General features: G+C 52.3%; 3 protein-coding genes across 7 annotated transcripts; 2 read left to right on the top strand and 1 right to left on the bottom strand.

The window, feature by feature from the left end:
* The first annotated feature begins 3,920 nt into the window (after positions 1-3,920).
* Positions 3,921-41,342, top strand: C16H16orf96 (chromosome 16 C16orf96 homolog). The gene is given in 18 exon segments (XM_068524773.1): positions 3,921-4,340; positions 14,366-14,470; positions 15,656-15,736; positions 15,946-16,032; positions 16,157-16,402; positions 16,664-17,360; positions 19,498-19,583; positions 19,947-20,057; positions 24,073-24,126; positions 24,128-24,148; positions 25,179-25,343; positions 30,323-30,445; positions 31,153-31,211; positions 33,453-33,545; positions 34,663-34,852; positions 34,946-35,048; positions 40,231-40,311; positions 41,125-41,342. Coding segments are annotated over 18 exon segments (2,940 nt in total).
* An 8,027-nt stretch (positions 41,343-49,369) lies between these two features.
* Positions 49,370-53,877, bottom strand: UBALD1 (UBA like domain containing 1). Of its 2 annotated transcripts, none has more exons than XM_068524478.1 (3): positions 53,728-53,877; positions 50,188-50,250; positions 49,370-49,865 (listed from the first exon to the last, which is right to left on the bottom strand). In XM_068524478.1, the coding sequence occupies exons 1-3, from the start codon at positions 53,758-53,760 to the stop codon at positions 49,512-49,514; spliced, it is 450 nt and encodes a 149-aa protein (XP_068380579.1). In that variant the 5' UTR covers positions 53,761-53,877; the 3' UTR covers positions 49,370-49,511. The 2 variants fall into 2 exon arrangements, with proteins under 2 accessions (XP_068380579.1, XP_068380578.1); XM_068524477.1 differs by having other exon boundaries at positions 53,641-53,875.
* A 5,756-nt stretch (positions 53,878-59,633) lies between these two features.
* MGRN1 (mahogunin ring finger 1) lies at positions 59,634-121,066 on the top strand. Of its 4 annotated transcripts, XM_068565744.1 has the most exons (18): positions 59,634-59,851; positions 81,001-81,119; positions 82,704-82,792; positions 83,370-83,516; positions 84,587-84,704; positions 92,342-92,408; positions 93,061-93,110; positions 94,926-94,973; positions 96,244-96,312; positions 97,625-97,784; positions 109,111-109,220; positions 111,554-111,619; positions 113,062-113,288; positions 113,850-113,949; positions 114,277-114,322; positions 115,725-115,823; positions 117,959-118,003; positions 119,503-119,618. In XM_068565744.1, exons 1-17 carry the CDS (start codon positions 59,764-59,766, stop codon positions 117,997-117,999), a joined length of 1,644 nt encoding a protein of 547 aa, XP_068421845.1. In that variant the 5' UTR covers positions 59,634-59,763; the 3' UTR covers positions 118,000-118,003; positions 119,503-119,618. The 4 variants fall into 4 exon arrangements, with proteins under 4 accessions (XP_068421845.1, XP_068421843.1, XP_068421846.1 ...); XM_068565742.1 differs by lacking the exon at positions 117,959-118,003 and having other exon boundaries at positions 119,503-121,066; XM_068565745.1 differs by lacking the exon at positions 111,554-111,619.
* The last annotated feature ends 830 nt before the right edge of the window (positions 121,067-121,896 follow it).

A 121,896-nucleotide genomic window follows, 5' to 3' on the forward strand; every position in this document is an offset into this window, starting at 1 on the left:
AGCAAATGCATGTGTGTACAAGATGCAGGCTGGTGGGACCAGGACCAGGTTCGCTGGTACAGTGCTTGGGGAGACCACTGGGTGTGAATCCCAGGAGCTATCTTTGGAGTATATGTTGGAGGCTGGCTACTCCAAAAAGCCTACTAATGCCCATCCCCCACTCGCATTTTTCCCTCTTTTATTTTATTTTTATAAATTTATTTATTTATTTATTTATTTGTTTATGGTTGCATTGGGTCTTTGTTGTTGGGTCTTCATTGCTGCAAGCAGGCTTTCTCTAGTTGCAGTGAGCGGGGGCTACTCTTCGTTGTGGTGCATGGTCTTCTCATTGTGGTGGCTTCTCTTGTTGCAGAGCTCGGGCTCTAGGTGTGCGGGCTTCAGTAGTTGTGGCGCGTGAGCTCTCGAGCACAGGCTCGGTAGTTGTGGCGCACAGGCTTAGTTGCTCCGCGGCATGTGGGATCTTCCCGGACCAGGGCTCGAACCCTTGTCCCCTGCGTTTGCAGGCAGATTCTCAACCATTGCGCCACCAGGGAAGTCCCGTTTTTTTTTTTTAATTAAAAAAAAAATTTTTTTTTTGGCTGTGCTGTGCAGCTTGTGGGATCTTAGTTCTCCGACCAGGGAATAAACCTGGGCCATTAGCAGTGAAAGTGCCAAGTCCTAACCACTGGACCACCAGGGAATTCCCTGCCCTGTTTTATTATGTTCATAACTCTTTTCACTACCTGAAGTTATTTCTTTGTTGTAAAATAAGCGTCCGGGGCTTCCCTGGTGGCGCAGTGGTTAAGAATCCGCCTGCTTATGCAGGGGACATGGGTTCAAGCCCTGGTCCAGGAAGATCCCACATGCTGCAGAGCAACTAAGCCCGTGCGCCACAACTACTGAGCCTGCGCTCTAGAGCCCATGAGCCACAACTACTGGAGCCTGTGCTCTGCAACAAGAGAAGCCACAGCAATGAGAAGCCCACGCACTGCAACAAAGAGTAGCCCCAGCTCGTTGCAACTAGAGAAAGCCCACGCACAGCAAGGAAGACCCAATGCAGCCAAAAATAAATTTATTTAAATAAATAAATAAATAATAAAAAGTAAAATAAAGTAAGTGTCCGTCTCCCCCACTAACCTGTACGCTCTGTGAGATCAGAGACCTCCTCAGGCCTCACTGAGGTCTCCTCCACAGTAGGTGCTCAATAAATATTGGTTGAAGGAGAGAATGAAGAATCAGTGCCAGGTCCAGTGCCGGGTTCTGGGAATTATATCAGCATCTCTGTGGTGAGCTTGCAGCCCTAATCTTGAAGGCCTGAGACCAGTTTGGGCTCTGTGAGGTGAGTTTCTTTGAGATGGCAGGAGCTGCCAGGACCGACCGTGATGTTTCCCTAAATGCTGGTGTCCTAGCCTCAGAGTAAGCTGGGGCCTAGTAACACTCCACTGCCCACCAGGACTCCTACAGTGGAGACTTCCCCAGACACAGGAATGGTTTCCTATGCCAGGCATCCCCCCCAAAATGACAAAGAGCCACTTTGTCATTACACCAGCTTACCCAGCCTGGCCCCCAGTGACTGAGAATTGCTTCAGATTCTGTCTCTCACATTTCTTTGTAAGGCCTGTGGGGCGTGTAGTCTGGCCTCATGCTCTCCCCTCCACCCTTGCTGCTACACTAAGCAGCCTGTTTTCCTCACCCCCACTTACCTTCCCTCACCCACATGGGCAGGTCTTGCTTCTGGTTCCATAATAATACAGCGCCACAGTCCCTAGTCTGCCGGTTGAAAGTCCAAAAAGCTCCAACCACTGAAGGTTTTCTCTAAGGTCTTGTCCTTCCAGCCGAGACCACCAGGAACCCAGCTGTAGTTGAGCAAAGTTGGCCTCATGGACTTGTTGCCATAAGGGAGAACACACAGCATGCCTGTTCTGATCACCTCCCACTTACCCCTTGGTGGGAAGGGACCCCACCCTCAATAGTACCACACCTGGCACTGGACAGGTGAGATCCACACATATACTCACAGCTGGGGGAAGAGGACACCAAGGGCCACCTGGTGGAAGCCTCTAGAATCAGGACAGAAGACAGAGTTTTTGGAGTTAGGAAGCAGAGGGAACCAGCAAGGGCTGTGGGTGCAGTCTTTGTAGTAATGGGGGGTGGGGGTCTCCCCTGGTTCCCACAGGAGGATATGATGGGCTTGCTTGAATAATTTCACAGGCTGGCAGGGAACTGAAGCCCCTCAGGATGAGGATGGGGTGGAGTGTGGCGGGTCTGGCTGGTGGGGGAACTAGCAGGGTGGGGGGCCTTCCCTGCTGGGTGGGGGGCACCTCTGACAAGAGCAGGGGAAACCAAGGGGGCCTGTGAGACCCAAAGATGTCAAGGCAGCACTTGAAATTTTAGTCTATGGGGAGTTCCCTGGTGGTCTAGTGGTTAGGATTCGGCGCTTTCACTGCCATGGCCTGGGTTTAGTACCTGGTCGGGGAACTGAGATCCCGTAAGCCACACGGTGCGCCGAAAGAAAAAGAAAAAGGAAATTTTAGTCTAACAACACAGTGGGGATCCCAGGGACATCTGACAAGAGGGTTAAGGTAGAAGGACTTGTTCTGGGATTTGGCCCTTGTCAGGCGATGGGGGGAGTGTTCTGGGTTGGTGCTGTCAGCAAGCAGGGGTAGTTCTATGGTATTTTAACCAGTCTGATCTCAAAGGCTGGAGGAATGAAGCAAAGCTAACGGTCTAGCTGGTCAAGAAGCAGCAGTCACTGGGCTCAGCCAGGACAGGGGCCACATGGTCATATTTGTAGTTTGGACGACGTTCTGTTCTTGTCTGAGTTCAGACATGACTGTTACCGGCCTTGTTTGGTCTTGAGCCCATCACAGGCAGAGCGGCCCTGTTGGCTGGGGCTTCTGGGAAGTTACCTTCACTGGAGTGGACCAAGGCCCCCCCAGCTGGGCCAGTTTCCCGTCCACGCTGCCTGTCTCCTCTCCCGTGCCCCTTCTAGCCGAGGGCAGACGAGGTCAGCCCTCAGGCCGCTCATCTCGATACCCAGAACTCTGCCCTTGCCAAAGCATGTGGGTCAGGAGGTTTTTAGCTGGACTGTGTGTGGTTAGACCTCCCACTTTGGTGCATGTGAGCTGTCTAGCCCTCTCATGGGGCAGTCGCTGCACTTAAGGCTCTGGACGGCAGACATCAGCCACCACAACACAGGCAGATGTCAGAAACAAAACTGGCTGTTGGTTGTGGTACCAGATCCTGAAGACAGAGACCTCGATTGCCAAACCCAGGCCCTGAAAACCACCCCAGAGTCGGGCTCATCTTTCCCTAGAGACCCCATTGACTTTTTTTTGGAGGCCAGTCATGAGCTGTGTACTTGACCCGTGGTATTTATGTGGTATTTACACCAATGCTGCAAGAAGTGTCTGTTCCAATACGAATTCACGTTGGTTAGACAAGGAGAAATTCAGGGCTTCGGGATCCGCTAGCGAATTTACATTCGCCCGGTTCGTTGGGCTTCCATTATGGGAAGCTGGGGTTTCCTGACTCTGAGAACTCTGTCTTCTGTCCTGATTCTGGAGGCTTCCGAGGAGTGAGCTGCCTCTCCATCACGCCCCCTGCATGCTTCTTGGAAGGGGTCATCGGTCTTACAAAACTGAAGGGCTTGAATTAAAAGGCGGCCCATTGGTCTGTTGGAACATTCCTCAACAATTAACTGAGCAGCTACTCTGCCCACCCCAGGCTCTCAGAAGCTTGCCCGCTCGCCCATGTTCTCTGGTGTCCTAGCAACCAGAAACTCATCTGAGCTCTGGCCGGGACAGAGGCCATTCTCTTCCTGACCACTGTGACTTGCAGGCTCCCCGGGCCCCTGAGGACCTTGCGGGTCCACTGAAAGCCACCGTTTGTCCCCCTGGACGCCCAGAAGGCCAGCCCGGCCGGCCCCCAGCCCCGGCAGAATGAGCTTCTCGCTCACGTTCTCGGAGCTGGTCAACATCGCCATCGCACAGTGCGGGGTGGTGAACTTCAAGGCCCTGCACCTCCTGCTCCAGGGTATCCTGGAGCACATCCACATGGCTGACCTCGAGAAGGTCCTCTCGGGGGACGAGGACTTCCTCCACACCTCGCCAGCCATGTTCATGCCCCGGGAAGGAGACTCCCAGCCCATCCTTAACCCCATGAAGAGGCTCGGCAACGTCTTCGACCACCTGGTGAGCCGCGTGGACAAGATGGAGAGCCAGCTGGCCGTGCTGCAGGAACTGCCCTCCACCTCCCAGCTGCTGGAAGGCAGCCAGGGCACTGGCCAGCCCGCCCAGGACTTGTGGAACCTGATAAAGCTCCGGAAGATAGTGGAGGGCAACGAGGAAGCCGTGGCCAAGGTAAGCCACCTGGACTCCAGGAGCTGCCTGCCCCCTTGGCTCTCTTGCCAGGGTGTTCACCGCTACCTGGTGCCCCTGATGAGGGGCCCTGCCCTTAACCCGGAGAGGAATTCGGCTTTGGACTCAGGCAGAACCGAAGCTCCAAGTTTCCATCCTTCATCAGTGTAGAGGAAAGAAGGCCATACACTGTGTGAAATGTCCAGAGTGGGCACATTCGTAGAGACAGAACGCAGACGGGTGGGTGCCAGGGGCTGGAGGGAGAGGAAATGGGGAAGGACTGCTTAGTGGTTACAGGGCTTCCTTTTGGGGTGGTGATGAGGTTTTAGAACTAAATAGAGCACAACACTGTGAAAGCAGTAAATGCCACTGAACTGTACACTTTCAAGTGGTATGTTATGTGAATCTCGCCTCACTGAAACAAAGATAATTGAGGACCTGTATGTGGGGAAACTGGCACTCAGAAAATAGAACTACCATATGACCCAGCAATCCCACTACTGGGCATATACCCTGAGAAAACCATAATTCAAAAAGGCACATGCACACCAATGTTCATTGCAGCACTATTTACAATAGCCAGGACGTGGAAGCAACCTAAATGTCCATCGACAGGTGAATGGATAAAGATAATGTTGTACATACATACAATGGAATATTACTCATCCATAAAAAGGAACGAAATTGGGTCATTTGTAGAGATGTGGATGGACCTAGACTCTGCCATACAGAGTGAAGTAAGGAAGAGAAAAACAAATATCATATATTAACACATATATGTGGAATCCAGAAAAATGGTGCAGACGAACTTATTTGCAGGGCAGGAATAGAGATGCAGATGTAGAGAACGGACATGTGGACATGGGGGGGAAGGGGAGGGTGGGACAAACTGGGAGATTAGGATTGACATAAGTACACTACCATGTGTAAAATAGGTAGCTAGTGGGAACCTGCTGTATAGCACAGGGAGCTCAGCTCAGTGCTCTGTGATGACCTAGATGGGTGGGATGGGGGGGGAAGGAGGTCCAAGAGGGAGGGGATATATGTATACACATAGCTGATTTACTTCATTGTACAGCAGAAACTAACACAACATTGTAAAGCAACTATACTCCAATTTAAAAAAAAAAAATGAAAAGAAACGTCATTGATTTGCTGCGGGTGCAGCAGCCAGTGACCGTGGAACAGGGATGAGCTGAGGCCTTGTGATTCAGGACCCACCTTGGACCTCTTGCTCCCCTGCCTCCCCACCCAGCACACAGTTATCCATCAGGAGCTGTAGCCTTGGGGAAGAGTTGGATTTTGAAGAATAAATACCCCAGCCTCTCTCTCCTTCCTTCCTCCCATTGGCCAAACAAGAGGGCCAGAAGTCAGAGCGCCAGGGGTGTGGAGAGCACAGTGCCTGTGGGTCAGCCTCTGAGGGCACTGAGTAGGCGCAGAGGATGGATGTGCGGGGGCAACAGAGAACATCCATCACCCGGAGGAGTCATTCCAGGATGTCTTAGGTTAACACTCCTCTTTTTTAAATTGAGGTGCAAGTCACATAACATAAAGTGAACAGCTGGGTGGCATTTGGTACATTGATAATGTAGTGCAAGCACCACCTCTGTCCCCTTCTAAACCATTTCCATGGCTCCAAAAGGAAACCCTGTGTCCTCATCATTCCCCACTCCTCTTCCCTCCACCCCAACAATGCTAATCTGCTTTCTGGCTCTAAAGATTTACCAATTCTGGGCATTTCATATAAATAGAATCATACAATATATGGCTTTTTGTGTCTGGCTTCTCTCACTGAGCATCATGTTTCCCAGGTTCATCCACTTTGTAGCCTGTGTCTGTGCTTCACTCCCTTTTATGGCTGAATAGTATTCTATTGTAGGGACAGACCACATTGGGTTTAAGCATTCACCTGTTGCTGGGCATTTGGCTTGAGACTCTTTTTTTGGCCTCGCCGTGCACCTTGCAGGATCGTAGTTCCCAAACCAGGGATTGAACCCGGGCTCCCTGCAGTGAAAGCACCAAGTCTTAACCACTGGACCACCAGGAAATTCCTGAGTTGAGACTCTTTTTAAACAAAAGCAGTGTATTATTTGAAGGACGCTGGGGTTTCTCATTGGCACCAAGGAAGAAGTGGGTGGGCAGGCCTCAAAGGGAGGAAGCGTTCGTAGATCTCCTGCATCTTAAAAACAGGCCTTAACTTGTCTCAGCTTCCAGCTGCCAGTCTCCGGGTCTTCTGGTTATAATTTTTGGGTAAGAGAATGAGATGGCACACCTGGGGTCAGGTGTCCACTCCTGGCCAAACAGGCAGGGTCGTGCCTAAGAATTAGAGCTCCTGGGAGCCTGTTCCCACTGCCTGGACTGGCAGACACCCCAAAGCTATCAATACACAGGGGCCGCCAGGCTTTACGTCCAACCTGGGGGCTGGAAAAGGTGGGATCCCTGGTGCAGGTGTTTGTAGAGGTGACAGAAACAGATAATGCAAGATCCCTTCCTAGAACTCGGAGACTCTATAGGCCGCGAGACGCACCGGGCAGAGTCCACCAGCCCGACTTTCCTGGGCCTTGTGCCTCTCCTCCTCACTGTCCCCTTCACCCTCGCTCCTCCACTGGCTCCTCCCCGGGGAATGATCTTGAGACCAAGCGCTCACTGCATGCCAGGTGAGCTGGGTGCTCCATCTGTTCACTCCTTTAATCTTCTCAACGACTCTAAGAGGCAGGTGCTGTCATTACCCCACGCTTACAGATGAGGAAATGGAGGCGCAGAGAGGTTAAGTAACCCACTCGGGGTCACAGAGTTAGAAAATGGGGAGCCAGTGCCAACTTGGGCCGAGTGGGTAGTTGGAAGGCATAGGAGTGTGGGTGCTGAGATGCCACTTACCCCCCGGAAGGGATGAGGGATGGCCACGGCCTCCTCCTCCCAGGATTGTTACAACAATTAAAACCAAACAAGATAAAGCATGGGAACTGCTTAGCACAGAGCTGGACGTCCGTTCTGGCCAAGATGGGCTGACGCGGGTGCGAGGCAAAGCGACACGGTGTGAGCCATAAATCTTCGTGCTCAGTGGAAGCAGCCGGGCACAGAGAACCACACTGCATGATTCTGTTCATAGACAACACCCAGAATAGGCAAGTCCGTAGCAACAGAAAATGTCAGTTGCCAGGGGCTGGGAGTTGAGTGCTGGTGGGTATGGGTTTTTTTCTGGGGCGATGAAAATGTTCTGGAACTAGATAGTGGTGACGGCTGCACAAACCTGTGAATGTACCAACTGCCACCGAATTGTTCACTTTAGTATTGTTATGTGTGTTTTACCACACGCACAGAAAGCAGAGATCATCTAACTATATGCTGTCTCCAAGAGACACACTTTGATTCAAAGACAAATAGTTTGGAAGTAAAAGGATAGAAAAAGATATTCCACACAAGCAGTAGCCAGAAGAGAGCTGGAGTTACTGTACTAACATCAGACAGGATAGACTTTAAGACAAGAAGTGTTACTAGAGACACAGAAGGCTGCAGAGGTGGCTGAGGGCAGGTTACAGGGGCCTCAAAGCTGGAGAGGTGGACACAGTGTCCGAGGTGCCAGCCCCTCCGGAGCAGCCTGCCCCCGGCCTGCCTTGATGGATGAAGTCTTCTAGAAGGCACGAGTACCCAGAGTGGCCCAGCCAGCTCACACAGGGGGCTGGTGGACAGGTTCGGAACTGGTCATGCTGCCCTCAGAGGACTGTTTGTGCACCTAGGAATGTCCCCACCACTGAGAATGTTGCCGAGTCCCAGACTGGCTGAGGTTGCCAGGGTTACCACGGTGACCCATTGTCGGGGTTGCCATGGTAGCTGGTTCTAGGGCGGTGCAAGCTGCTTAGCTAAGAGTCTACAACCCACTCTCACCGTCCCCCCTAGTCCGGCCCATGTCAGCCAGGCTGGCAGAGCAAATGCCACCCTTCATGGGGAAAGACAAACCTCCCAGCCCCAGCACCTACCCCAGATGGGGTGAATGGTGCCCTGGAAACTAGGGCAGGCACCAAGGGGGCTTCTGGAGAGAAGGTTTGGGAGGACCCACAGGTGCAGCACAAGGGGTGGTGCTCTTGGTCAGCACACCGCTGGATTTGGGGGCTCGGGCGGGGCAGCAGGTCCTCACTAAGCAGGCTTAGATTGCAGTTTCTAACCCTTGGCATGACTGACATTTGGGGCCGGATAATTCTTTTTTTTTTTTTTTTTTTTTTCTTGTGATGGGAACCCTTAGAATTTATTCTCTTAACCACTTTTTTTGTGTGTGTGTCTCTATTCTGTAATTTTTTTTTAATCAGTCATCAATTTTATACACATCACTTTATACATGTCAATCCCAATCGCCCAATTCAGCACACCCCCATCCCCACCCCACCACAGTTTTCCCCCCTTGGTGTCCATACGTTTGTTCTCTACATCTGTGTCTCAACTTCTGCCCTGCAACCCGGTTCATCTGTACCATTTTTCTAGGTTCCACATATATGCGTTAATATACGATATTTGTTTTTCTCTTTCTGACTTACTTCACTCTGTATGACAGTCTCTAGATCCATCCACGTCTCAACAAATGACTCAATTTTGTTCCTTTTTATGGCTGAGTAATATTCCATTGTATATATGTACCACAACTTCTTTATCCATTCGTCTGTTGATGGGCATTTAGGTTGCTTCCATGACCTGGCTATTGTAAATAGTGCTGCAATGAACATTCGGGTGCATGTGTCTTTTTGAATTACGGTTTTCTCTAGGTGTATGCCCAGTAGTGGGATTGCTGGGTCATATGGTAATTCTATTTTTAGTTTTTTAAGGAAACTCCATATTGTTCTCCATAGTGGCTGTATCAATTTACATTCCCACCAACAGTGCAAGAGGGTTCCCTTTTCTCCACACCCTCTCCAGCATTTGCTGTTTGTAGATTTTCTGATGTTGCCCATTCTAACAGGAGTGAGGTGATACCTCATTGTAGTTTTGATTTGCATTTCTCTAATAATTAGTGATGTTGAGCATCTTTTCATGTGCTTTGTGGCCGTCTGTATGTCTTCTTTGGAGAAATGTCTATTTAGGTCTTCTGCCCATTTTTGGATTGGGGTGTTTGTTTCTTTAATATTGAGCTGAATGAGCTATTTATATATTTTGGAGATTAATCCTTTGTCCGTTGATTCATTTGCGAATATTTTCTCCCATTCTGAGGGTTGTCTTTTTGTCTTGTTTATGGTTTCCTTTGCTGTGCAAAAGCTTTGAAGTTTCATTAGGTCCCATTTGTTTATTTTTGTTTTTATTTCCATTACTCTAGGAGGTGGATCAAAAAAGATCTTGCTGTGATTGATGTCAGAGTGTTCTTCCTATGTTTTCCTCTAAGAGTTTTATAGTGTCCGGTCTTACATTTAGGTCTCGAATCCATTTTGAGTTTATTTTTGTGTATGGTGTTAGGGAGTATTCTAATTTCATTCTTTTACATGTAGCTGTCCAGTTTTCCCAGCACCACTTATTGAAGAGACTGTCTTTTCTCCATTGTATATCTTTGCCTCCTTTGTCATAGATTAGTTGACCATAGGTGCGTGGGTTTATCTCTGGGCTTTCTATCTTGTTCCATTGATCTATGTTTCTGTTTTTGTACCAGTACCATATTGTCTTGATTACTGTAGCTTTGTAGTATAGTCTGAAGTCAGGGAGTCTGATTCCTCCAGCTCCATTTTTTTGCCTCAAGACTGCTTTGGCTATTCGGGGTCTTTTGTGTGTCCATACAAATTTTAAGATGATTTGTCTAGTTCCGTAAAAAATGCCATTGGTAATTTGATAGGGATTGCATTGAATCATTGACTCTAGATTGCTTTGGGTAGTATAGTCATTTTCACAATGTTGATTCTTCCAATCCAAGAACATGGTATATCTCTCCATTTGTTGGTATCATCTTTAATTTCTTTCATCAGTGTCTTATAGTTTTCTGCATACAGGTCTTTTGTCTCCCTAGGTAGGTTTAGTCCTAGGTATTTTATTCTTTTTGTTGCAATGATAAATGGGAGTGTTTCCATAATTTCTCTTTCAGATTTTTCATCATTGGTGTATAGGAATGCAAGAGATTTCTGTGCATTAATTTTGTGTCCTGCAACTTTACCAAATTCATTGATTAGCTCTAGTAGTTTTCTGGTGGCATCTTTAGGATTCTCTATCTATAGTATAGTATCATGTCATCTGCAAACAGTGACAGTTTTACTTCTTCTTTTCCAATTTGTATTCCTTTTATTTCTTTTTCTTCACTGATTACTGTGGCTAGGACTTCCAGAACTATGTTGAATAATAGTGGTGAGAGTGGACATCCTTGTCTCGTTCCTGATCTTAGAGGAAATGCTTTCAGTTTTTCACCATTGAGAATGATGTTTGCTGTGGGTTTGTCATATATGGCCTTTATTATGTTGAGGTAGGTTCCCTCTATGCCCACTTTCTGGAGAGTTTTTATCATAAATGGGTGTTGAATTTTGTCAAAAGCTTTTTCTGCATCTATTGAGATGATCATATGGTTTTTATTCTTCAATTTGTTAATATGGTATATCACATTGATTGATTTGTGTATATTGAAGAATCCTTGCATCCCTGGGATAAATCCCACTTGATCGTGGTGTATGATCCTTTTAATGTGTTGTTGGATTCTGTTTGCTAGTATTTTGTTGAGGATTTTTGCATCTATATTCATCAGTGATATTGGTCTGTAATTTTCTTTTTTTGTAGTGTCTTTGTCTGGTTTTGGTATCAGGGTGATGGTGGCCTCATAGAATGAGTTTGGGAGTGTTCCTTCCTCTGCAATTTTTTGGAAGAGTTTGAGAAGGATGGGTGTTAGCTCTTCTCTAAATGTTTGATAGAATTCACCTGTGAAGCCATCTGGTCCTGGACTTTTCTTTGTTGGAAGATTTTTAATCACAGTTTCAATTTCATTACTTGTGATTGGTCTGTTCATATTTTCTGTTTCTTCCTGGTTCAGTCTTGGAAGGTTATACCTTTCTAAGAATTTGTCCATTTCTTCCAGGTTGTCCATTTTATTGGCATAGAGTTGCTTGTAGTAGTCTCTTAGGATGTTTTGTATTTCTGCGGTGTCTGTTGTAACTTCTCCTTTTTCATTTCTGATTTTATTGATTTGAGTCCTCTCCCTCTTTTTCTTGATGAGTCTGGCTAATGGCTTATCAATTTTGTTTATCTTCTCAAAGAACCGGCTTTTAGTTTTATTGACCTTTGCTATTGTTTTCTTTGTTTCTATTTCATTTATTTCTGCTCTGATCTTTATGATTTCTTTCCTTCTGCTAACTTTGGGTTTTGTTTGTTCTTCTTTCTCTAGTTCCTTTAGGTGTAAGGTTAGATTGTTTACTTGAGATTTTTCTTGTTTCTTTAGGTAGGCTTGTATAGCTATAAACTTCCCTCTTAGAACTGCTTTTGCTGCATCCCATAGGTTTTGGGTCATCGTGTGTTCATTGTCATTTGTCTCTAGGTATTTTTTGATTTCCTCTTTGATTTCTTCAGTGATCTCTTGGTTATTTAGTAACGTATTGTTTGGCCTCCATGTGTTTGTGTTTTTTACGTTTTTTTCCCTGTAATTGATTTCTAATCTCATAGCGTTGTGGTCAGAAAAGATACTTGATATGATTTCAATTTTCTTAAATTTACTGAGGCTTGATTTGTGACCCAAGATGTGATCTATCCTGGAGAATGTTCCGTGCGCACTTGAGAAGAACGTGTAATCTGCTGTTTTTGGATGGAATGTCCTATAAATATCAATTAAATCTATCTGGTCTATTGTGTCATTTAAAGCTTCTGTTACCTTATTTATTTTCATTTTGGATGACCTGTCCATTGGTGTAAGTGAGGTGTTAAAGTCCCCCACTATTATTGTGTTACTGTTGCGTTCCTCTTTTATAGCTGTTAGCAGTTGCCTTATGTATTGAGGTGCTCCTATGTTGGGTGCATATATATTTATAATTGTTATATCTTCTTCTTGGATTGATCCCTTGATCATTATGTAGTGTCCTTGCTTGTCTCTTGTAACATTCTTTATATTAAAGTCTATTTTATCTGATATGATTATAGCTACTCCAGCTTTCTTTGATTTCCATTTTCATGGAATATCTTTTTCCATCCCCTCACTTTCAGTCTGTATGTGTCCCTAGGTCTAAAGTGGGTCTCTTGTAGACAGCATATATATGGGTCTTGTCTTTGTATCCATTCAGCAAGCCTGTGTCTTTTGGTTGGAGCATTCAATCCATTCACGTTTAAGGTAATTATCGACATGTATGTTCCTATGACCATTTTCTTAATTGTTTTGGGTTTGGTTTTGTAGGTCCTTTTCTTCTCTTGTGTTTCCCACTTAGAGAAGTTCCTTTAGCATTTGTTGTAGAGCTGGTTTGGTGGTGCTGAATTCTCGTAGCTTTTGCTTGTCTGTAAAGCTTTTGATTTCTCCCTGAAATCTGAATGAGATCCTTGCTGGGTAGAGTAATCTTGGTTGTAGATTCTTCCCTTTCATCACTTTAAGTATATCATGCCACACCCTTCTGGCTTGTAGAGTTTCTGCTGAGAAATCAGCTGTTAACCTTATGGGAGTTCCCTTGTATGTTATTTGTCGTTTTTCCCTTGCTGCCTTCAATAATTTTTCTTTGTCTTTAATTTTTGCCAGTTTGTTTACTATGTGTCTCGGCATGTTTCTCCTTGGGTTTATCCTGTATGGGACTCGCTGTGCTTCCTGGACTTGGGTGGCTATTTCCTTTCTCATGTTAGGGAAGTTTTCGATTATAATCTCTTCAAATATTTTCTCTGGTCCTTTCTCTCTCTCTTCTTCTTCTGGGACCCCTATAATGTGAATGTTGTTGCATTTAATGTTGTCCCAGAGGTCTCTTAGGCTGTCTTCATTTCTTTTCATTCTTTTTTCTTTAGTCTGTTCCGCAGCAGTGAATTCCACCATTCTGTCTTCCAGGTCACTTATCCGTTCTTCTGTCTCAGTAATTTTGCTATTGATTCCTTCTAGTGTAGTTTTCATTTCAGTTATTGTATTGGTCATCTCTGTTTGTTTGTTCTTTAATTCTTCTAGGTCTTTGTTAAACATTTCTTGCATCTTCTCAATCTTTGCCTCCATTCTTATTCCGAGGTCCTGGATCATCTTCACTCTCATTATTCTGAATTCTTTTTCTGGAAGGTTGCCTATGTGCACTTCATTTAGTTGTTTTTCTGGGGTTTTATCTTGTTGCTTCATCTGGTATGTAGCCCTCTGCCTTTTCATCTTGTCTGTCTTTCTGTGAATGAACCTATTTGTATCTTTGAATCTAAAATGTGTCTCCTATAGACAGCATGAGGTTGGATCATGTTTTCTTATCCGTTCTGCCAATCTCTGCCTTTTAACTGAAATTTCAACCATTTACATTTAATGTAATTACAGATAAGAAGGACTTCTGCCATTTCACTATTTGTTATTTTTGTTATCTGAATGCCTAACTATGCACTAGACCCTTAATATAAATTATCACAGTTTTTTCATACCCATTTAATGACTGAGGAGTCTAAAATCTAGGAAGATGCAGTAACAGCCCCAGTCATTGGTGGAGCTGAGCTATGAGACCAACATTGCACCCATCAGCTCTTGCCTTGTAGTTTCCTCCCTGCTCCTCTGGCTTCTCACTTACCCTCCCAAGGCCAATCTGCACATGCGGCCAGAAGTACCTTTTAAAAATATAAATCCAGTAAATTCCTTGTTGATCTTCCAATGGCTCCCACCAAAGGGCATGAGATGCTTCATGATGAGTGACTCCTGCTTACTGAACACATTCAAACCGAGGGTTGCCTCCTTCCCACTTAGGCCACCTGGGAGCTCAGAGCACGATTCACTTCAGTGTCATTTTCTGGCCTCTGAATATGTTCCAGCCTAGGCCTTGGAAGAGCCAGGAAGACTTTTTGAACCATGGCCATCACCAGAGAGCTTCCACACTTTACTTGCCTTTTCCCCCAGCTGCACCTAACTTCACATTTTCCTTTCCTTTCTCCCTCTTCAGTCCATGAAGACCCTGCAGGATTTGCTCACCGACATTTACGCACTCAAGGTCACTGTTGAAACCCTCAGGAAGGATGTGGCCATGCTGAAGGACATGTTTGACAAGGTAGACCCTCCTCAGTATCCTTCATACTGGCCATGCTGCTTGGATATCTGGTGGTTGGGGTGACAGGGTAAATCCAAGAAGCCTGTTCTTAGTCAAAGAACACAGCTATGGGGGCAGGAGAAGGCGTCTGACATGGCTGAGCCACTTGGTCCACTCCACTGAACTCTCTTCAGCTTCCACCATGATCCTCACCCTGCTGTGTTAAGACATCATTTGTAAGTGACAGAAACCTAGTTCATCCTGGCTTAGGCAAAAGAAGAGAATTTATTGTCTCATTTACTAAAAAGTCAGGAATACCTTCAGTTACAGCCAGATTAAGGTGTTCATACCACATACCAAGGTGCTCAACATCTCTCCCTCAGTGATGCTTTCCTCTGGGTTGGCTTCATTCTCACGCAGGTACTCCCCAAGTCCTGGTAACTCCAGGCTTATAGTCCATCAACTTAGCAGAAAGAGAATACTTATTCCTTGTCTTGAAAACTTTGTTCACACTGAAAAGTGGAGTAAACCTAGCATAGGCATACATTCTAGCTCCCTCTGTAGCCACAAGAATATCAACCCAGACATGTTCTAACTCCTTACTGTGATGTGAAAGGATATGGAATCCCTGAAGTGTGAGGTCACAGCTGGTGAGTCAGAGCTGGGCTCCGAAGCCAGGCCTCAATACCCCCAGGCTGGTGTTATGGCTGAGGTTTTACAACTTGTCCCGAAATAACATGATTTACTGTATCATCCCTAATATACAGGTCAGTGTATGTATTTGATCATGATGGCAACTGTGAGAACTTCAGTCTTGGGCTGTGTAGCTCCCATCTGAGCAGAAAGGGCACTGCCAGGAAACTGTGTCATGAAACACTAAAACAGACAGTTGGCCAAATCTGTTTGGGTAACAATGCCTTCTCAGCTTACCTCTTGGAGTTTCCTAAGGTACTTTGGCCTATTAAAGGCTCTGAGAAGTCCTGCAGTATAGAAACCCACTGAATGTTTTTTAAGCCTAGCATTTCCCAAACTTATTTGCCCAGGGAACCCTTTCCCACTCAGTGGGAAACACTTGTTTTGGAATCTGTTCTTCCTTCTCCATCTCTTAGTTACCTAGAGCTAAGGCCTTGCATTTGAGCTGGGGGAGAAGCAGGGCTGGGACCAGAACCTGCACCCACTGGCTCACAGGCTCGGCTCATTTGACAGATGCATCTGGAAAGAATAGATGCTTTCTCTGAAGATTTGAAAGAGCAGAACCGGAAGATGAGTGCACTGCAGCGGGAAGTGGTGAGGGTCTGGGGCCCATCCTACCATGCCAGACCCCCGCCCTCCAGGCCCAGGGGTGCTGGGGGCAAGGAGGGGTAGGAGGAGAACACAATCTGGAAAGGCCCATTTATTCGCAAGTGTGGAGGACAGCATGGAGGAGGGAGCCACTGAGGGCACCGCACCCTCTGGGTTCATGACCCTTATTCCCAATCTCCTTCCCACCCCCCCAGATTTCTCTCCAGAACAAGATAACCACCATGCCCAAAACTGAGGACATGGTGCTCTGGAGCAGCCTCCATGAGGCCATGTTCACCCCGGTAAGTGAAGGAGGAAGCGGAGAGGCAGCATCTGAGCGTCGGGGAAGGCGGAGTGAGGAGTGGGCAGGGTGATCGCCGAGCTGGTCAGGAGCAGCCTTGGCCAACCCAGCCCCCTCTTCCGCAGGGAACTGCTCCACAACTGCTGGATGATTCTGAGCTATGGCAGATTGCGGAACATGTTGCAGAGACCAACCTTCCCCAGATGGCTGAGTACCACGAAGAAGTTAGCCACAGCCAGGTCGTGGAGACCATCCAGCGCCCCAGATTCCTGGAGACCATCTGGCATTACCAAGTCCCAGGGCAGCTACAGGAGGAGGAGTCTGCCCAAGCAGTTCTGCTCCCCAGGGCCCAAGGGCCGGACCAGGCCCAAGTGCTCAAACCTGGGCCTGCGCCTGGACCTGGGCCTGCGTTCAGACCTGGGCCTGCGCCTGGACCTGGGCCTGCGTTCGGACCTCCTGCGTCTGGACCTGGGCCTGCCCCTGGACTGGGGCCTGCCCCAGGTCCTCAGCCCACACAATCAGGATCCTGGCCTGTACCACCACGAGGCTGGCCTCCTCCCAGAGGCTTGCCTAGGACCAGCTTGGGCTATTTCCAGCCTGGCCCAGGCCCATCGGGCTCCCTGTCTGCCCAGCTCCGGGGCTCTAGGGTCCTACCCCCAGCCACGGAATTCGGCTCAGCTTGGCCTCGTTCACTGCGGTCATGGTCTCGCCAGGGAGACACATCCAAGCTCTCAGCTCTCTCAGAAAAGGAGGAAGAATATTCCTCTGTGGAAGTGGGAGTCCCTCAGGATGGAGCCCCAAGGGCTGAGGCCTCCACGGAAGTACTCCCTAAGGGATCCCCGTCTGCGGTTCAGCAGATAAAATCCGACGCTGCCATTGCAGCTGCTGCCGCAGCCGCCTACGCAGCTGCAGCGACATCGGCAGCCCGGGCAGCTAAGGTGGCTGCCAGGCTGGTCAGGGACACCCCGGCCACCAAGTTGGCCACCATAGCAACAGCCGTGGCCGCATCCGGGCCCTTAGGGGTCCTTGCAGACATCCTGGGCGCGGGGACCTCCCGCGGGGCCTTCACTGAGGACAGCGAGATGGAAGACTTGCAGGAGGTGCACTATGAGGACGTCCTTTCTCCTTCATTCTCTTCTGCCAGTGTCCCTCCCAACATGGCCCTGTCCCAGGCCGTGCTGGCTGCCAAACAGGCCATGACCCCTGAAGACAAGAAGGCCGTCAGGTATTCCATGAGCCACATAGCCCAGATGCCCATTAGACATGACTCCCTGCAAGAAGAGTTCGCCCAGCTGTCATCCAACCTGCATCAGCGTATGACTTATCTAGGTAGGCCCGGCCTGGCTTCTGGAAGGGTAACAAGGGCTCAGGCCCTCCCTGTGGCCTTTGAGAAGCACCTCCTCTCCTTCATTTAGCTGCCCCAACAAAATGTGCATTCAACCATTAGCCATTCATTCCTTTGGCTTAAGCATTAGCCTCTTACTAGTCTATTCTTTTACAATGAATGTACAGTGAGGTCTTATCTTAGGGAAGAAGGGTGGTTAGGGTCTAAAGTTGGTGCTCAAGGAGGAAAATCACAAGTCAAAATTACTCTTGGAAATTCCCTTTCAATAGCCCATAAAATAGTACTGCTGTACAGTATTTTGATAAGTCCAGATCAACCAGAGTGTCTAATAGCACTGAACAGACCCCAGATGAAGTGGTCAATTTGGGATTAGGAACAACAGCTGGGCAAACATATGTTTTCTTAAAGACCACAGTCATGTTCTAGGTGGCAGTAGGACCAATAGACATATGATCCCAGTTCACGCCCATGATGGGCATATGTTCACTGTGGGGAGTGGAGAGGAGAATGGCCTACCCTAGTGGTTCCCAACCTTAAGCTCACCTCAGCATCCCTGGGGCGCTTGGTAAGGCACAGGCTGCTGGGCCCAGCCCCAGATCTGACCTGTTGGTCTGAGTGGGGCCCTAGAATTTCTCTTTCTAACCCATTCCGGGGGATGCTGCTTATGCTGCTGTTGGCTCAGGGAACCCACTTTGAGATCCACTGTCCTCCCCTCTTTGAATCATTATCTTGCTTTTTCGCTCTCTGCCAGGTGTAATAGTTGAATCAGCCTAAGTCAGATCCATATGTGGCGCCACCCCTGATGGGCAGTGCCATTGCACAGATCTTGAAAAAGTAGAACTTTGAGCAGCTAAAAAGAACCACATCGATCTCTGTGAATTCTGGGGCACAGCTTAGGTTATGATAGTCATGAATTTAAATATAAAACATAAAACCATAATAGCCCAAACTTTACTTCTGACCAGTTGCCATTTTTGTTAAGAAAACTAAAGATAGGTTGTGAATGTGTCTTGGCTGCAGTGTTTCCTACCCTCCCAGCTGTGTCATGTACATCACTTTTTGGCCTCTCATCCAAAACTGGATATAGGGCACTTTTTTTTTCACCCCTCTCCTTTTTTGTTAAATCCCCCTTTGCATCTTGTTATGAGATAATACATTTCATAAACTCCCAGAAGTAAATACTCCATAGTTTTTCTCAGGACCATTTCTGGGAGGGCAATAAATTCCAGAGAGGTTTCCCTAATAGGATAACCACGAGGCTGTCAAACATCTGAAATGGGGCAAGTTCAAGTTCCCATATGGTCCAAGCACAAAGTGCACACCAGATATTGAGGGCTTAATACGAAAACAAGAATGTGAAATATCTCGTTAATCATTTTGTTGATCACATATTAAAATGATGCCTTTTTTTTTTTGGCCGCGCAGCTTGTGGGATCTTAGTTCCCTGACCAGGGATTGAACCCGGGCCCTCGTCAGTGAAAACGTGGAGTCCCAACCACTGGACTGCCAGGGAATTCCCAAAATGATGCTATTTTGGATTATATTGGGTTATGGACTTCCCTGGCTGTCCAGTGGTTGACTCCAAGCTCCCGATGCAGGGGGCACGGGTTCAGTCCCTGGTCGGGGAACTAAGATACTGCATGCCCCACAGTGTGGCCCCCCAAAAAACCCACATGGATTGTATTGGATTAAACAAAATATTTTCTTAAAATTAATTTCACCTGGCACTTCCCTGGTGGTCCAGTGGTTAAGACTTCACCTTCCAATGCAGGGGGTGTGGGTTTGATCCCTGATCAGGGAGCTAAGTTCCCACCTGCCTCGGGGCCAAAAAACCAAAACATGAAACAGAGGCTATATTGTAACAAATTCAATAAAGACTTTAAAAATTGTCCACATCAAAAAAAATCTTTAAAAAAATTAATTTCACCTGCTTGTTTTTAGATTTTTTTTTTTTAATTTTCACTAGAAAAATTTAGATGACCTCAAAGGCCCCCAAGCTCACAGCATCTCTCTGTTGGAAAGCACTGCCTTAAATATCTCATAACAGAAGCAGGTGGAACTCTAGATGAAGCATCTTCCCCCATCCCTGCCCCCAACAGCTACCCCCTCCTTTGCTTTCAGCTAATATGGGAGCCTCTTCCAAGCTTGGGACAACAGTGGACGTATTGCAAGAAAAGATTGGCAGCCTCCAGAAATCCAGGATGAGGGTCAGTGTCCCGGGCAGAAAAGGCATTTGAGAAGATGATGGCTTGAGGTGATGGCAGACTCCATGGCCAGAGCCAGGTGGAGGCCCTGCCCTCCTGGATGCAGCGTTTGTCCTGGAGCTGAAAGGAGCCCTGGGGAGGGAGTGGGGCCCAGAAGGGAGGTGCAGCCCCGCGGAGGCAGATCTGCCCTGGTTGGTGAAAGGCTCCCAGGGGTGGGCAGCCACATGTTTCCCCCTGACAAGTGTCTAAAGTGACAGTTGGCTGGCAGGCTGGGGACGCCCTGGTCTGGTACTCTCTTGAAGTCCCTTCCCGGCCGTGGCGACCTCAGAAGCAGAGGCCTCTTGTGTCTGTGTTTCCCCCTTGTAGGAGGAGGAACTTGAGAGAATTTGGGGCCACCAGATAGAGATGATAAAGGACCACCACCTTGTGCTGGACAGGGCAGTGGACAAGCTCCAGATTCGCCTGGATGAGTTTAAGGTTCGGAGGTCCGGAAGGGCCCAGAGGAGGGAGGATTCCTCATCGGGACACTCAGATCCTCCCCAAAGATTTCACAGACACCCTGAAGGCAGGGGAACCAGGGACACTTTCCTGGCATTTTACTGTGTGTAAGTTACACTTCCATGAAAAGCAAACAAATCCCGCCACCCGCACCCCCCCACATAAACAAGAGGGCCTGAACAGGATCTCTCTCGTTCACCGCTTGGGTCACCCACACCAGAAGGGTGCCCGGCGCAAAGTGAAGGCTCAGAATGTGCTGAATGAATCGATGAGTGGATAAGAGGATTTCTTGAGCCAACTGTTCATGTTCATAACCTTTCCCCTAAACTGGCTTGTTTCTGAGTTCTCACACCGTGGGGCCTGTCCGGAACAGCAGAGTCTGATGTGAGAAATGTGAGGACGATGCAGAGCACCTCCCAGGGGTCATTCAACCAGACACCTTCTCCCTTGGGCTCACTGAGCTGGCCTGATGACCCTGCCCTGATGACCTCGGGACCAGTCCCATCTGTGCCTTGTCCCAGAGGCATCCCAGACCCTCGGGGAAAGGATCAAAGTCATTCCCGGTGGGAGGAGATGACCTTTCCCCCAGGGTATAAAGAGACAAAATCCCAAGCAGATCCACCTGAGGTGATTTCCATAGAGGGCTTCTGATTCCAAGTCGGGGGGCTGTTGGTGGGATGCACTAGGGTGTGGGGAGCGAAAGGGGAGGGCACAGCTCCCCCTCCCAAGGTGGTCACACAGAGTAACCAGGCTAGCGCGCACAGGGCAACTTGGACGGGGGAGGAGCTCATTGAAGGTGAGCCGATGCCCAGCCCAAGCGGGGAAAGAAGGGAGTGCCTGGGCCGTGTGTGGGCTCCCAATACACGGTTTCAGGCCCAGACTTTTGTGAGTACCAGGATCAGGAACTACATAGTCTCCTGCCAACTCTGTGCCCTCATTTAGCCACTGCTTTTCAGAGAGACTGGGATGCCTTGTCCTAGGGACCTATTGGTGTCCTTCCTGGTCGGAGACCAGGGCCAGTTCTTTCAGCACGTCTGATGTGTGTCCAGCACCATGTCCTGCCCTGCTCGGGGTGGGGGGGTGGGCATAGGATCTGCCTCCAAGGAGCTGTCACTCGTTGAGAGAAACTCAAGAGGAGTTTGGCCAAACAGACCAAATGGATCAAGTCAGCCTTTGTCCAGACTTCCTTCCTGCCCGTTGTGCCAGCAAGAACTAATTGCTTATAAAAGTGAACCCTGGAAGGATCAGGAGCTGGGCTTTGTACACAGCACGCTTCATTAAATAGTTCTTAAATGAACATGGGCAGCAACAGATCAGTGGAGCCCTTCCAGTAGAGGAAGGAGGGAGGGCAGACACCTCTGCCCTGGTTCTGTCGCAACATCGGGACTAGAGAGGAAACGCCGCTGTTACTGCATTACCTGGATGCCTGGGAGAAAATGTTCTGGACGTAACAGGTGGCACGAGAAATCCCCATTCATTCCCTGAATCATTCAGGCAACGTCATTGAGCCTTCACTGTGTGCCAGGCGCCCTTCCAGGGCCCAGCGATACAGCAGTCAACAAGATGGACAGCGCCAAAGCCCTTATGTGTTTTTTGCGGGGGAACGGTAGTATTTGTTTGCTTTTAATGAAAGTATGCTTTACGCACAGTAAAATGCCCAGGCCTGAAGTGTAAGAGCTAGATTAATTTTTGCCTCTTGGTACACCCATGTCAGCACCACCCAATCAAGATGGAAATGTTTCCATCACCTTAGAGTGCTCCTCTTGGAGTGTTTCCCACTAAGAACCCAGCAGGAAAATAAGTGAGGATAGAACTCTTTCTTACTGACTCAAATAATGTGAAAACATTATTTGCCCTTTGCAAGTGGACAGGTGTCTTTTATAAGCCAGAGGCTGCATTCCAAAGCCATTCTTGGAACAAACTATTATATCCAAGGCTCTGGCTTGGTGCAGGAGGGGACGGATAAGACAGCTGATGTGTATCAAATGCCAACTCTCCTAGGAAAATGCCATTTCTAGTCCTCTTAGCATCTTTGGGACAGGAGTGGTATTAATGCCATTTGAACTAGGAGGAAACAGATTCAGGCAGAGTAACCAGCCAGTTGGGAGGCAGCCTGCTATTGTGGTTGGATAGGCCTGGGTTTCAATCCCGATTCTGCCACTTAGTGGGTGTACCAGTTTCCTGCGCCTGCTGTAACAGATGATCACAAACTGGGTGGCTTAAAACAAGATACATGTACTCGTTCACAGTTCTGGAGGCTAAAAGCCCCAAATAAAGGTGCTGACAGGGCCTTGCTCTGTCTGAAGCCTCTAGGGGAGGATCCTTCCTGGCCTCTCCCAGCTTCTGGTGGCTCCAGGTGTTCCTTGGCTTATAGACACATCGCTCCAATCTCTGCCTCTGTTGTCACATGGCCTTCTTCTCTGTGTGTATATCTGTGTCTTCACATGGGCTCCTTATCCATGTGGGCTGTCCTAATCCAGTATGACCTCATCTTAACTAATTACATCTGCAAAGATCTATTTCCAAATAAGACCATGTTCACGGGTTCTGGGCAGGCATGAATTCTGGGGAGGACATTAGTCAACCCAGTATGCAGGTTACCGTGGCAGTGGAAGTTAGAGGCTCCCAGCTCCTCTTTATTTCTAGATTTTAACTAGGAAGAGCCAAGTGGGGATCTAAGTGTTAATGTTGGGCCTGATGCCTCCAAAAGGTCAGCTCCCTGCTAATGTGGTGTTGGAGGAAGCAGCCTGACACGAGGCTGAAGCAGGATCTCCCTTCCATTACCTCCACCGTCCATCCTAGACCTTGAGACCCATCTGGGGCAAGGTGGATGTGAAGGAGCTTTGCATTAATTAGAATTAAGTTCATCTTGGGACCTCACTGGTGGTCCAGTGGGTAAAGACTCCACGCTCCCAACGCAGGGGACCTGGGTTCGATCCCTGGTCGGGGAACTAGATCCTGCATGCATGCTGCAACTAAGAAGTCCGCATGCCACAACTGAGACCCTGCACAGCCAAAATAAATTAAAAAAAAAAAAAAAAAAGAATTAGATTCATCGTTGAATAGCATAAAACTCCCAAGTAACTGACTTAAGGCATAAGTGTATCTCTCTTTTACATTCAAGAAACTCAGAGCTGGTATTGAACTCCATGGTGTGTCACTTCCATTCACAAGGTCACCACATGGTCCAAGATGGCTGCTGGTGCTCCAGTCATTAACTCTGCTTCCAAGGCAGCAGTGAAGAGGACACTGACCCACTTCCATTTACACCTCAGTGGTCACATCAAACTATAAGGGAAGCTGCGAAATATAGTCATGATTCTGGTCTGCCAGATGCCAGCTAAAAGTTGGGGGTTCTGTTTCTGAGGGTAAAAGGGAGACCAGATATGTAGGGAGAAGTAGAAGCCTGCTTCCAGCTTTGGAGGAGGAGTGACCCTACCCTCTGGGGACATGGCCCATTGGATGTGAGGCTCTTCCCAAGCAGGTTAGCTGGCTGCTGCTGTCATAAGGAGGACCCAGTAAGTGGAGAGAGGGCAGAATTAATGCAGGGAGTTGGTTTTTCATGGAGTCATGGGGATGGGAAATAAGGGTTTTCCCCTGACCCTGGGGCATAGCATGTGTGGCATATAAGTGCTTGGTGGATGAATAGACTGCCATTCTCACGGGGACCCCATTACAGATCAGAAGAGATGCACTTGTCTTAAACATCTAGGGACACAAAGCATCAGCGTTTTTTTATGCTTTCCTTCCTCAGGTCTTCCTTTCCTGTGTAGCCACCTGTAGTTCTGTGAGGCCACCTCCAAGGGGATGTCTTGTGCCAAGTCCCACGTTCCTCCCCTTCTGATCTGGGCAGCTGGAGCCCAAGCCTTCCAATGTGCCACCCTGCCTGCTGTCCACCTGGCCCCATTGTCCCTTCCTAGGGCAGACGTGGGAGGTAGAGGCTATCCTCAGGACTTCCGAGGATAGCTGACATGCCCTCTGCTTCTGTTCTTAGGTTGTCCATTCTCAGATTAAAAACCTAGAAATGTACAAGGCAGACAAAAGTGTGAATGGAGCAGGAGCTGAAAGAGGTGAGTGAGCAGAGATTCCTCTCCCCCACCCCCTCCCCCATCCTGAGCCCAGCTTTCCCACCAGGGAAATGGAATCATCCAGCCAAGACAAAGGCAGGCAGACTTCTGGAGTTTCCTTCCACCTTTATCATATAGAAAGTTTAGGGGAAGTTCTCAGAAGTTGTTCCATCAATTCCTATTTTCAGTAACTCAGGATGAGTGACAATTTTTTAAAATTGAAGTATAGTTGATTTACAATGTTATGTTAATTACTGTTGTACAGCAAAGTGATTCAGTTATACATATACATATATATATATACATTCTTTTTTTACCATTGTTTTCCATTATGGTTTATCATAGGATATTGAATATAGTTCTCTGTGCTATACAGTAGGACCTTCTTGTTTATCCATCCTATATATAATAGTTACATCCCATTCCATCCGTCCCCCAACCCCCTCCCCCTTGGCAACCACTAGTCTGTTCTCTATGTCCATGATTCTGTTTCTGTTTCATAGATAGGTTCATTTGTGTCATATTTTAGATTCCACATATTAAGTGATATCATACGGTATTTGTCTTTCTCTTTCTGACTTACTTCACTTAGTATGATAAACTCTAGTTGCATCCATGTTGCTGCAAATGGCATTATTTCGTTCTTTTTAATGCTGAGTAATATTCCATTGTATATATATACCACATCTTCTTTATCCATTCATCTGTTGTTGGACATTTAGGTTGTTTCCGTGTCTTGGCTATTGTGAGTAGTGCTGCTATGAACATAGGGTGCATGTATCCTTTTGAATTAGAGTTTGTGACAATTTATGTGAATTTAAAAACCATGCCCCAACTTCTCCATCACAGGAAACCTTGGCTTCGATCTAATGGTTGTGTTTGAGCCAACACAGACCCCAAGGTTGAATTTAAGCCAAGGCTGCGTATCCAGGGTCCCAAACTAGAAAAACTGACCAGAGTGGTCTGATCTCCCTCAGCCTCTTCCTGCTCCCACACCAGCAGCCCTGCCTCCCTGAGTCCCATCTCTCTCTAGAAAGCCGACAGGAGCTCCCTGGCAGGCAAGGCAAGCCGGGCTGACCTGGACGCAGTGGCGATGGAGCTGAATGAGACGATTCAGGGCATGCTGTTCAGGGTTATGGCCAATGAGGGTGACTGGAAGAAGACTGTGGCGCAGCTGGATAAAGACCTACGCACCAAGGTGAGGACCCCTGTATTAGTCACCACCTGCTGCGTAACAAACTACCCTGAAATTTAGTCCCTTAAGACAGCAAACGTTCACAGTTTCTGAGGGTTAAGAATTTGGGAACAGCTTAGCTGAGTAGCTCAGGGTCTCCCACGAGGCTATAGTCAGGATGTCATCCAGGGCTGCTGTCATATGAAGGCTTGACTGGAGCTGGAAGAGCTGCTTCCAAGATGGCGCCCTCACATGGCTGTGGGCAAGACTCCTCACTTCCTTATCACATGGATCCTCCTTAGGGCTGCTTGACTGGCCTCACAACATGGCAGCCAGTGGGACCCCCAGAGCACATGGTCCAAGAGAGCAAGACAGAAGCTGCAACATCTTTGATGACTTAGCCACAGAATTCACACTCCATCATTTCTGTAGTATCCTGTTGGTTACACAGGTCAGCCCTGTTCAGTGCGAGAGGGGACCATATGGGGGTGTGAATACCAAGAGGTATAGTTGGGGAGCATCTTGGAGGCTGACCACCATAACGCAAGCAAAGGGACATGGCGGGCAGAGGGGGTGTCCTGCTGGTCATTTGTTTATTCATTCATCATTTAATGATCACCTGTGTTGAGCCAGATCCTGGGGAAATGTTGATAAGAAGTCATAGCCTTAATGTGTACCGTCCAATAGAGAGACAGGAACAGTCAGGCCAGCCATTTCAGTGTTGTGTGGTTCCTGCAGCTGGGGTGGCTGGTGAGGACAAAAGAGCTTGGGTTTAGAGTCAGGCAGCTCTGGTTCCAAGTTGCAGCCCCACCATGATTGGCAGTATGCCTTGAGTTATAGAACCTCTTCAAGCCTCAGTTTTCTCATCTGTAAAATGAGGATTTATTCACTCATCATCCACCTATTGGGTACCTCTGATGCTGGTTAATGAGGATATGATGATAAGCAAAACAGATATGGAACACACTTGTCATAGAAATCATACAAATCAATGCAGGATTACAGCTGGAGTAACTCAGTTATCTACAGAACAGCTGAACTGTTTTTCTTCCATAATTCAATGGCAGGGTGAAAAAAAGTGGGACAGAGACTGTTCTAGATTAAGAGAGTCTCAAGGGACACAACAACCAAATGCAACACACGAGGAGACTTACTTTGTTTCCTGGTTCAGTTGCTCCAACTCTGAAAATGGGCTGGGAATTAGATCAACGTCAGGAATGACTGCTCATTGTGTTAGATGGGATAATGGTATTGCAGGCATGTAAGAAAATTAACTAAAATATTTGAGTGAAATGGTATGATTTTTGTAACTTTTTTAAAAAACACTCCATCAATTCCCTGGCGGTCCAGTGGTTAGGACTCTGTGCTTCCACTGCAGGGGGCACGGGTTCAATCCCTGGTTGGGAAACTAAGATCCTACAAGCTGCATGGCATGGAAAAAAAAAGAAAAGAAACAAAGAAAAAAAGGCAAATGCAGGAACATGTTAATAATGATTAAACCTACATGGCGGGTATATCAGGGTTCATGAGTCTAGTCTTTTCTCCTCTCTATGTGTCTGAATTTTTTTCCTGATTGAAAGCTTTTTTGTTTTTTGTTGGTTGAAGTGATCCTATCCTCATTGCTCTTCTTTTCTTTGTGTATTTTAATTGTGGTAAAATTCACACGACATAAAATTAACCATTAACTATTATAAAGTGACTAATTCTGTGGCATTTGTTACATTCACAGTGTTGTGTGAGCACCATTTCTATCTAGTTCCAGAGCATTTCCATCCCCCCAAAGGAAACCCCAGGCCCATCAAGCAGTCACTCCTCACTCCCCCCTTCCCCAGCCCCTGGCAACCACTAATCTACTCTCTGTCTCTGGATTACCCTATTTTGGACATTTCATATAAATGAATCACAGTATGTGACCTTTTGGGTCTGGCTTCTTGCACTCAGCATCATGTTTTCAAGGTTTATCCATGTTGTAACATGAACCAGAACTTCATTTCTTTTCTTTTTAAAATTTTTTTGGCCACACTGCACGGCATGTGGGATCTTAGTTCTCCAGTCAGGGATTGAACCCGCGCCCCCTGCATTGGAAGGCAGAGTCTTAACCACTGGACCACCGGGGAAGTCCCAGAATTTCATTTCTTTCTAGGCTGAATAATATTCCGTCAAATGGATAGACCACATTTTGTTTGTTTGTTCTCTGTTGATGGACACTTGGGTTATTTCCACCTTTTGAATAATGCTGCTATGAGCATTCATGTACAAATTTCTGTTTGAACACCTGTTTTCAGCTACTTTGGGTAGATACCCAGGAGTGGAATTGCTGGGTCGTATGGTAATTCTGTGTTTAAGTTTTTGTAGGGGTGATATATAGTGATGTCTGCAATTAACTCTCAAATGGCTCAGAAAAAAAAAAACACACATACATATATATAGAAAAAGAAAACATGACAAAATGTTAAAAATTGGTGAATTTCAGTGGATATAGGAGTGTCCTTTGGACTATTCTTGCAACTTTTCTGTAGGTTTAAAAGTTTTTGAGGGGGGGCTTCCCTGGTGGTGCAGTGGTTAAGAATCCACCTGCCAATGCAGGGGACACGACACGGGTTTGATCCCTGGTCCGGGAAGATCCCACATGCCGCGGAGCAACTAAGCCCGTGTGCCACAACTACTGAGCCTGCGCTCTAGAGCCTGCGAGCCACAGCTACTGAAGCCCGCATGCCTAGAGCCCGTGCTCCACAACAGGAGAAGCCACTGCAATGAGAAGCCCGCGCACCGCAACAGAGAGTAGCCCCCGCTTGCCACAGCTAGAGAAAGCCCGTGCGCAGCAACAAAGACCCAACGCAGCCAAAAATAGAGAAATAAAATAAATAAATTTAAAAAAAAAAAGTTTTTGAGGGACCTCCCTGGTGGTCCACTGGTTAAGAATCCGCCTTCCAATGCAGGGGACGTGGGTTTAATCCCTGGTCTGGGAACTAAGATCCCACATGCCACGGGGCAACTAAGCCTTTGTGCCACAAATACTGAGCCTGCATGCCACAACTAGAGAGTCCACATGCTGCAGCTACAGAGCCCATGTGCTCTGGAGCCCACATGCCACAACTACAGAGAAGCCCACATGCCACAACGAAGAGCCCGTGCCCTGCAACGAAAGATCCCTCATGCTGCAACTAAGACCCAACGCAGCCAAAAATAAATAATTTTTTTTCTTAAGTTTTTAAATAGAATGTTGGGGAAAAGAATCTTCTTGGTATGCCATGCGCTTCCTGTAGTGTTTGGTTAACAGATAAGTCAGTGCTGGGAGGTGGTCCCTTCTGGAGTGAAGATTCATCAGGGCCCAGCGGTGCTAGCCCAGCTGATACCACCAGCGTAAACGTATATTCTCCCCTTACAAGCAGCAAGTAATTTGGGGGTGACTCTCTGTCACTCTGGGAATGGCCATTGCCTCGTTGACCATTCTCCTGATATTGATAGTTTCCTCCTAAGTTGAGGATTGTTGCCTGAACCCATTATTTCATTAAGGGTTACAAAATGGTGATTTTTCTAATCCTAGCATTGCTTCTATATCAGCTAGAAATCTGTAAAGAAGAGCTTTCCCTTATCAACTTGAGCTGATTACCCTGAAATAGGATTCTTGCAGGAAAGACAGAGATAATGGTGAATTATTTCCTTTAATTACCAGTTTTCAGGGTAAAATATTGGTGCACTAGCCACCTCCGATACATGGTGGCAAATGAGGGTTTCTATTTTTTTTCTTTTTTGTGGGTGTCACTATGAATCATGAGTTTTTAAATATTCAGTTTGTTCAGTCAGTTAAGTTACTGTTTTGTCGCTCACATGGTCTCATCTTAGGCTTGCAAGCTGGCCCCTGAGCCCCTTGACATGACACTCTATCTTGGATAGCTGTCCTGCTTTCTTAAATGACAAGATGTTCCAGGCTCATCTTCTACATTCCCTTCCTCAGACCTGAATCAGCCATTTCTCTGTGGAGTCTTGGTGCCTTTTGGGGGAATGGTGTTTAGGGACCAAAATCTGGGCACTGGAAGGAACACTTTAAAAATTCAAAATTCCCACCATGGAAAAGAGTCTGGCAGTTTCTTAAAAGTTAGACATAGAGTCGCCATACGACCCAGCACTCCCACTCCTAGGTAGATACCCAAGAGAAATGAAAACAGCCCACAAAAAAAACTTGCACACCAATGTTCACAGCAGCATTTTCCACAATAGCTAAAAGGTGGAAACAACCCAAACGTCCATCAACAGATGAACAGATAAATACAATGTGGTATATCCATATAATGGAACATTATTCAGCCATAAAAAGGAATGAAGTACAGCTACACACTACAACATGGATGAACCTTGAAAACATGATGCTGAATGAAAGAACCCAGACACAAAAGGACACAGATTGTGTGGTTCCATTTATATGGAGTGTCCAGAATAGGCAAATCCATAGAGACAGAAAGTAGATTAGTGGTTGCCTACGCCTGGGGGTTTGGGACAAAAAGAAAGGTGACTGCTAAGGGGTATGAGATTTCTTTTGCGATGATGAAAACATTTTAAAACTTATTGTGGTGATGGTTGCACAGCTCTGTGAATGTACTAAAAGCCATTGAATATACACTTTACGCTCATTAAATAGGTGTTGAATGCGTGAAGGTCAGGTGTCTTGGAACCATCAGGAGAATGTTTCTCGGGCCTGCAGGCCTGCACTCAGAGTAGCAGTGGGGTTGGTTTGTCTTTTGGAGGCAGTAACTGACGGTGTTTCCTTGCCTTGGCTGCCAGGAAGCTCACTTTGCAGCTCCCCTCCAGCAAGAGCATGCATTACGGGTCCGAGCCTTAACCCAAGCGTTGTCATTTTCCCTTTCCTTCACCACTTCACTTTTCTTGATTAATCTTGTTACACTCTACATAACTTTGCAGGTTGCTGCAAATCCTTTTCTGGAGCAAGGCAGAGTGTGAATTAATTGACTAAAGTCTCTTTTCTTCCCTTTGACTGTTCACAGCTGGTTCCCAGTGATTTGGACAATCTGAAGAAAGACGTGGATGAGGTCTGGAAAGTAGTCAGGAAGCTGCTGGTTGAAGGCTTCCAGTTCGACCCCGACAGCGCTGCCGGCTTTAGGAAGTGAGCCTCTCCCAGATAGGGGTGCAGCTCCCAGAGTCTAGGGGTCTCTCTTTCCAGAGGGGAAACAAGAGAGGTATCCCAGTGGATTCTGAACTCTGGGAGGAAGGATTCCAGACCTGTGGACCTGTGGAGAGAGGGGGCAGGGCTTTCCAGCTGCTGGGGTGGGGGATGGAGCTGCGAGCACCCAGGGGCTCAGAGGTGGGCAGGCCTGCCCTTGAGTGCAGAGGGGGCTCCAGGTGCTCATGTGAAGAAACCTGGGCTCAGAGAGGGAAGGGGCTCCCCAGAGGGAGCCTGGGCAGATCTGGGACTAGAGCCAGGCCCCCACCCCCTCCAGACAGAGCCCCAGGCAGAGGGACTCGATGTTCCTGGGGGGGCTCCTGTCCTCAGATCACCCCTCATGCTCCCAAATGTCCACTGTGAAGAGTAGCTTTCCCTGGTTTTAAAGACCTCCTTTGTGTTTGGGGCGAGGAGAGAAACTAAACACACTTTTACCCCTACTGCTGCCCCAAGTGGCCGCACATGGGGGTCAGCGGGGGCCAGTAGAGCTGAGCTGAGCGCAGGGGCTGGGCCAGCGGGAGTAGGATGTGGGGGAAGCCCTGACCCTGAGGCATAGATGGACTTGCAGCCTCCGGCGCAAGCACTGCCTGGGGCAGGGGTGGCCTTGCAGGGCCTGGCTTGGCGCAGCAGCTGACGGAGCTGGGTGTCTTCCAGGAAACTGAGCGGGTGAAATGCATCTCCTGCCACCGGCCCGTGGAGATGATGACCAGCCCGTGAGTACCGCCAGGAATCGTCCGTGACATGTACATCCGTGTACACCGTTCTGTACACATCATTTCATTAGCCCCCGACCTGGGCAAGGTACTAGCATCCCTCCCTTCACCAGCCCTGTCTGGTGCCCGCTGTGTCCAGGGGCAGGGTCAACTCCAAAAGGAAAAGGATGAAAGGAAACTCTGGGGAAAAGCTGAACTTTGTGGGACTTCCTTGCACATATTTTTATAGTCTAATACTTTTGTTTATTTATCAAGGTGAAGTTCACTTATAAAATCAACCATTTTAAAGTGGGATTTAGTGCACATTCACCTCTAATTCCAAAATATTTCCATCTCCCCAAGGAAACCGTGACCGATCAGGACTCACTCCCATTCCCCTCCCCCAGCCCCTGACAACCACCAATCTACTCACTGTCTCTACGGATCGGCCTGTTGTAGACATTTCGTATAAATGGAATCATACAATATGTTGCCTTGTGTCTGGCTTCTTTCACTGAGCATGATGTTTTCAAGGTTCATTTGCATTGTAGCCTGTGTCAGTGATTCATTCCATTTTATGGCTGAATAATATCCCACTGTGTGGACACACCTAGGATCTTGCAGTGCCCATGGCCTCTGCGCTGCTAGCCTGTTCCTGGTGACCCGTGACGCTCACCACCCCACACCTGGCCATATTGGGAGATACAGCCAGAATTTTTCTTTCAAAATCGCAGCATTATTTGTAATATTTTTATTGAAGTGTAGTTGATTTACAATGTTGTGTTAGTTTCAGGTGTACAGCAAAGTGATTCATATATATATACACATATACATACACACAGTTTTTCAGATTCTTTTCCCTTATAGGTTATTACAAGATATTGAGTAGAGTTCCCTGTGCTATACAGTAGGTCCTTGTTGGTTATCTATTTTATATATAGTGGTGTGTATGTGTTAATCCCAAACTTCTAATTTATCCCTCCCTGCCCCATAATATTTTTTTTTCAAAAAAAGAGGAAAGGAAACAACCTGAAGTGGTGAGTGAGTTGCAGTACGTTCACGTCAGCCAATAAGGCAAGTCGTAGAGGAAGGCCTTACGTAGAACCTTCTGAGATGGGGGGGATGTTCCATAGCTGTGCTGTCCAGTGAAGTAGCCACTGGCCACGTTTGACTGTGGAGCACTTGAAAGATGGCTAATGAGACAGAGAAACTGAATTTTAAATTTTATTTAAATTTAGTTAATATGGGGAATTCCCTGGTGGTCCATTGGTTAGTACTCTGTGCTTCCACTGCAGGGGGCACGGGTTCTATTCCTGGTTGGGAAACTAAGATCCCACATGCCGCACGGCGTGGCCAAAAATAAATAAGTAAATAAAAATTAAAATTAAAAAAATTTAAAAATAAATTTAGTTAATTTAAATAGCCACATGTGGCCAGTGGCTGCCATATTGGATGGCACAGTCACAAAAGAATGTTTAATGACCTGGAAAAATGTTTGCAGTAACTTAAATGAGAAAACCAAGTAGGATGTGTGTTATGATCCTATTTCTGTTAAAAAAAAAAACAAACACAAACACAAACACAGAAAAATACTGGAAGGACACATATCAAAATATTTGATTACAGTGATTACAGTGATTTCTTTGTGTTTTTCTTTACTTTCTAAAATGCTGACAATATGCATGACTTTAAATTTTTATTGAGGCTTAACATGCACACAGTAAAGTATGTAAACGTTTGTTTCACAACTGGATGAGTTTTTACATGTGTACACGCGTTGGTAACCACCACTCAGATCAAGATGTAGAACGGTTCCAGCTCCTCAGAAGGCTGATGTTTTACTATTTTTATTTCTTGTACTGAGGTCAAATACACATAATATAAATTAACCATTTTAAAGTTAACAGTTCAGGGGCATTTAGTACATTGACAATATTGTGCCGCCACCACCTCAGTCTAGTGCCAGAACCTTTCCACCCACCGGAAGGAAACCCCGTGCCCATAAGCAGTCATTCCCCATCCCCCTCCCCCCACCCCTGCCAACCTCCAACCTGCATCCCACTTCTAGGACTCACCTGTTCGGGGGTTTTCCTTTTATTATCAGAACAACTGTTCTTTATGATTTATGAAGAGGATGGTGGCCCCATGCTGTGGATCTTTCTAGAGGGAAGGCCGTGTTTGAGGGCGAGCTTCCTGGAAGAGGTGGAAGTTGGGCCCTCTGCTGGCCACGTGCGCCTCCCACTTAACTCTTGTCCTCCACAGGCAACTCATCACCATCCGCACTGCCCGCCTGCTGTCGCGGCTGCGGCTGGCCAGCGCCAACAGCTACGAGTACCTGCAGTGGCAACAGGTGAGGTGAGCAGGTGGGGGTCCGGGTGCCAACAGAGACGCAAACTCCAGTTCCAAGATGCAAAGGCTGTCCGGGGCACTGCAGCCGTCTGCAGGGGAGCCGTCCTGGGTGGTGGGGCTGCAGACGGGCACGTGAGGTGCTCATGGGGAGAGGAACGGACAGGTTACTGGGCATCTGTCATGGGCCAAGAACTGTTAAGGGAGGGAGGGTCTCTCATTTAAAGCTCACACCCCCCTGTGAGCTAGGGTTGATGAGCCTGCTTCCAGCTGGAAGAAGTGAGTCATGACCCTGGGTCCTCCGTGGGGCTTGCTGCGGCCGGGCAGGCACTGTGCCAACCTCTTTGACAGACCTGACCTCGTTGAATCCTTACACCTTGCCTCTGAGGTCATTCTGCTATCATCCCATTTCACAGTTGAAGAAACCGAGGCTAAAAGAGTTTGAGCAACCCTCCTGAGGTCTCACAGCTAGTGAGTGGCGGGCTCTGGCACCTAAACCTGCAGGTTTCCTCTGCCCCCAGCTATCTCCCTGGGCCCCCAGCCCTGCCCCTCATCCCCTGACACCCCACAGCTTCATGGGTGCTTCTGACTCCCAGGCCCCCAGGCCCGAGGGTACATCTGGCCAGGCGTGGAGTGATGGCTGAATAGCAGCCAGAGCCACATGAAGGGGAGGGACATGGGGGCCTGTGCCCGGTGCCCCCACCCTCACTCGCCTGACTCCCTCTTGGGATGAGAGGTTAAGAGGGACTTCCCTGGCGGTTCAGTGGTTGAGACTCTGCACTTCCACTGCAGGGGGCGCCGGTTTGATCCCTGGTCAGGGAACTAAGATCCCACATGCCGCTCAGCGTGGCCAAAAAAAAAAAAGAAGTTAAGAGCCTGCATTTGGCAGGCGAGACCAGGACTCCAGGTCTGGGAGAACACGGGTCTCAATTTTCCCCTCTGTCCCGACGGTGCCTGTCTGTATCCACACACCAGGCCCCAGGCCTGCCCGGCTACATCACCCAAGCTGAAGCTGGAAGAAATTCCAGTCTTCCCTCGCTACTGGCCATGCCTTCGGACCCAACCTGAGGCTCCTCTGGGGCGGAGGGGTCTCCAAGTGGCTGCTGACGCCCCTGCCCTACCCCAGGGAACAGCAGCGGCTGCAGAAGCTCCAGAACCTTGCAGCCCCGGAGGGGAGCCTGGACTCGCTGGGCTCCCAGCAGGACTGGGGTGACGGCCCCGGAAATGACGCCAACCTTGATTTCAAATCATGTAACTTGTCGACAGTCTACCCCTACGGGGACCCCGAGTTGTTGGACTATGATTCCATGAGTCAGGCTGCAGCCCCTGGCAGTGGGCAACCCTGGGGGAAGCCAGGCCCTGCTGCCTCTGTGAACACTCCCTTACCCAGGGCCCGGGCTGCCCAACAGGCCGAGGTGGACATCCTGGGAGTGGACGGGATCCTGTACAAGGGCCGAATGAACAGCAAGGACAGGGTGCGGCCTCTGACCGGCGCAGAGAAGGAGCTGGCAGGTGAGGAGCGTCAGGCCTTCCTGGGCACCCCTGCCCCGTGTCCTGCCTTTGCTGGGCATTGTGAGGCCCAGTGTGGTGCAGGCGGGGCCCAGAGCCGGCAACATCTGTGACTGGGGGCTCCTCACACAGCCACTCGCAAACATGGGATCCTGCTGTATGCCAGGCACTGTACTGGGACAGCTTGTGACAAGGGATGCTGGGGAGGGGTACTGGATGGCCTCCCCAGAGAAGGAATGCTGGGTGGTGACGGGAGAGTTGTGACAAGGGACACTAGTTCAAGGAGGAGGTCCTAGACTGCTGTCCTGAGGCCTCTGAAAAGGGAATAAGGCTTAGCTGGATGAAGGGATCAGGTGGGAGGAGAGTGATCCAGGGGGAGGGAATAGAGGTGCAAAGGCCCTGTGGTGGATGGAAGGCAGGCACACTTAGGAACTCAGGAAGGTGAGTCTACCTGGAGTGGGGAGATCAGGCTGGGGTTGGGCATGATGAGGAGGACGCCAGGACAGACTGGAGGCCTGTGTCCTAATTGTCACGGGTTGGGGAGGGTTGGGCCAGAGGGAGACGTGGAATGAATTGCTCTGGTTACTGCGGTGTCGAGGCCCTGGCTCCAGCTGGCTCTGACCGGGGACCCCGGGACTCAGCTCCACCACTGGGCCAGCAATACCTTCTCTGTCTGCCCCTTTGAGGTTACCCCGCTCTGGGAAGAGGGGTTCCACACACTGCCCTACTGGGGCTGGTCCAGGAGCCACAAAGTGGTCAGGGGGTTAAATTCCACCCATGGTGTCCTTCCTCACGCCACTTTTCCTCCACTGACTTGAGAACAACCACCAGACACCTAAGCAAAGGAAAGGGGACTCTTTTCCTGGGTGTGCTGGATAGAGAGGACAGCACCCTGCTTTAGTGTCCCGGGGCTGCAACAAATGACCACCAGTTGGGTGGCTTAAGACAATAGAAATTAACTCTCACAGTACAGGAGGCCAGAAATCCAAAATCAAGGTGTTGGCAGGGCCGTTCTCCCTCCGAAGGCCCTAGTGGAGGATCCTTTCTGCCTCTTCCAGCTTCTGGGAGCTCCAGGCATTCCTGGGTTTGTGGCTGCATCACCCCCGTTTCTGCCTCCTTCTTCGTGTGGCTTCTCCGTGTGGCTTCTCCCTGTGTCTCCTCCTCTTCTGTCTCTTAACTCAGATGCCCTCATCTGAAGATCCTTCACTTAATTACATCTGCAGAGACCTTTTCTTTAAACAAGGTCACATTCACAGGTTCCAGGGGGACACATCTTTTGGGGAGCTGCCATTCAACCCACTACAGGCCCCTGCCCTGCTCTAGGGGGCAGGTCACCATCTTGAACCCTGCATTCCCCCTGGGGCACGGATGTGGCCCTTGCAGTGTTAATGGCTCCACCTGGATGATGCCCCCGGCAGCAGATGCTGTCGAGAAGAGACTCAGGCTGGGCCCCTGGGATCACCAGGCAGGATAACAGCAATGGTGGCCAATATTTAATGAGCTCAACTTCTTGCCAGGCCCTGCACTGCCTCCTCTCACCCTGCACCAGCCGGTGAGGCATTGCACAAATGAGCGGGTGAGGGCCGCTTGCCGGGAGCCCACCCTTGGTGGAGGGGTCAGGATGATCTACAGACCCGACCTTCGTCCCCAGTCATCCATCGGATGGCGTCCCCACCCAGCTTCCCAGGGCTGTCATCCAGAGCGAGGGGCTCTTCTCCCCAGGGCTTGTTTGTTCTCCAGACCCATGCAGCAAAGCAGGAGTGGATCAGGATGCCTCAATTGCTTTATCCTGCTTGGGGGCCACAAAGTCTAACTAGAAATTGGAATCAATTCGAAACCCACCTGTGGCTGGATCTTTTGACCAGTTTGTCTTATTGCTCATTTTTTACTCAAAAGAAAATTCTACTCCAAAACACACTCAGTATCTAAACCTAAACTAGCTGATGTGAGCCCCCCTCCCAGGTCCAGCCTGGTCCCAGATGCATCCATCCATCCTTTGCCCATGGGGCCACCAAGGGCCGTCCAGCCAGCCTGTGCCCTCCTGATGCCTGCACAGTGGTCAGGATCTCAGGCCAGGCAGAGGAACCCTTGATCCCTAGTAAACAGTGCCCCCAGCATGAGGCTGGACTTCCACAGAGGTCTCAATGGAAGGGGGTGCTAAGTACAGGCAGGGCTCAGGTAGGCAGAGGCAGCAGGGGCGCAGATGGAGGGGGAGATGCCTCACCAGCCTCACCGTCCTCACCAGCACTGAGTGAATGGCCTCAAACCCGCTCCTGACCAGGCCCCTCCCCCACTCAGGACCCTGCAGGGTGAGTGTCCTACGGCTGCTGTAACATTACCACAAACAGGGGCTTAAAACTATCCAAGTTTATTTTATCTTAGTTCTGGAGGTCAAATCGGAAGTGAATCTTACAGGGCTAACTAAGATCGAGGTGTCTGCAGGGCTGGTTCCTTCTGAGGCTCAAGGGGAGACTCCGTGTCCTTCCAGAGGCCTCCCACATTCCTTGGCTCGTGGCCCCTTCTGCCATCTTCAAAGTGCATCTCTCTGACCTCAGCGTCTGTCCTCACATCTCCTTCTCTGACTCTGGCCCTCTGGCCTCCCCTCATAAGGACCTTGCAATTACATTGGACCCATCTAGTTAATCCAGGATCATTTTCCCATCTCAAGATACTTAACTTCATAACATTTACAAAGCCCCCTCTGCCATGTAAGGTGACATAGTCACAGGTTCTGGGGATTAGGGCAGGAACGTCTTGGGGTGCATTGTCCCCAGAGTCCGATCTCCTTGGCTGATCTGCAGGGCCCCTTGGCCACTCCCCGCCCCAGCCTCGTCTGCTCCCTGCCTCCAGCCTCCCAGAACTGCTTGCTTGCTCTCTCAACGATCCAGGCTGTTCCCCCCGTCTGGGCCCCTGCATGTGCCATGTGCTCTGCCTGGAATCCCTGGAGAACCTTTCTCATCTGCCAGGGCTCAAATGTCCCCTCCCATCGGGAGCCTCCCAGCTGCTTGGCTTTTGGCTCTTGCAGAGGCGGGAAAGCCGTGGAGGAGATCGTGGGAGAAGCAGATATTGGGGTCAGGTGGCGAGTTTGGGTTTGGGCCTCTGCATCCAAGGTGTCTGGGGGCCTTCAAGGAGAGTGCAGGCTCAGAGCTGGGTTCCCAGGCCTCACGGGGTCTTGGTTTTGAATCTGTACCCCAGGCTCATGTGCCTCACCTTGGAGGGAAGCAGTGTGACAGTCTCACTGGTTGGCTGGTTGGCCGGCCCTACCTCTGACCTGTGGAGGGATGCAGGTGCCAACCGGTGATCAGAGTGGGAACCAGGGAGTGATCCTCAACTGGGCATTTGCTCTTACCCCGAACCTGCAAAGCACGTGGGAGGTCGTTCCTAGCTCAGGTTCAAGGGACATGACCCAAGCTACCTGGATCCCAAAGGCTAATAGGGAATCAGTGTGGTCCCCTGTGTCAGTTGGGTCCTCCAGGGCGCAGACCCTGAGACAGAGTTAGGAATGCAATAGGTTTGGGATGGGGCGGCGTTAACAAAGAGGAGGAAGGGAGGGAGCAGGCAGAGAGACCCTCAGACAGTGTGCAGACCTGATAAAGTCCAGGCCAGCCCAGTGGGGACCTTCCAAGCAAACACTGCCCAGCAGATGGCCAGGCCCTGTGCTCCCATACTGGCCAGAGATGCTAACAGACCCCGAGTGCTAACAGGTGGAGGCTGTCAGCTCTCTGTGCTCCCCAGAACTGAACGATGAGTTCTTTCTTAAAGGGAGAGCTAAACGGCACCTCCTGCTGCCACATGGCCCTGGTCACTCAGGCGGTCAGTCCTTAGCCCTCCTTGGTGCCACGTGTGTTTTGGATGCCGCTGGAGAGACCTGGTGAGGTCAAAGTAAAGTTACTGCCCCCTTAGAGTTTTTACTCCATGAAGAATGGTGAAATGAAATGAGTAAGTTCAGCGAGTGAATAAGATGAAACATGGGGAATTCCCTGGCAGTCCAGTGGTTAGGACTCAGTGCTTTTACTGCCAAGGGCGTGGGTTCAATCCCTGGTTGGGGAACTAAGATCCCACAAGCCATTCGGTGTGGCCAAAAAAAAAAAAAGATGAAACATGGAAATAGGGGAGAGAATGACTGGGGCCAGGGGTTGTCCCTGTGGAGCATGTGGTCTGAAGGACTCTCTGAAAATGAAGGTCAGGAGACAGCCAGGGAAGGACAGAGCCTTCCAAGCAGAAGGAACCGTCGGGGTCCTGCATGGGAAGGAGCTTCGTGCCCCTGTAATTCGTCCTAGGTGGGAGGCCTGGCCCGTCCCCTCCAGACCTGGTGCCCTGCTCAGCCGTCTGCGACCCCCCAACACCACCACCCCCCCGTCCTTCCTGCATATTCACTGTCATGGCCTCTTTTCCCTGCACGTTCCCACCTCGTACAGTGGTCTCTGGTCTGGATGGCCGGTCATGGTGACTCTTGGCTGGACGGGGAGAAAGGGATGCCTTGGGTTCAAAAGTGAAGGATGGAGCCAGACTCCAAAGGCCACATATTGTGTGACCCCCCCTCCCATGATGTGTCTAGAACAGGCAAATTACGAAGACAGAAAACAGATTAGTGGTTGCTGGGTGCTCGGGGGAGGGGTGAATGGGGGGGTGACTGCCTTATGGGTACAGGTTTCTTTTGGGGGTGATGAAGTATTCTGGAACCAGATGGAGACGGCAGTTGCACAGCCTTGTGAATGCACTTAATGCCACTGAATTGTTCACTTTGAATGGTTAATTTTATGTGAAGTTTACCTCAAAAAAATGTGCATGCACAGAAGATGAAGGCCAGGAAGGTGGGATGGGGCACTATGGTGGCCTGGTCCTGGTGGGAATAGCTGAAGAACTGCCAGGCTGGCCAGCACGTCACCTGTATCTTTTCATGCTAACATAATGTCTCTCTCCTCCTTGGCCTTGAGTTACTTTCAAAAAGCCTTTTTCTGACATCTCAGCCTTTAGAAGCTCTAGACTCACGAAGGTGGGGAGGGAGGAAGGGTCTTCCATGCACGACTGGGTGGGGATTGGGTGTGTGAAGAGGCGGCAGGGGGTGGGGGGGCGGGGGGCAGCAGGGCAGGTCCCACCGGAACGAAAGGGCCTCCAGGGTGGGGCAGAGCCCTGGAAGCGCCCCCCACCAGCTCCTGTCTCTTCCCCTTTCTTTTCCACCAAGCTGTGAAGGTTCCGCATCCCCCCGCTCGAAGGCCTTATGAGGGTGCGTGCCCGAGTGCCTTATTTGGTGCCATCTACCCCTGTGAGTACCTGGCCCAGCTGGGATTCTGGCAGGGTCTCTGGGCCCCCAGTCCCAGCCTGGGGCTCTCCTACCCCACCTCATCCATATCTCACCTGCCCTGCCCGGACTTGGGCCAGAGAAGATCCCTCGAGTGGCCCCCCCCATCCCGGCACCCAGCCCCCTGGCTGGGGCCTCCAGCTGTCCTGGGCTCCACCTTTACCCTTCAGCCAGGTTTCCTGGCCCAGGAGCCATCCCTGGGGCCCAAGCCAGGTGTTTGTCCCCTGGGGTCCAGCCGGCTGCAGAGCTGGGATGAGGGAGCCTGTTCATTCCCTCGGGCCTCTCTGCTGAGGGCCCGTGAGCCAAGTTGGGGGCAACTGACCTCATGACTCCTCTGGTCACATCACCACGTACCAGGCATCTGAGAGCACTTTACAGCATACAAAGCACTTCCTCCCTTCGCATCTCACCCAGTCCTTATCCCGTTAACCGGGATGCTGTGGTGGGCACAGCTAGCCCATTTTAAAGTGGGGGAGCTGAGGCGCACGACCGTGAACTGGGGAATGCAAGAGCTGGGCCGAAGCCCAGATCCTGGACTCCAAGTCCTGTGTCCTCTCGGCTGCCCTGCTCCACTTCTGTGTCCACCTCTGGTTTCACTTATCTTGGGCCGCCCCCCAGACCCAGGAAGTGTCAGGTGCCTGGACTGGGTGAGCAGAGGTGAAGCACTTCCAGTCTTGAGGCTTCTCTTCTCCTTAGTGGAGAAGATGACCCCATTGGGCCAGCCTCTCTCCAGAACATTCCTGGGACACATCATGGGTCTCTCCTGCCCCCCCGCAGCCCTGCACCCCCGCACCAGCATTGGCTCAGCTGCCTCAGGCCCCCAGCCGACGATGCCAGCTCAGCCTCCGTCTCTGCCTCCACTGCCGCTGCTGCCACAGCTGATGCCGTCCCTGCAGGATCCCCAGCCGGCCCCAGGGCCTGCCGGGCACCCAAGGCCTCTGCGCCTCGAGTCCCGAGCCGGCATGCAGTCCGCCAAGGAGCCCACCAAGCTGTAAGCCTGCACCGCCAGCGTCGCCCCCTCCCCCCAGCAGGTGGAGAAGGTGCAGGGGCCCTGGACTTACGGGAGGGTCTCTGTAAGGGACTCATTTTGATCCAGTAGCTGTTTTAACTCTCATATAAATACCCGCAACACAATCCTTCTCATGCTGCGTTTCATGGAGAACACAGCTTTCTAGATTGAATTTCCCACTAAACCAATTTAATTCCTTGACCAATTTTCAATACAACACAAAGTGGTTTTCAAAACAATCACTTTCCTTTTTATTTTGCTGAAATGATTTTATCAGAGTCAGTTCCAATTACAGCTAACGCCACTGTCCATTTTCTTTGGGGACCATTATTTCTACCAGGACCAATTTTCTCATGGGAACCAAATTTTATTGAGTGCGTGGTTTTTTATTGTCTGTTGATTGTTCCCACCAGTAATTACTGTTATGAGTTGGATATTTAAAGAACCCGATTGTTTGTATTTACTTCTGGCTAATCCATGAGGCACTTGGAGCAAGGGCCCTGGAATCCTCCAGGACTGCTCTGTCCTGTTTGGCGTCTTTCTGCCTCTTTGGTTCCCGTGCTCACTGCCTATGCACTTGGTGGACGGGGGGTGGTCAAAGCATCCTGATTTAGGGTTCAGAGGCCGGCCTGCTCACACCTGCCTGGCGGGTCCTGCAGAGTGGCATGGTTTCGGCCCCTTGGACAGTTTACTGGTCCCTCCTCCCTCTGTTTCACGTTTTCTCCCTTTCCACCCCCTAGGTTGTCCAGTTGCGCCCTCTGCCCTTTCTGTGCTTCTGATACTTCTATCACATTCCACAAAGACTAAAATAAAAAATTTCCCTCTGAATGGTTTTGGGGCATGGCTCCCCCCAACATCCACCAGAGGCTCCTGGAGCGAGTCAGGGAGTGGGGTGGGCAAGCTGCCTGGGGGTCCGCTCTGGGGGAGCCAGGGTGCTGGCATGGAGGAGGGTCCTCTGGACCGGCAGCCAAAGGAGTCCTGGATGCTGCGTGCCTGCCCCTCCCCATCAGTTGTCCCCCAGCCCTGCCTCCCCCTCCCCCTGCTCCTCACCTGCAACCACTCCTGACTTCTCTTTTCTTTCTCCAAGGACTGTGTCCAAATGAGGCAGAGCTCTTCCTGACCCAGGTGACCTACACCGCCTTGGGGGATACTGGCCAGTGCAGCCCTGGCCCCACCCCCATATCACAGATGAGCATTTTTGTCAGCTTCTCCCCAGAATAAAATCTTGCACTTTTCTGACTGTGGATGAGGGTGACTGGCCCCATGCCCTCTGCGAGGGGAGGCCTTGCCCATCCCACATGGGTGGGTGGACCTGCCAGTCCTTCCTTGGGCCACCAGCCCAGGGTCAGCCTCCCAGAACCACTGTCCAGAACCACCATGGCTGAGTCTCAGCAGAGAATCACAACAAACCTCCCCTCCCCCATCACATCGGTCGCCCCGTGGCAAAGCGCCCCGTGTGGCCCTGGTCCTGTGTGGTGGGCAGATCACGGGCCTGTGGGAGGGGCAGTGGTGTGACTTGCCCAGGGTCACACAGTGAGGCCTTAGCTCTCCGGCCACCTGCCCAGAAGGCTGTACTTCTTGGGTGGGTGCTGTACACAGGTATGAGGGGGTCCAACTTCCAGGGAAAGGAGGTGTGGCCTGGCCTCGGGCAGACGGAGAGGTGGGGGCTCCTGGGGACGCGCCCATGCCAGGTGTGGTCAGGCTTGTCTCCTGCAGCCTTGACATGTGTGGAACCACAGGCATCCAAGCCCTGCTCTTTCAGCCCCTCGTAGCTGCCTTCCCAGCCCATTTCTCAGATTTACCAATGGAATCAGCGCTTGAGTGGGTTCCTGCAGCCCAGGGAGCAAGGAGCAAGACCCAGGTAGGTCACTGTGTACCCATTTGCATACTGACAGGCCTGCTGGGTGCTTTGAATGGTGGGGAACCATGAACCCAACTGCAGCCGGCCAGGAGCCATCTTGAAGATGACAGTTCTATCCCCCGTGGGGGTTGGTAGGGAAGCCAACCTTTGGCCTGATCCCAGGTGGGAGGTGCAGGCAGGATGTTTGCCAAGGACAAGGCTCACCTATTCTAGCCCCAGGGGTGGGACCTGCATGTCTTGGCAGCTGGGAGGGAGGTACTGCACCTACTCCTGGGGCTGCTGCTCAGAAGGGTGGCCCACCCCATCCCAGCAGGGGAAGGTGCGTGGGGAGCAGACAGAACCGGGGATGGGGTCAGTAGAGTGGGAATTTCTGGAGGCTTTGGGTCCAGCCTCCTCTGCAGGGTGGACCACAGCTCCTGGCCTGGGACACAGTGGCAAGGCCAGGCTGGACAAGGAGTAGGGTGACCAACCATCCTGGTCTGCCTGGGAGTGAAGGGGATCCCTGGAACTTGCAGTTTGAAGACCGAGAAGGAATTCCCTGGTGGTCCAGTGGATAGGACTCCGGGCTTTCACTGCCGAGGGCCCAGGTTCGATCCCTGGTTGGGGAACTAAGATCCCGCAAGCCGTGTGGTGCAGCCAAAACACAACAAAACAAACAAAAGACTGAAATGAATCGGTCATGTGGAGAGGGAAGCATGTGAGCTGGCCTGGTATGAGGGGCACGAATGAGATGCCTGCTGCCAAGCAGAGGGTCCTGCCTCGAGGTGCAGCGTGGTGATTGCTCTGCACCCCCAAACCCAGCCCCACAACCCACCGATGCAAGTAAAAGGGTCACTGAACATTTTCTTCCTTTCAAAGACCACAAACTCATTAACCCTAAGGTATAAACAACTGACGACAGCAAACGTGTCCCAAACAAGATGATCTGCCTTGGTAAAAGGCACCACCAGTACCCAAAAGCAGGCCACCAGGAGGCACTGGAGGGAGGACATTCTGTGCAGGGACTTCATAGGGTCACACACAGGTCCCCCTGGCACCACCGTCTTGGCTGGCTTGACCCCTGACTTTCCACGGATTTGGGAGCTCTAGGCAGAGACCCTCCACACACACACACAACCTCCAGAGAGGGGCTTCTCCTCTCTCTCCCCTTTCTTCCTCTTGCTCATGGCTTCCCCAGCATCCATAGAAAATGAGCTCCCCAATATTTACACCTCATATTCCCCAGGAGATGAGAAATGGCCCCAGAAAGCAGAGCAGGACTCTGCCAACAGGCTCCCAGCACCTCGTGCTGTGCCACTGCCAGGCCTCCAGGAAGTGGGCCCTCCCCTCCCCTCCTGCGGAGGGGGCTGAAGTCAAAACCCTCATCTGTCCTCAGATGAGTCCTGCTGTAAAAAGCCCCTCAGAGACCTCCAGGGCCACAACGGCCCTGCCCACCACTGGGCTGGGGGGCCAGTCTCTGGAGCAGCGTGGTTTTCTGCAGCGGCCACGGTGTGTTCCCAGAGAGCCCTGGGGGCTCTCAACGGCCCTGGGAGCATCCACCTTCATCCAAGGGAATCTCAGAACAAGCCCTTCTCTTTAAAGCTCTGAAGGAGGAGCCCTGCCTGCCCGCAGAAAGCATTTCAGAGCCTCCATTCACCACCCCCCAGGTCCCCACCCCCCACCCTGCCACCCCACAGAGCAGGACATTTACTTCCACAGATGCTCCTGATGAAGAGCAAACCCCTTCAGAGATTCCAGCAGACGCAAGACAGACGCTGGACACGCACATGTCCATGGTGGCCAGAGGAGTGGCTGGCCGGCCAGGGACAGGCTGAGCTATGTCCCCACCGTGGTGGTCAGCTTCAACCATTTGTGGCCTTAAGGGAACTTGGTCCAGATATTACAAATTTTCCAAGGTAAGCCAGAAGTGAGGCTTTTCTTGTAAACTCTCCTGATTTTAAAGTGCTGGCAGACAAATCAAGCCCAACAGCACACATCAGAGGCCTGTGAATCTGCAAACCCCTAAGACAGCCATGCCCTGATTATTTAACATCAGACCTGAAGGGCCCACCCACCGCTTGTCACCTGGGGAGGCCGGGCCTCCATTCCCACATGCTGCCATGTCCCCTCTTCAGAAATGAGAGCTCCAATCACATTCTTTCCAGCAACCTCATGGATGCAAATGGTGTTTTCAGAATAGAATCTTGGAAAGAGAGCGATCTGGAGCTCAAGTCTAGTGGTGACGAAGCCCAGAGGCTGGACTTTTGAGGTGACAAGGCTGGTCTTCTCTGTGTGCTGCTTAGGCAGCTCCTAGGAGGTGCCCGAGGTGGACAGCTGAGGATGGCTGTAAATGTGGCTCTCTTCTGTTCCTACATCAGCAGCTTTGCTTTTTAGCCAGTTTACACTTGAACGTGTAGTAGGTGGTTACTGACTCCTTCAGTTTTGCTTCTGAGACTCCAGGTTTGGGGAAATTGAAGTTCCTGGTTCCGTGCTGCCCTTGAGTTCTGGGTCACGTGGCATCTATGTGGGCCCACCTCTAGCCCCCCCTTGAGTGAGTTTTCCTGCCCCCTTTGCTTGCCTGAGAGATGCTCAGATGCTCACACCTGGCAGGGCCTCACCATTGCTGGAAAGCTCCAGCCCTGCCCTCTGCCCCCTCCTGCTCCAGTTCCCGCTGTGCCTGGGGCCCTTGTTAGAAATCAGATTCCTAACGGTTTGCAGGGCAGAAATAGAGACACAGATGTAGACAACAAACATATGGACACCTAGGGGAGAAAGTGGTGGTGGTGGTGGTGGTGGGATGAATTGGGAGATTGGGATTAACATATACACACTAATATGTATAAAATAGATAACTAATAAGAACCTGCTTATAAAAAATAAATAAAATTCAAAAAAAAATAATTAAAAAAAATAAAACTGCTTTAAAAAATAAAGTCTATTAAAAAAATTTTAAAAAGAGAGAAATCAGATTCTTGGGCCCTCCTCCAGAACAGTTGCCTCAAGGACCCAAGGGACCCTTGTGCTCTGCAGACTGGAGGGTCACGAGTCTGGTGGCTCCCAGCTGCCATGAGGGGCTTGTGTTGCATCAGAATCACCCGGGAGCCGTTCTACTTTTAATAACAGCTATGACACATAAGTGTCATGCCATACAGTTGTTTTTTATAAATTAATTTATTTTATTTATTTATTTTTGGCTGTGTTGGGTCTTTGTTGCTGCATGCGGGCTTTCTCTAATTGCGGCGAGCGGGGGCTACTCTTTGTTGCAGCGCGCAGGCTTCTCTTTGTGGTGGCTTCTCTCGTTGTGGAGCACAGGCTCTAGGCACACGGGCTTCAGTAGTTGTGGCACGCAGGCTCAGTAGTTGTGGCTCACGGGCTCTAAAGCACAGGCTCAGTAGTTGTGGCGCACGGGCTTAGTTGCTCCGCGGCATGTAGGATCTTCCCAGACCAGGGATTGAACCCGTGTCCCCTGCATTGGCAGGCAGATTCTCAACCACTGCGCCACCAGAGAAGCCCCCATACAGTTTTTAAAGTATACGATTGAGTGGTTTTTAGGATATTCACAAGTCGATCACTGATATCCTGGGGAATGTTTAAAACTGTACTGTCAGGGCCTCCCCAGGGATTCTGATGCCGTGGGGTCTGGGAGCTCCCTGGAGGCCATGCTGTGCAGCCAGCTACGGAACCACAGGCAGAGTGGGGTCTCTCCACTGGGGCGACTTTGCTTCCAGGGGATGTTTCACTGTGCGTATAGACATTTTTGGTTGTCACAACTGGGGGCTGCTACTGGCATCTACTCATGGGAAGGGGCCAGGGATGCTGCTCAACATCTCACAGCACACAGGATGTGCCTGTGGCAGAGAAGGACCCAGCCCCCGACGTCTAGAGTGCCCACGCTGGAAGAGCTGGATCTACAGGAACCTCAAGTCCCTGCCAGCCCTAATGAGACCACCAGGGACCTCCAGGCCCAGCCCGTGGTGGCCCCCAGAAACAGAACTGGGCTTGGTCAGGTTGGGACATTCTCACCCTTGAATGTCCACTGGGCACGTGAGGATCCTGTCAGAAGCAGATTCTGTTTCAGTAGATCTGGGCTGGGGGCTGAGGTCCTGCATCTCTAACAAGTTCCCAGGTGATGCCGCTGGTCTGGGAACCACACTTTGAGTATCAAGGGTGTGGATCACTTACAGGCCACCCAGGGGCCCGCCTGGGGGTAGCCTGAGTGCACATTCTGGACTGTACACCGTCTTGTGTGGCTCCAACGCATACGGCCACCTCAGTAATCTGCGCACTGGGGAGCTCAGGCACACTGTTACAGATAACCCCCATGTTACAGATAACCCAGAAATACTTACTTGTCTCTACAAACCATTTTTCCTACACTTGGAGGGAGATGTGGCAGCTCCCTGAGAATTGTCTTCCATCCAAAAGGATGAAGAAGCTGCAGTAAAGATTGAGGAGGCCTAGGGCAGCCTCCCCCTTCTCATCCTGTCCCATCCCGCAATCCCCTCACCACAGGCACCCCAGGCAGAGCTGTGCCCCCTCTGAAGGCCATTAGAAGGGTGGGCTTCAAGGTGAGGACACACTTCCAGGACATAAGCAACAGAGCAGGGGCGCCACGGTCAGTCTTCAGTGACAAGCGGGGACAGACAGTGGTCCACAGAGCCTGTCCAGGCTCCAACAGGGCAGAGGTGAGGCTGGGTGGCAGCACGGCAACCCTGGGGAGCGAGAGCAGGACTGTTGATGGCAGGTGCTGCGACACCTGTCAAGCAGGAGACCTTCCAAAATAGAACTCCCCAACCCAGACGCCATCCACAGAGGGCTGAGTGCCGGGAGGCTCTCCCGGATTAGGGAGTAAGGTCTGCCAGTGAAGAGCTGCAGAGGCCCCCGCCTCCTTCCTTCCCCACGTTCCAGCTCCTCACGAAGGGGTGCAAGGCCGAGGCTACCTTCTCCCAAAGCTGCCCCAGGGATGCCCTCCACTGGTACAGGCTGCCCAGGACAGAGTGGGGCGCCCTGGCTTCTCCCTTGGAGCAAGAACAGGTGCCTGCCCCAGCCTGGCTTGGTAGCAGCCGCGGATCCACTGCCTGTTGCCCGAGTGGTTCGTCTCCTTAGCAACCAAAGGTTTGAGCTGCGGGTTAGACTCTGCTCAGCCTTGTCTGGTCCCTGCTGCTAGCCCCCACGGGCTCTGCCTCCCCAAGGGAGGGCCCTGCCCACACAGCATGTTTGCTGGAGGTTGGGCTGAGGGACCAGCCTGCAGCCAGTCACTGGGGCCCTAAGCCAGGAAGAAAAGTCCTCTGTGAAACCCAGGCAGACCGGAAGGCAGCTGTTAGCCCTGGAGGTCGGGATCTGTCCAGTCGGACAGGGGGAAGGGTGAGCAGACAGAGGCAGGGGTTCTGGGAACACAGGGCAGGAACTAACTTCATGGGAAAAGGCTGGGGTGGGCAGGAAGATTCCAGAGCATGTTGTGGTTGAAAAGACAGCAACAGACAGGAGCGGTGTGGAGCCAGGCGGGACTGGGGGGTGGGCCCCTGCTCTGGGCTCCGTTGGCTCCCTCCCCCTCCACACAGGGCCAGCTGGCAGCAAAGCTTAGGATACGAGGCAAGACCACAGAGCCTGGTGGTGGTTTGGAACTCTTTCTTCTCCTTTGTTAAAAGGGGGAAAGGAACTGGGGATGGGGTACCCCCGGGCTCTGGGGAAGCATGCAGGCAGCCCCAGCAGGCAGGCGCTGGGGGATGGGTGGGAAGAGTCCTGGAGTTTCCCACAATCCTTTTCTCTGCAGGGAACAGCAAGGCTGACTGCCCAGGGGGCAGGGGAGAGGGGCAGGGCCCTGGGGAGAGGGACGGCGGACAAGGGGAGAGGGGGCTCACTCTAACATGCAAAGTCCAGCTGCCCCATAAACTAGGTTGCTTCTCGAAGAGCGACATACATATAAATACGCAGACACAGCAACACGCACACATGCGGAGAAGGCTCTGCATTCCCGAGGGTGGGGATCTAGGCCCACCGGCCCCAGGGAGCTCCGCAGCCCCCTGGGGTGGGGCGGGGCGGGTGAGTCCTCGGGGGAAGGCTGCTTGTTCTCTGAGGTTCTGTCCACCAGCACCCAGACGACTCTGAACCAAATCCATGAAAGCTGGGTGCCGCAGGCCCGCGCTGCTGGGTACGCATGCGGGCAGCCTGTGTACTGGCACAAGGGTCCGGTCTCTCCCCCCCAGGGCTCTGGGGAATGGGGGTGCAGACAGAGGAGGGTGAAGGGGGCCCGCAGAGACGTCCTCTCCCCCGCCCCACGGGGTTCTGGCCTCCGGGAGGGGGGAGGGGCCTCCCTTATCTCTCGGCCTCCATGGCAGGGTGGGCTCTGGGTTCTGAGGTGGCCTGTTGGGGGACCAGGGGCGGCCAGTCTGACGCCGGGGAAGGGGGTGCCGGAGTCCACAGGGGCAGCTGCTGCGGCTGGTGGTGCTGTGCCCCGCCTGGGGGCGAGGCCGCAGCCGGCCAGCTGGGTGCCGCGAAGCTGCCGGTGGCGGCGAGCGGGAAGTGCGGCGGGGGCGACGTGGCCGTGGCGGCCATCGGGCTGCCGCTGCCTCCGCTGTGGAAGCTCTCGGAGGCCTTGAGACGGGAGAACATGGTGAGGGCATCGGGGAAGTTGGGGGGCGTGGCGGGGGTGTTGGCTGGAGTGCACATCTGTGGGGGAAGAGGAACAGAGAGGGAGGGGTGAGCACCCCTTTCTGGAAGGGCCCCGGGCTCCCATGAGGAGACACATGCCCCTTCCCTGGAGGCACCCCACCCTGCAGGCGGTCCACCAGCCAGGAGCTCACAGAGGAAAGGTGTGGTGCCCGAGACGGGCTGGCCCACTGTGCCTGCTGCCAGACTCCCAGGAGTCCCATCCCAGCGACTCTTCCATGGCCAAGAGCCACTGCACCGTCCTTGGCCCTGGGTGGCTTCCCCCTGCCCCGAATCAGGACAGCCCCGCACGGGTGCCCCTGGGGCTGCAGGGGACACTTACCATCTGGTGGTGATGGTGGCTGTAGGGGATGTTGGTCTCTTGGAAAAAGGCGCTGAGGGCCGTCTGCGGGAAGAAAGGCCCACGCTTACCCTCAGGACCCCTGTGGCCCTGGCCTGGCAAGTTGAGGCAGCAGGCCTGTCATCCCTCAACCCTCGCTGCAGCCCAAAGAGGCGCTGTGGACCTCTGGGCACGTCTGGTGGGTGGGGAGGACCCTCATGACACTGCCTGCCACCTGGCTGCCAGGTGCTTCCAGCTCACCTGACATGGGGGCCTGTCTCATGGGGAAAGGCCTCCGGCAGATTCTAGCCCTACTGCCACCAACTCCGTGGATGGCAAGTCCCTACTCCTCCCTGAGCCTCAGTTTCCTTGTCTATGAGCCAGAGGACGGCAAAGGCACCCAGATGTTGAGAGTCTGTAACCCACCTGCTCCTCTCCTAGGCTGGCCAAGGGACCCTGCCCTGGTTCTCGGTTTCTCCATCTGCACCACAGGGAGACGGGACTAGGTGGCTTGCAGGTTCCCCTCCCTAGCAGCAGTGACCTCCTGAGATCCACGGTCCAGCTGGGAGAGCCGGAATTAAGTAGGATGGTCTGGGGTTTGCACTGCTGTCCAGTTACCTGAGCCTTCCTTGGAATGTTCTCAAGGTGGTGGAGCAGGAGGAAGGCTGAAGTGGGGTTTGCACCCAGGACTGTGAGAAATGGGTGGAAAAGGGGGTGGCAGCTGGCTTGGGTCAGACAAGCTCCTCTAGTGACCCTGGGGGGCTGGGCCCCAGGGTGGCCTACGCTGGCATTGGTGTGTCCTGGTTCGGCCCCTGCAGGAGAGGCGTCCAGGAAAATAAAGGAACCAGCTGCTCTTGCGAAAGTGCTGGGTGAGGGAGCCCGTCAAGTGTGTGAAGGGTCTGCGAGCAGCTCTGCCCTCCATGGCTCCCCCCTCGGGCTCACCACCCCACAGCCCAGCGCTGTCAGCCCCTCCCCCACTCCCAACACAACCAGAAACCCAGCCTGGCTTCTAGGGCTTACCCTAGGGGTTTTATTATTAAAGTAAATTCAAGTGAATTACTCTGGGAATTTCCTGCTGGAGATGCCCTACCCCAGTGTCCCCAAACATGGGTGTGGGAGCTGGGGGGAGGGCCTTGATCTCTAAGCACCTCCTTGTGACACACACCCCCAGGAGCCTCAAGGGACACACCAAACCATTCCTCCCCCAACGGCAACTCTGAAGGCCATTGCTGTGTGTTAGGATTCCAGGGAGAAACGGTTGCCCTTTTCCTGCCTTCCTAAAGCACCCCCAACCTTAAAGCACACAGGTCCCCCTCCCCCAGCAGCCTTCTGTCCCCATTAACACCTGAATCACAGAGAGTATGACCCAAAAACAGGGCCTCCTGCTGCGCCAGCCCTCAGCCCAAGTGTGCAGCCAGCCAGGGGTGGAGGGCACAGAGGGGAGTTTACCACAAGGAACCCCACTCACTCCCAGGAAGATCTAAGGGTTGGATGTTCACAATCCATTTTTACCGTAAGTAGACCTCCCTACTATCAGCCTCCCCATTTTACACATGGTGAAATTGAGACTCAGGGAGCCTGGCGCACAGGGCTCCTACCCTGGGGGCCACCAGAGCTCCCCCGTCTGCAAGCTGCTCCTGCCCCTCCTGAGATCAGAGTTTTTCCCCAGGCATTTCCATTTTCAAAGTTACATTTTCAAGTCCTGTGACCAAGCGACACCAACCCGTGCTGCCTGAGTGACTGCCAGGCTGGTGCCAGGCTCTGTGGGCTGGTCTGAGAGTGCCTACAGGCAGGGCCGCTTCCCACCGGACACCTGCCTGCCCAGCCCCAAGCAGACAGGGGAGCTGTGTATGCAGATGTGGGACTCAAGCAAACTGCCATGAATGTGGTTTTGCAAGTTTTGCCACATCCAGCTCTTGAGACAAACGGGCTGATTAGGGAGCTTCCTGCAGGGTGGGGCTGCCTGGGTTGGAAGGGGGGCTGGCCATTCACTCCTTAGAGGTCAACTCACACGCCCCAGGTACAGCTGAGGAAACTGAGGCCAGAGGGTGGGACCTGCTCAGAGACACACAGAAGCCTCCCATCCTTTGATGTGAGGAGCACCGCAGGGTTAGCGGTTCCCCTGAGATCTCTGGTAGGAAAGTGAGCAAGGATTCCCCTGGGTGGACACGCCACTGCCTCCCCAGACTGTCCCAACCTTCGGGCAGCAATTCTGATCCCCATCCCACCCCCAGGAAGCTGAACTCCGAGTACCCTGGCTCCCTGTCCCTCCTACGGCCCAAATACCTTCCCTGAGCTCGCTCCCCCTCTAGAAACCAGGCTCTGAAGCCTGGACTAGGCACAGACTCTACAGACTGACTGGGGCTGTGACCTTACACTCGTGAGGGGAAGAGCTCAAGGGGCTCTGGCCTCATCCCTAGATACCATCCTGGGTTATTTCTGGGGCGGCAGAGTAGGGAAGGCCAGGTGGCCTCTTGGCAGCACAAGCTCTGGGCACTAGTGCCCCATGGGTCAGGGAGGCCTGGGGAGGTGGGGGCCAGGCTGGGGCAGCCCCACCTCCTGCCCAGCTGGCTGAAAGCTAGAAGCTACTGAACCGTGTATACCATGCCATGCACTGTGCAGGTAGATTCGCCAGCCAGCACAGAGGAGAGCACCTGGTGACGCCTCTGGATCAGGGTACACAGATGCGCACGTAGCTGTAGTGAGGGGCTCCGACACAACACCTGTACACATGTGTACACACGCGAGAGCACCGTCTGCAAAACGGCGACCTGTGGGTACACACCCCGCACCCGCGCCCCGGTGGACTGCGTGTTTACACACACACACGCCAACATGTCCACACGCAGCGTGGCGCGTGCGTAAATACAAATGCACATGTACGTGGACACGCGCTGCCGAGCTGTCCAGCCACACGCAGATCCTCAGACCCTGAGACCCACACACACCGGGCGGCTCCACCCGCGGGCTCGGGGCTCCCTTATCTCAAACCCGCGGCTCCCAAGGCGGGGGCGGCGTGGGCCCAGCTCGGTCCAGGCCTGGGGCGTCCTCCTTCCGGCCGCCCGCCCGTCTGTCCGTCTGGGCCTCGGTGCCGCCCCGCCCTGGCCGTTACCCGCACAAAAAGGGGGGCCCCCGAAACCGATCGCCTGGGAATTTGGGGGGCGGGGATTCGGGGCCGGGGGGGGCAGCCTGCCCCTCCCGCCCACCCCGAGCGGGCGGCGTTTCCGGGGGCCGCGTAGACGCGGCCGCGCCGCGGGGCCTGACCCGCACGCCGCGTGTGCGCGCTGCGGCCCGGCCGCCGGGGCGCGCGACCGCCGGGACTCCGGGCCGAGTGCGCGGGCCCGACCCCGGCCGAGCGCGCCGCGGCACGTGTCCACACCGGCCCGCACATGCCCCACTACACGCGTAGCCACGCGGGACGGACACCCGCGCGCCGGCCCCAGCCCGGCCGCGCACCTCGAACTGCCAGTGGGCCGCCTGCAGCAGCTGCTTCGCCTGGTCGGCTGCGCAGCCGGCCGTCAGCACGAACTGGTTGATCATGACCTGGTGCTTGAGCTCGTCCATGTTCACGGACATGGCGCCTCCGCCGCCTGCCCGCTCCGGCCTCCCGCCGCCGCGCGCCCCTTCGCCTCACGCGTCCACCATTAGCGAGCCGGCTCCGGCTAATACAAATATTTACTGTGCGGCTCTGACTCACCGAGCCTCGCCTCGCTCCTGGCCGCGGGGGGCATGCTGGGAGATGTAGTCCCGCGCCGCTTCCGCCGCGCTCGGCCGGGAGCCGCGGGCCGGGCTGGGGCCGAAGGTGTGTCTGAGCGTTGGGCGCCTACTGTGTGCAGAAGCTGGACGGGCACGTGCCCAGGCCCGTGACTGAACTGACGGGGGTCAGGAGACGGGGGCCACAGACACTGTGCATGGGCGCAAACACAGCCTCAGGGTATTTACCAAGACCCCAGTATCCCGAACCCCAATGTGGTTGGCATCCCACTGTGTTGAGTAGGCGCACTATTGGGGAGGGGGATGGGCCAATAATTTTGGCACAAATCAACAGCACTAGGGCCATAAGGCCCCGAAAGCCTGGCACACAGTCGGCGCCTACAGATACTCGTTCAGTAAATAAATTAATCTGCCCCTTAGGGTTCTGCCTAAAGTCACCGCCTCCAGGAAGCCTTCCGAGTCTCCCCAACACCCAGGGCACAAGCTCGCGTCGCCCACTTGTGACACGGGTCCCTCCCCGGCCTGGCGCTCCACCAAGCACACAGTATACCCGAGGAACGTCAGAGAAAGAGATAGCGACCGAGACAGGCAGGCGAGGACGGCAGTCTCTGGAGCCTCTGCGTACCCTCTGCGGGATGCTCGCACTTTCCCACGCAAAATCTTGTGCGCTTTCCCGGAAATCTCAGCTTTTAGCGTACGGACGCTAGGACCGCGCGGAGCCAGTTCCGGGGCGGCCCCGAACTCCCATTCCCAGAATGCCCTGGTTTATTTGCATCGTTCAGTCCTTGTGACGTCAAGTGAGTGAGGCCGAGCCTCAGCCAATGGGCTGTCGGGAGGTGTTAGGACCTGGCCATATAAGGTAAACAAAGCTGGCCGCCCAATGAGGCAGCAGCGGGGGCGGGCACTGGGTTGGGGCGGGCGGGGCGCGTCACGTGGAGGGCGGGGGTGGGGCTGAAGAGAGCGCGAGGTAGGGTGTTGCTGGCTGTGTTTACAGCTCCGCACGCGGCGCTTCCGGTTGACGTTGCGGGTCGAGAGTGTTGGGGTCGGACGGATTCGGAGCTGGGGTCGGGGGCTTCGTCACTCCGGCTCAGGATGACCTTATCCCGGTTCCCCGCGCTCCCTGGACACCAGTTTCATTAGTTGAGCAACTCTGTATTGGGCCCTTACTCTGTTCCTGGCTCTGATCTGGCCCGGGATGCAGAGAACAAACTCTAGAAGGGTCGGCTGGTGGATGGGGTGGGGGCGTGCATCAAAAATCCCAAGAACAGGAACTTCCCTGGTTGCCCAGTGGTTAAGAATCCTCCTGCCAATGCAGGGGACACGGGTTCGAACCCTGGTCCGGGAAGATCCCACATGCCGCAGAGCAACTAAGCCTCTGTGCCACAACTACTGAGCCTGTGTGCCACAACTACTGAAGCCCGCGCACCTAGAGCCCGTACTCCGCAAGGAGAAGCCACCACAATGAGAAGCCCGCGCACTGCAACGAAGAGTAGCCCTCTCTTGCCACAACTAGAGAAAGCCCGTGCACAGCAACGAGGACCCAATGCAGCCAAATAAATTAAAAAAGAAAAATCCCAAGAAGAGATGTAGAATTGCAAGTGTGGAAAGTGCCCTCAGGAAGCAGGCACAGGCCCTGGAGATGGTGGGCTAAAGGCTATTGAAGGGTTTTAGTACATCTGATCCGTTGTGTGCAGTAGGATCACTGTGGCTGAGCACTGTGGAGACCAGACGGTGGGAGAGAGGACCAGTCCGGGTCAGGCGATGTTCTAGGTGTGTCTGGTTCCAGGGGAGTCCGTCCCTGCCCAGGGATTTGTTGCAGAATTCGATTGAATGGAGGGAACTGTCCCACCCTGGGGGGAGGAGGAGGACCGGCAGGGCTCTGGGAGGAGCCCTTCCTGGGTCCCTCAACCCTTCCAGGGGATTCTGGCTTTGACTGGTAGGAGGAGGGGGATGGGAGACTGGTGGACAGGGCCTGAAGGCTCCCAAGGTTATGGGGGCTCCGGGGAGGCTGGGGCATCGGGATAGCTGGGGGAGGGAGGGGAGCCTGGAGCAGTGGGACTGCTAAGCGGCCTCTGAGGGCTGGAGATGGGAGCTTGGCCCTTTGGCAGGGAGAGGACTCAGTGTCCCCTTCAGGTGGGTGCCTCAACCCTGGCAGAAGTCACCTTGGGACTTATTTCCCAAGTCTACTTGGGAAATAAGGTTTCAGCCCTTTTCTGCCACATGGGGATCACTCAGGCTGCCCCATTTTTTGCAAACCTTGATGGTGCCAGGAGAGTTCTGCTCTTATTAAAAATGGCCCCTCACCTTCACAAAGCATCAGCGTGAATTAATGTGGACAAAGCGCTCAGCACAGCACGGGGTGGGCAGTTCTGAATGTCATTACCTCTATCACTATTACTAGTGGGACAGCAACAGGGCATGGTAAAGGTGAGTGGGTTCTGGAGCCAGACAGACCTGGGTGTCAGTCTTGACTCTGCCACTTAATGACTCTGATGTTGGGACAAGGTTCTCTGGCTCTGAGCTTCAGTTCCTTCATTTGTAGAACCCAAGGTAACAGCTCAGAACTCTCCCAGGAGTGCTCTGGGGAATTAATGCCTGTGGTGCTCAGAGCACCATTTTAGCACTCACCTCTTTGCCTCCATCTGGACCACTGTAGGGAACCCAAGCCCCATTTTACAGATAAGGAAACTGAGGCTGGAATCCAAACTTCCTTACACTCTTGACAGTGTTCAGAGCCAGTGGAGAAGAGCAGGCACCAAGTGGGACAGCAGGGTGTGTTTCTGGCCAAGGAGGGTGGGCACTGTCCTGGCAGGGACCACTGGGGGCTTTTCTTGCTTAGGGAGGCAGGAAGTACCTTCACCCCTTCCCTCACTCTCATCTGGGCACCACTCAGTTACCTGCCTAGACTTGCTCAGCCCAGAAGGAGCTCTTCCAGGCCAGCTGGCTGGCTGGGGTGGGGCAGGTGGGGCTAGCAGGAGCAAAGGTCACCCCTCTGGCCCCTATGGCCCCCCAGCCAGCTTGTTTTCCCAGGGGCAGCGGGAAGGAAAAAACAACCTTGTTTTCAGCCAGGATCAGCCTGGCTAGAGAGTGGACTTTGGATTTCTTAGCAGGCTCGGATTGGGCCTGACAGCTGGGGCCAGTAGATGGGGGGGATGGAGGTATAAAAGGGATTTACGGCAATGCCTTCATCTTACCTGAGGTCCAGGGAGGTTGAGGACCTTGGCAAAGTTGGCATAGCCAGTTGATGGTAGGCTCAGGACCCCGGGCTCCTCTCCACCTCCATTCCTTCAGTCACTCTGCAGATGTGTTTATCAGACATCCACTGGGTGCCTGGCTCTGGGAGCACAAGAATGAATAGGCAGGGATCCTGCCCCCTCAGAAGGCTTGAGAAGTCGACTTGAGGGATTCATACTAGCCGTGAAGTGTGCCTAGGGTCTTTCTTCATGTTTCAAAGGACCCAATACTGGCTGACTGAGGGGCCTTGAGATCTGGCCACTGCTTCACTCCTGACCTCTGTTCCTGAACTCTCCTGCCTACTTGATTCTAGCCACACTGGCCTTTGAGCTCATTGATCTTACTCAGCTTCTCAGGGCCTTTGCACATGCTGCTCTCCCTGCCTGGAACCTGGGCTGCCTACTCCCTCAGCGTTTGCCTGCTTGGCTCTTACTTGTATTTCAAGTCCTAGCTTAAATGTCACTTCCTCAGAGAAGCCTTCTCTGACTCCCCTATGAATAGTAGGTCTCTCCTAGTATTTCACTGCACCTCAGTCCATTCCCCTATAGCACCCACCACATTTTGTATTTATACACTTGTTCACCTTTAGTGTCTGTTTCCTCATTAGATGTTTCATATCTGGTGGTTTCACCATTTAATCTCTATTTCCTGGCTCTTTGCCTGTCTCATTGCTTTTCACATAGTAGCTGCATGATAAATATTTGCTGAATAAATAAATTAACCAGTGAAGATGTTGATAGTAGAACCAGTATCAAATAAAAAAGGGCCTGTCTCCCACTGGGGCATGGATAAGCACAGAAAAATATACCTGAAGTCCAAAGCTCTATTAAGAGGAATGTTTAATTGATCAAACATCAGCCCATGGAAATGACTGCCCTGGCCCATTATCTGTAGGGAGGACATGCTCTTAGGGTTATTTTTCAGTGGGAACATCTGGGCCCTCAATACTCTCCTTCCCTCCCCACAAGCAGGGAGACCGATAAATTGAATGCTGTGTTGGTATATCTATTTGTGTATATATGATTCAACAGAGTTATGTGATTCAACAGAAAGAAATTTAAAGTAAGGGAAGAAAGGTCACATGGGGTGGGGATGTCTTCAGGCTCATCTGGGGGCAAGAGACAGGGAATCTGGCACTGGAGCATTCCTGTCTCTGGGGTGGTAGGGGCTGGGAGTGGCAGGGGAGTGTGGCATTAAGAGGAGTGGCCTGGTTCAAATTCCAGCTTTATTACCACTTAACCTACTATGCAAGCTGAGTGGGTACTTCACTTCTCCTGGCCTCTTTCCTCTTCTGTAAATTGGGAATGAAAATAGAACCTACAACAGAGAATTAAAAGAGAGAATATGTGCATAGCCTTCAACACCAATGTCTGGCACATAGTAGGTGCTCAGTAAAGGGGGATCTTGGTTGCAGGGCAGAGAGGTTAAATCAGGCTCCAAGACCTGGACTCTCCCTTATAATCACACAAGTCCCTCACTTCCTTTATTACTTTTGGCTTCCCAGGTCCCCTGAAAATAGGAAGGTTGTATTCTGGGTTCTGGCGTCTGGAAAGGTGTAGGACTCACTTTAATGTGGACTGTGGTGAATTTACCATCTGAGACTCTTAGACAGCCTCTGCCCTCCCTAGCTCCTTTCTGGATAAACAGGCTTGTCTTGGGAAGTCACTTTCTTCTCAGAACTGCTGTTTCTCAAGTGAAAAGTAGGTAAAAACAGATCCTCACTTGGCCTGCTTACAGAGTTTTGTGTGAGTCACAAAGCCAAGAAAGTACATTGCAATCTGCGAGGAGGCTTTAACTCTAACCCTGATTCTTGTAAACTTGAGCACCCTTATGTGTGGCCCCCTCCCTTCTTTGTGCCTCAGTTTCCCTATATGTAAAACGGGGAGAGGTCTACTGCCTCCACGGGGGACTTTAAAATTATGTCTTCAAAGAATTGTTCTGGACGTGGAGTCAGAAAGATGCCTAGAGTTCTGGAAAAGGTGCTTCCCTTCCCCTGTGTGCACCGCTCCAGGTAATCCTGAGTTCCATCCCAGCTCTTTGCGGGTGGCAGGTACGGGTCTGCCCTCTGCTGGCCGGGCCAGGAGATTAAACCCTGGGAAGTGGGGAGAACCATGCTCCGGGAGTTATTTCAGAGAGGGAGTAAATGGAAGGCGTTGGTTCCTAGCAAGACCTATGTATGAACAGATTATTAAAAGGCTAAAGAGTTACGATGTTAGTCTTGTGCATGGAATGCAAAGGGAAGGATAGTTTGCAGTGTGGTTGATGGTTCCTCCCCTCTGGACTCAGGTCCACTTGGTTTGTCCCGGACCGTTTGTCAACAACTGCTGCGAGCCCGGGCGAGGAGCTTCCTGGGAAATGTAGTTCCTAGGTGGGTATCCCGCGCCGCCGCCGGGCACCCTCGGCGGCGAGGGGACTCCATTTCCCGAGGTGCCTCAGGCCTGGGGGGCGGAGGGCTGCCGTGGCGTCTGGCCCTGGGCTGAGCTGGGGGTGGGGCCTCGGAGGCCGAGCGCCCGCGGCTGTGGGCAAGCATCCGTGCGGCCTGGTCCCGGCCATGTCCGCGTAAGGACGCCTCCGCCCCCGCCGCCGCCGCCGCTGCCCCCATCCCAGCCTCGGCCCGGCCCGCCGTGCACCATGGGTTCCATCCTGAGCCGCCGCATCGCGGGCGTGGAGGACATCGACATCCAGGCGAACTCGGCCTATCGCTACCCCCCGAAATCCGGTGAGCGGCCGCCCCGGCCCGGGTCTCGGCCCCGGGTGCGGACAGCAAGGCGCGGGCTGGAGCGCGGGGCGGGCAGGGGGCGGCGGGGCTGGGCGCAAGATCCTCCTCGGAGGGTGGGCTGGGGGCTCTGCTCGGCCCGCGGCCCTTTCTGCAGCTTCCCTGCATGGAGGTCCACGCGCCCTCCGCCCGGACCCCGGGGCGTGGGTCGGTACGGCGCTGACTGCCTCGTCCCGGCTGGGTGACCTTGGGTCAGTCGGCTCACTCCTGCGCGCCTCAGCTCCCTCGTATGCACACTGGGGTATGCTCAATAGGAATCCCCCAGGGCTGGCGTGAGGTTCCGGGGCGCGACGCTTGGGAGGGCTTAGCACGGTGCCCGATGCTTCGCTTGTGCTTACAAAGTGGTCATTGTCAAAAGGATTGACATCATTCCATCGCCGGTTTTCCCTTTCTTTGGTGGCTTCTTGTGAAGACCCGGCCAGTGGTTCTGGACACTCTCCGTCCCGTCTGGACAGAGGCTTAGCTCTCCTGTGACCTGGCGCTTGTGTTTGGTGGGGGGGGGGGGGGGGGGAGGGGGGCTGGGCCCAAGGGGGCATAACTGTCGGTGGAAGAGGAGCTGGGAGTCCATGCTGGACAACCGGGGAATGGTTGGAAGGGACCTACCCGGTTCTCCAGTCTCCTTTTTTGTGGCTGAAAGACCTGAGCCCCAGGGAGGAAGTGACTTTCCCAAGGTCTCAGAACTGGATGGAAGCTCATCTGGGTGCAGGACCAGGAGTCAGACTACCAGACCAGTTGTACCCGTCCACAATGTTTTTCTGCCTCTGATGAGGAGTGTGGCCTGCCCTGGAACTTTAGTTCGGGTTCCTCGTGCTCCATCTCCTCGTCTGGTTACTTGCCTGGAAAGGAGAGAAGAAAGAGGACAGGGCATTTGGATATCATGGAGACTTTCAGACTGGGGCCTCTGATCCTGGCTTCTGAAGTATCTGATCCCATGTCGTGGTCTTCTAGGCCTCACAGTTGGCCTGTGGGCATCCCCTGGGCCAGGTTTCCTCTGAGTATGGTCCAGGACCACCTGCTTCCAACAGTGGGGAAGCTTGTTTAACATGCATTTCCCAGGCCCTGCCTCAGACTTGTTGGGGCCTGCTGTGGCCTAGGAACCTGCATTTAAAACCCACTCCTAGGGTGAGTCAGATGTCCACTCAAGTTTGAGAACTGCTTCACCCTCATTTTGGAAGGTGAAAGAAGGCAAGTGTTTGGGACCACCAGAGATAAAGGGAGTGGAGACTAGCAGTTCGGGGCAGTCAAAGAGGATGCAGTCAGAGCTGGGCAGAGGGCTCTGTTTACTACTAGGCATGGGAGATCTCCACGCCTGCTTGTTCCCAGGCACTAGGACAGGGCAGCCCAGCCTGGTATAGGGATCCCCTGGAGGCTAACATCCCCAGATCTGATGGAGCAGTTGTTTGAAGTCATCCTCTTCCACCTCTGATGTTCTTCCAGCCCATCTTTGGCTGAGTCATCTTAGGCAAGCTGCTTAGCCCCCTGGGTCATGGTTTCCTCATCTGTAAAATGGGCTGATCCTCATACAGTGCTCAGAACAGTGCTTAGCACCTAAGAGGTCCTTGAAAAATGTTAGCTGCTATAATGGCTCAAAAAGTAAATTAAGTGATCAACTTAGACTCTAATAGCAGTTAGCAGTGTCTTGGAAGAGGTATCAAAAAGTTTAAGGTGGTACCTCCTGTCACCTGGGAGCAGAGCAAACCTGATGTCCCTTCAGTTGGGCATTTGGACAAAATCACAAATACAAGGCACTTACAGCACTGCTTCTGGATTCTGTTTGGCAGACCTTGTTAATCAGTCAGGTCCACTCTGTGGACACCCGAGTCAGCCACAGTTAATCTGCTGGGGCTGGCACCCAGGTGAATACCATGGGCCACCTCGGTTTTGCTGCCAGCGACTGGAGTGCTTAACCTGTCCAGTCCAAAGGCTGTCCTCTCTGCTTCCTGTCCCTCGGGCCACCTTATTCTGGGAGGCAGTCTGGAACCTAAGCAGTACTTGAGTATGTTTCCCCAAGCATGGACTGGGGACGGAAGGGGGGGTTGAGATGATTTTAGGGACCATGGACTGTACAATCAATTTATGAGACAGTTGTTATCTTTTCAGGTCTCTGTCAATTTTGTTGATTATATTAGAAAGAATCATTGGGTGCTAGTTAGTATTTTTTTAACACCTCTGTAACACTGTCCGATTTTTTTCCAGCTTTATTGAGATATAATTGACATATAATGTTGTGTAAGTTTAAGGTGTGCAGTGTAATGATTTGATATGTGTATATATCGGGAAATGATTATCACAATAAGGTTACTTACACATCCGTCATCTCATGGTTATCTCTGTGTGTGTGTGTGTGTGTGTGTGTGTGTATGGTGAGGACTTTTAAAATCTCCTGTCCAATTTTCTTTTTTAAAAAAATACATTTATTTATTTATTTAATTTATTTATTTGGTTGCGTTGGGTCTTCATTGCTGCGCGCGGGCTTTCTCTAGTTGCGGCAAGCGGGGGCTACTCTTCGTTGCGGTGCGCGGGCTTCTCATTGCGGTGGCTTCTCTTGTTGCGGAGCACGGTCTCTAGGCACGCAGGCTTTAGTAGTTGTGGCACGAGGGCTCAGTAGTTGTGGCTTGCAGGCTCTAGAGCGCAAGCTCAGTAGTTGTGGCACACAGGCTTAGTTGCTCCGAGGCATATGGGATCTTCCCAGACCAGGGTTAGAACATGTGTCCCCTGCATTGGCAGGCGGATTCTTAACCACTGTGCCACCAGGGAAGTCCCTGTCCAATTTTCTTTTACTTTGAAGTTTTCAACATGCCCTGCAACAGTGCCTAGCTTAAATTTAACAGCATTTGCTTTGTTTTGATTGTATTTATTTATTTTACTCATAACAGCTTTATTGAGGTATCAATCGTGTGCCGTACAACTCATTCTTTGTAAACCTATGATCTGGCGATTTTTAGTAAACTTATAGAATTGTGCAACCATCACCACAATCAGTTTTAGATATTTCCATCATAAAAGTTTCCTTGCCTTATGCCTGTTTGCAGGCAGTCTCTGCTGTCACCTTCACCCCTACCCCATCACTGATCTGCTTTCTGTCGTTAAAATTTGCCCTTTCTGGACATTTCATATAACTGGAATCATACAGCATGTAGTTTTTTTTTGTGCCTGGCTTCTTTCACTTAGCATTGTTTTTGAGGTTCATCCATATATTGTACTTTACTGTATGGTTATAGTACATTTTGTTTATCTTTTCACCAGTTAACGAACACTTGGGGAGTTTCTACCTTTTGGCTATTATGAATAACGCCGCTGAACGTTTGTTTGGTGTGTTCAGTTCTCTTTAGTATACACCTAGGAGTGGAATTGTTGGGTCATATGTTTAACCTTTTGAGGAACTGCCAGACTGTTTTCCATAATGGCTGCACCAATTTACATTTATTCCCAGCAGCAGTGTATGTGGGTTCCAAATTCTCAGCATCCTTGTCAACACTTATTATTGCCTACCTTTTTAATTATAGTCATCCTAGTGGGTGTGAAGTGGTATCTCACTGTGGTTTTGATTTGCATTTTCCTGATGACTGATGATGTTGAGCATCTTTTCATGTGCTTATTGGCCGTTATATGTCGTGTGTGTGTGTGTGTGTGTGTGTGTGTGTGTGTGTGTGTGTGTTGGGAGGGTTGGCTCTTTTAGTCTTATTCACTTTTTAAAAGTTGGATTGTCTTCTTTTTGAGTTGTAAGAGTTCTTTATGGATTCTGGATACAGTGATACAATTCATTTATCAGCTCTGTGATTTGCAAATATTTTCTTGCAGTCTGTGGTTTGTCTTTTCATTTTCTTAATGGTGTCTCTTGAGGAGCAAAATTTTAAGTTTTGGTGAAGTTTGATTTATCATTTTTCTTTTTTTTTTTTTTGGCCACGCCACGTGGCTTGTGGGATCTTAGTTCCCCAACCAGGGATTGAAGCCGGGCCCTTGGAAGTGAAAGCGCGGAGTCCTAACCACTGGCCCACCAGGGAATTCCCTATCAATTTTTTTGATGGTTAATGTTTTTGGAGTTATATCTAAAAGATCTTTGGGTCTTCCCTGGTGGCGCAGTGGTTGAGAATCTGCCTGCTAATGCAGGGGACACGGGTTTGAGCCCTGGTCTGGGAAGATCCTACATGCCGCGGAGCAACTAGGCCTGTGAGCCACAACTACTGAGCCTGCGCATCTGGAGCCTGTGCTCCGCAACAAGAGAGGCCGCGATAGTGAGAGGCCCGCGCACCGCGATGAAGAGTGGCCCCCGCTTGCCGCAACTAGAGACAGCCCTCGCACAGAAACGAAGACCCAACACAGCCAAAAATAAATATAAAAATAAATAAATAAATAAAAAGATTACTGTAAAAGATCTTTGCCTACCTCAAGGTCACAAAGATTTTCTCCTATTTTTTTTTCTTGAAGTTTTATAGTTTTAGCTCATACATTAAGTCTTGTGATCCATTTTGAGTTAATTTTTTAATGTATGGTTTGAGGTAAAGATTTAGGGTTTTGTGTTTTTTTCTGCTTATGGATAGTCAGTTATTTCAACATCATTTGATGAAAAGACTATTCTTTTCCCATCACATTGCCATTTTACCTTCGTTAGAGATCAGCTGACCATAAATGTGAGGGTTTATTTCTGCACTCCACTGCCCTGCAGTCCCTTGCCCCGATCACACGGCTGGCTGGTCCCCAGCCAAGGGTCACGGCAGACGTTAGGACACCTCAATCAGGTTCTTAAAGAGAAGGTTGCAGGGCTTCCCTGGTGGCGCAGTGGTTGAGAATCCGCCTGCTAATGCAGGGGACACGGGTTCGAGCCCTGGTCTGGGAGGATCCCACATGCCGCGGAGCAACTAGGCCTGTGAGCCACAACTACTGAGCCTGCGCATCTGGAGCCTGTGCTCCGCAACAAGAGAGGCCGCGATAGTGAGAGGCCCGCGCACCGCGATGAAGAGTGGCCCCCGCCAGCCGCAACTGGAGAAAGCCCTCGAACAGAAACGAAGACCCAACACAGCCAAAAATAAATATAAATAAATAAATAAATTTATTAAAAAAAAAGAGAGAGAGAAGGTTGCAGATGGAAGCCCGGAGCACAGTAGGTCCCCACAGCAGTGCCTGGTCGTTGTTGGCTGCCATGGTTGGTTGTTCCTCCTTCTGCGTTACTATTGTTACTCATGTGTCTTAAAGCCATGTGGGCTGCCCTGCGCTGATGTTTGAGGGAGGTCATGGTAGGGACAGGTCACCCAAGAGAAGCGTCCGGAAGGGCAATCAGACATGTGATCCACTAACCCTGGAGGTGTGGGTGAACTATGCCCCAGACCTAAAGCTTTTGTATATCGGGTGCGTGTACTTTCAGAGCATTTTTACCTCCTTTATCTCACTTGAACTTTGCCATGTTCTCGTGACACTAGACTTTTGTCCTCTTTGGCAGAGGAACTAGAAATCAGGCTGATTTTTTCTCCCAGCACCTGGGCCTGCACACGGTAGGTGTTTAATAAATGCTTGTGCAGCAGGCCTTGCGGAAAACAACCCCCCTCTCCCTAGTGTACAAGCTGCTCAGACTGGGCTGCATCTTATCCCCTGGGGTGTCAGGTGGGGGTCCGGGGACTCCTGGGCCTGCCGCCACGCGGTGAGGGGCCTGAGGTGTGTGCCAGGAGACTTTGGTGTGTACTTTTGTGTTGGTGGCAGTTTAGAGATGTCTGCTTATGAGTGCTGCCACGTGTGTTGGGTTTGCCCTTTCTGAAGTGGGGCCTTGCCGACTCTGGTTAATTGGTGCCTGAAGGAAAGAACCGAGGCAGGTGTTGTAAGACGAGGGAGGACTTTTTGTGTCACCGAGGGCGTCCTCTGTCACTGGGGACATTCTGGGTCCCTGGGCCCCATCACTGTCCCGAGGCAGTGAGCTTGTGCTCCGAGCCCCAGGGTCAGTGGCAGAGGGGTGGGGTGTGGGGAAGGGGCTCCACCTGCACACGGGGGTTTCACCTTCGTGCTCCGAGTCCTGCACCATCATCGCCGGCATCGTGCCACCTGTGCCCGTTCACAGAGCAGAACTAGTTCTGTGCTTCTGCTCACATGAACTCGGTTTGGATTTTATCATTGTAAGAGCTGTATAAATAAGCTGTATTTTCGGAAGTTCAGTAGTTACATTTTAGGTAAAAACAACAACAGCAAAACAGCAGAAACAAAAACCCTTTAAGTTGGCCATGGCGGGTGGGCATCTGAGGACCTGTCTCCCTGAAGGAGAAGCCAGTTGCTTAGGTTTAGAAGCCTTCGGTGGGCACTTGGGCCCTGTGGCCACTGGGGCTGAGGTTTGCTGTGTCGCATGCCCTCGGGGTTTTGAGCACCCAGAGGTCCCTGCATCCTTGCATCCCTGCAGAGCTCCTGGGCTTTGCTGCACTCTCCTGTTGGTCAGTGGAAGAAGCCGGGCTTGTGCTGGTTAGGCTGGCCAGCCGGCTGGCAGGCCTTTCGCCTGGTGCCAGGAGGTTGGTCGTGGCGCGGAGGGCCCAGCTGCCTAGCATCAAAGGGGGGTCTGCACACATGTTTTCATCCTCACGGTTGGGGTGGCCTTTGCTGTGCTGACAACACACCCTTCCACCAGCAGGGTGGGCACAGGCGGAGCTTAGCTCAGCACTGTGAGTGTGAGCCCGCCTCAAGGGGTCTTCAGCCCCCACCTGCCTGCAGAGCCGAGGCGGAGCACTGGATTCAGAGTCCAGCGGCCCCACGCCAGTGACTTGCCCTGTGGCCTTGAGCCGGTCACTTGCTCCCGGGCCCCTTTCAGTTGTGACTCTGTGAGTCCACGGGAGCTGGCGGGGAGGGACCAAGCCCTGGTCCAGCCGAGCCTGTGTTTTTCAGGGGCCTGGCAGTTTCCTGGGCACGTCCTGCACTTCCTGGATGACCCCGCGAGCAATGACCACTGCTGCCTGCCTCACCTCCCAAGTCCGGTGCCGGGGGCCAGACGCCGGCACGGGGCCACGTGCAGTGGGCGTTAACCGTGTGTGTTTCCGTGTGGTCAGGTACAGCCATCAGGCCTCACGTTTCTGTGTTGTCCTGTAAAACGCAGGGCAGTGGTGCCACACATGCCACCCACACAGCGTCGGACTCAGGCTCAGTGAATAACAGTGGACTTGTTCAGTTCTGCCAACTGTCCCCGCGTCTGCCCAGCTCCCCAGAGCTGGGGGAGCCAGGCCCAGCCGCCGCCTGGCCCGCGCCCCTGCTGTTTGCAGACAAGCCGGTGGTGTGGAGCAGCATGGGGGGGGCCACTCGCTGTCTAGAAATCATGGCCGGCTCTCTCCGAGCTGGGAGGGGAGGGGGAGGCTTGGGAACGACTGACACGGGAACATCTGTCCACCCCTGTGTGTGCAGTGCTTGCAAAGAACCCATTTTCTCATCCTTTCATCCTACTCGGCGTTGGCTTGGTTCTGGGCGCCCGGCACCCGCAGAGCAGGCCTTCTGGGGGGTCCACTGTTCTGATAACTGCCGCATTCTGTTACCCGGGTCTCCTGCCCCTGTGATAGCCCTGAGTGACCAGATGCCCGCAGTGCTTTAGGGGGGAATCAAAAGAAGGAATTGTATTCAGTTCAGTGCTGTAGAAAACGTGTGGCGTATGCACGTATGTACATGTACAGCCAAAGTGTAACATATTGAGGAGACGTACAGGTCAGGAGCTTCCGCTTGATGAACCATCACCAGGTGGGCGTGCTGAAGGAATAGAAGAGTAGCAGCCCCCAAAGCCCCCGGTGCCCGCCCCAATCTCTGCCCCCTCCTCCCTGGGAGGCCCCCTCTGGACTCCAGTGGAGGTGAGTTTTGCCTGTTTCTGAACTTGGTATGAACGGAAGTGGATGCTCTTGGCTGCACGTCGGGTGGTGAGAGGGTGGACGCTGTCAGTGGGGCGGCAGTCGGTTTCCTGTCTCTGCTGCGTGACATCCCAGTGTCTGCCGGTGCTACCGTGTGTTCATCCACGAGCTCACGTGGAGGGCGCTCGGGGAGTTTCCGGTTTGGGCTCTCATGAATGATGCTGGGTGGACACTCTTGTGACTGGCTTTGGTTCCCAGGAGTCTGATTTCTTTGGGTCCATTTTTTTTTTCACTTTTAAAAGTAATTGGTAAATTCCACATAACAATGACCATTTTACCCGTTTTAAGTGTGCAGTTCAGAGGCATTAAGTACATTTACACTGCTGTGTAGCCATCCGCACCATCATCCCCATAAGTCTTCCTCTTGTGAAACTGAAACTCTGTCCCTATTAAACAATAACTCCCATTGCCCTCTCCCCCAGCCCCTGGCAGCCACCACTGTACTTTCTGTGTCTCGTCTTGACAATCCCAGATACCCATCTCTTTGGGTCTGTTTTCATACCTGGCAGTGGGTCTGGCACCCTCGGGTGCGCGTGTGCGGAGTCCACAGCTTTTACAATATTGTGGCGGGTTGAGCCCGTTCACGCTCCCACCAGCAGAGCGTGAGTTCCAGGGGCTCTGTGTTCTCACCAGTGCTGGCTGGTGTCGTGTGTGTGTGTGTGTGTGTGTGTGTGTGTGTGCTATTCTGTTGCTTTTCTCTTTAATATTAGCCATGGATGTCTTGTGGTAGTTTTAATTTATTTTTCCCAGATGACCAGTGAGGCTGGGCACCTTTTTGTGTGTAAATTGCCATTCATTTCTCTTCCTCTTTTTGTGAGGTCTTTTGCATTTTTTTTAAAAAAATACTGGATTGTCTCTCTTGTCTCACCTACTTGCAGGAGTGCTTTCCTAAGTACTTTTTATTACATTTTGAATTCTTTGGAGATTGACTGTCCGTGGCATTTATGCCAACTCTCTTAGGCAGAAATGGAATGCACTGCAGCCTGGTGGGTAGCATCTCTAGAACCCAGGATGGGGAACCAAGCACCGGAAGCCAGGAGAAGCAGAACACAGAGCCCCGTCCTCTCTGGCCTCAGTGTCATGCTGCTATGACAGGCATAGAGCTGACTTCACCCACCGGAGGCCCTCAAGGACCGAGTCCTGTGGTCTTGGGTCCAGTTCCCGGGGTCGGGGGGAGGGGAATGTGGGGATGGCCCAGCACAGTCTGGTGTTCGCTGCCGCCAACCAGCCGTGTCCAGGGGCTGGGAGCTGTGTGTTCTGGTGGCAGCTGGGGCCCACCTCTGTGTGTGGTGGAGGCCGTGTCCAGAAAAGGGGTGAAGCTGGGGAGGACCCCTCCCCCCAAAAGAGGCGGCTGCAGCACCTTCCAGGAACTCAGCAAAGCAGAGTCCTTGCTTGGTCAGAGCTGTTCTCAGCTCACTGTTCTTCCCTCCATGGGAGGGGAAGGGGTGCAAGCTTTTTACTTGCTGTGTCCTCTCTGGTAAGGCTTTCACACGGCAGGGAGGTTTTTCAGGTGTCTTGTCACCTGTGTAAAGCTCCTTTGCATAATTGGCTCCTTTTATCCTTAAGGCATCCCCAGCAGCCCTCTGTCTGTAGTCTGCAGCTGGTGGTGTTCACCGAGGCCTCGTGTTACAGATGGGGACGCTGAGGCCCAGAGAGGTTGGGCTGCGCTGAGTCCCCCAGCCTGAGTGTGGGGAGCAGAGAAGCTATTCTGTGCAATGTGTGAACGCGACCCAGGGGAATCGCTGAGCTGCGTGATTACGGTGGGTGGGCCCCAGGGGTCGGTCTCTGTACACTGTTTGGGAACAGCCTCTTAGCCCAAGGGGCTGTCTCTCACCTGGCGGGGTGATCTCATGGGCCTGGAGATGCTTCGAGATCAGCCCTCTCTGAGGGCAGTGACATCCTGATCCCTGTTGGTCAGGCCCAGCTGGAGCTTAGTGGCAGCGGATGTCAGGAAGCTGGTAACCGGGAATATCTGTGCTGTGGTAAAATGAGAAGAATTTTTGGCCAGTGGAATCAATGAACTGTTCCCAGACTTCTCACCTTCCCCGCTCCCCTCCACCCAAGTGGGAATGACTAGGAGGCAGCTGAGCGAAGCCACACCCAGTGCCCAGGTTCCAGGGCCACCTGTGTTTCTTAGAAGGGGGCCCCAGGGTGTCTTTGTCAATATCACGGTTTACCCGGCAGGGGTATCCTGATTTATAATAAGAAATACAAATTTGGTCTTCATCCGTTTCTGGCACAGAACTCCTCAAACCCTTGGAATTTCCTAAGGGATCAGTGATAAAGTGAAATGGGTGTCTTTTGATATTCTTAACAGATTCCTTTCAACCACACCTGAGTTTATACTAATGAGGTGACTTTTGGAAAGCACCTGAGGATGTGGGCTAGTTGCCGGTGGAGCCAGCCATGAGCTTAGAGGGCTGGAGATTGAGATGATGGCCAGTGGCCAATGATGTAATCGGTCTTATCTATGTAATGAAGCCTCCACAAAGACTCAGAGGGGCCAGGTTTGGAGCGCTTCTCAGTTGGTGAACAATGAGGAGGTGCTGGGAGGGTGGCACACTCGGAGGGCATGGAATCTCCGCAGCCCTTCCCACGTGCCTTGCCCTGTGCTTCCCTTCCATCCGGCTGTTCCTGAGTTGTATCCTTTTGTAATAAACTGATAATTTAGTAAGTGAACTGTTTTCCTGAGTGCTGTGAGACACTCTAGCAAATTAATTGGACCCGAGAAGGGGGTCCTGGGAACTTTGATTCATAGCTGGTGGGTCAGAAGCATAGGTGATCACCTGAACTTGTGATTGGTGTCTGAAGTGGGGTAGGGGTTTGCAGTCGTATGGGCTGAGCCCTTATCTTGTGGGATCTGACAGTGTCAACTGTGTCCAGGTACATGGTGTCAGGATTGAAATAAGTTTGTAGGCCACCCGGGCAGTGTTGGATGAGAATTGGAAAATTGCCTAGTGGGTTGAAAACACTGGCTGGGCTGGCATCGTTGAGGACGCAGCTCTGGGTCAGCATGGGTTGTCAATGAGGACGCCACCTCTCACTGGTAGTGTGGCTCGAGCAGTTCCTTGATCTCTCTGTTCCTCAGTTTCCATGATTGTCACATAGGAATAAAGGTGTCATTCATCCACCTTCATTGGGCCTCTGCTGTGTCCAGGCCAGGGTGGTGATTACTGGGCTTGTCGGGATCAACACCATGCAGAGAGTTGGGCAAAGGCCTGCCAGGAGGGCACGGGAGGCCTCCGGGGAGTTGCAAGGCCGGAGCAGCCCATTGGGCCAGAGGGGATGGAGAGAGCTCTGGGATCCGGGACATGGGCGGGGAGATGGTGCGGTGGGGTGGGCAGCGCAGAGCAGAATAAGAGTCTGCTGCAGAGTGATGAGCCGGAGCCTGGCCCGTGGGTTGAGCGAGGCCTGTTTGCCCTTGGGGATAACATCAGTGTCCCTGGTCCAGAGTGTCTGGAGTGTGGGGGGCGGAGCCTGGGTTACCTGAAAATGCGCTGGAAAGGGCACTGGGATCCCATGTTCCCGAGACAGACGGTCCTTGGGCCTCGTGGGGCTCCTGGGGATGTGGGCATCCCATCTCCAAGATGCACAGTCCTGCTCTTGGGTCGAGGAGAGGTGAGGGTCGTCTGCGTGGGGGTCGCTCCATGTTCTGCATGCTGGAGGTGCTGAGCAAAGGCCTCTCTGAGCACATGGAGGTCTGAGCAATGCACAGGGTGAGCCAAGGACAGTTGGGGTGTGAAAGTGTGGGCAGAGGATCAGCCCGCAGAGACCTCGAGGCCAGAGGCACTGCTGTGCAGGAAGGACTTGGAAGGAAGGTGGGCCGCTGCTGAGACTGGAGGTGGGAGGTGAGGGGCTCAGGCCTGTGAGCCCCTGAGGAGTCGGGGTGCAGGTGGGAGCTCTGAAGGGGTCCCGGGTTGTGTGCAGACATCGCATTTGCGTTTTAAGGGACCACCTGGAACGGCGTCTAGTCTGAGGATGCCCTGCTGCAGGAGCTCCGCCTCTGACGATGTCTCTTCACTCAGATCTCGGGGGAAACCAGGAGTTGATGAAGCCATGGAGCTGCCCTGTGGCTGTGGTGGTCGTAGTGGTGGCTGTCCCCACAGGGATGCTGGGTGGCACCTGTCCTGCCCAGCTTCTTTCTGTTGTGGGTGTTTCAGAGGTTGGGAGATTTGGGTGAATCAGGCAGGATCACCTCCCGAAGGCCCCACCTCCTAACACCATCACATTGGGGCTTAGGTTTCAACATGTGAATTTTGGGGGACACGAACATTCACTCTATAGCAGGGTTCCAGACTCTGGTCTCTTGATAAACTCAGGTTTTAATAGAACTCTGGGGCTTCCCTGGTGGCGCAGTGGTTAAGAATCCACCTGCCAATGCAGGGGACACGGGTTCGAGCCCTGGTTCAGGAAGATCCCACATGCCACGGAGAAACTAAGCCCATGCACCACAACTACTGAGCCCGCGTGCCACAACTACTGAAGCCCGTGCACCTAGAGCCCATGCTCTGCAACGAGAAGCCACAGCAATGACAAGATGGTGCACCGCAATGAAGAGTAGCCCCTGCTCGCCACAACTAGAGAAAAGCCCACGCGCAGTAACGAAGACCCAACGCAGACAAAAATAAAAATAAATAATAAATAAATAAATTTATTTAAAAAAAATAGAACTCTGGGTGCATAGCCAGTGTTCTTGGGGAGAACATTGAGGGCATGGTTTACTGTTCCCTCTCTCTCCCCGCCTCCTCGGAGATTCCTATCTGTTTGGCGTGGATCCTGCCTGACCCTTTCTTTCCCCTAGAGTCCATCTGTGCTCTCTATGCTGACCAACACTTTGCCTTTTGACTCTGATCCCAGGGAGATCTTTGCGCGTCCTGGCACCTGGCTCTTTAGCAGGGTTAGTTCACTTAAGCAACTAGAATGTTTCCAGTTTTCGGTTGTAAATGATGATCGTCACACACATGCGCACAGCTAGATGTGTAAAAGTGGAACACACAAAACAGAAAGGAACCCCAGAAGTCCGCTCGGCTCGCTCTGTGGCCCGTGAGGAAGGGGCAGCACCTCTCTGCCTCCACCTCCACAGGCCGTCACAGAAACAGCCTTGATTTTCCTCATCCTGGAAGATGATGAACACGTGTCTGCTTTACACCTGACTTGTCCTTCCACGCCTGACATATGTAAAGGAAAACAGCCGAGTTTAGGGGACGCTGGGAGCCTCCCGGGAAGGGCACTCTTGGTCTTTGTTTTGGTGGCTGTTCATCTGTTTGTCATCCAGGTCACTGGGACACCCATAAGTAGGGCAGAGTCTGAATCCCTCGGGCAGAGAGGAGGTGAACTGTCTGAGCCCGAGTGTCCCTTGGCTGCGACAGCAGAGAGGGGACAGAGACATGGATTTGTTTTAGCCATAATTTTAAAAAATTAAAGTATAGTTGATGTAACAAATAACAAATGCTGGAGGTGGGTGTGGAGAAGTGGGAACCCTCCTGCACTGTTGCTGGGAATGTAAATTGGTCCAGCTACTATGGAAAGCAGTATGGAGGTTCCTTAAAAAATTAAAATAGAGATGCCATATGATCCAGTGATCCCACTCCTGGGCATATATCCAGAGAAAACTCTAATTTGAAAAGATACATGCACCCCAGTGTTCATAGCAGCACTGTTTACAATACCCAAGACATGGAAGCAACCTAAATGTCTATTGACAGATGAATGGATAGAGAAGGTGTCGTACATATATACAATGGAATATTAGCCATAAAAAAAGAATGAAGTAATGCCATTTGCAGCAACATGGATGGACCTAGAGATTATCATAAGTGAGGTATAAAAACAAATACTAATTATCACTTATATGTGGAATCTAAAATATGACACAAATGAACTTATCTATGAAACAGAAACAGACTTACAGGCATAGAAAACAAACTTATGGTTACCAAAGGGGAAATTGGTGGGGGGGATAAATCAGGAGTTTGGGATTGGCAAATGCAAGCTAATGTGTATAAAATAGAAAAACAACAAGGTCCTACTGTATAGCACAGGGAACTATATTCAATATCTTGTAATAAACTATAATGGAAAAGAAAAAAATAAGACGGGTGAAAGCAAAAAATATATATGTATTTATAAATATATAGATAGACAGTTGATGTACAATGTTATATTAGTTTTGTACTGTTGATACATAGTGATTTGACACTTGCATACATTATGACAAGTCTAGTAACCATCTGTTCCTGTGCAAAGTTATTATGATATTATTGACCGTATTCCTTATGCTGTACATTACGTCACCATGACTTATTTATTTTATAAGTGGAGGTTTGTACCTCTTAATCCTCTTCACGTATTTCACTCAGCCCCCTCCCTCTGCCAACCACCTGTTTGTTCTCTATATCTATGAGTCTGGTTTTGTTTTGTTTGTTTGGTTTTGTGTTTTAGATTCCACACTTAAGTGAGTTCACGTGGTATTTGTCTTTCTCTGACTCATTTCACTTAGCATACCCTCTAGGTCCATTCATGTTGTTGCAAATTGCAAGACTTCATTTTATTTATGGTCCAGTACTATTCCATTTTATATATATATATATATATATCTCACATCTTCTTTATCCATTCATCTACTGACAACACTTAGGTTGCCTCCACACCTTGGCTATTATAAATAATGCCGCAGTGAACATCGGGATGCATGTATCTTTTTGGATTAGTGTTTTTGTTTCCTTTGGGTAAATACCCAGAAGTGGGATGGCTAGATCATATGGCAGTTCTATTTTTAATGTTTTGAGGAACCCGCATACTAGCCATAAAGTTTGAGGATGACTCCTCTGAGGCCCTGGAGTACTGGGGTGGGTTGTGCCAGGTAGCTGGGGCTTCTAGGTCAACATCAGGACCCGTGTCCTCTGGCAGGCCCTCTGGAAGGATTTCACAATTGAGACGCCCTTCTCACGTGGCTCATTATGTGTGACCGGCAGTGACACCACTGACTGCCGTCCCCTGTCTGTCCCCTGTGCTGTGGTACAGGGAGGTGCCCAGCATGGGATTAAGACATACAGTGGGGCTTCCCTGGTGGCGCAGTGGTTAAGAGTCCGCCTGCCAGGGCGGGGGACGCAGTTCGAGCCCTGGTCTGGGAGGATCCCACATGCCGCGGAGCACCTAGGCCCGTGCGCCACAACTGCTGTGTCTGCGCTCTGGACCCGCGAGCCACAACTACCGAGGCCTGCGCCTGGAGCCCGTGCTCCGCAACAGGAGAGGCTACCACAATGAGAAACCGCTCTGCGGCAAAGAGTAGCCCCCGCTCGCCGCAACTAAGGAAAGCCCGTGCGCAGCAGCGAAGACCCAACACAGCCAAGAATAAATAAATAAGTAAAAAAAAAAAAAGACACACGGTGGGCTTGGTGTCGCCAGGTTTGAGCCGTGGCTCCATCACTAGCTTTCCCACATGGAAAGTGGGGGCAGGTTCCATCCCCTCTCAATGGGTTCCGTGGGGAACCCAGGCTAGGGCACTGACTCGGGGACATGGAAGAAGAGCCTGGGGGCTGTGGGGGTGGTTTCTCTTCTCTTCCCATCTCCAGGTCTTCCTTTTTGTTTCTCCCCCTCGGTTGTCTTGTCTTTCTCTTTCCCTCTCTCCTCTTCGTAGCCCTGCCTGCTCCTCTTGGTTCCAAAGTGTGCACACACAGATGCACATGCATGCACACACATGTACACCGTATACATGTGTACATGACAGATGCATGCACACACAAGCACAACACATGCATGCATGTGCACACACACCTACACACACACGCCACGCACATTTAGATATGCACACACCTATCCACACATATACGTATGCACGATACACCTGTACACACACACAGGCACACACCTGGGAGCTGCTGCCAGTTCCCTAGGATGCACATTCCTCCTTTAAAAGTTCCTTTTGTTAAAATGTGAGCACTTAGGGCTTCCCTGGTGGCGCCGTGGTTAAGAATCCGCCTGCCAATGCAGGGGACACGGGTTCGAGCCCTGGTCCGGGAAGATCCCACATGCCGCGGAGCAATTAAGCCCGTGCGCCACAACTACTGAGCCTGCACTCTAGAGCCCTTGAGCCACAACTACTGAGCCCACGTGCCACAACTACTGGAGCCCGTGCACCTAGAGCCAGTGCTCCACAGCAAAGAGAAGCCACTGCAATGAGAAGCCTACGCACTGCAACGAAGAGTAGCCCCCGTTAACCGCAACTAGAGAAAGCTCGCGTGCAGCAACGAAGACCCAACACAACCAATAAATAAGTAAATAAAAATAAATAAATTTTTAAAAAGTATGAGCATTTAAAAACATACAGGAAAATACAGAGAGTAATATAGGGAATGCCCTCCATTCAGAGTCCACAGTTAACATTTTTCATATTGTGGACTCAGGCATGTCCTCCCCACGTTGGTTTCTTCCTCCTCCAAGTGTGGGGTCCCACCATCTGCGCTGCGGGGCTGCGCTGTGATGTTTTCACGTCCTCCGTGTTTGAGTTGTGTTGGTTCTGCACCTGCTCTGTGCTGGTACTCGGAGACCCCGCTCCCTCCTTTACCTGATGTTTGGTTCTGTCCTGTCACTGCCACGGTGTGTTGGACCATTTCCTTACCGAGCATGTGAGGTGTTCCCAACTTTTTATGCTTGAAAGTCTTTTATTGGTCCCTATGTTGTATGCAACCAAAATATGTACATAAATTGAAATTAGAATCTTAAAAGGGAGAATTTTTCTCCTGGTTTGAGTGGCCATTACAAATATCCAGTTGGTCAAAACATCACAAATATTACAGTTTTTTATAAATAACAAACATAAATACTAAAAAAAAAAAAAAATTGAACATATATCTCTTAAGTCAGTGGATAGGCTGCTTTCCCCCCAGTTAATTCATGGAGTCACAGTTGAATAGAACCTGTTGCTGGAATGAGACGGCTCAGCAGCACTTCTAGTTCTGTTTTTCATTTTAAGTTGAGAAACTTTGTTCACGTAAATAAAGTAGATGGGAATTAACAAGGGTTTGATTTAGCAATAGCATCTAATTCCAAGTTATTTGCCAAAAAATAGAAAGATCATATAAAGATTTAATACCAAAAAAAATTGTTGATGATTTTCCAGCTGACAACTGAAGTGTTTCCAGTTCATAATAACAACCTTGTTGAGATATAATTCACATGCTACAAACTTCACCCTTTTAAAATGTACAATCCAGTGGTTTTTCCAGAACGTGGTTCCAGTTTTGTGATTTTATGGTCACTGATCTAACATCCTTGTCCCATGTCTCCAGTCTTTTTTTTTTTTTTTTTTTGGCTGCGTTGAGTCCTCGTTGCTGCGCGTGGGCTTTCTCTAGTAGCAGCGAGCGGGGATACTCTTCATTTCAGTGTGTGGGCTTCTCATCGCAGTGGCTTCTCTTGTTGCAGAGCACGGGCTCTAGGCACGTGGGCTCAGTAGTTGTGGCTCACGGGCTCTAGAGCGCAGGCTCAGTAGTTGTGGTGCACGGGCTTAGTTGCTCCACGGCATGTGGGATCTTCCCGGACCAGGGCTTGAACGCGTGTCCCCTGCATTGGCAGGCGGATTCTTAACGACTGCGCCACCAGGGAAGTCCCCCTCCAGTCTTTTTAAAATAATTTTTCTTGTTTTAAAGCAATACACGTTAGGGAATTCCCTGGTGGTCCAGTGGTTAGGACTCCGCCCTTGCACTGCCAAGAGTGTGGGTTTGATTCCTGGTCCAGGAACTAAGATCCCACAAGCCTCGAGGTGTGGCCAAACATTAAAAAAAAAAAAAAAAAAAAAAAAAAGGCAATACACATTAATTTAGAAAAGAAACAGTTAAAGCCTCCCCCCAGAAAACCTAGCCCCCCCCAAAAAAAAACCCTCATCCGTTGCCTCTTAATCCGGAGGCTTCCGTTTGTAGCATTTATACCTCTGAAGTTATTAAAGCTTAAAACTACACTAAGACGTGCAGGCGTCCTGTGTATCGTCAGGTTGTGGAAAGAGCTGTGGAGGAGAATAAAGCAGGGAAGGGGGCTGGGAGTGGGGGGTCAGCAGGCAGGGTGGGAGGGCAGAAGTTGCAAATTTTAAAAAGAATGATCAGAAGAGGCCTTGTTGAGGAGGAGACATGAGGTCTAAGGATCAAGGCAGACTCTTGGGGAAGAACTTCATAAGCAGAGGAAACAGCAAGTACAGAGACCCTGGGGTACGGACGGGGTTGGCAGGGTCCGCCGCAGGCCATGGGGAGGAGTCTGGGACTTGTTTTGGTGTGATTAGGGAGGCATCAGAAGGCCCCTCATTATGAGCACTGGGATGTGGGAAACAGCCTTTGGGGCTGTGGAAGTGGAGAGACCGGGAAGTGGATTGCAGGACTCCAGCAGTAGGTGGTGGTGGCGTTGAGCAGCGTGGTGGCCACAGAAAAATGTTATTTTCAGGAGCCCAGAGAGGGTCACTCAGACTGGATTTCGAAGCCCATCATGTTAGTTATCTCTTGCTGAGTAACAAATTCAAAATTTAGCCATTTATAACAATAAATGCTCATTATCACGGTTTCTGTGGGTCAGGAATTTGGGAGTGGCTTCGCTGGGTGGTTCTTGTTCAGGGTCTCCCCTGAGGTTGCCGTCAGCCGGGCTCCAAGGTCTGATTCCCACGTGGTTCCCTCACAGGGCTGGCAGGTTGGTGCTGGCCGGTGGCTGGAGGCCTCAGTTTGTCACTACATGGACCCCTTCATGGGGCTGTTTGAGTGTCCAACACTGCAGCTGGCTTCCCCCCCAGAGCCTTGGAAGTCCCACTCGGTCAATTCCACAGTGTCCTGCTGGTTACACAGGTCAGCCCTGTTCAGTCTGGGAAGTCTCCCCAGAGACATGAACACCAGGATGTGAGAACATGGGGCCTCCTTAGAGGAGAACCTCCTCACCCACTTTCTGCTTGTGGAGCGGAAATTCTGGAGGTTTGTTGGACATAATGTGATTGGGCCTTGTGGTCCCCCAGGGGGAGGTTGGAGCAGGATTTTCCGGGCCAGGGGCCTGTCTCTGCCTGGAGGGCTTTGCAGGGATGGCTGGGCCCCAGTCCTGATTCCGCCTCGTCTGGAACCTTCCCTCCAGACCAGTGCTGCGCGGCCTCTGGATCCACCTCAGGGCCTGTGAGCAGCGTGGAGGTCCTGGCAGGGTGGGGCCCAGGCCGCTGCTGGGCTTCTGTGCACCCTCTGTCACGTGCCACTGCGGCCCTGACTTGTCACAGAGCCTAGCGCATGTGACTTTGCTTGTCGGCTGTGCTGTGTGCCATTGTCACGGCCTAATCACAGTCCTGGCGGACCAGGTGGCTCCGGGCTGGCTGCCCCCGGAGCTCCCAGCTGACACCCCTCTCACCTGCCCTGTGATTCGGGCTCAAGGTTGGGTGGGCCACAGGCCCACCTGTCCAGAGACAGGTCCAGAGACCGCCTGTGCCCCATCCCAACAGGGCCAGTGTGGGAACAACCACCTTTTTAAAGCCTTTGCACATTAAAATCCACTGATGCTCTCAGTGCGGTAGACGGGACTGAGTGCAAATCCCAGGTGATTTTGGAAGGGCCCAGGTGCTTCCCTGCATCACACTTAGTCTTTTTATTCTGATAAGTGCACCACGAGTGGTTCATGTTCAGTGAAAAGATCTAACATGGAGCAGAACGTCTGGGCTTTTGTCCACGCCGCACCTGCTCCCGACTGACTTCTCGGCAGCTTTTTGGGTGCGTCCTTTTGACCATTCTCTGTGTACTCACAACTTGCATTATGCACGCCTAAGTGTGTGCAGTTACCTCTCAAAAGGGGTTTTGGAATGCATCCAACAAATATTCCGTGACCATTTTTCTGCGTCAGTATCCAGGTCTGTTTGACGCTCTTTAGCAGCTATTATATGGTGTTCCATAAAATCAGGAGTATTGTATTTATTTAACTAGTCACCACTTTATTCTTTTTCTCTCACTGTGGTTGGCTCTGTCTGGTTCCTGGTCCACACGTGGGTTGGGGCTACGCCCTGGCCTGATATGTCCTGGCTACGTTCCCTGCAGTCAAGAGCCACCAGCCTGGACTCCTGGTTCTGGGCCTCCCAGCCTAGGCAGCCAAGGCTGTGTCCCACGTAACTGGGGTTGTGGTTCTCAGGAAGGGCACACAGATCCATGCAGGGCGCCCACCAAAGCTCAAGGGGCCCAGAATTCCCTCTCGTCCATAGAATTCACAGGGCCCTCTGGTTACCTGGCCTTACTCTGTGCCAGAGTGAAACAGGGGACAGTGGGCAAGTATCAGATCAGGAAGCTTGGGGGAGGCGGTACTTCTAGTGTTTCCCCAGCAAGGCTGTGAGCTCATTTCTTTGAAGCTGACCCATGTCCGATGCCTTGTAGCCATCTATTTTTACAAGAAACTTGAATTTAGTGCCTAAGTGTGCCAGGGACGTATAACCTCAGTCCTCATGGAGGGGAGTCAGATAGAAATGAAATAACTCAGGTCCACACAGTTTTACACTGTGGTCAGTACTGAGGTGAAAAAGTACTCAGGGCTCGGATTTGGGGTGGGGAGGCTGATTTAGTCTGGGGGTCAGAGAAAGTGTATTCGTTTCCTATGGCTGCTGTAACGAAGTGCCACAAACTGGGTGATTTAAAACAACAGAATTTATTCTCACAGTTCTGGAGGCCAGAAGTCCAGAATCAAGGTGTCCACAGGGTTGGTTCCTTCTGAGGCCTCTAGAGGAGGCTCCTTCCCACCTCTCCCAGCTTCTGGAGGCTCGAGGCACTCCTTGATTGTAGCCGCGTCACTCCAGTCTCTGCCTCTGTTGTCAGACAGCTTTCTTCCCTTTGTGTGTGTGTGTGTCCACATCTCCCTCTTTCACTTATGGAGACACCGGTCACTGGGTTTAGGGGCCCCCATCCAGTCTGACCTCCTGTTAACTGGATTCCATCTGCAAGGTCCCTATTTCCATACAAGGTCACAGGCACAGGTGCCAGGGGTGAGGCCTGGGACATGTCCTTGTAGGGGACGCAATTCAACCTGCTGCAGAAGGAAGTGATATTGGAGCGGGGGCCTGGATGAGTCCAGGAGTGGGGAGGAGAGGCCCCGGAGAGGGGCAGGTACAGAGGTGGGGTGGGCCAGGTGGAGGGGCTGAGGCTGTGTCTGGAGCTGGCCTTTCTCAGGCTGAGCTTCTCGGCCATGAGATGCTCCCATTGGGCTGTATTGAGCCTCATCATCTACAGCTGTGTTTCCTTTTTTAACCAGGAAACTACTTTGCCTCCCACTTTTTCATGGGAGGTGAGAAATTCGACACCCCCCACCCTGAAGGTTACCTCTTTGGAGAGAACATGGATCTGAACTTCCTGGGCAATCGCCCGGTCCAGGTGGGTCTCGGTGGGGCTGGGCACATGGGCAGTGGTGGCAAGGCCCCTGGCTGCGAGCAGGCACCTGCACTGAGTCTCCCCAAACGAGGTGGAGGTGCCATCTGGATGTGTGCATGTGATGTGTGCGTGAGGCCTGTCCCCCCTTAGAGGCCAGATGGCTGAGGGTTGGTCCCTGGGGTACAGGGCAGCTGCTACTGAACCCGGTGCATCCAGGCTGTGGGGCTGAGGAAGGCTCTGGATTTCATCCCAGGCCTCTTGGATGATTGTCTTTAAAAAGAGAAAAGAATATCCACATTCCATAGTGCAGTGGGCAAGAGATGTGATCCAAAGCGGAAACGCAAACGGCCAGGACCGTTTTTTACAAGTTCGCCTTCACTAGTCACCAGAGGAGTGCACTTCATACACTGCTGTTCCTTCATTCAACGCACATTTGGCACCTGCTGTGTACCTAGGAACTCTTCCAGGGGCTGGAAGCGGAAGACAGACCCTGCCCTGTTTAGTATGTGGGGTGCAGGCAATAAAGAAGGGAACGCTTGATGGCTGGAGACTAAAGAGAGAGAGAGAGCTGTGGGGGATTGATGAGCAGGGGCCTGGGTTTTGCATCTTGAGATAATGGTCCCCTGCCTGGCCAAGGGCCCAGGCAGGAGGCCCTCTCTCTCAGGAGACACTGGACTCTGTCCCCTAAGGCTGCTGAGTCCTGGGCCTGGTGGGGGTGGTATTCCCTGGACTAGGGGTCTCCAGGCTGTTTTAGCTGTAGAGCAGCTGGTTGACATGAAGTCTTGGTCCTTTAACTGGCCTGGGGCTCTAGAGTGCTGGTCCCCCACCCGTGGGGCCAGTGGGGCTTCCACGTTGTACTGAGCTGCCCACCCTCCCAAGTTTGTGACGGCAGGAGCAGAACCTGCCTTCCACGTCTTTGTAGCCTTGGCTCAGACCCAGGGCCTGGCTCTGCAGGCTGCCTGTAGATCTGTTGTCCTGTGTCACTTTCTCCTTGAGACCATCGTAGAGTCACCTGCAGTTGTGAGAAGTGATGGAGAGACCCCGGTGTCCTTTACCCGGCTTCCCAGTGACAACATCTGCTAAGACTCAGTGCGTTGTCACCAGCAGGAGACTGACCCCGTGCCCAAGCCTTCCAGACACCACTTTTACAGGACCCGTGTGTGTGTGTGTGTGTGCGTGTGTGTGCGTGTGTGCCTGTGTGGGCACAAGTGCCTTCCGAAACCTGTATCGACCATCGTCCTCGTGTGGAGAGCCTGCCTTGTTCAGGGCAGCAGTGAGACGGCAGGTCCCACCTCCAGGAACGTGGCCTGAGAGCCCCAACCCTAACCTCTGCCCCGGAGACGCAGCTGAGGGTCCTTCCTGCAACTGGGGACCCAGAATCCTCAGGCAGTTCCGGTCCCGGCTCTCCCACGTGCTGGCCGTGTCGCCTGTGGTTTCCTTGGATGTGGATGAGGGGAGTGCTGTCCTGTGGTCAGTGCGAGGGCCCAGGATGACCAGGCAGGGTTGTGACCGTTGCTCTGATGAAGCCCTGTTTTCCCTCCGCTGCCATGCCCTGGGGGTTACCTGGAATTGCTCTTTCCCTCCTAGTTTCCTTACGTCACCCCCGCCCCCCACGAGCCGGTGAAGACACTGAGGAGCCTGGTGAACATCCGCAAAGACTCCCTCCGGCTCGTGAGGTAATCCTTCCCCCCCCCACCCCCGTGGGCCCTACTCCCCCTTGTGTAGAATCAGGACTCGATTCCAAAGCTGCCCCTGGGGGAGGGTGGGGAGGGGAGGGGCCCGCAGGTTCTGCCTGTGGAACTCCAGCCTCAGCCTGGTGCCTGTGCCCCAGGGGCATTGGGCCGGGTCTGGAGACAGTCTTGGTTGTCACAGCTGGGGGTGGGCGAGGGCGGTGCTGCTGGCATCTGGCAGGCAGGGACCAGGGATGCCGCTCAGCACCCTCAGTGCTCAGCACACCCCCACTGCCACGAGGCTGAGACACCGCCTCAGACCTGGAAGACTTGAGGGATTGGGGCCATTTCTAAACCCACAGGACTGGTCTCCCTTTCTGTGGGCAGGAGACAAGGGAAGGAGGACCCTGCGTTGCTGGGCCTTGTTGTCCGAACAGGGAACGGCCTCCACGTTCCTAGGGAGGTGGGATGCAGCCAGGCAGCTGACTCTGGGGCTCCCGCGGGGGCGGGGCTGCTGTATGGGGTGGGGACACCCTCGCAGGCGCGGCCCCTGACCTGCCCTGCTCCTCTGTCTCCCCGGCAGGTACAAGGACGGTGCTGACAGCCCCACTGAGGACGGCGAGAAGCCCCGAGTCCTCTACAGCCTGGAGTTCACCTTCGACGCTGACGCCCGGGTGGCCATCACCATCTACTGCCAGGCAGTGGAGGAGTTCCTGAATGGGACGGCTGCGTGAGTCCCCGTGGGGCCTGGCGGGCCCAGTGGTTCTGCTTCTGTCTGTATTGTGTATTTGAACTTTCGGAGCTTTGATTTGAAATAGGGCCCTGCTGGCCCCAAAAGTTTGAAATCGGCAACTTCAGCATGACCACAGCAGGCCTGCCTCCAGGCTGCAAGGCCAGACCCAGGCAGGATGGGCAGAAACGCACCCACTTCCGTCCTGTCGGAGGAAACCCCTCGGAGGCCAGATTTGATCCGGGGGTGGAGTGGTGGCTGAGAGCTCGGGCTGTGAGTCCCTCTTCGTGTAAGAGCAGCCCCTCCCCCAGTGTCAGTCTCAGGCCGGACGTGCCAAGGCCCTCGAGAGTGTCCTTTGTCCTAGAGGCTGAGTGAGGCCCCAGGGACAGCAGGTGTGGGGAGGTGGGTGAGGGTCCTGGGTTGGATTCCTGCATAAGGAGATGCCAGAGCTTATCGGGATTGAAAATGTGTGTGCTGCTTGACTCAGCCATTCCTTTCCTGGGAATTTTATCTTGGGGACATGCTTGCATGTGTGGTTAAGATGTGTGCAGAGGAGACTCCTGGAAGCTTTGTTTGGAATAGCAAGATGTTGGCGACTGCCTGGTGTCCACCAGTGGGGGCCTGGTTGAATCAATTAGAGTAAAACCGCGGTGGAACCCATGCAGTGTCCCAAGAACACGGCACCTCCATCTGTGATGACTGTGGGACAGCTTCGGGCACACGAGTGGTCGGAACAGAGTGTAGGTGGACTGCTGTTTGAATATTAAAGAAGAAACACCTGCTCATACAGCCGTGATTATGCCTCAGCTTTCCCAGGAGTGACACACGGGTTGTGGACGGGGCAGAGAAGCAGGTGGCTGGAAGCACGTGTGAGGCCGGGGCTGGGGGTCACTTTGCACTGTGCATTTTTGTACTGTATTCATTCAAAAATGTCAACAAACCATAAAAGCCAAATGGAAAGGTGTAGCCAAGTCTGGAAAGGTAGCAGTAATTGGGCAGGTGTGGGCTCTGGGAGAATGGGACGCTGCAGAGCGTTTGTCTCACTGTCCTTTCTCTCTCGGCCCCTTCAGATACACCCCCAAGAGCCCGGCCCTGCAGTCCGAGACTGTCCACTATAAGCGGGGGGTGAGCCAGCAGTTCTCCCTGCCCTCCTTCAAGATCGACTTCTCGGAGTGGAAGGACGATGAGGTAACATCTTGGCTGGGCCCCCCTTTCCCCTGGCCCCTCCCCGAGTTCCTTACCCTGGAGGGGGGCAAGCACAGTGGGGCCTGTTCACTCAGATTCCTCACATGGTTGATAAGTGTCAGGAATGGCTGCTGACCAAGGTCTGTGTGCCCAGCCGGGGTACCTGGACTGTGGATCGCGGTCGGTGCAGGCATTGGCTGGACTGGGTGATCGCGGCCAGACGGAGCAGCGGCAGTTAGAAGCTCCGTATGGGCTCTGGTATGGTTGTCAGGGCCACGGGGCTGCAGCGTGGCAGGGTGCCTCCCCCCCCAGCGGTTCCGTAGCTAAGGACAGTGATTTACGCGACGTGGAGGGTGCTCCCTGCAGCTCTGTCTGTAATAGTACATTGGAAACAATCTACATGTCCGTTACGGAGGTATCGCTTGGTTCACTGACATCATGGGAACCCCCTGTATATATAATGGGGGCACCATAGTCCAGCTCCGTTCTGGGATGTCGTGAGCCTTAAAGTAGCTGACAGAGCTTATGTCTGCTGTACATGCTGATGTGGAAGCACCTCCTGGGCTTGGAGAAGAGCACATTACAGACAAATACCATGTAATCGCACATAAGTGACAGCCACAGATGTGCACAAGACCACTTCTGCAGGTACATGTATGTGTACATAATCCTTGAGGAAGAGCCAGAGAAGATTCCCGTCAAGCTGAAGACAGTGGTTATTTCTGCAACGGAGCTTGATATAAGGGAGACAGACACATACACGCTGCATGTGTACAGTGTGAGTATCAATACTGTGTACACCCCTGAATTATTTTGTTTTTTTAAAAAAAACCAGGTTATTAAGGTAGAGTTTATATATCATAAAACTCACCCATTTTAAGTGTTCAATTCAGTGATTTTTAGTAAATCTCTGTGATCACAGCCATCACCACAATCCAGTTTTAGGATGTTTCTATCCTCCCGATAGGATCCCTCATGCCCTTTACAGTTAATCCCTGTTCCTGCCCCAGCCCCTGGCACTAATCTGCTTTCTGTCTCCCTGGATTTACCTGTTCTGGACATTTCATATGGATGGAACCGTACAGTATGTGGCCTTTCATGTCTGGCTTCTTTGACTTAGCTGAATTCTCTAGTTTTTTTTTGACAGAGGGTAGTCACGTATTGTGTTACTGAAATACATGAGTGGGAAGGATTGGAGGTAGCAGGGCATGGTGTGGTGTGGGAATTGCCAGGAAGTTTCTGGATCACGGGTATGTCAGACGGTGAAGGCCACGCCCTGGTAGTTACTCCCGGCCGCGTGTGCTTGCTGGTCAGGGTGCTTTGATGTTGAGCAACAGGAGCCCCCTCTGTTTTACCACGTGAGAAAGACAGGTCTTCTGGAAGCCGGGTGGGGCCGTCGAAGTCAAAGGCCAAGCTGAATAGCAGTCCTGGGGGCCCCCTGCCCACAGCCCCGTGCCATCAGGATGGTTCTGTCCCTGCGTGCACACATTCCCGGTTCAGATGCCCGGCAGGTGCATCTGGTCCCACCCACCCTCCTGTGAATGGGGAGGGGCAGCTCCCCAAGGGCAGAGGGGCTGGGTGGGCAGGTGAGTGGGTGCCCCCACCTATGGTGACTGCGGGGCGGCTGGGCTGAGGCTGCACCTCAGCTTGGTGACCTCTGAAATAGCGCAGTCTTGGCATTTTGGCCCTGAAACATCCCCCGTGCATTTGCGGATGTGCTGCATCACCAACGGTTTGGGTCACTTGTCCTGAGCGCAGACCTGACTTGTAAGCCAGTCTTGGGTGCTCCACGAGGGCACCCCCTTTGCTCCCTCAGTGCATCAGGGAACCTGTGTCCTCAGCTTGTCAGCATGTGGCCTGGTGGGCCTGTCCAGTGTTGTTATCCTGGGACCCCGTCCTCATTTTCGCCTTTTCTGATTATCACCTCAGCTAAGATGTTCTTTTTTTTTTTTGGGCCACACCACGCGGCTTGCGGGATCTTAGTTCCCTGACCAGGGATCGAACCTGGGCCCTCGGCAGTGAAAGTGCAGATTCCTAACCCCTGGACCGACAGAGAATTCCCACTAATATGTTCTTGAAATCAGCTCAGTTTTTCTTACAGGTGTTTTTTATTGCGGTAGAATACATAAAATATAAACTTACATCAGTGACAGTGCATTCATAGTGTGTGACCACTGGGCAGTTCCAGGCTGTTCTCATCACCCACAAGGAAGTCCTGCACCCATTAAGCAGTCACTCCCATTCCTCCCTCTATTACATGTATTTTTATTTTTTTATTTTTTTTATTTTTAATTTATTTTATTTATTTATTTTTGGCTGCGTTGGGTCTTCGTTGCTGGGCGCGGGCTTTCTCTAGTTGCGGCGAGCAGGGGCTACTCTTGGTTACGGTGCACAGGCTTCTCACTGTGGTGGCTTCTCTCGTTGCAGAGCATGGGCTCTAGGCACACGGGCTTCAGTAGTTGTGGCACACAGGCTCGGTAGTTCTGTCTCACGAGCTCTAGAGCGCAGACTCAGTAGTTGTAGCGCACGGGCTTAGCTGCTCCGCAGCATGTGGGATCTTCCTGGACCAGGGCTCGAACCCACGTCCCCTGCATTGGCAGGTGGATTCCCAACCACTGCGCCACCAGGGAAGCCCTATTACATGTATTTTTAAATGGGAACTTCGTCAGTCATTACTGTAGCTAGGAAACGGCTAAGCTTTGCCATAAATAGAAGGTTCTGGAAGTTAAGCTGTATGGAGAGCAGAAGGATGCTGTTACGTCCTGGCATGATGTCCTTGCCTGCTGAGGCATTGAAGGGGGTGTTGGTAGGTGTTAGAGACGTGACAGACACTCTGGCACTAAACTCAAGTTTCTCCTTTATACCAGGGTTTCTCAGCCTCGGTGCTGTTGACATTTGGGTCCTGGGCCATTCTCTGGCAGGGACTGTCCTGTGCTCTGTGGGATGTTGAGCAGCCTCCCTGGCCCCTGCCTACCAGGTGTCAGGAATGTCCCTTGCTGCAATTGTGACAACTGAAGATGTCTCCAGACACAGCCAGGCGTCCCTTCAGCTGTAAGCATTGTGCCATCAGAGGCCTGGCCATCCTCCCTTTTTTTAGCCATTTTACCCAGATTTGCCTATTTAAAGATTATAACAGTAATGTATGCTTATAGTAAAATGTGCAAATTACACAGAATCTGTCAAGCAGAATGCTCCCAGTTCAGTCTCCTTTTCCAGAAGTGACCACTTCTGACCATGTGGGGTATATTTTCTAGACTTTCTCCTGTATGCATTTGTTTTTTACAAAAATGCAGTCATACTGTACAAATATTATTTTGTAGCTTGTTTTTTTAAAACAACTTATCGAGACATAATTTGCATACTATACAACTCACCCTTTTATTTATTTTTTTGTTTCTGTTTTAATAAATTTATTTATTTTGTTTATTTATTTTTGGCTGTGTTTGGTCTTCGTTGCTGTACGCAGGCTTTCTCTAGTTGTGGTGAGTGGGGGCTACTCTTCGTTGTAGTGCGTGGGCTTCTCATTGCGGTGGCTTCTCTTGTGGAGCATGGGCTCTGGGCGCACAGGCTTCAGTAGTTGTGGGACGCGGGCTCAGTAGTTGTGGCTCACAGGCTCTAGAGCACAGGCTCAGTAGTTGTGGCGCACAGGCTTAGCTGCTCCGCGGCATGTGGGATCTTCCCGGACCAGGACTCAAATCTGTGTCCCCTGCATTGGCAGGCGGATTCTTAACCGCTGCACCACCAGGGAAGTCCCCAGCTCACCCTTTTAAAGTGTATAATTCGGTGGTATTTAGTATATTCAGAGAGTTGTATAGCCGTCACTACTGCCTTAACTCCAGAACTTTTTTGTCATCCCCAAGAGAAACCCTCTACCCACTAGCAATCACTCCTCATTCCTCCCCCGGCCCCTGGCCACTGCTCATCCACTTTCTGTCTCTTTGGATTTGTCTGTTCTGGACATTTCTCATAAACAGAATCATACACTATGTGACCTTTTGTGCTGGCTTCTTTCACTCAGCATCATGTCTTCAAGGCTTGTCCAGGTTGTAGTATGTATCGGTGCTTTATTCCTTTTTATGGCCGAATAACATTCCACTGGATGGATGGGATCATATTTTGTTTATCCATTCATCAGTTGATGGACATTTGGGTTGTCTCCGCCTTTTGGCTATCATGAGTAATGCTGCTGTGAACATTTGTGTGCAAGTCTTTGTGTGGATGTATGTTTTCATTCCTCTTGGCTGCAGTTTGCTTTTTAATTTAATTTAAATTAATTTAATTGTAAGACTTTTTTAGAGTAGTTTAAGGTTCACAGCAAAATGAAGAGGAAGTTATAGAGGTTTCCCATATGCCCCCTGCCCCACACAGGCGTCATTTTCTTTTCTTACTGCACCATGTTGTGGAGTCTTTCCAGGTCAATACCTACAGATCTCCTCGTGGCTCGTGGGGCTTCTTTGCAGTTTTCCCACCAGCTCCTCATGGGCTTCCATTTATTTCAGTCAAAGCCACGTCCCCTCCTCCCCCACACCTCGTCTTTCCCCTATTTCCCAGTGTCCATCTGACCTAGGCCTTGCAAAGACCCTCGTCCACGGCTCCTCTGTGACAGCAGAGCCTGAGGGGAGCCTGGGCGGGACTCCTGCTGGCGTCAGCTGCTGCTCTCTCTCCTGACCTGGCCGCCATTTTCCCTAAGAAAGCCTCACCCCCTGCATTAAAAATAAGTGTCTCCTGGGACTTCCCTGGTGGTCCAGTGGTTAAGACTCCATGCTTCCACTGCAGGGGCGCGGGTTCGATCCCTGATCGGGGAACTAAGATCCCGCATGCTGCCTGGCGTGGCCAAAAACTAAAAAATGTCTCCCCCAGACTCTCTGGGAGGGTGGAAGTCTCTGTCCTCTCCCCGCGTGCTTGGCTCTGGGGCGTGACTCATGCGCCAAGCTCTGGGGAGCAGGAGTCTGGGAGGGAGGTGGTCCTTGCTCCCTGGGTCCCTGCACTCCCAGGGTTTCCCCCCAACCCCTAGGCCCTGGTGTCTGGGGAGAGCGGGGGTCATGGTTCCCTGTCGTCTCCACCTCTGTCCCTGGCTCAGCACCGGGTCTTCTGTTGGGTTTGCAAAGTCCGCTGGACAAATGTCACATGTAGCGTGCTGCCCTGTGGTCTGGGCACTGAATGTTCATGGGAGGCGCCGGGAAGGCTGCTGCGGCAGAGCCTTCAAAGTGGTGTCTGTGTCAGGACTTCTTTGGTTGCAAGTGACAGAAGCACCTCAGTCTGGCTTAAGAAAAGAAAATCAGGAACTTATTGGCATAGATTCTGAAAAGGCTGGGTGTCTGCAGGGGCCCATGTCATCAGGAAGGGTGTGCTCCTGCTGAGCTGGCCTCACTCTCTGCTGGCGCCCTGCAGACCAGTGGAGAGGTGTGGTCCCCGCCTGCGTCCCAGAGTGCTCAGGTGGACATACCATCCTCTGGCCAGGCCACACAGTACCAGGGTAGGAGAGAAGTTGTTCCCCCATTTCCGCAGGGAAAGTTGGGGTGCTGCCACCTGAAAAGTGGGACAACAGCCATTTGCACCTTTGCAGTAGGGTTTGGACAGGACTGGACAGGAGGCCCCAGGTGGGTCAGGCTTGATAAGAGCAGAGTCTCCAGGACAGAAGTACCAGCGGCGTCCAGGCAGCAGTGATGGCCTTTCCCAGGAGCTGGGAGGACGCAGGTGGGCGAGGCCTGGAGGCAACCCTGGCTCTGTCACTCTGTCCATGAAGCATCCAGCAAGTTATGCCACCTCTGCGACCCTTGCTTTCCCATCTGTCAGCTGGAGGTAGAAACAGTCCCTCCCTCACAGGTGGCCACAGGGGTCCGCGAGGTCGGGGTGCAGGGTGCTTACTTGGCCAGGCTGTCCATCGTGAGCCCGGCGGCCAGTGGGGCAGGGGCCCCCGTCACACCTCCCCAGACCAGTGTCTGTTATTCCACCCGTCAGCTGGTGCTGAGGCAGCACTCAGCGTGTGAGGGAGAAAGGAAGTGCAAATCACTGGCAGCTCCTGAGAGCAACCAAGTCGCCACGTCAGCGCTGAGGACTGTATTCCAGCAACAGGCCGGAAGCGCGGGGGCGGCAGGGCCCGCACTGCTCCCCATACAGCTCTGTCACCTGAGCAGCTCCCCTCCTGGGCCTGATTACAGCCTGGGAAGGGCAGCGCCTGTGCATCACACCCGCCTCGCTTCGTCGTCACCAGGGTAACTGCGGGATGGTCGTTGGCAAGATGGCTCCCTGTTCCCTGACTTGCGGTAGGAAGGGCAGAAGCAGGCGTGCGGGAGGTCCCTGGCCCCGGGATAGCTGTAGGTGATGTGTGACTCCTGTCTCGGGCGGTCACCCCCCCACCCCGTGGGGCACCCCAGAGCAAGGCAGGAGCGGGGAAAGCGGGTCCCTCCCTCTCCCAGGTCCAAGTTTTGGTGGTGCAGCCCTTCTACCCTGAGGCTGTGGGTCCTGGGTAGGCCTGGACACCTCCCCGCGTGCAGATCTGTGCTCACACGTTCCTACCAAGCCCCGCGCCCTGGAGTCCCTACCCCACGTGGTCCTCCTGGGCCAGCTCCCTCCTCGGCTCCCGCTGCCTGAGCACACGCAGCTCCAGTGGCCGGTGCTCACCGCGTGCTCTCTCGGCCACCTGCTCGCAACTTTTGCGTTAGGATCGGGACCTGATGCTCAGGTTGTAGAGCCAGACCCGAACCTGGCAGCGCTGAGTATGCCCTGTCCCAGCACTGGCCCCGGCCCGGCCCTGCGGCCCACCGACAGCCAGGGACCCGCTGGGCACCCTTCCCGTGGTGGGTGTGGTTTGGCTGAGCGCCTCTGCCCTGCAGGCTCTGTGTGACCTCCCCGCGGTCCCCACTGGTGAGCAGACGTGGAAGCTGCACCCGAGTGGACACGTGGGGAGGAGCGTGGCCTGCAGCCGGAGGGCAGCGGGGGTCCCCAGAGGGATTTAAGCTGGAGGAGAAGGAAAAGTGAGAGGAGGTTTCTCTGTGAGCTCGGACGAGCCACGTGGTCTCCTTCACGTTGCTTCCGTCTTTGTTGGGGCCGAGCTGGGTGCCTTTCTTCACAAGGTTAGACACGGGATCTCCGTGGGACCCGGCATTCCTGTGCCTAGGGGTCCACCCAGCAGAGTCCAGCAGAGGCAGCCCCGCTCAGCACAGCTGAAGGGGGGCCTGGTGTCTGTGAGCAGGTGAATGGGTGACAGTGAGGTCTGGCCAGGCAGGGAGCGCTGCTCGGCTTTAAGGGGGAGGTGGCTGCAGCGTGATGATTCTGCCTGAGAGACACCAGACGCAAAAGACAGATACTGTGTGCATCCATTTCTGTGAATGTCCAGGGTCGGCCGGTCCACAGACAGCAGCAGCATGGAGGTTCCAGGGCTGGGCTGGGCTGGGAGGCCCGCTGAGGGCTGGCGAGGACGTGCCAGGAAAGGTGGTGCTGACGGTCGCGTGACCTTACGGATGTACTTAATGACACTGAGCTACACTTAGAACACAAATGTGCCCTTTTAATCTGCTTTACCACAAAGAAGAAAAGGGCGCCTGTCTTGCCTCAGCTCTGTCACCGCGACGCCTCCTGCTCATTCCACCCGCTCCCTCCAGCTCAGTCTGACTGTTGTCACCTCCTCTTCTCCGCAGCTGAACTTTGACCTGGACCGGGGCATGTTTCCAGTGGTCATCCAGGCCGTGGTGGATGAGGGGGATGGTGAGTGGCCTTTCCCTCCGGTCTCCCTCCCAGGCGTGCACACTTGGGAAGAGGCCCTTCTCACCCCAGTCAGCCGGGTCCAGAAACAGCGGACGACGTCGACTCAGCCTGCTGGCCGGGCTTGGGGCCGAGGGGCTCGGGCGCCGAGCGCTCCGTCTTCTGCTGCTGGTGCTGTCCCCGCGCCCCGGTGGCCGAGCCTGGCTCTCGCGGCGCTGGTGTCCGCCCTGCAGTGGAACGATGAAGGCTGTCGGCGCCACGCTGACCCCTCGCTGCCTGCCTCCTCCTGCCTGTCCTGCTGGCCTCTCCTTGCCCCTGCTGCAGGCTGCGGGGTCCCAGGCAAGGGTGCAGACACCCTGCCCGGCCCAGGCTCGTCCCCAGGCTCCTCAGCTCCTCCCCGTGCTGAGTGAGACGGCAGCAGAGCCAACCGTGGGCAGCCGGCAGTGGCTGCTTTGGGGCCGGGTGAGGTGTGGGTCGGAGGGAGCTGCAGGCAGAGGAGGGCGAGGCAAGGACAAGACCTCGGTGGGTCCTCAGAGGACAAGGCCCTGCCTGCAAGCTGAGAGCTGGGGACGTGCCAGCTGGAAAGAGGAAGCCCGGGGCGGGGGGCCGGGGGTGGTGGAGGCCGGCTCTGACCACTCTCCTCTCTCCCGGGCAGTTGTGGAAGTGACCGGCCACGCCCACGTGCTCTTGGCTGCCTTTGAAAAGGTAAGTGCCATCTTGCTCGTGATCGTCCAGCCGACCCCTCATTTGTCATCGTATCCTGCATGCAGTCGGTGCCCAGTAAATGCTGGTGGGGTAGACGAGGGTCTGCCACCTGCCTAGTACGGTCCTAGACGTGACATACATACTCTCCTGGGGTCCCCGAGTTGGGGGTGCCCCGCATAGAAAGAGACCATTTACATGGAAGGATTCATTTACTACTACCTTTTTAGCGTTACGTGTATTTGAACTTACGTGTTTGCCCTTTTTTCCACCAGACCTGAGTCCCCAGGCCCCTGACTGTCCATGCTTTGTGGCCGTGTTTACGGTGTGTGGTGGGGATGTTGGCTGGTGGTGAGGACAGTCGGCCTCACCACTGACTCTGCATTAGGGTGTCTCGGGTTCTAGGGATGGTCCTCTCACCGGGGTCCAGTTCCATGCGTCCGTGCATGCAGCGAGCGAGGGCCTGGCTGTGTTGGGACAGGGTCCCTGCTCACCGAGAGCCCTGCCAGAGTAGTGGGGTGTGTCCCCTATTTGAAAAGGCTACGGCTGATCCCCACCTTGTAGTGTTCCTTGACATTGGTCGGCACCGTGCAGTTGTGTGTTTAGCACCGGCCTGTGGCCCAGGTGGACGAGGAGCAAGGACCTCATGAGGAAACCAGTCTCAGACCACTTGTCCTGGACGTCCTGCCAACCCCTGGCTTCCTCAGCCCAGGGTGTGCCTACAGCCCCGAAAGCCTTAAGTGCAGAGCTCATCTCCTCCCTGTGATCTGGGTCTTTCCAGATGCCCCAAGGGATCAGTGGAGCTGGGCCCGAGGCCCCTCTGGTGACGTTGGGTCTGTGCTCTCCCTGGCCTCCTGGGGCTGTGGTGGAGGTGGCCCTCTCCATCTCTGGGCTCACCAGTTGTGCTCCCCAGACCGGCCTTGTCAGAGGAGATGGTGACTATTTACCATCTGTGTGCTCTGGCGGGGCGATGGGCCCTCACTGGCAGACACTCCATTCTGTGCTTCCAGTGTAGAGTCCAGTGAGAAACTACCTTATTTTTGGAATGCAGCGTGCTAGAAACTTCTGTCAGAACCCATCAGCCTTACAGAAAACGCCGGGCGCTGGTCTCGGTGGACTCAGAAGGGGTATTTGGTGCGCGAGAGTTCAGATCTGGTACCGTGCTTAACTGTGTGGACTCGGAGCCGTGTGCCTCCCCAGGTACCACCAGACGCATTTGCTCTATCTTGTTCTCACGGTTCTCAGAGCTTTGGGCCTTGCTGAGTACGTAAGCCAGTGACATCCTTGTGCTGTCTTCGCGATTCGACCAAGCCCTTTGAGGGCTGGAGCCGTCTGTCTTAGTTCTTGCCATCCAGGTGGGGAGGCGCCTATCCATTGTCAGAACTTGGCTGATGGTGGTGAACTTGAGTGTACTTGAGAACGACCCAGGGAGAGTTGGGTTTTGTAGGTCAGGGTGGGACCCAGGAGGCGATATTTTTAGAAGAGTCTCCGGGTAGTTTCGAAGCCAGGTCAGAGGGCCACAGTTGGAGGATCCCTGGCCTGTCTCTCGAGTCTTCGTGTGGCCCCTTCTTTATTTTCTTTTTTTTTAATATTTCTGCAGACATTTTATTTATTTATTTATTTACCCTTGGCTGTGTTGGGTCTTCGTCTCTGTGCGAGGGCCCTCTCCAGTTGCGGCAAGCAGGGGCCACTCCTCATCGCGGTGCGCGGGCCTCTCACTGTCGCTGGCCCCTTCTTTTTTTCAGCCGTGGTTGTGGGTTGACCAAGGACGGGCCTTCAGCACGGCCGAGTTAACCTCTCTGTCCTTCTTCCCTGCAGCACGTCGACGGCAGCTTCTCTGTGAAGCCTTTAAAGCAGAAGCAAATCGTAAGTCCATCAGAGGAAATACCGTGAGCCCTTTTGATTTAAAAGACAGGCGTGCACACGTGACCCAGTGGTCTCTGTGGATTATTCTCCCCAGGCCACCATGGCCACTGTGGAAGTAGCTGGTGACACCACTACTGTGGGCCCTGGGCTCCAGGAGTCAGGGTCAGGGTCACTGGGTGTGTCCGCGTGTACTGCATACCCACCACGTACCTGCATTGACCGTTGTAGCCGAATCTTGTCCAGCTTGAACTTAGTGAGTGTTCAGTAAACACTTGCCGAATGAATGAATGGACAGATGAAGGAAGAAGGGAAGGAAGGGAGGGAGGGATGGAGGAAGGGAGGGAGGAAAGAAGGGAGAAACACTGCAGCCTCCCCTCCTCCTCCTTACAAATTGCTGAAATTACCTCCGTGTTGGGCAAAGACTTAGATTGACTTAATCCATATTTGAGAGAAGGATGGAATATCTTGGAACCAATGGGAGCTATAGACCAGTACAGCCTTTCTTTGGGGTCCGTAATTCCATGGTCTAACACCAGGAAGAATTATCCCTGGTGGCCTCCGACTTAGGTAGGTTCTGTGAGGATTTAGCGGACAAGTTCGCCTGAAATGAGCCTGGAGACTGATTTAACAGCGGCCATGGTGGGGTCTGTCTCCAAAGCTGTGATTATCAGGTTATCCTGTGTGTAGCTGCTCAGGTGTGTCAGCCACAACCCGAGAGTGGTGTTGCTTGAGTTTTTTAAAAGAGGGGTTGAGAGAACTCTGGCAGGTGCAACACCTGGAGGTGGCAGGAGGGCAGGAGACCCCGGGGATGGTCTGGGTGCTTGTTTCAGGAGAGCTGACCAGCAGGGCTGTGGCTCTCAGGAGGAGTATCTGGCCCATAAACTGTGGTCAATTCGAGGCCTGACTCTGGTCACTCTTGTGGGGCTGGTGACAGGAGGGTCCAAGGTCGTTTTCCTCTGGGGTTGGGCACGGTAAGGTGGGCAGAAGATGTGGTCGCCGAGTCCGGGTAGAGCTAGGCTCTGCGCCCTCTGGGGCGGGCAGAACCTGGGCCCAGCCCAGTGTCCTTGCTACCAGTGGGCTGGGCAGGTGGTGGTTCTCCCTGCCTGTCTCCAGTAGTGCCCCGCTCCCTGGGGGTGGGGCTAGACAGAACCGCCAACCACGCCTGCCCCCAGGACCCGAGCCCGGCACCTGGGAGGGGTTGTCGGGAAAGGTGGGTGCAGAGGAGCCGTTGAGTTGGGAGCAAGTGCCCAGACACCTCTCTGCTCTCCAGGTGGACCGGGTCAGCTACCTGCTGCAGGAGATCTACGGCATTGAGAACAAGAACAACCAGGAGACAAAGGTGCGTGCTTGTGGCACCGCCGGGCCAGGCTGGCCATGCTCCCCTGTGCTCCTCCCAGCTGCTCGGAGGCGGGCCCGTGGGTGACCTGCTTGGGGCCCCTGTCCTGGCCAGGGCCCTGCAGGTTGGTGGCAGATGAGCCAGTTCCCTGCTGAGCCTTCCCCTGGAGACCCCAGGACCCCAGACTCCATCATTTTTCCTTAATTTTTAGAGTTAGCAGAGTCTGTGGGACATTGTCCTTTTTCCAGCAAATTCACTGGCTTGTTACCATCACTGGGCAGCTGGCCATCAAGGCAGCCTGGGGATGCCGGGCCCCCTCCTGCTGCCCCCTTCCCCGGTGCAGCCTTGGCCTTTCCCTTCTCTCATCAGCAGTTGAGCCCACGCTGCACCCGTAGGCCGGCTCGCCTTCCAATGCCTGTGACAGGAGCCTGGTGGTCCACAGAGCCAAGGTCTGGCACAGCCAGGGAATTAGTCCATGGCTTTGTCATTGTCTTAAGACACAAATGAAACTGCTGCCTCTTTTTAAAAACCTCTGGGGTCTCAGGCTAGCTTCCATGGTGGCTGGAACTGGCTGGATGCCAAGTGCTCTCTGCCCAGGTCATGTTTCTGCGTCAGAGGTCATCCGACTTCCCATAGAGGGCCCAGTAGTTAATGTCGTCGACCTCTATGGCATCTGTCACTTCTGTTCATGTGTCTAGCACTGCCGGGATCACGCAGAAGCAGCCACAGACATACAGAAACACAGGGGCAAGGCTGTGCTCTGGTGACACTTTGCTTCAGAAGCAGGCAGCAGGCTGGACTTGGCTGATGCCCGTTTTAGGCTGTTGCTATCTCTTGATCCAGAAGCTAATTTTGTTTTCCAGAAGGTGCCATTACTTAAGGAAAACATTTCAACAAGTTAGACTTGCCTGATTTATTTTGGGGGGGCCGCAATGCGCAGCTTGTGGGATCTTAGTTCCTCTACCAGGGATGGAGCCCAGGCCCCAGCAGAGAAAGCACGGAGTCCTAACCACTGGACCGCCCGGGAACTCCGTTGCCTTATTTTTGTTGTTGCTGTTTTAAGCAAGTAAATGGGCAGCCTTGGCAGATGCGAGTCTTCCCACATTTCCTCTTTGGTTCTGGGGAGGAGGAGACCCAAGTTCTCTTGATTTGGGGAGGTGTCTTGGGCTGGGGGGGTGTCCTGCTCTTTGGTGACCTTCCTCTGCCCCTGGGGCTTCCCTTTGCCACCGCAGCCCCCAGGGGAAGTGGGGACAGGAAGGCCCCCGGCCTCTGGCCTCGGGAGCCACCGACCCTGGGACCCTCGGTGTCCCCTCAGCCCTCAGACGAGGAGAACAGCGACAACAGCAACGAGTGTGTGGTGTGCCTGTCGGACCTACGGGACACGCTGATCCTGCCCTGCCGCCACCTGTGCCTCTGCAACTCGTGCGCCGACACGCTGCGCTACCAGGCCAGCAACTGCCCCATCTGCCGGCTGCGTGAGTGGGACGGGCGGGTGGGCGGGCAGGCAGGGAGACCGGCACGGTGGCAGACGTGGGCAGGGACCCCTGTGGCGATGGGGTGGCGCCGTCTGCCTCCAGGGAAGTCAGACGCAGGGCAAGCATCCAGGAGGGGCTGCAGGGCAGTGTGTGGGGTGAACTGCACAGAAGTGATCAGCAAGTCAGGTCTTTGTTTCAAAGAGTATGTGGGAAATATTTTGATAGAAAATTATAATAAAGTGAAAAGTGTGCTGGGTGTAAATGATCAAGGAGTTAAATTTGGTTTCCTTGAGCATCTGGACTTTCTCAGTCGGAAGTTGTCACGTTGGGGGAATTCCCTGGAGGTCCAGTGATTAGGACTGGGCGCTTTCACTGCTGAGGGCCCAGGTTCGATCCCTGGTCGGGAAACTGAGATCCCACGAGTGGCACACACGGCGTTAAAAAAAAAAGCTGTCACGTTGGGCCTAATTCTGAACAAAATATTCATCCTCCAGTAGAGAGTAGACATTCTCAGGTTGTGGGTCCTGCTGGTGGGTCAGCAGTCCTGGGCCCGGTTCCTGCTGGTCCTGGCGGGGACTGGGTGTGGGTGGCAAGAGCACCTTCCCATGGGAGCTGCAGGGCATTTTCTCTGAGGAGATAAATGACAGCTTTTTTTTTTTTTTTTAGCATAGACAAAGACTGTCAGATTTACTGTCACTTTCAGAAATAATGTATTGGTCGGTTTAAAACTCCAAGTGTGAAGATATCTCTTTATTGCTACACTTAGTTCTTAGGTTCATGACTGTTCACTATAAAACTCTCTTTCGTTGAGTAGTCTATGGCTATGTTAAAATTATGCTTCAAAGCAATTAATCAATATACATGGCCTTGGGAAACCCTGGGGGAGAAAAAGAAAGTGTGTTTTAAAAATAATAAAGCTTAGGGAGTTCCCTGGTGGCCTAGTGGTTAGGATTCCCAGCTTTCACTGCTGTGGCCCAGGTTCGATCACTAGTCGGGGAACCAAGATTCCGAAAGCTTCACAGTGAGGCAGAAAAAGACAAAAAAACAAAGCTTAGGATGATTTTTTTTTTAATGCAAATTATCTTTGTAATAAAGTGTTCTTTGCCCTATGTTTAGCATACTCAAAAACCTAACTTAGATTCAGTGAGTCTATATTGGTAACACGTTATTTTACTTTGTTTCTCAGTTTGATCTACTTTAGTTGTTTTTAGTGAATTGCATTCCAGGTTAAAGGTATTCCGTTGTTAGTATATACAGTAAGAGGAGATAAAGGGAGGGCATTTTGAAGGCATTTGTTCTAAGTAAATCATATTTTCATTTTCAATAATAAGTTAATACTCTTTTTTTTTTTTAACATCTTTATTGGAGTATAATTGCTTTACAATGGTGTGTTAGTTTCTGCTTTATAACAAAGTGAATCAGTTATACATATACATATGTTCCCATATCTCTTCCCTCTTGCGTCTCCCTCCCTCCCACCCTCCCTATCCCACCCCTCTAGGTGGTCACAAAGCACCGAGCTGATCTCCCTGTGCTATGCGGCTGCTTCCCACTAGCTATCTGTTTTACATTTGGTAGCGTATATATGTCCATGCCACTCTCTCACCCTGTCACATCTTACCCCTCCCCCTCCCCATATCCTCAAGTCCATTCTCTAGTAGGTCTGTGTCTTTATTCCCGTCTTGCCACTAGGTTCTTCATGACCTTTTTTTCCCCTTAGATTCCATATATATGTGTTAGCATACTGTATTTGTTTTTCTCTTTCTGACTTACTTCACTCTGTATGACAGACTCTAACTCCATCCACCTCACTACAAATACCTCCATTTCTTTTCTTTTTATGGCTGAGTAATATTCCATTGTATATATGTGCCACATCTTCTTTATCCATTCATCCGATGATGGACACTTAGGTTGCTGCCATGTCCTGGCTATTGTAAAGAGAACTGCAATGAACATTTTGGTACATGACTCTTTTTGAATTATGGTTTTCTCAGGGTATATGCCCAGTAGTGGGATTGCTGGGTCGTATGGTAGTTCTATTTTTAGTTTTTTAAGGAGCCTCCATACTGTTCTCCATAGTGGCTGTATCAATTGACATTCCCACCAACAGTGCAAGAGTGTTCCCTTTTCTCCACACCCTCTCCAGCATTTATTGTTTCTAGATTTTTTGATGATGGCCATTCTGACCGGTGGTAGGTGGTATCTCATTGTAGTTTTAATTTGCATTTCTCTAATGATTAATGATGTTGAGCATTCTTTCATGTGTCTGTTGGCAATCTGTATATCTTCTTTGGAGAAATGTCTATTTAGGTCTTCTGCCCATTTTTGGATTGGGTTGTTTGTTTTTTTGTTATTGAGCTGCATGAGCTGCTTGTAAATCTTGGAGATTAATCCTTTGTCAGTTGCTTCATTTGCAAATATTTTCTCCTATTCTGAGGGTTGTCTTTTGGTCTTGTTTATGGTTTCCTTTGCTGTGCAAAAGCTTTTAAGTTTCATTAGGTCCCATTTGTTTATTTGTGTTTTTATTTCCATTTCTCTAGGAGTTGGGTCAAAAAGGATCTTGCTGTGATTTATGTCATAGAGTGTTCTGCCTATGTTTTCCTCTAAGAGTTTGATAGTGTCTGGCCTTACATTTAGGTCTTTAATCCATTTTGAGTTTATTTTTGTGTATGGTGTTAGGGAGTGTTCTAATTTCATACTTTTACATGTACCTGTCCAGTTTTCCCAGCACCACTTATTGAAGAGGCTGTCTTTTCTCCACTGTATATGCTTGCCTCCTTTATCAAAGATAAGGTGACCATATGTGCGTGGGTTTATCTCTGGGCTTTCTATCCTGTTCCATTGATCCATGTTTCTGTTTTTGTGCCAGTACCAAACTGTCTTGATTACTGTAGCTTTGTAGTATAATCTGAAGTCAGGGAGCCTGATTCCTCCAGCTCCATTTTTTTTTTTTTTAAAGATTGATTGGTTGATTGATTGATTGATTGATTGCTATGTTGGGTCTTTGTTTCTGTGCTAGGGCTTTCTCTAGTTGTGGCAAGCGGGGGCCACTCTTCATCGCGGTGCGCGGGCCTCTCACTACCGTGGCCTCTCTTGTTGCAGAGCACAGGCTCCAGACGCGCAGGCTCAGTAGTTGTGGCTCACGGGCCTAGTTGCTCCATGGCATGTGGGATCTTCCCAGACCAGGGCTCGAACCCGTGTCCCCTGCATTAGCAGGCAGATTCTCAACCACTGCACCACCAGGGAAGCCCTCCAGCTCCATTTTTTGTTCTCAAGATTGCTTTGGCTATTCGGGGTCTTTTGTGTTTCCATACAAATTGTGAAATTTTTTGTTCTAGTTCTGTGAAAAATGCCAGTGGTAGTTTCATAGGGATTGCATTGAATCTGTAGATTGCTTTGGGTAGTAGAGTCATTTTCACAATGTTGATTCTTCCAATCCAAGAACGTGGTATATCTCTCCATCTATTTGTATCATCTTTAATTTCTTTCATCAGTGTCTTATAATTTTCTGCATACAGGTCTTTTGTCTCCTTAGGTAGGTTTATTCCTAGATATTTTATTCTTTTTGTTGCAATGGTAAACGGGAGTGTTTTCTTAATTTCACTTTCAGATTTTTCATCATTAGTGTATATGAATGCAAGAGATTTCTGTGCATTAATTCTGTATCCTGCTACTTTACCAAATTCATTGATTAGCTCTAGTAGTTTTCTGGTAGCAGTTTTAGGATTCTCTATGTATAGTATCATGTCATCTGCAAACAGTGACAGCTTTACTTCTTCTTTTCCGATTTGGATTCCTTTTATTTCTTTTTCTTCTCTGATTGCTGTGGCTAACACTTCCAAAACTATGTTGAATAATAGTGGTGAGAGTGGGCAACCTTGTCTTGTTCCTGACCTTAGTGGAAATGGTTTCAGTTTTTCACCATTGAGGACAATGTTGGCTGTGGGTTTGTCATATATGGCCTTTATTATGTTGAGGAAAGTTCCCTCTATGCCTACTTTCTGCAGGGCTTTTATCATAAATGGGTGTTGAATTTTGTCGAAAGCTTTCTCTGCATCTATTGAGATGATCATATGGTTTTTCTCCTTTAATTTGTTAATATGATGTATCACGTTGATTGATTTGCGTATATTGAAGAATCCTTGCATTCCTGGGATAAACCCCACTTGATCATGGTGTATGATCCTTTTAATGTGCTGTTGGATTCTGTTTGCTAGTATTTTGTTGAGGATTTTTGCATCTGTGTTCATCAGTGATATTGGCCTGTAGTTTTCTTTCTTTGTGACATCTTTGTCTGGTTTTGGTATCAGGGTGATGGTGGCCTTGTAGAATGAGTTGGGGAGTGTTCCTCCCTCTGCAATATTTTGGAAGAGTTTGAGAAGGATAGGTGTTAGCTCTTCTCTAAATGTTTGATAGAATTCGCCTGTGAAGCCATCTGGTCCTGGGCTTTTGTTTGTTGGAAGATTTTTAATCACAGTTTCAATTTCAGTGCTTGTGATTGGTCTGTTCATATTTTCTGTTTCTTCCTGGTTCTGTCTCGGCAGGTTGTGCATTTCTAAGAATTTGTCCATTTCTTCCAGGTTGTCCATTTTATTGGCATAGAGTTGCTTGTAGTAATCTCTCATGATCATTTGTATTTCTGCAGTGTCAGTGGTTACTTCTCCTTTTTCATTTCTAATTCAATTGATTTGAGTCTTCTCCCTTTTTCTCTTGATGAGTCTGGCTAATGGTTTATCAATTTTGTTTATCTTCTCAAAGAACCAGCTTTTAGTTTTATTGATCTTTGCTATTGTCTCCTTCATTTCTTTTTCATTTATTTCTGATCTGATCTTTATGATTTCTTTCCTTCTGCTAGCTTTGGGGTTTTTTTGTTCTTCTTTCTCTAATTGCTTTAGGTACAAGGTTAGGTTGTTTATTCGAGATGTTTCCTGTTTCTTGATGTAGGCTTGTATTGCTATAAAATTCCCTCTTAGAACTGCTTTTGCTGCATCCCATAGGTTTTGGGTCGTCGTGTCTCCATTGTCATTTGTTTCTAGGTATTTTTTGATTTCCCCTTTGATTTCTTCAGTGATCACTTCGTTATTAAGTAGTATATTGTGTAGCCTCCATGTGTTTGTATTTTTTACAGATCTTTTCCTGTAATTGATATCTAGTCTCATAGCGTTGTGGTCGGAAAAGATCCTTGATACGATTTCAATTTTCTTAAATTTACCAAGGCTTGATTTGTGACCCAAGATATGATCTATCCTGGAGAATGTTCCATGAGCACTTGAGAAAAATGTGTATTCTGTTGTTTTTGGGTGGAATGTCCTATAAATATCAATTAAGTCCATCTTGTTTAATGTATCATTTAAAGCTTGTGTTTCCTTATTTATTTTCATTTTGGATGATCTGTCCATTGGTGAAAGTGGGGTGTTAAAGTCCCCTACTATGATTGTGTTACTGTCGATTTCCCCTTTTATGGCTGTTAGTATTTGACTTATGTATTGAGGTGCTCCTATGTTGGGTGCATAAATATTTACAATTGTTATACCTTCTTCTTGGATCGATCCCTTGATCATTATATAGTGTCCTTCTTTGTCTCTTGTAATAGTCTTTATTTTAAAGTCTATTTTGTCTGATATGAGAAATGCTACTCCAGCTTTCTTTTGATTTCCATTTGCATGGACTATCTTTTTCCATCCCCTCACTTTCAGTCTGTATGTGTCCCTAGGTCTGAAGTGGGTCTCTTGTAGACAGCATATATATGGGTCTTGTTTTTGTATCCATTCAGCCAGTCTGTGTCTTTTGGTGGGAGCATTTAATCCATTTACATTTAAGGTAATTATCGATATGTATGTTCCTATTCCCATTTTCTTAAATGTTTTGGGTTTGTTATTATAGGTGTTTTCCTTCTCTTGTGTTTCTTGCCTAGAGAAGTTCCTTTAGCATTTGTTGTAAAGCTGGTTTGGTGGTGCTGAACTCTCTCAGCTTTTGCTTGTCTGTAAAGGTTTTAATTTCTCCATCAAATCTGAATGAGATCCTTGCTGTGTAGAGTAATCTTGGGTGTAGGTTTTTCTCCTTCATTACTTTAAGTATATCCTGCCACTCCCTTCTGGCTTGCAGAGTTTCTGCTGAAAGATCAGCTCTTAACCTTATGGGGATTCCCTTGTGTGTTATTTGTTGTTTTTCCCTTGCTGCTTTTAATATGTTTTCTTTATATTTAATTTTTGATAGTTTGATTAATATGTGTCTTGGCATGTTTCTCCTTGGATTTATCCTGTATGGGACTCTCTGTGCTTCCAGGACTTGATTAACTATTTCCTTTCCCATATTAGGGAAGTTTTCAACTATAATCTCTTCAAATATTTTCTCAGTCCCTTTCTTTTTCTCTTCTTCTTCTGGGACCCCTATAATTCAAATGTTGGTGCGTTTAATGTTGTCCCAGAGGTCTCTGAGACTGTTCTCAGTTCTTTTCATTCTTTTTTCTTTATTCTGCTCTGCAGTAGTTATTTCCACTATTTTATCTTCCAGGTCACTTACCCGTTCTTCTGCCTCAGTTATTCTGCTATTGATCCCTTCTAGAGTATTTTTAATTTCATTTATTGTGTTTTTCATCATTGCTTGGTTCCTCTTTAGTTCTTCTACGTCCTTGTTAAATGTTTCTTGCATTTTGTCTATTCTATTTCCAAGATTTTGGATCATCTTTACTATCATTATTCTGAATTCTTTTTCAGGTAGACTGCCTATTTCCTCTTCATTTGTTTGGTCTGGTGGGTTTTTGCCTTGCTCCTTCATCTGCTGTGTGTTTTTCTGTCTTCTCATTTTGTTTATCTTACTGTGTTTTGGGTCTCCTTTTCACAGGCTGCAGGTTCGTAGTTCCCATTGTTTTTGGTATCTGTCCCCAGTGGCTAAGGTTGGTTCAGTGGGTTGTGTAGGCTTCCTGGTGCAGGGGACTAGTGCCTGTGTTCTGGTGGATGAGGCTGGATCTTGTCTTTCTGGTGGTCAGGTCCACGTCTGGTGGTGTGTTTTGGGGTGTCTGTGGCCTTATTATGATTTTAGGCAGCCTCTCTGCTAATGGATGGGGCTGTGTTCCTGTCTTGCTAGTTGTTTGGCATAGGGTGTCCAGCACTGTAGCTTGCTGGTTGTTGAGTGAAGCTGGGTCTTGGTGTTGAGATGGAGATCTCTGAGAGATTTTTGCCGTTTGGTATTACGTGGAGCTGGGAGGTCTCTTGTGGACCAGTGTCCTGAAGTTGGCTCTCCCACCTCAGAGGCACAGCCCGGATGCCTGGCTGGAGCACCAAGAGCCTTTCATCCACACGGCTCAGAATAAAAGGGAGAAAAAATAGAAAGAAAGAAAGAAAGAGGGTAAAATAAAATAAAATAAAGCTATTATAATAAAAAATAAGAAAAAAATTAGTAAAAAATTTATGAAAAGATTTTTTTAAATTTTTTAAAATAAATTTATTAATTTTTTATAATAAAAAATAAGAAAAAAATTATTAAGAATAATATTTGTTAAGAAAAAATTTTTAATTTTTTAAAATAAAAAATAAGAAAAAACTTATTAAGAAATAAAGTTTTTTTTAATTTTTTAAAATAAAAAATAAGGAAAAAATTATTAAGAAAAAATTTATTAAGAAAAAAAATTTTTAAGTAAAAAAAAAAACAGACAGACCGAACCCTAGGACAAATGGTGAAAGCAAAGCTATACAGACAAAATCTCACCCAGAAGCATACACATACACACTCACAAAAAAAGGAAAAGGGGAAAAATTAATATATCCTGCTCCCAAAGTCCACCTGCTGAATTTGGGATGATTCGTTGTCTATTCAGGTATTCCACAGATGCAGGCACATCAAGTTGTTTGTGGAGCTTTAATCCGCTGCTCCTGAGGCTGCTGGGAGAGATTTCCCTTTCTGTTCTTTGTTCGTACAGCTCCCGGGTTCAGCTTTGGATTTGGACCCGCCTCTGTGTGTAGGTCGCCTGAGGGCGTCTGTTCTTCGCTCACACAGGACGGGGTTAAAGGAGCAGCTGCTTCGGGGGCTCTGGCTCACTCAGGCCGGGGGGAGGGAGGGGTATGGATGTGGGGCGAGCCTGCGGCGGCAGAGGCCAGCGTAACGTTGCAGCAGCCTGAGGCGCGCAGTGCGTTCTCCCGGGGAAGTTGTCCCTGGATCACGGGAGCCTGGCCGTGGCGGGCTGCACCGGCTCCCGGGAGGGGCGGTGTGGAGAGTGACCTGTGCTCGCACACAGGCTTCTTGGTGGCGGCAGCAGCAGCCTTAGCGTCTCATGCCTGTCTCTGGGGTCCGCGCTGATAGCCGCGGCTCGCGCCCGTCTCTGGAGCTCGTTTAGGCGGCGCTCTGAATACCCTCTCCTTGCGCACCACGAAACAAAGAGGCAAGAAAAAGTCTCTTGCCTGTTCGGCAGCTCCAGACTTTTTCCCGGACTCCCTCCCGGCTAGCTGTGGCGCACTAGCCCCCTTCAGGCTGTGTTCACGCCGCCAACCCCAGTCCTGTCCCTGGGATCCGACCAAGCCCGAGCCTCAGCTCCCAGCCCCCGCCCGCCCTGGCCGGGGAGCAGACAAGCCTCTCGGGCTGGTGAGTGCTGCTCGGCGCCGAGCCTCTGTGCGGGAATCTCTATGCTTTGCCCTCTGCACCCCTGTTGCTGCGCTCTCCTCCGTGGCCCCGAAGCTTCCCCCCTCCGCCACCCGCAGTCTCCGCCCGCGAAGGGGCTTCCTAGTGTGTGGAAACCTTTCCTCCTTCACAGCTCCCTCCCACTGGTGCAGGTCCTGTCCCTATTCTTTTGTCTCTGTTATTTCTTTTTCCTTTTGCCCTACCCAAGTACGTGGGGAGTTTCTTGCCTTTTGGGAGGTCTGACATCTTCTGCCAGCGTTCAGTGGGTGTTCTGTAGGAGCAGTTCCGCGTGTAGATGTATTTCTAATGTATCTGTGGGAAGGAGGGTGATCTCCGTGTCTTACTCTTCCGCCATCTTGCCAAGTTAATACTCTAATATCTCATGGACTATTACTTCACAACCAGCTTACTTTCAAAAAACAAATTCTTTATGCATTTGAAAACTAGAATTATGGTTATCTATTTCATCAGCTATATTTGACTGAATAAAATTCCTTGTATCTGAGAATTACTGTCTTCAGGAAATCATTCTTACTATTTGATTCCAAGAATGTGTCGTGCTTCCTTTGAGCTTCTGCCTTACTACCGGGAGGAAACTATTCATGTTCTTTCTGTTCTTTTTTTTTTCCCCTTTAACCTTATTTTTAAATTTTTTATTTCTTCTAGTTTTATTGAGATATAATTGACATACAGAACTGTATAAGTTTAAGATGTACAACATAATGATTTGACTTACATACATCACGAAATGAATATCACAATAAGTTTAGTGAACATCCATCATCTGATATAAAGAAATGATAGAAATTAAAGAAATTTTTAAAAATTTTTGTGTGTGTGATGAGAACTCTTAGAGTTTTCTCCCTTAACAACTTTTAGGTATAACACACAGCAATGTTAATTATATTTATCATGTTGTACGTTACATCCCTGGTACTTATTTATTTTGTAACTTGAAGTTTGTACCTTTTGACGGCCTTCATCTAATTCCCCCTCCCCCATCCCCACCTCTGGTGACCACAAATCTGATCTCTCTTTCTATGTGTGTATATGTTTGGGGTTTTTTTGTTTTGTTTTTTTTAATTAATTAATTTATTTATTTATTTATTTTGGCTGTGTTGGGTCTTCTTTTCTGTGCGAGGGCTTTCTCTAGTTGCGGCAAGCGGGGGCCACTCTTCATCGCCGTGCGCGGGCCTCTCACTGTCGCGGCCTCTCCTGTTGCGGAGCACAGGCTCCAGACGCGCAGGCTCAGTAATTGTGGCTCACGGGCCCAGTCGCTCTGCGGCATGTGGGATCTTCCCAGACCAGGGCTCGAACCCGTGTCCCCTGCATTGGCAGGCAGATTCCCAACCACTGCGCCACCAGGGAAGCCCCTGTATGTTTGTTTTTGAAGTGTAACTGACCTACAACACTGTGTTAGTTCCTGTTTTACAACATAATAATTATTTTCTGTACATTTCAAAATGATCATTACAGTAAGTCTAGTTATGGTCTGTTACCATACAAAGATATTACATAGTAATTGACTGTATTTCCCCACACTGTACATTTCATACCCATGACATTTATTTTGCAACTGGAAGTTTGTACCTCTTCATCTCCCTCACCTATTTCTTTCCTCTCCCCACCCACTCTCATCTGGTAGCCAGATGTTTGTTCTCTGTATCTATAACTCTTGTTTCTGTTTTGTTATGTTTATTCATTTATTTTGTTTTTTAGATTCCACATGTACGTGAAATCATATAGTATTTGTCTTTATCTGACTTATTTCATTTAGCATAATACTCTCTAGGTCCATCCATGTTGTTGCAAATGACAAGATTTTATTCTTTTTTTATGGTGTATATACAATAATAGTCCGTTGTATATACACCACATCTTTATTATCCATTTGTCTATTCATGGGCACTTTGGTTGATTCCATGTCTTAGCTATTGTAAATAATGCTGCAGAGAACATAGGGGTGCATATATCTTTTTTTTAATATAAATTTATTTATTTATTTATGGCTGTGTTGGGTCTTTGTTGCTGCGCGCACGCTTTTCTCTAGTTGCGGCGAGCGGGGGCTACTCTTCATTGCCGTGCTCGGGCTTCTCATTGCAGTGGCTTCTCTTGTTGTGGAGCACGGGCTCTAGGTATGCGGGCTTCAGTAGTTGTGGCTCATGGGCTCTAGAGTGCAGGCTCAGTAGTTGTGGCGCATGGGCTTAGTTCCTCCGCAGCATGTGGGATCTTCCCGGACCAGGGCTCGAACCCGTGTCCCCTGCATTGGCAGGCAAATTCTTAACCACTGCGCCACCAGGGAAGCCCCTCTGCCCATTTTTTAATCGGTTTGTTTGTTTTGATGTTGAGTTGTATGAGTTCTTTGAATATTTTGGATTTTAACCCTTTATCAGATATATTATTTGCAAATATCTTCTCCCATTCAGTAGGTGGACTTTTCATTTTGTTGATAGTTTCTTTTGCTGTGCAAAAGCTTTTTAGTGTGATGTAGTCCCATTTGTTTATTTTTGCTTTTGTTTCCCTTGCCTGAGGAGACATACCCCTCAAAATTTTACTGAGACTTATGTCAAAAAAAATACTGCCTTCGACTCAGAAACGTGGCTTGTCCTGGGATTGCTGCGGGGTGGGTGGGTGGTCAGTGTCCCCGAAACTTGGAGGGTCTCAGTGGTGCTGCCCCTTGCCTGACATGAGCCCTGTCCTTCTGCCACAGCTTTCCGGGCCCTTCTGCAGATCCGGGCAGTGAGGAAGAAGCCAGGAGCCCTGTCCCCCATCTCCTTCAGCCCCGTTTTGGCCCAGAGCATGGACCACGATGAACATTCTGTAAGTGCCTCTTCCTTCCTACATTGGAGGGTGTGGGGGTGGAGAGAAAAGGGGCCTGGAGGAAGCCCCTGCCTACTGTGCAGGGCCCGCCTTCATGTTAGGACAGCGCCTGGCTCCTGGTGGGGCTGGTCTGGTGGGAGCCAGTAGGTCAGGAGGCCCTGGAGGTGTGGCCTGGAGGAGGCTGCCCAGGCTCTGCCCTCAGGGTGGTGCCAGTCCAGGACCCAGATTATCTGGCCAGCACCCCTGCCTGCCAGCCCTCTGGGCCTCTGGCTCACCTGCCTGGCCCCGACGGGCAGCTGTGAAAATGTGTGGGGTGATCCAGGCTGGGCCCAGTGAGCTCTGGCTGCCGGATGGCGTTGCTTTTGCCAATAGCAAGAGCCTGAGATGCAGGTGACCCTTCGCTGAGTCTGAGCCGTGGTGTCGTCACCTCTGCTCCACCAAGGTGACCTTGAGAGAGAGGTGGGCAGAGACAGAGATAGGGAGGGAGAGACACAGAATTGCAGAGACATGGAGAGACAGATACGGAGAGAGGGAGAGACAGATGGGGATGAGGTTGAAAAGGGAGATGCTGGGAGATGGGCAGACAGGGAGACACAGAAAGAGACGTGGAGAGACACACAGGGTGGGGTTTAGCGGGTCGCTGAGGTGGGCAGGTGGGGGCAGAAGGACTGAGGACGGACGGGGGTAGGCCCGGCTCCTGGCTCCTAGGTCCCAGCTGGCTTTGAGCATTGTCAGCCAGTGAGCCTATTTTCTTGGCTCTCAATTGAGGTTGTTTGGATCCAGTGATTCTTAGAGGCCCTGCCAACTCTCTAAAAAGGAAAAGGAGGGCTTTCCTGGTGGCACAGTGCTTAAAAACCCGCCTGCCAATGCAGGGGACACGGGTTCGAGCCCTGGTCGGGGAAGATCCCACATGCTGCGGAGCAACTAAGCCCGTGTGCCACAACTACTGAGCCTGCGCTCTAGAGCCCGCGAGCCTAAAGCCCAGGCGCCTAGAGCCCATGCTCTGCAACAAGAGAAGCCACTGCCATGAGAAGCCCGCGCACCACAATGAAGAGTAGCCCCCGCTCACCGCAACTAGAGAAAGCCCACACGCAGCAACAAAGACCCAACGCAGCCAAAAATAAATAAATAAAATAAATAAATTTATTTTAAAAAAATAATAATAATAAAAAGGAAAAAGAGCCAAAGCCCTCTGGTTTGGCATACCCACAGAGGGCGCCTGCCCCAGGCCAGCAGGTGTGATGTGTTCAGCCCAGCATTTCTGAAAATTGGGCCAATGTTTAAAAGTCTAGGAATTTTCCTTAAGACTCAGATTTCTGGCTTCTCTTTCAAAATCTGAAGGTGTGGTCTCGCTGCTGGATCAGGAGCAAGGCTGCCCCTCGGGTTGGGGTGCCCATCACCCCGCTTCTCCCGGGCCAGCCACACTGTTTAGCCTGTGGGGCCCGTAGGCATCAGGGCTTCCGGCTCTGAAACCAGGCCCTCAGCCATTTAACAGTGGACTTGTTTTCAGAACAGTGTGTACTTTCTCCAGCACCATGTTTTTGGTGGAGAGAAGAACAGTACTGAGTTGTTCCTGCCCCCGAGAGAGGAGCTTTGCTATTCCACGGAGGGGTGGGCTCAGGTGGTGGGTTTTTATTGTCGCCTCTCCGGGTTTCTGCCCTGGCATCTGAGGGTCAGGCAGGATCCTCCCATGTTTATCCCTCTTGTCCTGAGAGCCGAAGTGCCTCCCACAGTGCAGGGCAGCCTGGGGCTTGGGTGCTAAACTCGCACTCCAGGGGGCCAGCGCCTTCCTCTCTGGAGGTTCCAGTCCCAAGTAAGTGGCCCTTGTTCTCTGCCACGTTCCCTGCACGAGCAATTTCCAAGTAGTACTAGAGTCCAAATTGGGCGTTTCCTCCGGTGAGTCTGTTAAGATCACCGCAGAGTGGGGGTCCTCGGGGGCTTTAGCCCCACCTTTAGGAGTTAGACTTGGTGATGAGTCAGTGAGGCTGTGCTGGGACCTCCGGGTCCCTTCCCTGTGCCCAGCCGGGCCCGCTTGTGGGGAGCGCTTGGCCACTGTCAGCACCTGCTGCTTAGGGTGACCCAGACCGTGAGTGGCCGCTGCGGACGGGGATGGGCTCTTCCAGAGCTGCAAGGATGTGCAGGCGCAGCCAACCCAGGCCCCAAGGCAGAACCCACGCTCGGCCAGGTCCCCACGATTTACATGCATGTAGAGTTTGCGAAGCGCTGGCTCATGGCACACCTGGAGACCAGCAGACCAGGGAGACCCCAGCCAGCCAGCTCCAGCGCCGCATGGGGGGTGGCAGCGGTAAAATCTATGATTTTTATCTTGACAGTGTCCCTTTAAAAAATCAAAGTCGCACCCTGCCTCACTGGCCAGCAAGAAACCTAAAAGGGAAACAGTAAGTGTGTTTGGCCCTGTGGCTACGTCTTTGCCCTGTGCCCTGATTATTGCACCAGTGACAAGAATGGGAAGTCACTTTCACCCCAGGCTAACGTGTTCTGTTCATTTAATCTGTCAAATCCACTCTCCCCAGTCCCGGCGTCCCTGCCCAGGAAGGGAGTTTTGTGGAACAAGCAAAGCTCAAGGTCTGTCGGCAGAAAGCCCCGGGCGCCCCTTCTCGCCAGCTCTGCTTCTGCCCGTGGTCTCCTGATGCCCTGTTTCCCTTTTTTTTCTTGCTGGCAGTGGAATGACGGAGGCGGAACTAAGGCTGCCGCTCTTGTTGCAAACGTCCCTCGTGCTTGCTCGCCCTGCATCCCTGCTCTGCGGGCCAACACTTGTATTTCTCATGTTTTTCCTGCATCTCAGGGAGCAGGCTGGGGGCAGACAGCATGTGGCGGCTGGGCCGGGCCTCTGCCTAGAGCCTCCGCTGAGCCCCGGGCCCCTTTGGAAAATGGTAGAGGGTTGGGGTCACTGAGGGTCAGCCTAGACAGAGAGGTTTTCTCCCTGTTTCAAGGGGAAAGGGGTGGCTTGGGACAAATGCAGGCACCGTGGTCCCAGGGAACCCACGAGGTGCTCGCTGAGGACAGAGAACCCCACGCGGCTCCTCTGCCTCCCCCTGGTCCCTAGGGTCACTCTGTCACCTCCCTGAAGGGCAGCTCCCTTGCTTCTCACAGGTCAGCCGGGCAGGCGGGAGTCCCATGTCGAGAGCGTTGCCCTTCACCTTGTTCACGAGAGTGAGGGCAGGCGTCTGCCCATTCCCCTGGCTTGGGAGGCCTAATATCTCCCTTTGCCTTTAACCCTAAAGCAAAGACTCAGCCTATTGATTGGATCTACTCCCAGAGAGGGTGAGACTGGTCCTGAGGAGGTGCCCGTTAGGCTCCCTGGAGCCCATATCAGCCCTGAAGTTGCTCGTCCGGCCCACGGAGAGTCTCTAGGCTGGGCCCCTGTGTCGGGCAGGTCCTCCTGGCCTAGACAACACGCTCCCACCAGCTTCTCCCGCCTCTGCCATGGCTTTGCTCCCCTCCTGCTCCTGCCCCCTCCTCTCACTAACCCCTCTCTCACTCTCTGCGCCCACCAGGCAGGAGCAGAAAGCCAGGTAGGGGCTGGCCAAGGCCCTCTCTCCCTCCATCCTGGGCACCGAGTGGGGCACTTGGGTGTGCCGGGCTGCAGCTGCAGCTGATGGCCGAGGGCGCCCTGGGCAGGGGTGTCCGATGCTGCTCTGGAGTTCTTGGCGCCCCTCTGAGGGAGGGGGATGTGAGTCCCTAGGAGGTGGAGTGGACAGGAGATGGTCAGAGAGCAGAGCATCCCTGGGGCGCCAGGCCGGCGTCTGGGGCTTTGTGGCCATGGGCAGTGGGCAGGGTGCCTGGCCGGCCCATCCCGCACCTGCTCCTGTCCCTGCAGAGCTCCGACAGCATCCCGCCTGGCTACGAGCCCATCTCCCTGCTCGAGGCGCTCAACGGCCTTCGGGCCGCCTCCCCAGCCATCCCCTCGGCCCCCCTTTATGAAGAGATCACCTACTCGGGCGTCTCAGACGGCCTGTCCCAGGCCAGTTGTCCACTTGCTGGGATCGATCGGATCATGGAAAGCGGCCTCCAGAAGGGCAAGCTGAGGAGCAAATCCCCCGACAGGTGAGGCCACCGCCGGCAGCCCCCTGGGGAAGGTGTGCGGGACCCTCCAGGTGCACCTCATCCACCTTGTTTGTGCCCCACGAGGCAGCCCTGGCCTTGCTCAGCGATTACAGGATCGTCATCACTGATGTAAGGGACCTTCGAGGGCCACATGCCCAGGGGCCGGGCAAGGGTCAGTCCTGGTCCCTTGGACACTTGGAGGTGCCAGCGACCAGCCCTGCTGTGTTTAGTCTTTGCTCAGACATGTGCTGGTTTTCTAGAAAAGTATAAAGAAGGCACAGGTTCTATAAAACTCCCACGGCCTCTGCGCCTTATACTTGTGACAAAACAACTCCAAAGATACAAAAGGACACGTGGGTCTCTCCTGCTGTTGCCCAGCCCTCCCCCTAAGCCTATACCATAGCGGTTCCCCTCTCCCCTGCAAACAGCGCCGTGTGCAGGCTGCAGGTGGAGGGCCTCCTACTCCCCGGACCTAGTGCACGTTTGCTGGCCCCGCTGGGGCATTGGCTTGGGTGGGGTTGGCGTTGCTCATCCTCTGTCCTCTGCCCACTCTGTCCCCAGCACCCTGCGGTCCCCGTCGTCCCCCATCCACGAAGAGGATGACTCGGAGGCCCCGCCCCCGCCGAGCGGGGCAGGGATGGCGCTGAGCAGCTCCCCCGAGGTGAGGCCCCTGCCCGCCCTCCTCAGGCGTGCCATTTGTCCTCCCGTCCCCACTGCCTGCCTATTGGCTTCCCAGATCCCAGGCTCCACCACTCCCTCGCTCGGCGACCTTGGCTGCTGTGACTTGCCCCAGCCTCCGTTTCCTCATCTGTCAGGTGGGCGCTGTTGGGTGGAGTCCAGCGAGGGCCGTAGGAGGCGCTGTGTGTGACGCACCCAAAGGCGCTGCCTGTCCTGGAACCGACTCACCCTGTGCCCTCCCCGGCCACCTGCAGCCCGGCGCCCAGCTGTCAGCACCAGGGTCCAGGCATGTTTTTCCTTTGTTTCCTAGAGCTTCATAACGGAGGAGGTTGACGAGACTTCATCACTAAAGCAAGGTGAGCCCTCTCCTCGCTGAGGCCCTGGTGCTCCCTGCCCGGCAGGAAGCGGGGCCTCCAGGCTCTTCCGGAGGTTTCTCCAAGCTGTGTTAGTTGCCCTCCTGGGACCACACACTTTGGTTCCTACACGGTCTCATGGAGGACAGCCCTGGGCCGCTCCTGGTTTTCTCTCCCTATCCGTCCGTTTAGTGGTAGCAGCCCTTTTTCTTCCCGCCTGGTTCATTCTGCCCATGGTCGGTGCTCCATGCTCCTGGGCTTGGGCTGTGCCCTTCCCTCCAGGGCAGGGTCCCACTGGGGTCTCTGGGGCCTTGCCCGGGCCTGGGGTAGCCGATGGCCAGTGGGTGTGCAGCTCAGCCAGGCCCCTCCCCGGCGTGTTCCCTGTGTAAGGGGCCTGGTGCCCCTCCTGAGCAGAGGGTTTAGCACTTGGCAGCCCCCTGGGGTCCAGTCCCAGCCGCCGCTGCCGGCACTAGCTGTGAACGGGGAGGTGACGGGAGGTGATAAGACACCTCCCAAGCTTTTCTCTGCCGCCTGGGAAGACGCTGTTCCTCTGCAGTCCTGGTCATTCCTCCCCGTGTCAGACAGATGAGGAGACTGAGGCTCAGGGTTGGTGTCGGGGGAGGCCCAAGGCCCTTTAGTTGAGAATGACAGAGCCAGGGGGTGGCCAAAGTGTGGTCAAGGCCCCCAGAGCAACCTGCAGCCACCCTGGCGCTGTGACCCCCTCCCTGCTGGGTGGCCCCTGGCCAGTGCTGCCCTGGGTGACCCATGTCTGCCTGCAGGCCGCTGGGCAGGGCCTTGGGCCTGGGCATGGTGCCAGGGTTAAGGTGTCCCCCAGGAGCATGGTGTTGTCCCTTCCTACCCGGCGTGCAGGGCCAGGTCCCTCTGCCTCTCAGGCCTCAGCTTCCCCACCTTCCATGGCTGTGGCTCCTTCCCGCCTGCACATAGCATGTGCCAGGACTGGGGACCCTCCGGAGGCCCTGTCACAGGATCCAGGTCCCTCTTCTGCCTGAGGGGACGCCCCCACAAGCACAGTGCAAGTCCCGGGCTGATAACTGATGTGTGAGAGAGAGGACACCCCCATTTCCCCACATGTGAGCTCCCTGCTGCGGGCCTGGGGGTCAGAGGGCTGAGCGCCCACCTGCCTGTCCAGGAAGATAGGAGACAGTCAGATCTATTACCATTCCATGTTGTCTTTTAAGTGTGGGTATGTGATGTTTTTATAATAAAAACAAAATAAAGCCCCACGCTGGTGGGTAGGAGAAAAGGAAAGAGAAAGAAAATAGACGTCTACCTCTGGGTCCCGGGAGAGCAGAGGGGGAGTCAAGGGTGGGGTCTGGGCCCCTGGGTGGGGTCTGGGGTCCCAGACTCCTGCCTGCCGGTCCCCAACCTGCCCCTTCCTCTGCAGGGAGCCGAGTGCCGTCTATCGAGAATGTCCTGCAGGACGGCAGCCCTGAGCCCTGCAGCCGAGGCCAGCCCAGCGCAGCTGCAGACATCTACCTGCCAGGTAACGGCACTCGGCCGGTGGCGCTGGGGGCCTGCCAGGCCTGGGGGAAGCCCACTTCCCCGTCCCTGGCTCTGAGCCCACGCTCCTTCCGTTGACCCCCAAAGCACGGCCAGGCCCGGATTACACAGTCACCCTGCAGCCCCTGGTTCTTTGGGGCAGAGCCTATGCCTGAGGCCCCTTTTCATCCCGGAGCCAGCTCAGCCTCAGGAAGGCAGAAAAGGCTTCTTGTTTAAGGCCAGGCGGGCAAATCTGGTCCCACTGCCACTGCTATCTTCCTTCATCCCTGGGCTGTGCTGGGTGCCCCAGCAGCCGGGCCTCTGCCCAGGCAGCTGAAGACGGAAACCTCCCCGCCGGCCGCAGGCCTGACGAGGGCCACCAGGCTCCACCACTGGCCTGGGGCTCACAGGCTCCCTGGTCCCGGGTGAAGCAGCATGTCCGGGCCAGGGCAGGGGACACAGGCTGGGGCACTAGGTGCCAGCGAGGCCCGAGGGCAGCAGGAAGGGGTCTTGCTTCTCCTCCCACCCCTTCCCAGGCCCCCACCTAGGGCCCTGTGGCCTTAGCTCTGCTCTCTGCTCCTCTGGGTCAAGATCCTCAGGTTCAAGTCCTGGGCTTCAAAGACGGGACGGGAGTTGGGGTCTCTCAGAAGCTTGTGCCCAGGCCTGCTGGGACACCACCTGAGGTTTCCGGAATCAAGATAAAAAGCCACATTGCCCTCAGAGCCTGGCTGCTTCCTTGTGGCTGGGAAGCCCCTTCTCCTCGCCCCTACCTGTCCCAGGAGCCACCACTGCCTGGTCCCCTGGCCTGGGCATTGGGGGAACTGTGATGTGCTTTGGTCTGGAAGGGCCTCTTGTCCCTGAGCTTCTGGACGAGCAGCGGCCTGTGCAGACAGAGGGTGTGGTTAGGGGACAGCGGGTCCCCAGGTGTGAGGAAGGCGGGCACTAGTTGGTTCGTTGACACACACGGGCCTACCCAAAGGAACCCCTGGGTGAAAGCTGTGTCTAGGACCTTAGAGTAACACAGGATTCCAGAGGACTTAGTATATCATGAGGATGAAAACCTGGTCGGGGGCTGGGGGGCGGTCAGGAGAGGGACTCAGCTTCCTAGAACCCTGAGTGAGTCCTGACCCTGCAGGCGGCTCCTGGGTGTGGGTGAGGGCACCCTGAGTGCACGCAGCCTCTGCAGTGCCACCCCTCACTTCTCACGCCTCGAGTGGCCCACGGAGCGTCCAGGAGCCTGCAGCTCAGGACAGGCCACAGCCGGCTGGCCCAGCCCACGGGTGAGAGCGGGACCTCTGGCTCTCTGGACCCCCCAGCGCATGTCTCGGGCCTTCTTTAGGTCCACACTGGGGGTGGAGGCAGTCGGCTGTGGAGGTGGTAGAGGAGAGGCCACAGAGGCCAAAAGCTGGCTGTGGGGCCTGACCGGACAGCAGGGTGGGGCTGGTTCTCGATGCCAGAGCGGAGAGGAGGCTGCACGTGGATGTCCTGTACCCCCTCCTCACAAACATGGCTGCTTGTACCTGGGGGGCAGGCAGGGGTCCTCGTGGACATACACACCTCTGAGTCGTCCACTCCCACGCCGCTTCCTCTGTTCTCTCCGGGCTTTTTCGCTTAGCGGAGACCCTGCACATCTTCCACATCAGTGTGTGTGTTTAAGAATGCGACCACACACACACACAGGGATCTCCATTCTTTTTAACAGCACCGCGTTCTCTGGCTGGATGGAGCGTGATTCATTGAATCTTAGTGTATCCCGTAGACAGGAAGAAAGGAGATGGGAGCAAATCCATAAAATGGAGAAATCCTAGATGTCAGGCGTCCCAGCAGCCCTGCGGGGTGGGGGCCCTTCCTGGGCTCCACTGTGCCCAGCCCCCAGCCCACCCCCCCCACCGGCTACCTGCGTCCTTCCCTGGGCTGGGTTCCTCTTCATTAGCACTGGGCCCAGAGCTGTTTCTCAGGAAGCGTTTTCAGCATGTGTCTCTTTTGTGTCAGCACATCGGTTTGTGTGGCATTTGTTTCCATCATATCCCACCCCCACCCTGGCACCTTGTCCTAAAGCCGGTGCCTCTGCCCTGGAATGTGCCGGTCCCTCTGAGCGCTTTGCTAACCGAGCTTCCGTCTCTCTCCTCCTCTGCACAGCCCTGGGGCCCGGCTCCTGCTCTGGTGGTTTAGAGAAGTAAGCTGGTACGTGACGCCTTCGCACGCGGGGCGGGGGCTCTGAGGGCGGCCTTGGCAGGGTGCCGGAGAGAGGGCCCCAGCCGCCCTCCCTCTCCTGCTTCCACTGGGGGTTCCTTCCCATTTTCCGGGCTCCTTCCGCAGCCGTGTCTTCTCTGGGGCCCTGGATTCAGAATCCAGAGCGCTCCAAACACCAAGGCAGAGGTGCCCCTGAGAGGTGGTCCTGCGGGGTCTGATGCTAGCTTTTGGAACCAGAGGATTTCCCATCTGGACCAGGCAGCCCAGTCAGGCTCTTGCAGCCTTGAGGGTCCCAGGATCAGTGACTTAGCCCTAGCTGAGACCCTGCCATCGCTGACAACTAGCCTGTCCCCCGACCTACCTCTGGAACCTTCCGGAACACCAGCATGCCCTGATGTCAGCCTGTGAGGCGGCTGCGTGAAGTGGTCTCCCCACCTAACAGGGAGGTGCCCTCTCCCCGGGCGACCCAAACAGACGTTTTACAGAAGACAGTTCTGCGAGCACCACTGGGAGGGGATGCGCTGGGGCCCCTGCCCCTCCCTCAGGTGACAGCAGCCTCGCTAGCAAGTCTGGAGATAGAGAACCTGGCGCCTTCGGTGGCCCAGGGTTTCCAGACGAGTGTGGGTGGGGTCGCAGCCTGGGCTGTGTCGGCCTTGCGGGACGCAGCCCTCCTCCCGGTCAGCCGTCCTGGACCCAGGCTGCGGGGTCCCTCCACCCACTGCCTTCCCCCACAGGCCTTTCTCGTCTTCCTTGATCATTTCTTGTTGACGAATCTTACTCTCTGCTGAAATAGGACCTGACACTTTTATTCTCATCCGTGGGAGATGTTGAGTGTTGCCACTTAGGTAAAACTTCCGGAAGTAGGAAACGGGTCAGACCCGGCTGCTAGGAACTGTATTTGTCCTGTGGGCTGTGTGGCAGAGCTGGCTTCCCACGTGAAGCCACGGCTCCTAAGAAAACTGTCCCTCACCGAGTCCCCGAAGTCTGTCGCAGGCCGCGGGGGCTCCTGGGTTTGCCGTTGAAGCCGCCCCGGGGCCCCTTGTGTGGATGGGCACGGCCCTGAGAGGTGTGCAGCTCCCCCTGCACCAGCGCCTGCGGCGGCCTGAGCCAGGGACGGAACCCATCACAGCATCCTGGAGGCGCCATGTGGGGATGGCGGGAACAGTCTCCGAGGAGGGCAGGCAGGGGCTCCTGGGGCCGCTCTGGGCACCCCTCCATCGGGGGTGACCGAGTTCCAGCCGAATCCAGTGGCCTGTCAGAGCCCAGGAAGCACGGAGCGGGCACGGGCGGGGCACCCGGGAGCCGGCAGCCAAGGTGCCCCATTGCCTTCTGTTCCAGGGCGGGGGCTGGGGTCACCAGGCCCTCTGTGTGCTCCGCCGCAGACACACAGCCTGGCAGCTGGTGGGGACCCAGAGCCTGGCGGGCGAAGGGAGCGGTGAGGTGGGGCAGCTCAGCCAAACGTGACCCTCCTCCCTGTTTCCCGCCTGCAGGATGGTCCACCTCCATGGAGACACCCCACAGCCTCCACACCGCCGGGCCCCCCCGGCCTCCACTTGGTGGCCCCAGTCCTGACCCTGGGGCCGCTGAGCTGACCCCACTCTGAGAGCCTGGCCAGGCTGGCAGCATGGAGCCCTCAGCTCCCCAGACTTGGCCGAGGGGCTGCCCGGACTCCAGCGTGACCCCTGGCCTCTCCAGTCTGCACGCCCTGTGTGGTCACTGGCTCCGAGGGGCCGTGTGACCCTTGATTGAAGAGCACAGTTGACCTTCCTCTCTGACAACCCCCTTTTTCTACGGTCAATGTATTTATAAATGGTACAGGATGAAGGATGGCGGCTTTCTGTCCTGGGCGCTGAGCTCTGGGGTTCCCCCCAGACGTCCTGTGGGCTGATCACCCACGCGCAGCCTGGTTGGGCCTCACCCAGCCCCCAAGTCCGTAGGGGGCCCGTCGATGCCCGAGAACTCAACAGAGTGCAGTCTTCACAGGAAACGTCACGGGGGCCTTGTGGGAGGAAAGGAAGTGGGGTCCGAGTCTCAGTCAGTGAAGGAAACAGTGCCTGTCCCCTCCCCGTGTGCGTGTACCCTCCCCCCTCCCTACGCGGCCCTGCGGGACCACCTCCCACAAGCTTGGCCCCCCACCCCGGGCGGCTAGGCAGTCAGGCCAGGTCTGGGTCTGGCCATTAACAGCGGTTGTGTCCAGGGGCCCTTCTCTGAGCCCCACACCTTCTCGGAGGCGGCCTAGCCCATGTCGTCGGACCCTCCGGGTGGGGGTCTCCACTCGGCCGGTGGCGCTGCTGCCCACCTGCCCCGGGAGGGCCTGAGCGGCTTCTCTGCTCCCCCTTCACCATGTAGATGCCACTTAGCGTTTCTCTTTGATTTGTTCTGTCTGGGACTCCTGTGGTGGGACCTGCCCAGGGGATGAGGGTCCCATCTGAGGTGACCTCGTCTTTTTTTAAAGATAAACTTTCTGGGTAACAGAAAGGCAGAGGGGACGCTTGGCCTTGGTTCCCCCGGGCGAGAGCTTCCCCAGCAGGACCTTGAGCCCAGTGGGTGGGTCTGCAGCTCCCGGGTGCAGACACTTTCCTGGCAGGTGAGAGAGGGTCCCGCTTCCTGAGGAGCTGCCCTGGGAAGGACGGTTATGGGGCGGCCGGCTGCACAGCCTGAGGCTCTGTTGAGTGGGGCAGTGGGGAGTGGATGACTCCTTTTCCCTCCGGTTGAGCCTGTGAACAGAGGCCACGCTTGGGGCAGCCTGCCCCGGCCCCTTGGCTCCCTGCCTCCCCTCCCCTCCCACCCACCATGTGCTCGTGGGTGCACGCATGCCGATGCACACACACACACGCACACACAGGCAGGGCGGCCGTGTCCCTCTCCTCAGCCCTCTCCTCTCACGGCCAGCACCCCGGCCTCTCGCCATCGGTATTGTGCCAGTAACTCTGAAGGACAGGGTGCAGACTGCCCTGTCTTGTACTTGCGTGTGCTACCATTTGATGTACTCTGATTGGCTAGTTTTTGTTCGTTTTTACTGTCTATTTATAGTAATAAAGTCATGCAGCAATATCCCACCCGCTCCTTCCTCCGTGCACAGCACCGCAGGACTGAGGCTGTTTCTTGGGAGGCAGGACAGCTGAGTAGCTGGTGGCAGCTCTGACGCCCTCACAGCAGTGCAGGTGCCAACTTGTGGCTGCAGCCTCTGTTCCCTCATGTATAAGATGTCCGCGAACTACAACTTCCAGGAGGGCGTGAGGGCTGCTGTTATTACTCTTTTGGTCATCATCGTGCTGATTGTTGGGTTGGAGCAAAGGAGGGACCCTTGGGACTTGGCTCTGCCTCCTGAGCAGGTGGCAGAGCCCAAAGCCTCCAGGTGTGCGAGTTGCTTCGGCGAGTTGATTCATCCCACCGCTGTGAACTGAGTGCCTGTTCTGCCAGAAGACAAAATGGGCAAGGCCCCCGGAGCCTGTGTTCTAGTCAGTGAGACACCACACAAGTAATCCAAGTCTTCCCAGGTCTGGTTACCGTTAGGAAGAGAGTCAGCGGGTCACGAGATGGAGTTGATTTAACCTGTGGCTGGGGAGGGCTTCTCTGAGGAGATATTTCAGCTGAGCTCTGAAGGCTGCCAAGGAGCTCTCCGCGGAAGAGCACCCCAGGCAGGCGGCCCAGCAAGTGCAAAGGCCCGGAGGCAGGAGTGGACCAAGTGTGTCCAGCAAGTGGCTGAAGCATCAGAGTTGGGGGTGTGGGGTGCAGACACCTTGTGGGGTAGTTTTAGTCAGAGGCTTCTAAGCAAGGGAGCAACTTTCTCTAGCTGTCATGTGGGGAATGGATTGGAGGGGCAGGTTTGGCTGCCAGGATGCTGGAGCCCAGCCAGGGCCCTCTGCTTGGTCTGAGCTCCC

Source organism: Eschrichtius robustus, chromosome 16, assembly GCF_028021215.1.
Source record: "Eschrichtius robustus isolate mEscRob2 chromosome 16, mEscRob2.pri, whole genome shotgun sequence".
Classification (NCBI taxonomy): Eukaryota; Metazoa; Chordata; class Mammalia; order Artiodactyla; family Eschrichtiidae; genus Eschrichtius; species Eschrichtius robustus.

What these genes read in the sequence shown, in the direction of transcription:
- UBALD1 (XM_068524477.1), bottom strand. Translation starts at nt 53,760, where the DNA reads ATGTCCGTGAACATGGACGAGCTCAAGCACCAGGTCATGATCAACCAG. An exon ending in CGGCCCACTGGCAGTTCGAG is followed by an intron (nt 50,251 to 53,640) that starts GTGCGCGGCCGG and finishes TTCTTCCCGCAG; the next exon opens with ACGGCCCTCAGCGCCTTTTT. An exon ending in GCCACCATCACCACCAGATG is followed by an intron (nt 49,866 to 50,187) that starts GTAAGTGTCCCC and finishes CTTCCCCCACAG; the next exon opens with ATGTGCACTCCAGCCAACAC.
- MGRN1 (XM_068565742.1), top strand. Translation starts at nt 59,764, where the DNA reads ATGGGTTCCATCCTGAGCCGCCGCATCGCGGGCGTGGAGGACATCGAC. An exon ending in TCGCTACCCCCCGAAATCCG is followed by an intron (nt 59,852 to 81,000) that starts GTGAGCGGCCGC and finishes TTTTTTAACCAG; the next exon opens with GAAACTACTTTGCCTCCCAC. An exon ending in CTGCCCCATCTGCCGGCTGC is followed by an intron (nt 97,785 to 109,110) that starts GTGAGTGGGACG and finishes CTTCTGCCACAG; the next exon opens with CTTTCCGGGCCCTTCTGCAG.